At 46.9% G+C, this 144,179-nt stretch overlaps 2 protein-coding genes across 2 annotated transcripts; one reads left to right on the top strand and one right to left on the bottom strand.

Moving 5' to 3' along the window:
* Nucleotides 1–50,240: 50,240 nt before the first annotated feature.
* Nucleotides 50,241–53,054, top strand: LOC144819162 (vomeronasal type-2 receptor 26-like). The gene is made up of 2 exons (XM_078677134.1): nt 50,241–50,337; nt 52,132–53,054. The coding sequence occupies exons 1-2, from the start codon at nt 50,241–50,243 to the stop codon at nt 53,052–53,054; spliced, it is 1,020 nt and encodes a 339-aa protein (XP_078533260.1).
* Nucleotides 53,055–90,996: 37,942 nt separating this feature from the next.
* LOC144817661 (uncharacterized) lies at nt 90,997–143,133 on the bottom strand. The gene is made up of 4 exons (XM_078674389.1): nt 142,740–143,133; nt 136,259–136,393; nt 135,647–135,691; nt 90,997–96,101 (listed from the first exon to the last, which is right to left on the bottom strand). Exons 1-4 carry the CDS (start codon nt 142,756–142,758, stop codon nt 93,415–93,417), a joined length of 2,886 nt encoding a protein of 961 aa, XP_078530515.1. The 5' UTR covers nt 142,759–143,133; the 3' UTR covers nt 90,997–93,414.
* Between the last annotated feature and the right edge of the window lie 1,046 nt (nt 143,134–144,179).

Here is a 144,179-nt window from a genome sequence, read left to right as displayed (position 1 = left end):
CGGGTACAGCAGAGAGTATTGGAAATTCAAACCTCGCAGCTTCGCCTTTGCATTCATGAAGGATTGGCGCCGCTGCTGTACGAGCTTAGTATAGTCCGGAAAAATCATGATCTTTCGGTTCTCGTATAGGATAGCATCCCTGGTTCTTGCTTCCTTCAAAATGACATCCCGGTCGTGATAATTCAACAGTCTTGCTATCACTGCCCTGGGCCGTTCACCCTCCGGCGGCCTCTGTGTCAGGGCACGATGTGCACGTTCAATGACGAAGCAGTTGGACAGAGCCCCCGGGGGCAGCCAGCCCAGCAGCCACTGAGCAAGAAACTGTTCCATGTTCCCCTTCTCACATCGTTCCGGAAAACCAATGAAACGGAGGTTGTTACGACGTGGGCGTCCCTCCGCATCCTCCGCCCTGAGTGCTAGGCCCTTTTGCGCAGATTCCATCGCCGCCATCCTCTTCTTTAGGGAGCCCACGTCGTCCTCCACCACCGAAATTCTGGATTCTGCTGCCGTAATCCGCGCCACTGCATTCCGCAAGTCCTGGCGTAGCAAGGTGACATCTGCACCCACTGCGCCTATCTTGGCGTCTAGCATATCCCTGGATTGGGTGATGGCTGCCATAAGTGCTGCGTTGTCCGCCCCCCCCCCCCTGACCTCCTCCCGAGGGTCCGGGGCCCCCACCGGGTACTGTAAATTTATCAATGGTCGGCTGTTTGGTGAGGCCGCCACCTCCTCCTCTGGTCATGGTTGCAAACTACCTGTGGGTCACTGATAGTAGATGCAGTCACGGCAGTACAGGGTCCTTTATTCCGACTGCCCAGCCTAATGGGGACCCACAAAGCAGTTCTCCCCCCGCCACGGGTTCGGACACCCGTACCTCTGATCCGGTGCTGTTGCTCGGGCAGGCCAAGGCAGGCCCCGGGATCCACTCCCTAGTCGTCGGCGGCGGCCTGCACGTCCCTCACTCCACTGGTTGGACCGTGCCTCACCTCCTTGTGCTGCAGGCCCGGTGGCGCCGGTCACCCGCCCCCAGCCCTGGCCACCTCTCCTGCAATTGTCCGGGACCCAGGCGGGGAGTACTCACAGTTCGCCGCCCGTCACGGGGCAACGCCAGAACCGGGTCGGCTCACAGGCTGCCGTCCAGCCACACTCCGGTCTGCCACCTAGAAAGGATCAGCAGGGAAGACTCCCACCGATCGCAGCTTTGAGGTACCGTCAACGGCCCGCGGCGAGCCCCGGGCGAGGACCACGAAACTCAAGGCCCCGGCTGCACCGGGCCTACAGGGCCGCCGTGTCCAGCCGGACGGGCCCACGGCCTCTAGGATCTCCAAACCCCCAGCGGGGTTCTCGGAGGATAGCGCTGGCTGTCTCTTGTCCCTTCGGGCAGTCCCGGTGCCGGACAGTCGGCGGGTCGGCCGAGCCACTCGGACACCCCCCGGCTGGGAGGCGCCAAAATCGAGGCCCCTGCTTCCTCACCGCGTACTAGGCCGCGCTCTCCTCTCCGCTGCCCAGCCGCATCCAATGAATCAGGAGCTCCGCGGACGACACCGGAGGATCCCAGGCACCCTCAGCAACAATCGCCTCAGTCGGGCTGCGGTGCGTAGGCTCGGGGGCCAGGATAAGTTGCCGGATGATTCACGGGCCGGCGGGAGCTCTAGTAAGCTGCGACCGCCATCACCGCTCGCGAAGCCACGCCCCCCATTTGGTCATCCTTTGCTGCATAATTAATTCCAGTGGCCCCACAGCAGGCCGCACATGTTAAAAGAGATTGTAAATGAAGCAGGGAGACTGTGAAGTTTGTGAACTTAGTTTGGTGTGCGTGCAAATCCTTCATTGTCAATCCCTGACGAGTTGCAGCTACTACGGCTGAAACAAGGCCAATGGAGGTACCTTTGGGTGAGGCAGACTGGCCTCAAGGGCAGGGCCAGCCATAGCACTGGTGGTGTCCTGTGCATTAATGTTTGTTAGTGCCCCCCAATGACCACCTCTGCCATGGATTCCCTCACTACCACCCTTTAACTGTGCCCCCCCAAGTTTCCACAACCACTCTCTCGCAGATGCATTTAATTTGGTTTACAGCGCCACTCATACCATTGTAGGGTGTCAGAGCACTTTACATCACACACATTACACAGAGACAATCAATATGTGTGTAAATCACTGTATAGAAAATGTTACATAAGACTAAGGACTACAAGGTGTAGGAGTCACATGACAACCATATTAGTAGCCCGTATAGTTTTATAGTGATTGGTCTGGAGAAACACAATACCCGGAATTTAAAACATAATACCATGGTTGGGGGTTCTCCTTAATAATCAAGTCAAGTCAAGTCAAAAAGGCTTTATTTTGATAAAAATGTATCATAAAAGCAAGGCAGAAGTCACAGTGCAACAATTAAAACAATTAAAAGCAAACATGAACGTTCGATAAGAATGTGACCTATTTAAAAAGTTTATCAAAACAGTGCAATAGGTAATCAATATGTTGGAAAATTTAGACAATCAATATTAACCCTTTGTGGTCCATTTGATGTTTTGGTTTTTCCAATTTGCAAAGCAGTACATAAAAAAGTTCATTAAAACAGTAAATTAAAAATAGAATTAAACAGACAATTTTAGCCTTTTAGCTCGAATGGACCAAGCCCATGATAAAAATTTAGCTATAGCACAAGCGTAGGATGCACGGCTGTCGGACATTAGTATCCTGATTGCAGCCGCGTGGCTCCTAGTGCCCAGCTGCCGACATAAGTTTTTGAGCCAAATCCTCCTGGGTGTTGTATATTCTCTGCACTCAAACATAAGATGTGCCAATGACTCTGGTTTGTCTAGGCATGCAGGGCAAAGCTCTGTAATTTGTGCACGAGATTTCCAGCGTGAAGTAAAAGAATAGAGGGGAAGAGTTCCTATTCTGAATCTAAAATACAGAGCCCTATCGAAGGGTTTTTCAATGATATCAAGATACACTTCCCGTTTAGGTTGATCTTTAAACTTCAGGAAATCCTCCGTGAGTCTGCCCGTGGTGGTGCTAGTGTTCCTCTGGGAAAGGATCCAGTCCCAATAGAGTTTCTTAAGAGCTAGCTTCGGGGGTGAAGTTCTATTTGCCCATGCTTCGTTCAAGCCCAAATTTGCTAGCAGCACCTTCATGTCCCTTAACCATTTAATTTTGTGCCACCCTGGTAGTGACATGATTTCTGCTAGGCCTTGCGCATATCTGCTGAGTTCCTCCACACGCCACAGGCGTGCCCATAGCAGTAGTGGACGAAATTTAGCAAGGTCGTCAATTGGGCGGCAACCTAGATCCAACATTAGGGGAACTGTGGGAGTGCCTTGCGGGAGAGACATAATCGCTCTACAAAATTTCCTCTCTGATCCTGGCAAAGCGTCGGTAATGGATGACCCCCAAAGTTCAGCCCCATAAAGGGCAGAGCTAACCCCTTTGGCCGAATAGATCTCGAGAACAGTAGCTATTGGTCTTATTGTACAGGAGCGTTGTTCTTTCAGAAGAGCTCCTGTGATCCTTTTGTGCGATAGCAGCATTTTGTCCAGGTGGGGGTCCAATCCATTTTGTGAGAAAGGCGTATCCCAAGATAGTCGAAAACTTCTACCCTCTCCAAGAGTTCAGTATTGAGGGTAGGAGGGCGGGCTTGTTTTTTAGGAGGGTTCAGCACAAGGTATTTGGTTTTCTTTGTGTTGATTACCAGGCCGCGTTTGGTGCAAAAGGATTGGAAGGTCACCGGGGATGCCCTCCGGACCAGCCGCTTTTTGGGAATGATGGTGCTTATTGCATAGTCCACTTCCTTGGTTGTAAAATCAAAGTCATTAGGCTGAATGACCCTAATTGGGGTGGACAATAGTGGAGCCTCCAGCCCTCCATCAGGATCACAAGAAACAATAGGAATAATATGATCGTCTTGGCGGGTATATAGGTTTGAGAAGTGTTGGACCCACGCCTGACTTGAAATGCTGCAAGTTATCAGGTCACTATCTGGCCTATTACGGGCTCTTATAGTGTCCCAAAACCATTTAGAATCTTTCTTGGTGCTAGCTTCTTTGAGGGAAGACCAATAGGCCTCTTCCCACTCCTTTTTTGCTAGCCCCAATGTTCTCTTGTGTTCTTTCCTGGCTACCTGTATTAGGGGTTGGGACTTGCCCTTGACGGCCTCAATTAATCTAGTCTTGGCTTTCCTGCATGCTACAGTGTACCAATCATGTGTCCCTTTAGATTTGTTCTGGGACATATTCTTCCCCGTAGTGCTCTTAACCCAAAATACTTCTCCTATAGCCTTAACAGCTGCCTCAAAGATGGGTGTTGCCCTATTAGCTACCGTGGTTAAATCAATGGCATTGATTTCTGCTTGTGAGGCTATGAGGACCTCTTCTATGGTAGAAAGTTTGTCAGCATTGCTGGCAACTTTGTTCCACTTTAGGCGTCTCCCACAAGAGGAGACAGTGTCCCTATGTCTGCATTTAGATGGTGCTAACAATGTTCCATTGGACCAGGGGTTCGTGATGGTTAAGGAGAGCGAATTATGGTCGCTCTCCACAGTCGGTGTAATTACCATATCATCAACCGATCTCCAGAGCCCCAAGTCCAGCAGGATGTAGTCAATCCTTGAAGTATGACCAACCCTGTTGAACGTTGGGGCGCCCATCCGGTCAGAAGATGTACGGCCATTGGTGGCTCTTAACCCAAACTCCAGGGTCAGTGCATTTAACTGCACTTCACTACGGGTCCACCGTTTAATCGGGGGGATGGAGAGTATAGGAATCCCCCATCTGCTGTCTTCCTCACCCAGGTCGGGGATTCCATCCAGGGGAAGTGGCTCATATGTGCAGTTAAAATCGCCTGCTACTAGGGTGTGGTCAGCTTCTTTATAGTCCCTAAATTGCACCTCAAGATCAGATATTACAGACGAGGTGCACCAATTTTTAGTGCCTCTAGCATAGACGTTGTAGAGATCTAAAGTCAAACCTCTACGATGGTTAGACAGAGAAATACCCAAGATGTCTGGGTTATTTGTCTGCTTAGAGGTAATCCGGCAATTAAGGGAGACACTTACCCAAATAATGAGCCCCCCCGAGGGACGCCCCTTCCCTTGCCTGGGTTTTTCTGCTGAAACAAAATAGGTGACAAACCCAACTCGATAGAGTGGCTCATTGCTCCAGGTCTCCTGAAACACACAAATCTTGTGTGCTTCAACCAAATTGCTCCACTCAGGCAGACCTAATTTCCTGTGAATCCCCGCGAGATTCCAACTGAGAATTTTTATTTTGTCCTTAGTGGTTTCTCCTCCAATACCATTGGTATCTCTAGGGTTATGGGGAGCTGTACTGACTACATCTAAAACTAAAGGCGTTGGCTTGGTCAGGCTGGTAGCCACCACAATTGGGGGATTAGGGCATAAGGGGTGAGATGTGACCGAAGGGGCCTCCTCCTCACCCCTATTGATATCAAGGTGTGTGGAGGATACTTCAACAGAATTGAGTCAGTCAACTTCATCCAGTGCGCAGAATCTATTCCAGTGGGCAAACTGGGAAACGAAGGGGTCAAATGGGGGAGGTAGTCCATGCCATGGTTGCTGCCACTGGTGAGTGATATGATGTGGAGCATGCGTATACCCTCTATTAGCTGGGAAGCTAAATCTAGGGGGATTTTGTCTTGGGGGCATAGGTAGAAAGTAAGACAGGGGAAAAGGATTGATTTGGGTAGCAGGTCCACAAGAGGGTGCATTACATATATAATTCACCGCCCCTATGTCCCTGAATTTGATAGTAATGACATCTCCTGCTATGGTCTTAGTATTCCTACCCACCCACTCGCCTCTGCGCACCGTAAGGATTTCACCACTCATATGAATGGGTAGAGGTTTATGCAACTGAAGCCACTGGGCACATTTGTTTCTCAATTCAGAGAAGGTTTCTCTTCTACCCTCCTTCAGTGGGGGTACACCCGTCAAGACAACCACGAAGGGGGAGACTTCCGGTGGTAAGTTGATTGTTTTGAAGCGAGCCGGCCTTATCCCTGTATCCTGAGACTTAATCGAGGAAGAAGTTGATGTTGGGTTTGCATCCAAGCCGTTAGGTCCCTTTGCTGGCTGATTGCTCACTTTTTGTGGACCAGAGGATGTCCGCATCCCCGGGGTGGGACCAGTCACGCTAAGGGTTGGGGGAGATACAACAGATTTGCCCCCTGGTTGAATCGGATGCTGTATTATTGTTCCTCGATTATCTGATGAAATTTTGGCCTTAGTGGAAGAATCTCTCGAAGGCTTGCTACCAGATGTGTTTGCCAGGGGCACATCTTTTGTTTTCCCGGGCATCTGGGTAGGCGCATTCCCACTTGCCATGCTAGCCCATTTTGTATTAATTAGCGACGTCAGTCTATCTATTTTGGATATTAAGGGCTTGATTTGAGCCGCTATCGTCGCTTCGAGGTCCGATTTCAGATCTATTACCATGTTTTCGACCCAGCAAGGTATCCCTGATACAGAGTTAGGGGTAGGTGAAACCAGGTTGTGATTCCTGATTTTAGTTTTATTCTTTTCCTTAATCTTAGGCGCGTTTTTAACAGAGCCTGAGTTCCCTGATTCTAGTGATGCAGGAATAGCTCCTACCCTTGATACTTGGGGAAGTTTATCTGCAATTAACTCTGACTTTTCAGATGATTGACAGGCTTCTAGGTCTGGAGTGGCCTCAAGGTCAACATATGACGGGTCAGAGTCTGAATGGGTTACCGATAGATCGACTGCGTTAGGGACTGTATGTGTGCCCACAGCAGGCGAAGGTAAGGGGAGGGAACAGTTAATTAGGGGATGCTGCAAAGGTGAGCTTACAGTTGCTAAATGTCCCAGGGACGAGCGTTTGGCATTCATAAGGTCCAAAGATACCCGTTTCTCCAATAAAATAATGCTATGATCAATTGTCTCATTAACCCGGGAGATAAATTGGTCTATTGGCCCAATGACCTGTGCTACAGCCATTGCTTTTTTGGTATTACTTCTAGTTCTACCATGCATGGTAGACATTTTCGAAGGCCTATGCTCTAAGAGATGCCAGTAGTAACAGTTGGAACAATTGAAGGTTGGGAAATGTAAACCAAGGGGGGTGGCCCGGTCCGGTCTCTATCGGGCACTAACGGGCAACAACGGGCCCGCCCTTTGCCCGGGCTTCGCCCCGGGCTGCGAACCGCGCGCGTCCCGCGATGCGCGTAGGTCCCCTTGCTTAAGTCTCTGTGGAGGATAAGGGGGCGTGGCACTGGGAGGGGGCGCGGCTCACGCGGGAAGAGGAAACAGCTGATGGTAATGAACGCTGTACCTCGCAGTCCCGGGGCCGCGCCTCTCGCCTCCTCTGCGGCCTCGTAGATCGTTCTCTTCTCCCTCCGTGGACACAAAGAGCTGGAAAGAGGACAGCTACTCCTGTAGCAATAGGCAAAGACAGACGCTCGAAACCTCAAGGCGAGCGGCTCCCGCGAAGCGGGGGCCGCGAGTGGTTATGAGCACCTTGATGGGGGCGGGCACTGGGAGGGGGCGCGGCTCACGCGGGAAGAGGAAACAGCTGATGGTAATGAACGCTGTACCTCGCAGTCCCGGGGCCGCGCCTCTCGCCTCCTCTGCGGCCTCGTAGATCGTTCTCTTCTCCCTCCGTGGACACAAAGAGCTGGAAAGCAGACAGCTACTCCTGTAGCAATAGGCAAAGACAGACGCTCGAAACCTCAAGGCGAGCGTCAGAATTGATTTCTGTCCAAAAGAACACTTTTTGGGATATTAGGATCATCAAAGACTGGGGGAGGGGGGCCTTACGCTCTCATTTATACCTTGCAGTTTGTATGCAGCTCTTGGATGACAGTTAATAGCTCACTGTTCTAAGTTAGGATTTTAACTTATAAACTGCAAGTAACAAAAGGATCTCACTGACAAAAGCAGTAGCCCACTGACCTATTTACAATATGTGCACTTTGTGATCTGCATGGCACATGTTCTTTGCAGCCGGTACATTAACCCTCTGAGCTACCTTCCCATGAGTCAAAACTTCCACTGGACAAAATTCTGATCTCTCTCTAGGAAGACCATTTTTCACCAGAGTCATCATGACATTTTTATTGTTGCCGAAAATTGCTGGAGGCCAGGAAGGAGGCAGCAAGCGTTTTTAAAACCATAATATACTTGCAAACATGATGCCACCACCTAAAGTCCACACCCGGTGCGGTCACACTGGTTGCACCGCCCTAGAGCTGGCCCTTCTCAAGGGTTCTGTGACATCAGTGACAGTCACTATTGCTCTAGGGTGTGCTGCTTCAAAGTTCTACTCGCAAGACGGGAGGTGAGCTTCAGTATGGATAGTGGTGGACAAGCCTTGAAGGTTAACCTACACTTGTCATGCTAGGGTTCACCTGCTGGTGCGAAGACACCTGGGCTTCTAAGGTGTTGCGAAGCCTTCTAAGGTCTAGCATGTGATTGTGCTCTCGCAGGAGTGTGGTCTGGTGGTCTGGTTATTAAGGCTGAACCTGGTTCCCAGTTCCTAATTAACCAGCTCTGACCATAATGCCACATCCTCTCCCCCCACTGAACACCGTACTGCCCCACTGAGAAAAACTCCCACTGTCTTCAACTACAACCCAATTGTTGCCCGCTATAAACACCTGGATGCGGCTCCATTTAAATTACGCACTAGACAAGAGCAATATGCGGCCTACAAAAAAAAAAGTAACAACATCCTGGAAAAAGCAAACACTTATAGGGAATGCAACATTTAGCAAACCATGGGAAATGTAAGCAGGAACAACATGGTTACCTTAATGCTTTTGCACTCACTATTCAGAAATCAGTGAGTGCTTTTGCCTGAAAAGTTAAGGACACGACTACAGGGCCCTGAATGGGCCCATTTCAGTGCCCATTGCTTATATCCTTACACAGTAGCGGCTTGTGCATTTTAAAAGTGGTGAGGCAGAAAGCTTTGTGGTAAATATTAAGTGTGAGCGAGCTTGAATCGAAACGCCTCTCTCCCTGCACTCACACATCACTCACTCTGAACTCACAGACGCACCACCGACCCGGAGCTCACAGACACACCACTAACCCAGAGCTCACAGACAGACCACTCACCTGGAACTCGAACACACCATTCAAGCTGCCCTCCACTCAACAGCATAAATACTGATCTTTCCTTTGTAATATCTCACCGCGTGGCACTGATCAACTTTACAGCATGTACGCTGGTCCTCTGTTTGCAATATCTCTCGCGATGACACCGATTCTACTCAGCTGTACGAAGATTAATTCTCTGTAGCAGCTCACCCGGTGACAGAGTACAGCTCTGCAGCATGCGCTCCGGCCCGCGGTTCACAATATCTCCATGCGTGACGCTGATACAACTTCACAGCGTTCACTAAGTACACACTTTTTCCAATTTATAAGCTTGCCATGCAAGCCATTTTCATGATATCTTTTTGCTATTTGAAGCGATGAGCTTTCACTGCATTGATGTTGTTGCAGCCGGCAATACGGGTGGGGGGGTGTAAATGGTGTTGTTGCGCTGCGGAGGGGAGGGATGGGGGAAGCGGGATCATTTTAAATAAAATAATAAAACAAAGTCAATAAACTTAACTTACCTTACCTTCCCGCCTTCAAGTTAGTTCCGACTCCAGACGTCCCGACTCCCGCGCCGTCCTGTTCTTGAATTCGTCATCACGCAGGAAGCCAGGCAGCCTCCCTCCCCTCCACCACAGCACAGCGCTGTGATTGGTTCGGCCGGCTGCTCCAACACCACGTCATTTCTCTGTATGCTGCAGCATATAGAGAACAGGGAGAGTGGGAGGGGTTACTCGAGGGCAGGGGGGAGCGGCTTACCCGCTGGTATTAATACAGTTAATACTGTCTGTTTGGACAGCCTCTCAGGCTGCCCAAACAGACAGTATTAACAATAGTGGGGAAAGCCACTCCCCCTGCCCTCGAGTAACCCCTCCCACTCTCTCAAGCAGGAACTTCTGCTTTCTCGCCGTGCGAGAAGGCAGAAGCCGTGCGAGAAAGCAGAAACAAATGGTAGGTCTCTACTATTTGTTTCTGCCTTCTCGCACGGCGAGAAAGCAGTGGGACGGCGCCCAAATGCCCCCATGGAGGATCCGCCACTGTCCGTACAAAACATAAACAGTATAGTAAAAAGATCACATCCCTGGATGCGGAGCCGCAGCACACATTTTGTTTTCAATCGACTCATTGCAGTACCTCCAGGATTGGTGCACTGGTTCCAAGTCCAGGGAAAACAAAGACAAGAAAACAAAAATAGTGCTTCACTGGCAAATTCTAAAAGTGGCGCTAATGTGTTTCGGCGTGAATAAAATCAGTAGGGCAGTTTGCTACCACTCTGTCTTACTTTTATTAGTTATTTATCCATTTTTCATATTTTTGCCTTTTATTCCCAATGCTGGACTTTGTAATTAAAATGTCAGAAAAATACGACATTTCCAGCAAAAGCGTTTCTTTTTTGGATCCATTTCACAGGGAAGCAAATAAAAGAAAGGAGAGGAAAGAGAGTGAGAACCCCGTCTTGAAGTCACGATTTTCATGGGCATCCGCAGGGGGGGCAAGGAGGGTCGCTCCAGGGGGGGCAAGCGCCCCTCCTTGCCCCCCCTGCGGACGCCCATGCACATGTCACAAGCCTCGACGGGGGCTGTCGACAGCTTGGGCTGCTCAAGGTCACACTTAAGCGCTTGTGCGGTCTGCGGACCGAAAATGGCCCGGCATCGGGAGGATAAACAAACGCTGCGCCCCCGTTCCTGAAACAATGTGCGATCGGAGGGAAGAGCTGCCAAGCGGTTTGACAACAATCGGAGGTAAGAAGGCCTGGGCCCAGCAGGCTGCAAACCACCACCCTCCACCATGACTCTCCCCACAACACTGTACGGCTCGGGTCAGATGGCACAAAGTCTGCTGATGGCGGCGCTGAAAAGAAAAACAAAGATGCCGCCGGCGTCATTCTGTCCATCTGGGGCCAATCTGCGAAGTGTGCGACACTGGTGGTTAACACTGACAAACAGGGTGGTAAGTGGCTGAAAGAACTGTCTACTGACAGTGATGGTTAACACTGACAAACAGGGTGGTAAGTGACCGAAAGAACTGTCTACTGACAGTGATGGTTAACACTGACAAACAGGGTGGTAAGTGACCGAAAGAACTGTCTACTGACAGTGATGGTTAACACCGACAAACAGTGTGGTAAGTGGCCGAAAGAACTGTCTACTGACAGTGATGGTTAACCCCGACAAACAGGGTGGTAAGTGACCGAAAGAACTGTCTACTGACAGTGATGGTTAACACCGACAAACAGGGTGGTAAGTGGCCGAAAGAACTGTCTACTGACAGTGATGGTTAACCCCGACAAACAGGGTGGTAAGTGACCGAAAGAACTGTCTACTGACAGTGATGGTTAACCCCGACAAACAGGGTGGTAAGTGACCGAAAGAACTGTCTACTGACAGTGATGGTTAACACCGACAAACAGGGTGGTAAGTGGCCGAAAGAACTGTCTACTGACAGTGATGGTTAACCCCGACAAACAGGGTGGTAAGTGACCGAAAGAACTGTCTACTGACAGTGATGGTTAACCCCGACAAACAGGGTGGTAAGTGACCGAAAGAACTGTCTACTGACAGTGATGGTTAACACCGACAAACAGGGTGGTAAGTGGCCGAAAGAACTGTCTACTGACAGTGATGGTTAACTCCGACAAACAGGGTGGTAAGTGGCTGAAAGAACTGTCTACTTACAGTGATGGTTAACACTGACAAACAGGGTGGTAAGTGGCTGAAAGAACTGTCTACTTACAGTGATGGTTTTCAGCCGGAAGCGTGATTGGCACGTCGGTGGCTCGCGCTGCAGGTGGGCTGCTGTGTGCTCTTGCCACGAGTGAGCCCCCCAAGGCATCTGCCTTCGACTTCGGTCCGGGCTGCTGCTGTCCTCGTGGAGTCCTGGCCGTGGCTCTGCATCAACCCGCCCACTGCACTTATTCCCTCTGAAGAAGGAATGCTGCGGCGGCCTTGGTTATAATGGCCTACAGCACTCAGCAGAGTGTGGCCGGGCGAGCGAAAGCGCCACTGCCCCATCAATATTTGCGCCTTAAGTTCCTGAAGAGTAAACTCCCGCTTTCGGAGCCAGCAGGATCAGGATTTGTATTTATTTATTTTATTTTATTAAATGCATCTTTATAAAGCGCGGACTTTACCCGAAGGCGTCAGAGCGCTGAGCACTAGAACCAGTTACCTTACATGAGAGAAATGGAACAGGAATGGAACAAACAACAAGCATTGGCATAGCCAATAGGTCTCGCCTTTGAGACCTTATAAGTGTTTAGCCATGCAACAGTTGTTGTTGCACTAAGGATATTGTGCTGCATAACTAAATACGTATAAGGTCCGAAAAGCGAGACCTATTGGCTATGCCAATGCTTGTTTTCAGAGTGCTGGAGAGGTGCACCAGGAGCTAAAGCTGCATTGCCTTCCCTTTCCTCTTAAGTAGCCTCTCCAGGGCCTCCAGTAATGCAAATCTGGGCTGCTTTCAGCACCCATCATCCAAAATCCAATGGGAGCAAAGTGCTCACCCATAGCTTTCCCCCCAAAGTTGTCTTCCTAAAGGAGAATGCATGTTTTGCTTAGTTGCTGGCTAAGGGCTCCCACGCAATTCCAGGCAGTCATAGGCTGCGAGCAAATCACAGGCATACACACTATTCTTGTGTCGTATGTAGCTGAAATGTCATTCAGCCTTCCTGATTGGCTGTAAGCACCAGTTTTCCGTGATTTAATGCCTAGTTATCCCCTGGACAAAATAGACATTAAATCGTGTTTGTATGTATGAATTCCACACCTCACTGCTCCTCACTGTTAGTCCTCAAGGTAGTTAACTCTGCTTTTTTGACTTTTAGTCTCTTCAGCTTTGAATATACTCTAACCTGGATTAACCGGAGTGTGCAAATGAACAGAATTTCAAATACTAGATGAATAGTTCATGTGTATGTCTGTTAAACTCTGATGGCATATCCATTTTTATTGCTTTCTTTGAGTCTGGTTCCCTAGTTGAATGGTCGTATGGTTTCATTGGCTACAGGCAACAAACATTTTACCCTATGTTGCAATCTGCATGTTTTTTTCTTTTAAATAGCTGTCAATGCTTGTGAACACATGTATTTGCATTATATTAAGCGTATGTATGTTTGTTTGCTTTAAACATGTATTCCTGGGTATAGTCGCAGTCGGTTGATGAATGGTCTTGGAGAAAGTTGCTTACACTGTTTTACGGATTTCTTGTTTCCATTCCAGTAAGTGTAGTATTCAAATAGAATGTAGCTATACATTTTAAGTTGGTGTACTGCAGTTTTGCAGACAAAGCCAAATCATGAATCTACTTTTCATCTTTATTCTGCTTTTAACAGAAATATCTACTCTAATATAGTCAGAGGGTTTTCCTTCCTATCCATTCCACTAAACAACATTACATTTCTTGTCTCTTCCTGAAGCAGGAAGGGAGTTCTGATACCATTTGTTTAGTCTGTTATGCAAAAAAAAAAAAAACATTGTTTGAGGCATGTGTGCTGTACATACACATGCTTTACATACTCCTGCCATCTAGTGTTAGGTCAAAGACTCCAACTCCGAGCTGGAGATTGAACTGAAGTCCCATGATGTTTCAGCCGGTCAAGGTGCTGTGAGTACCAAAGCTCTTTTACCCACAAAACCCGCTTCTACTAAACATAAAGCTTCCGGGCCGCAACTGCCATCCAACCATGGTATATCGAAACAAACAGAAATGCCAGTACTGATGCCAATTCAAACAATTTTGCCGAACACAGAAGCTCCTGGTCAGTCTGTATCTGATTGGCTAGTAATCTTTATTTCATTATAAACCACAATACAAAATTTATTTGCAATCAATTTTTTCATCAAATACGACGCCAGTTTGCACAAAAGAAATGTGAAAAAAGTTAATGAAGAAAAACAACACAACTAATGTTCAAATGGAATAGATCAATATACAAAAAAGATCAAAAGGAATCAAAAAGCCAATTCATTCACCCAAGAATTTCATCTTTCATACCACATTTAATCATCCTACTCAACATTCATACACATACTAACGGCCCCATACAGAAAGCGAAAAAGGTTTTCAAAGTTTTTGTTCATAAAGAAACTAGAGGGGCCCAACATCAAACAATGCGAGAATATATATACAAAGGCTTGGATGTGCACACATTTTGAATAAAATGTATCAATTAAAGACACAATTTAAACACCGCACAGCCAGCCCTTTCTGTCGCAACAGAGCAATTGTTTGATAGACAAAAGAGGGTCTCCTCGTTTCGAACCCCTTTAAGTTTTGTGGGGTTCTCCTCAGGACCAGAAATAAGGCTGAAAAAGAAAAGGAAAATAACTTGTGTTTAGAGATTCAGACTTCCAATCTCAGGAGTTAGCCACCTCAAAGCAACATGCCACTGACAACCCTTACCTACTTTGTAGATCAACGAATGGTCAATAAAGTTACATGTTCAACCAAGGGAGAGTGGTGTATTCTAAAAATAAAAAACATGAACACCCAATGAAAAAAAGAGAGAGGGAAAAAAAGAGAGAAGTCGCACGGCTGTCTCCAAGAGTTTGTACAGTCGATCGCTGGATGAAACCAGCAGTCATGAGCTCTTACCGGATTGTAGCTTGAAAGCGTGATGTGGTCGTTGGATTTACTGTTTTGTAAGTTGATTACGTTTCCTGGGGGACAGAAATGTAAAAGGAAAAAACTTGTTGGAGCTGGTTGCTTAATGACTAATGTGTTTTTTGTACTAGCGGTATAAAGTGATTTCATACCTGGAGACACAAGTTATTTCAAATACGTCCGGAACTCAGGCGCGAGGAGCCGATTGATTTGATATGATTCTGAGAGAAACGCAAGCGAGTTTCAATGAGCCAGACTTGTCACTTAATTTAACGACGACTGCGAAACTCTTTATCAGAGACTATCATGCTATAGTAAGGAGAGATAATTATGCTATAGTAAGGAGAGATAGAGTTAATCAAGTCGGAGGTGGCATAGGGATAATATTTAAAAAATGCTATCAATGCAAATGGACAAAACTTGATTGGCCCGATTGTGAAGCCGGCCTTTTTAAACTCTCTTTAACGCCCCAAATTACCTTCTCGGGTACTCTGATTTATCGACCACCTGGAGCGGCTGGTGATTGGATGTCAGCCCTGCCTGACCTACTTGCCCCACTTTCGATGGAGGCCGCTATGTTCTCCATCCTCGGAGATTTGAATCTGCATCTGGAGGATAGTAGTTGTCCTATGATCTTCAACTTCCTTTCAGACTTAGAAGCACTTAATGTACACTTGAGGAATAATGGTCCTACGCACTCTGCGGGCCACCTATTAGATCCGATCCTCACCAATTTTAATCAAATTATTTGTAGACCTGCCATTCCGATATTATGGTCAGATCACTTTCTCACCCATTTCTCCATCTGGGCTCATAGTACAAAAAACTTGGTTAGATCAGAAGAAAGGTTTCGGAACTGGCAAAGAGTTAGTATAGATGATCTAAACACTCAGCTTACTCATTCAAGCCCTAACATTGCCTCAAGTAATCTTAGAATTGGTGACTATAAAATCGTCAATACCTGGCTTGCGACTGCTGCACAGACTGCAGCCCCTCTTACATTAAGCAAACGCACCTCCTGTCACCCCCCAGCCCCATGGTTCTCTCAAAAATTATGTGAGGAAAAAAGAAACTGCAAAAAATTAGAGAGGCTGTGGAGGAAAGATTATAACTCCACCAATAAAGAGATTTACAAGCAAGCGCTTAACGCTTACCATTCATCTTGTAAAACAGCTAAGGGGATTCATATTAAAACTACTATTTTAGCAGCACAGAGTAACTCTGGTACTATTTTCAAAGTTTTAAAAAATCTGGCTGGAGCAGCCTCCCAACCAGAACCACCGATCCTATCTATCTTACGATGTAATAATATAGCCAATTACTTCAATGAGAAAATTACCAATATTTATTCTCAGTTTAGTAGTAATAAGGAAAAGGACACAGTCCCCATAAATAATACCTCCCTCTCTGGCGAGAAAAGTCACATGGTAACCTCCAACCTGAATGTGCTAACAGAGTGGCAACCCATGGACATGCTGACTTTTGTAAATATCCTTAAAAGCATAAAATCTGGTTCTCCGCTGGACCCTCTTCCTGCGTCCATTTTAAAGCAGCTGGATCCCCCTATCCTGGACGTAATTAGATCTCTACTAAATGCTTCACTAGCGGAGGCTGTAATTCCTGATGACTGGAAGCACGCTATGGTCGTCCCTCTGCTAAAAAAGGCAGGGGGGACCCGGAAGTTCTCTCAAACTTTCACCCAATATCATTGCTACCTATTTGCTCGAAGGTCCTGGAAAAGCATGTCAACAACCAGCTATCCAAATTTGTCAATGACAACAATCGGCTGCACTTTTCACAGTCTGGCTTTAGGAAGGGACACTCTACGGAATCTACCCTACTGGGAGTCACTGAGATCATCCGCAAGGAATTAGATGGAGGGGGTACAGCGGCACTCATTCTTTTAGACTTGAGTGCCGCGTTTGACACCATCTCCCACCAGATCTTGATTCACTTGTTGGAGGACATCGGAATACAAGGTGATGCCCTGAGATGGCTGGAACAATTTTTGTTCCACCGTACTTTCCAAGTCTTCTCAAAAAATAATTCCTCTGACATTTATAAATCTTTTTATGGGGTACCTCAGGGCTCCATATTGAGCCCACTTTTATTTAATATATACGTTACCCCATTAGCTAAGATTGCGGAAGAAATGGGCCTTACTATTTATTCCTATGCGGATGATACGCAATTGGTGTTTTCCCTAGCATCGACGGATAAATCTGATTCCTCTCCCATTCGTTCTGGACTTTTGAAAATGGCTAACTGGCTTTATGATAATAAATTGAAGCTGAACGCTGAAAAAACGGAGCTTCTTATCTTTGGCAATCAGGAGAACTTATGGGGCCCCATTCACTGGCCAGTTGAAATGGGCCCGCCCCCAGTTGCGGTCCAATCGGCCCGTAATCTGGGTATAATTATTGACAACAAACTGTCGATGTGCGCCCATGTTACTAAAACGGCCGCAACTTGTTTTGCCATCCTTAAATGGTTAAGGAAAATTCTGTGGCAACTGCCTTGTGGGGCACAACGGACTGTAATGCAGGCCTTAATAGGGTCACGATTGGACTATGGAAACATCCTCCTCCTAGGAGCCAATAAAGGCACTGTTAATCGTCTGCAGATTGTGCAGAATGCCGCAGCGAGGGTGCTTCTTCATCTTCCAGGACGTACCAGTATATCTAACCATCTGAAGAAATTACATTGGCTGAAACTCACAAACAGAGTGAAATTTAAAGCACTCTGCTTTATGTTTAAGATTAGTACGAATGAGGCCCCCTCCTATTTGTGTAGATTGGCCTTGAAATATACACCTTCACGAGCTCTCCGATCCATGACGCAAGCCAAATTTGTTGTTCCTAGAGTTAAGCGAGTACGCATGGGTGGACGCTCTTTTTCCTACCTGGCCCCTGTTCTGTGGAATACCCTTCCCCTGAACTTGCGGCTGGAACCGAACTACCTTAAATTTCGTAGGGGAGTTAAATCTTGGCTTTTTGATCAATAGTTCTTCCTCCTTTAAGACGCATTCTTTTTAATTAAATCCAAGGCGCCGGGAAACCCTCCGGGTAGCTGTTGCGCCATATAAATGCACAAAATAAATAAATAAATAAATAATAATATCATCTACTTGTGACCGTCCTCTCAAGTGGCGGTTTCGTGTCTCTAGGGCGGCTAACTTGTTTAAAAGAACGCCTTGTCAGCATACCTTATAGCTTTGAATTTCTGCGTGAAATGCAAAGCTGCCGTAGTCGCGGTCATGTGCCTTTGTGCTTTTTCGAAAAAGGCTGTAACAAAAAATTAATACCAATTACAACACTTTCGTTGCGGCGAGTTGATAGCTGCATAGGTTTCAAAAACGGATTAGGCGTCATACCTTTCTATACCGTTATCGACGAGAGTCGTCTAGGGTGTGGCAAAGTCTAAAACTTCCTGCGTTTAAAGCTGTAACAGAAACGACAAGGCATTCAGTCCTGACCTAGCGTCAGCTTGTCAGAGCGCGAAGGGTTTTTTTGGGGGTGGACAGCTTACCCACATTGGATGTAAACAACGTGGCTCTTCGAGATAGGAGCGAAGTCTCCTGCCTGTGTTTCCGGGTGTGGCTTGCCTCTTCTCAGGCTCGAAGCCATATTAATGAAAACAAGCAGAAACATGAGAGACGGCCTGCGGCCGTCAAAGTGAAGTGGACACGGCGGGAGGGGGCGGAGTGGGGAGAGCGGCATGAGGGTGTGAAGCAGCAGGGGCCTGAGATGCGGCCGCCCTTGATGTGATAATGCGAGGCAAGCAGCTGGTGGCATTGTGCACGCGCTTTCACATGCACGGCAAGAAATCGCCTGGGAATCGCCTGATCTCGGTAAGCTCTGTTTAAGCCGCAATAGATCGAGCTCCCGCTCTCAATGCGCATGCGCATTGAGATAGGTCGCTCGACCTAAAAATAGCAGACAAAAGAAACAAAACAACGCAGGCAAAAGGAGCACAATCTCAAGCACAGCAAGCACGGGATGTACAAACAAAAATATAAATATATGTGACAAATTTACAATGACTAAAGAACTTCCTGGTGGGGTCTGAGAAGGGGGGAGTTAGTTCTGAAAGTGTCTTTGATATAAAAGAGATTTGAGGTCCGCTTTCAAGCTCTGGGTGGAGGTGATGGCGCGGAGCGAAGGAGGAAGCGAGTTCTAGATTCTCCCCGCATTACCTGAGAACGATTGAGCCATCGATCCTTCCCTTTTGAAGGAGGGGGGCTCAAGAGGGAACTTTTCCGCATTTCGAGACGGTCTTGAGCCTCCAGACAATTTCAGTTTATTCGCCAGATAGCGAGGGGAGGAAGAGCGCAAAGCTTTGTGGGTTAATATTCTACTAAAAGTCCAGCATAGATTTGCCTTCAAAGGTGGGGAGAAATCACAGGTGTTAGAAAGGCATCCTTTAGCCCCGTTCACCCCCATCTTTTGCTGACTGGTACTGGTGGTTACTGATTCTGACTGTGCCCTGGGCTCTGCTGCCCAGGGCCAGTGCTATGTTTACAAAAGGAACATTTAGTAGGGTACACTTACTATTGCAATGACAGGCCCTATAAGTCCCTTGTAGATATTAAGGCCAGGGGGTGCAGAGGGGCGTAACACAGGCCCCCGCAGCTCCTGCTGTGCAGGGGGAACCCAAACTCCAGGGGGCAACGTACCCTGTAGGGTAGCCCCATCAAGTTTTGTTACGCCACTGGGGGTACAATCTACCCATAAGCCTCTAATATATAATGGGGTCTAGAGGTTTAGAGGCCCAGCAGATTGCCTGCACTTGCATGTGTGCGCTGCTGTTCATTAAAAGGCAGTCCTGCCTTGCAGGCTGTCTTCAAAAGTAAATTCTCACAATTGGTAGTGATAGACCCTACACACCCCTAGTATATAATAGGGCTAAGGGGTTCAAACTACCTATACGTCCCTGGTATATAACACAACATGGGAGTTTAGAGGCTCAGCAGACCTGCAAGTGTGCACTGATGTTTCCCTGCTGTCATGTTAAAGCAAAAGACACACAATTGATGGACGGAATGCAGAACAAATCAAAACATTCACCCCCAGTCAAGAGATCTGGGTTAAATCCATCACTGTAAGTAGACAGTTTTTTTAGTCGCTTACCACCCTGTTTGTCGGTGTTAACCACGAGTGTCGCACACTTCGCAGATTGGCCCCAGATGGACAGAATGACGCCGAACGGCATCTTTGTTTTTCTTTGCAGCGCCGCCTTCAGCAGACTTTGTGTCATCTGACCCGAGTCTTACAGTGTTGTGGGGAGGGTCATGGTGGAGGGTGGAGGGTGGAGGGTGGAGGGTGTTGGTTTGAAGCCTGCTGGGCTCATGCCTTCCTAAGCCTCTAAAGATGTACCTCAGATTGTTGTCAAAAAATGCTTCGAGCTCTTGCCCTCCGATCACATATTGTTTCAGGAACGGGAGCACAGCGTTTGTTTATTCTCCCGATCCCGGGCCTTTATCGGTCAGCAGACCGCACAAGCGTTTCAGTGTGACCTTGAGCATCTGTCGACAGCCGCAGTCAAAGCTTGTGACATGTACTCTAGAACCATGTGATGGTTTTCAGCCGGAAGCGTGATTGGCACGTCGGTGACTCGCACTGGAAGTGGGCTGCTGGGTACTCTTGCCACGCGTGTGCTACCCCAAGGCATCTGCCTTAGACTTCGGTCCGGGCTGCTGCTTAGCTGGGAATCACAGCCTTCAGACCACGGAAGCAGCGCTGCACCCGGCGCAAGCAGAGACCACAGGCTGTGCCTGCAGCCAGCAGCCACACTCACGTTTGCAGCCATCAGTAAATGTACACCTGAGACTGCCATTATGCGTGACAATGCATTTCAGTGCGGTGATGCGGAGCACCACACTGAAATGCGCTAGAGTCACGCCTGATGAGTGACACTTGGCAGGACTGAGAAACTCCAGCACCAGGCCACTGCCCCGCCCACTAGGATATATTGCAGAATATCTCAGAAGACCATATATCAGCCCCTGCCTGGTCTGCCACTAATCCACATGGTATCCTGTCAGTACTGTATGTCGAACTGAGCAAAGGTACTTAGTTAAAAATACAGTATAAAAGAGATCTCGACAAGATGTATCTGCGATATAAAAAATAACATTTAGCAAAGATAGATTTCAGAGGGTACACATTGAGTTCCGATCGTATGCTGACGCTTTCGAAAGGACACTCATAGGAATGTTAACTCCTCGTCTTCCAAAGTAACAATATACCTATAGGCTACTTTGTAATCAATCTAGGGTATAGTCTTGAAAAATGGCATCAAAAACTGCTTTGTGCATTTTAATTAAAAGCTATGAGAAAATAAAAAAGTGCAACATTGTTTGTTTACATTGGGCATTACAGGGACATGGAAGTTGATCAAGATTGGAATTGAACCCCAATGGGAAACAGAGCAGAAATTTCATAGTGTCAACCCTTAGTCGAAAGAGCAGACCCCTATCCCATTGGCCAATCGATCTTAAAAAGATATCTACAGGATAAATGGGAGGTATTCTCGATCGTCATGTATCTGGCGACTGAAGATTTCCGTACCTCTGTTTCATATCTAGTTTTACTATAAACGGAATAAAGTGCCTTCTGTAGACTTTTCGTACTTATGCCATCTGAGTCGGTCGGATTTAAAAAATATCCGCTCAAGATTCACACTGATCAGGCTCTTCCTAACAGCAGCAAACCAGTGTATTTCCCTTCCCTTATCACAACTAAGGCAATCTTGTATTATTTCCCTTGTTAACGGCGCTGCAGGGTTTTTTCAAGCCACAAGCCAAAATATAGCGGGACGGGCCTTAATATAGTCTTCGATGTAGGGAAGTTTCAATTCACTGTGACAAGCACACAGTGGTGAAGAAATAGGGGCACCCAATAATTTGCGACAAAATCTATTTTCTTCCCCCTGGATGCTATCGCACTGTCTAAAACCCCAAACTTCTGCACCATAAGTAGCAGTGGGGATACATTGTAGTTTAAACATTTTGATGATGGCAGAGACTACCTCTGTCTTTCTAGGTTGGAGCAAGCTAAGTATATTATTGATCGCTTTAGAAAACTTTTTTCTACTGTGCGCCACATGCTCAGCCCACAAACCATTCCCTGCAAAAACCAACCCCAGGTAGGGAAAAGTGCGAGTGCTCTGTAAACTATCTGAATCTACAACAATGGTATTGTTAGAGTACTTTTTCGTACCACAAGGCATTAAAAACATTTTCTTAAAATTGGTGCATAAGTCCAAACTTGCCATAAAATCAACAAAACCCCGCACCAAAATGCATAAAGCATTTGGGGTGCGGGCAAATAGGACCGCATCTTCGGTGTACAATAGGGTGGGGAGCGTATTACCATTAATGATAGGGACATCAGAAGTAAGGGATACCAACGACTCATTCAGGTCGTTGATATAAAGAATAAAAAGTAGAGAGGCCAGGTCACAACCCTGCCTGACCCCTCTTCCAACTCTGATGTCCTTTGATACCTCTCCACCCTTACCGATCCGTACCCTGGCATACAGGTCCTTATGTACAGAGGCTAAAAAGTGCACTAAAACCTCGTCCAAGCCATATTTTAAAAGGATGGGCCAGAGCCGGGACCTGTTGACAAAGTCGAAGGCCGAGGTAAGGTCCATAAACGCCAGGTAAATAGGTTTTTTTTGTTAGCTAATGTATATTTATCAAGGATCAAGTTGAGGTTTAGGCACTGCTCAACAGTGTCAATTTTACTTCTAAACCCCAACTGACAATAATGTAGAATATGGCCCTCCTCGGCCCATATCCTGATCTTATTGAACAGGATCCTCCCTAGAACTTTCAATGTGTTGTCGATCAGAGAGATCGGCCTGTAAGAGCTTGGATTGGAACGATCGCCCTTTTTAAAACTTGGCACGATGATACTCGTTGACCATGTTTTTGGAATTGAAGAAACCGTTAAGTTATTAAAAACATTCAATGAAAGAGGCGCCAAGAATTCAGGCAAGTGTTTAACGAGATCAATGGGCAAGCCATCTGGGCCTGGGGCCTTATTGCCCAGACTCGGTTGAATTGCTTCCTCCACTTCAGAAAGGGTTATCTGAACCCCGCTGGCTACTGGGTTCTCGTTCAAGGCCATATTTTGAACGGGGGCTAAATAAATCTTTGAGAAATGGGCCTCCCATGTCTCACTAGTGATATTACAACTGATCAGAGACAGGGGGTGTCCTCAGGACCTCATGCCTTTAACAGCTGACCAAAAACCATTCCAGTCCTTTAGCATAACAGCACATACTAGATTATCCCAGTGTTCTTGAACTATTTCCTCCTTTTTTAGGGTAATGGCTGCCCTATAATGTTGTTTAGCTAGTTTAATGACAACCTGGTGTCTGGGGAGTTTCGCAAGTACCCTTGAAAGATCCCTGTTAGCTGCAGAACAATCGCAATTAAACCATCTATGACCTGGAGGTGTTTCCTTAATGGGCCTAGCGAGCATATGTTTGATGAAGGCACCAACGACTGCAGAGTTACATTCTTCGAAGGACAAACAGGTGCCAACAAGATCCAACTGTTCTCTTACCAGCTTGCCAAATAACATTGTGTTGTCGACACCACGCCAGACCAATCTCAGATTATCGGTGGAGGGGGTCAGATCACTTGCACCACACTCTTGACTATATGTTGGCCTCGGGGGCAAGTCTCAGGGTTACATTAATGGGATTATGATCTCCATAAGCAGTATCATTGACCTCAGCTTTTAGTAGACAGTCTTCTAATGAGGGGGATATAAAGACATAATCGATTATAGAAGCACTACCTCTGCCTCTGTATGTGGGCATAATATGATTATCCCTCTCAGGCACAGCGGCAATCTCCATTACATCCACAAGGTTGTGGGTACACAGATGGTCTATTAATTCAACCCCCCTGTTGCATAAGGGTGTCTTTCTAATTGAATGGATGGCAGTGTAACCCACACTGGATATCTGTGCATTAAAATCTCCCCCTAAACAGATCCCTACCAAACTAGAAAAACTATTTGAATTCTGTATAGTGCTAATAAATTTAAATAAATTGACAAAATTCATGTTTGGTGCATTCTGGAAATCATTATTGTAAAAATTAATAAAAACAAATAGAAACCCCTCATTTATAAATAATTGCCTGAAATGTGTCATTATTAGTATCCAGAACCATTATACACCCGCCTGCAGAGATGTTTATCCAAATTGAGAGGCCGCCTGACGGGCGACCAAGGTTTGGAATAGGAACAACGGAATTAAAGCACTCAAACCCCTCTAAAAATAAGTCCCTAGTGGCCCATGTCTCCTGAAACATCATAATGTCCTGTTTTTGAACGAATTCTAACCAGTCTGGTAAACTTAATTTGGAAGCCAGACCGGCGACATTCCAGCTTAATGTTTTTAAGTCAGAGTCAAGGGTGGACACAGTTGGGGTACGAGGGCCACAAACTAGGGATTCAATTGGTAAGGGGGTGGGCTTAGATAACACTGCTGAGGAGGGCAGTCAATCCTGGTTATCCAAATCAGACTAAGGCAAAAACCTATGATATGTAGAGATGGGAGGGGCTTCAATGTTAGGGACCCCCAAGAGTGACTTATAGAAACAACCCAGGGGCAAAGCCCAAATGTGTGTTGGAATATTGGGGTTGAGCTCCTGTGCCGTTACTATTGATTCTACCAAGGATGGGTTACGGAAGTTGAGGGCGATGCACTCCCCTCGATGTTTTTTGGAGACTCTCCCACCCAGCCAACTCTACGTGTCACAATGAAGTTATTGGTAAATGACGCCCTAAATCCCTTATGTTTAGACAACGAGTCAACACTTTTATTACGTAATTGGTCCCATGTCTCAACTTGGTTTTCTTTGAGGGGAGGTGCTCCTGCCAGGACCACTACATGGGGACAAAGCTGCCGGTGGTAGATACAGTGTCTCCCTACTACGCATAGGGGGCCCGATTCACAGAATGAACTTAAGACTAAATCCTAAACTTACTACCATTTGGTATTCACAGAATGCACTTACTACTTTCGGGATTCACAGAGTGAACTTACTACTTTCGGTATTCACAGAATAGATTTAAGACTACTAACTTTACGTCCGCACTCGGGCCGTAAATTCCGGCCCAGAGGCGGAGCTTGTGGCCCAGAGGCGGAGCTTCCGGCCCGGAGGCGGAGCTTGCGGCCTGGAGGCGGAGGAAAACCTACATCAGTCTGGGTGGCAATGGATTTACCAGGTTCCCTATTTGAGGTTCTACGGTCTTAGTAGGGGCGGAGGCATGTATCCATGAACTCAATGTAATGCGTGATGAACTTTAGCAAGTTGGTTGTTTCCTCTTAGTACTATAAGGTTTTGTGGGCTTTCTCTTATGTTTTGCCCCAGAGGCCGCCTCAGACCCTGTGGAGGTTGAAGTGAGGGCCAAATTTAATAGAAGAGCTGCTATGTTTACACCATCATTTGACTCAGCCGGAGAAACCTCAATGTGAAATGAAATGAAATGAAAACAGTTTTATTAAGCGCTAACAGCTGCCCTGAGGCGTCCAGGCGCTAAGACTACAAACAGTACCTTCAGAAAAAAGAGCAGGGGAAGATCCAACTAATTAAAAAGAAAAGCCTTGAGCTGTTTACGGAAGCTCAGCAGGTTAGAATCAGCTCTCAGATGAAGGGGTAGAGCGTTCCAAAGTTTAGTGGCTTTATAAGCAAAGGATCGACCTCCGGCCCTCGCTCTTTGAATCCTCGGAACTTGAGCTAAAAAAGCATTTGAGGAGCGGAGGGCTTTATTGGGTTGGTATGGTGATACCAGAGAGTGGTTGATCTCTGGACCGGATTTCCAGTAAGCTTGGTGGGCGATGCACATAGATTTAAACTTGACTCTCTCCCTAATGGGGAGCCAGTGCAACGCTCTTAAGCCAGATTTTATTGAGGTTCTACGGGGAGTTCCAAGCAGTGTGCGGGCTGCACAGTTTTGAATGTGCTGCAGTTTTTGTAGAGTGTACTCCGGCGCCCCCAGGTACAGAGCATTGCTGAAGTCAAGGCGCGATTGAATTAAGCCCTGTATAGCTATCTGCTGGCCTCAAAGGGAAGAAGCGGAAGAATTCTTTTAATCATCCTCAAGAGGCCAAAGCAGGTCGCTGAGACTTTAGTTGCCTGCATGTCGAAGGTCAATGATTTGTTCATCCACACCCCCAGGCTTTTGATGTTGTCTCTGGGGGTGGGGGCTGTGCCCATGCTCAAAGGCCATAACAGCTCCAAGGTAGCAGGGGCTGAGGGGCCTAGGAGCATAAGCTCTGTTTTATCGTCATTGAGCTTTAAACAGGGCTTCGTCATCCAGCTCTTGACCTGTTCCAGGCATGTTGTTAAATTGGACTGTGGTTGTGGGCTGCTCTTTTGCACGAGGGAGACCACTAGCTGGGTATCGTCCGCATAGGTAATGATGTTAATACCATGCGGACGCACAATCCCAGCCAGCGGTCTCATGTATGCATTAAAGAGCGTAGGGCTCAATGAAGAGCCCTGCGGCACCCCACATCCCAGTGGCTTGCTAGAAGAGACCGAAGTACCTTCAAAGACCTGGAAAGTTCGATCACTTAAGAAGGACCTGAGCCAAGCCAGGGCCTCTCCCGATATTCCCAGGTCAAGGAGACGGTTTAAGAGAATTTTATGATTTACCGTATCAAAGGCGGCGCTCAGGTCAAGGAGGATCACTGCCACTGACCCTCCCTGATCCAGGATCCGCCTTGTCTCTTCTGTCACAGCCAGCAAAGCAGTCTCCGTCCCATGTTTGGGGCGGAAACCTGTCTCTTAAACGTCAAGCAGATGGTTACGCTCGAAGAACTGAGTTACATTGATGTTAATATGTTTCTCTAAGATCTTGGTTACCCAGGGAAGAAGTGATATCGGACGATAGTTATTAAAGTTCGTCGGATCCAGAGCGGGTTTCTTCAGCAAAGCTCGAACCATGGCAATGTTCCAGGCCTGTGGCACTATCCCACTTACTATGGAAGAGTTCAACAACTCCCTAAGTGTGGGAAGAATGACTTTATTGGCTAGGATCAGCGTGCCAGGGGGGGCAGGGTCACATGGAGAACCCGATTTTATTTGGTTTATTAAGAGCTCAAGAGTGTCAAGGTGCATCAGAGGAAAGTGGACCAGGTAGTTTTTTTGAGGGGAAGCCTCTATCTCTGTGGGAAGGTCCGATCTTTGAGTGGACAATTCTATGTCTGGATCTGAAAAGGAGAGGTAGATTGTGTTTACTTTCAGAAACAAAGAATTAGCCAGGTCGTCACATCGAGAGGATGAATTATCATTACCTGTCGAGGGAGACGGCAGCTTAGTCAGTGTTTTCACTATCTGATAGATCTCTTTAGGCTTGGACTTAGCCGACCTAATCTTTTCAGTATAGTAAGCAGACTGTGTGATTTTTATTTTGATTTTATAGGTCCTAATGGCTTCCCTATAGATCGCTTTGTCCGTGGAATCGTAAGTCATACGCCACTTTCTTTCTAATCTTTTACAAAGACGTTTTTTCCCCCTGAGCTCTTCTGAATACCAGGGCGCTGTTTTTTGCTGCCTTTTTGTGCCAGAGGTACAGAAAGGAAGTGCGGAGTCCAAGGAGCTTGTGATCCAGTTGTTAATCAACCTGTTATTAATGCAAGGGTCACAGGAGAGTGAGGGACTAGTGGCAGTAAGAATACTGGTCCAATTATCTGTACTGAGCTTAGACCAGTTTCGAGTTTTTCGTGGGAGGGGGATGAAGGATGGGGATTTAGAAGTAGTCCAGGTTAAAGGGATCAAGAAATGACCAGTCCAGGGAAGGTGGCTGATACTGCCCACGTGCAGGTGTTCGCTGTTACTGAATACTGGGTCTAAAAGATGACCTTTAATGTGTGTTGAACCTAAGACAAGTTGCTCTAGTTGGATTGCAGCTAGGCTGGCTGAATGTCTGACATAATATCGACAGACAGAATATCTACATACAAAAATATCGACACAAAAATATCGAAATCAAAAATATCGGAGTCATATCTTCATAAAGGTAAGTACAAAAATATCGAAAAATTAATATCGTAGTACAAAAATATCGAAATTAAAAATATCGTTTTTTTAAATGTATAAATAATAATATAAAAATAATTTTAAAATACATATAATTTTACAAATATTAAATAAAAACATTAAAACATAATTAAAAAATTAAAACTAATACATATACATTTAAAATAAATTAAAAACGTAATAATTTAATGTAATTTTTTTTTAAATTTCATTTAATTGATTTAATTTAAATATAAATGTATTTTATTTTTACCCTGTACGCCTGTACCCCAAAAACCCAAAACTGACCCTGAACCCTAAAAATACCCCTTTACCCAAAAACCCAAAACTGACCCTGAACCCTAAAAATACCCTTTTACCCAAAAACCCAAAACTGACCCTGAACCCTAAAAATACCCCTTTACCCAAAAACCCAAAACTGACCCTGAACCCTAAAAATACCCCTTTACCCAAAAACTGAAAACTGACCCTGAACCCAAAAAATACCCCTTTACCCAAGAACTAAAAACTGACCCTGAACCCTAAAAATACCCCTTTACCCAAAAACCCAAAACTGACCCTGAACCCTAAAAATACCCCTTTACCCAAAAACTGAAAACTGACCCTGAACCCTAAAAATACCCCTTTACCCAAAAACTGAAAACTGACCCTGAACCCTAAAAATACCCCTTTACCCAAAAACTGAAAACTGACCCTGAACCCTAAAAATACCCCTTTACCCAAAAACTGAAAACTGACCCTGACCCAAAAAATACCCCTTTACCCAAAAACTGAAAACTGACCCTGAACCCTAAAAATACCCCTTTACCCAAAAACTGAAAACTGACCCTGAACCCAAAAAATACCCCTTTACCCAAGAACTGAAAACTGACCCTGAACCCTAAAAATACTCCTTTACCCAAAAACTGAAAACTGACCCTGAACCCTAAAAATACCCCTTTACCCAAAAACTGAAAACTGACCCTGAACACTAAAAATACCCTTTTACCCAAAAACTGAAAACTGACCCTGAACCCTAAAAATACCCCTTAAAAAAACTAAAACATATAAAATTTAAAATAATATGATATACTTACCTATACTTACGTTGTAATGGTATGCGTTGTAAAGGTACCTGCGTTGTAAAAACATGCGTTGTAAACACATGCGTTGTAATGGTTTTTGCGTTGTAAAAATTTCGTTGTAATGGCAGTGCGTTGTAAAAGTTGCGTTGTAAAGGTTGTTTCCCCGGTGGATAGCGTAGAGGTAAAAATTACTATTCACACTCCAGAGGGTGCAACAGTAGGGAAAGCGTTGGATAGCATGGGGGTAAACATTAATTCCCACACTACTCCCACTTTAACACACAACACACAACACATATAAAAAAGACAATTAATATAAATTTCAATTAATCAATTAATAACAATTAATATTACTAAATTGATGTAATTATAAATGAACTAAATAACACATATTAATTACTAATTAATTAACAATAAATACCAAAGAAAATTACAATCTCTTTAATTAATTACATTTAATTATATCACACCCTATCCCCCTATAAACACACAACCCACTACACAGAAATAAATCATATCATTTATTCACTTAATAATTATTAATTACCAATTAATTATTATTTAACAATAACAAAAAAATAAATATATTGGCACATTAACTCTAAATAATTTAATTACATAATTAATTTTATTTAATTACCAATTAATTATTAATTAACAATAACAATACATTAAATATATTAGCACATTAACTCTAAATAATTTAATTACATAATTAATATTATTTAATTATCAATTAATTATTAATTAACAATAACAATAAAGTAAATATATTAGCACATTAGCTGTAAATAATTTAATTTACTAATTAATATTATTGTTTCCCAATTAATTAAGTAACAATAACAAAAAATTATATATATAAAAAAATTACTCTAATTAATGTAATTAACTAATTAATATTAATTAATTACCAATTAATTATTAATTAAAAATATGTACAAAATTATATTAATTAATTAACTAATTAATATTAATTAATTACCAATTAAGTATTAATTAAAAATATTTACAAACATATATTAATTAATTAATTATTATTAAATTACTTCCCACCCTATTCCCCTATAAACCCACAACCCGCTCTGATACTAAGTCGCAAAATGTAAACAAATTTACAAATTTTCAAACATACATTACAAAACATGTTTAACAAACATATAAACAACACATTAAAATACATAACACTAAACAAAATTTCGATATTAGTAAAATTCGATATTAGTAACATACATACCTTAAAACAACGATATTCTGTCTGTCGATATTTTGGACATCGATATTCTATACTATCTAAATTAAAACATCGATATTATTGTATATCGATATTTTAATTTCGATATTTTGGGCGCCCCTGCAACCGGTCTGAATTGGGCTATGCATGGGGACACCAAGTGTGCCCCAGGCAGTGTCTGAAAAGCATTCTATGAATGCACCCACCCTGCCCCAATACACTAAAGCCTGTCTGGGAGGTGGTTACACCTCCTTGGACAGGAAACCTATTGTCCAGGCCTCCACAGCCGGAGTTTCATCCAGCAGCAGGAGGTCAGACTTGTATCTGTGTCTGCAGCCTCCATTTTGGGATGCCAGGACTTGCGGGGGTAGGATTCCAAAGTGTTTGACACCAAACATGACATGTTTCCATGCAGCCATTCCAAAGTTAGCATTTACCAAGAGGTAATATTGCACTTAAGAGTATATGGTCTGGCTGCATCACAGAACAGCATCAGAGAATAGATTCCGAAAGCTGCAGAGGGGTCCTGCTCATGCATGGGCACCCTCTCACACAAAACCAAGCACTCTGCCTTCAGGATTGATAAGGTCTGCCATAGGAGTGACTTATAGGTTTATATGTGTCAGTGATTAAAGGTAGATATAGGTAACCTATATCTTAGTAAGGGGTGCATGCACCACCTTACCCAGCCTGCAGTAGCAGACCTGTGGTGCCATTTTGGAAGGCTTCCCAGGGGTGGCCTAATACATGCTTCAGCCCCTGGTAGGCCTCTGTGGTACCTATGCCCTTGGTACCTAAGGTACCATATACTAGGGACTCACAAGGGTAACCCAGTAACCAATCTGGAGTGTACCTAAAGTACATGTAATCAATTTAGAGAGGAAGCAGCTAGGCTGGGGTCCTGGATAGCAGGGCCCCAGCCAGACTAAAGTCGAAAAACAGTGAAACACCAGCAAAAAGTGGGGGTAACCATAGTAAGCAGATCCTACTCTCCTACAATTAGTATTATCTTGCTACTCGCTTATAACTAGTGCAGGTATTTTGGCACGCACGGTTATGTTGACAAATGATAGAAGGGGCACGTTACATCCACCATGCCTCAGTGAATATCCGTCTATGTGAATGCCAAAAAGTTGACAGCTTTCCATTTGAAGTGAATGACTCTATTCACTACATCCCTACATGTTTGTCTCTACTTGTTTGTCCCTTTTTGTCTCATCACCAGGTTGGAAACAGGAACGCGATTCAGATGTTCCACTAGGTGCTCAGATGCACACACACCTAACTCTAGGTACCACAGGAATATAGCGGTGTCGCCATCTCTAATTCCTATTTTTAAAGTTCAGTTTCACACCACAGTCCTGAAGAAGCACACCGGGATCCATTATGGACCAACCGTAAGCGCGAAACATGTCAACCCTAATTTCACCTTCACTCACACTCACGGATAAGAGAGCATCAGGTTTATACGAATCCCTCGACTACATTTGTTTGAAAGAGGTTCTCCTTATTCTTTGGTTTTTTATCTTACCATGCGGACCCCTGAATAAAACTCTGTTCCTGGGTACCGTGGAGGTAATTTTAACTCACTCGCATATTTTTTAGGCCCACACACCCACATGTACAACGGTGGCGTCTCTCCTAAAAGTTCTCTCTCGCAGGCCCATGGAGGACAGAAGCAGCAGCCCCACGAGGAGGTGGGCAGTTAGCGCATGTGCAGTACCTGGCTGCCTGGCCAGCCCAGTCTTGTGCCAGTGGGAGTATCACCTCTGGCTTTAGATACCTTCTTTCGACCATGGGTTGGGAAGTACACATTATTATATGTATTGGTCACATCTTGTCAGTTGACTTTGGGCACAAGAACAGTGACCAGTCTTTGCTGGCAGGGCCTTGGCAGCTCCCTCTGCGACAGTTCTTCTGTCCTGCTTGCCCGCAGTCTGCCACCCTCTGCTGACCTTGTGCTTTCTCTGCTTGTTTTCGGTTGATTTGTCTGTCTTTCTTGCTTGTTTACTGCCTTTTCCTGCTCACTTCTGCCCTTTATTTCATCCCTTTCTGCTAATTCCTGACCTTTATTCTGCCTCTTTCTGCATGTTGCTTCCCTTTTCCGGACGTTTCCCTTCTCTCGCCGTTCCTCTCCCCCAGCACCCAGCACCCCCCATTCCGCCAGAACACCGAAAACTCCAGTCCTGGCTCTTCGATGGATGCGTTGTAAGCACAGCGCCCAGACACCCCTAGGGGGGACAGTGCTGAGCTACACAAATGCTGATTGATTGATTGATTATCAGTGGGTTTTCAAACGTTGTTTCTGAATGAATGTCCTATGTGAAACATACACCATAAGAGGAGGGTTTGGTGATTGGTTCTAGTTTTTAGACATAAATACCTTTCGTTGCACATGTCCCACGCTCCGTGTCAACCTTACTGGGTTTTACTGGCTCCCAATGTACTGCAAATGTGGTTCCAAGGGTACATGGAGGGCCAAGAGATGATGCATTTTCAGTTTCCAAATTGTTGATTTGCTTTGCTCTTGACTTTGGGGCAGATTTACAATAACTGGCGCTACCCTGCATATTAGCAGGGTAGCGCCAGTTATTGTGCGTCACGGCATACACCTCTTGCGCCACCATGGATGCGCCGCATTTACAATGCGGCACGCCATGGGGCAAGAATAGACAGATGCGTGACGCATCTGCTGCTGTGAAGGTGACGCATTGCGGTAGTGGCGTCGCAAGCGCGACGCAGCTCCAGCAAGGCTCGGGTGCCCCTATGCCTAACATGCTGCGTCTATCCTTATGCCTGCTTCAAGCAGGCGCAGGGTTTTGACGCAGCATGGCCTTAAAAGTGACTGAGTGAAATCTTGTAGATTTCACTCAGCCACTTTTAGGAGGCGTTCCTGCGCCGGAACGCCCCCACCCCGCGCCAGAACGCCTACATGTGGCGCAGGGCTTTCCAACGTGACTCATCTCCCAGATGCATCACGTTGTAAATACCCCACAGCATGGTGTTGGCTTTGCGCTGCCGCTGCGTCACAAAAGTGACACACCGGTGGCGCAAATGTGGCGTATGGGGCTTGTAAATCTGCCCCTTTGTGTTTGGAAAAGGACATACCAATGTGAAACCTTGATTGCCTCTGCTATCACCCACTGTTGAAGATAATACTGCAGAATATAGATAGGTTGCACCATATAAGGTATTTTATCAATTCTAAGGTGATGTAAGACTATCAGCTAGATTCATCAAGCTTAAATCCGCTTGCAAAGGGCCAGATTCTGAGAATCTAATTAAAAATTCGCTAAATTGCGATTCCTTGCATTTAAGCAATTAGCGAGTCGCAATTAAGGAATTATTAGAAATCGCTATTTTTATAGTGATTTCATGATGCATAGCATTTTGCTATTCCTTAATAGCGAATGGGTATTTTTCGCTATTAAGGATTAGAAAAATGTGTTCTTGATGAATCTGGGGGTATTTTCTTTAAGGACTCATTTGTTCGCCTCCGGAATTGAACTGAGATACATAAGCTCTTGCCAAATCCTTCTTTAAAGAATTGGTTCAACTCAGACAACAGATTCTACAACTGCTTCCCACCTGCAGAGGGTTGGGGGGTGCAGAAGCCCCGCCCTGCCTCTCACCCCCCAGGATTGGGAGCAGCAGAACATTGACCGCCCAAGGACTCTGCTGCAATGAGACGTCTCCTGATCGAATGAACACACTCAGCCTCCGTTACCATCGCTGATGATGGATGCTTCGCTGTCACAGTGCTGCAAGTAACTAACAGAGGTGCTGCACTGTCGTCACCGCCAGGCGCTACAAGTAACTAACAGAGGCGCTGCACTGTCCTCACCGCCAGGCGCTGCAAGTAACTAACAGAGGCGCTGCACTGTCCTCACCGCCAGGTGCTGCAAGTAACTAACAGAGGCGCTGCACTGTGGTCACCGCCAGGTGCTGCAAGTAACTAACAGAGGCGCTGCACTGTCCTCACCGCCAGGTGCTGCAAGTAACTAACAGAGGCGCTGCACTGTGGTCACCGCCAGGTGCTGCAAGTAAATAACAGAGGCGCTGCACTGTCCTCACCGCCAGGCGCTGCAAGTAACTAACAGAGGCGCTGCACTGTCCTCACCGCCAGGCGCTGCAAGTAACTAACAGAGGCGCTGCACTGTGGTCACCGCCAGGCGCTGCAAGTAACTAACAGAGGCGCTGCACTGTCCTCACCGCCAGGTGCTGCAAGTAACTAACAGAGGCGCTGCACTGTGGTCACCGCCAGGTGCTGCAAGTAAATAACAGAGGCGCTGCACTGTCCTCACCGCCAGGCGCTGCAAGTAACTAACAGAGGCGCTGCACTGTCCTCACCGCCAGGCGCTGCAAGTAACTAACAGAGGCGCTGCACTGTCCTCACCGCCAGGCGCTGCAAGTAACTAACAGAGGCGCTGCACTGTCCTCACCGCCAGGCGCTGCAAGTAACTAACAGAGGCGCTGCACTGTCGTCACCGCCAGGCGCTGCAAGTAACTAACAGAGGCGCTGCACTGTCGTCACCGCCAGGCGCTGCAAGTAACTAACAGAGGTGCTGCACTGTCGTCACCGCCAGGCGCTGCAAGTAACTAACAGAGGCGCTGCACTGTCGTCACCGCCAGGCGCTGCAAGTAACTAACAGAGGTGCTGCACTGTCGTCACCGCCAGGCGCTACAAGTAACTAACAGAGGTGCTGCACTGTCGTCACCGCCAGGCGCTGCAAGTAACTATCAGAGGCGCTGCACTGTGGCCACCGCCAGGCGCTGCAAGTAACTAACAGAGGCGCTGCACTGTCCTCACCGCCAGGCGCTGCAAGTAACTATCAGAGGCGCTGCACTGTCATCACCGCCAGGCGCTGCAAGTAACTAACAGAGGTGCTGCACTGTCGTCACCGCCAGGCGCTGCAAGTAACTATCAGAGGCGCTGCACTGTGGCCACCGCCAGGCGCTGCAAGTAACTAACAGAGGCGCTGCACTGTCCTTACCGCCAGGCGCTACAAGTAACTAACAGAGGCGCTGCACTGTCCTCACCGCAAGGCGCTGTAAGTAACTAACAGAGGCCCTGAACTGTGGTCACCGCCAGGCGCTGCAAGTAACTAACAGAGGTGCTGCACTGTCGTCACCGCCAGGCGCTGCAAGTAACTAACAGAGGTGCTGCACTGTCGTCACCGCCAGGCGCTGCAAGTAACTAACAGAGGTGCTGCACTGTCGTCACCGCCAGGCGCTGCAAGTAACTAACAGAGGTGCTGCACTGTCGTCACCGCCAGGTGCTGCAAGTAACTAACAGAGGTGCTGCACTGTCATCACTGCCAGGCGCTGCAAGTAACTAACAAAGGCGCTGCACTGTCCTCACCGCCAGGCGCTGAAAGTAACTAACAGAGGTGCTGCACTGTGGCCACCGCCAGGCGCTGCAAGTAACTAACAGAGGTGCTGCACTGTGGTCACCGCCAGGCGCTGCAAATAACTAACAGAGGCGCTGCACTGTGGCCACCGCCAGGCGCTGCAAGTAACTAACAGAGGCGCTGCACTGTCGTCACGGCCAGGCGCTGCAAGTAACTAACAGAGGTGCTGCACTGTCGTCACGGCCAGGCGCTGCAAGTAACTAACAGAGGTGCTGCACTGTCGTCACCGCCAGGCGCTGCAAGTAACTAACAGAGGCGCTGCACTGTCCTTACCGCCAGGAGCTGCAAGTAACTAACAGAGGCGCTGCACTGTCGTCACCACCAGGCGCTGTAAGTAACTAACAGAGGCGCTGCACTGTCCTCACCGCCAGGCGCTGCAGGTAACTAACAGAGGCGCTGCACTGTCGTCACCGCCAGGCGCTGTAAGTAACTAACAGAGGCGCTGCACTGTCCTCACCGCAAGGCGCTGCAAGTAACTAACAGAGGCGCTGCACTGTCGTCACCGCCAGGTGCTGCAAGTAACTAACAGAGGCGCTGCACTGTCGTCACCGCCAGGTGCTGCAAGTAATGAACAGAGGCGCTGCACTGTCATCACCGCCGGGTGCTGCAAGTAACTAACAGAGGTGCTGCACTGTGGTCACCGCCAGGCGCTGCAAGTAACTAACAGAGGCGCTGCACTGTCCTCACCGCCAGGCGCTGCAAGTAACTAACAGAGGCGCTGCACTGTCATCACCGCCAGGTGCTGCAAGTAACTAACAGAGGCGCTGCACTGTGGTCACCTCCAGGCGCTGCAAGTAACTAACAGAGGCGCTGCACTGTCCTCACCGCCAGGCGCTGCAAGTAACTAACAGAGGCGCTGCACTGTCCTCACCGCCAGGCGCTGCAAGTAACTAACAGAGGTGCTGCACTGTGGTCACCGCCAGGCGCTGCAAGTAACTAACAGAGGCGCTGCACTGTCCTCACGGCAAGGCACTGTAAGTAACTAACAGAGGCGCTGCACTGTGGTCACCGCCAGGCACTGCAAGTAACTAACAGAGGTGCTGCACTGTCCTCACCGCCAGGCGCTGCAAGTAACTAACAGAGGTGCTGCACTGTCGTCATCGCCCGGCGCTGCAAGTAACTAACAGAGGCGCTGCACTGTCGTCACCGCCAGGCGCTGCAAGTAAATAACAGAGGGGCTGCACTGTGGTCACCGCCAGGCGCTGCAAGTAACTAACAGAGGCGCTGCACTGTCCTCACCGCCAGGCGCTGTAAGTAACTAACAGAGGCACTGCACTGTGGTCACCGCCAGGCACTGCAAGTAACTAACAGAGGCGCTGCACTGTCGTCACCGCCAGGCGCTGCAAGTAACGAACAGAGGCGCTGCACTGTGGTCACCGCCAGGCGCTGCAAGTAACTAACAGAGGCGCTGCACTGTGGTCACCGCCAGGCGCTGCAAGTAACTAACAGAGGCGCTGCACTGTGGTCACCGCCAGGTGCTGCAAGTAACTAACAGAGGCGCTGCACTGTGGTCACCGCCAGGCGCTGCAAGTAACTAACAGAGGCGCTGCACTGTCGTCACCGCCAGGCGCTGCAAGTAAATAACAGAGGGGCTGCACTGTGGTCACCGCCAGGCGCTGCAAGTAACTAACAGAGGCGCTGCACTGTCCTCACCGCCAGGCGCTGTAAGTAACTAACAGAGGCACTGCACTGTGGTCACCGCCAGGCACTGCAAGTAACTAACAGAGGCGCTGCACTGTCGTCACCGCCAGGCGCTGCAAGTAACGAACAGAGGCGCTGCACTGTGGTCACCGCCAGGCGCTGCAAGTAACTATCAGAGGCGCTGCACTGTGGCCACCGCCAGGTGCTGCAAGTAACTAACAGAGGCGCTGCACTGTCGTCACCGCCAGGCGCTGCAAGTAACTAACAGAGGCGCTGCATTGTGGTCACCGCCAGGCGCTACAAGTAACTAACAGAGGCGCTGCACTGTGGTCACCGCCAGCCGCTGCAAGTAACTAACAGAGGTGCTGCACTGTGGTCACCGCCAGGCGCTGCAAATAACTAACAGAGGCGCTGCACTGTGGCCACCGCCAGGCGCTGCAAGTAACTAACAGAGGCGCTGCACTGTCGTCACGGCCAGGCGCTGCAAGTAACTAACAGAGGTGCTGCACTGTCGTCACGGCCAGGCGCTGCAAGTAACTAACAGAGGTGCTGCACTGTCGTCACCGCCAGGCGCTGCAAGTAACTAACAGAGGCGCTGCACTGTCCTTACCGCCAGGAGCTGCAAGTAACTAACAGAGGCGCTGCACTGTCGTCACCACCAGGCGCTGTAAGTAACTAACAGAGGCGCTGCACTGTCCTCACCGCCAGGCGCTGCAGGTAACTAACAGAGGCGCTGCACTGTCGTCACCGCCAGGCGCTGTAAGTAACTAACAGAGGCGCTGCACTGTCCTCACCGCAAGGCGCTGCAAGTAACTAACAGAGGCGCTGCACTGTCGTCACCGCCAGGTGCTGCAAGTAACTAACAGAGGCGCTGCACTGTCGTCACCGCCAGGTGCTGCAAGTAATGAACAGAGGCGCTGCACTGTCATCACCGCCGGGTGCTGCAAGTAACTAACAGAGGTGCTGCACTGTGGTCACCGCCAGGCGCTGCAAGTAACTAACAGAGGCGCTGCACTGTCCTCACCGCCAGGCGCTGCAAGTAACTAACAGAGGCGCTGCACTGTCATCACCGCCAGGTGCTGCAAGTAACTAACAGAGGCGCTGCACTGTGGTCACCTCCAGGCGCTGCAAGTAACTAACAGAGGCGCTGCACTGTCCTCACCGCCAGGCGCTGCAAGTAACTAACAGAGGCGCTGCACTGTCCTCACCGCCAGGCGCTGCAAGTAACTAACAGAGGTGCTGCACTGTGGTCACCGCCAGGCGCTGCAAGTAACTAACAGAGGCGCTGCACTGTCCTCACGGCAAGGCACTGTAAGTAACTAACAGAGGCGCTGCACTGTGGTCACCGCCAGGCACTGCAAGTAACTAACAGAGGTGCTGCACTGTCCTCACCGCCAGGCGCTGCAAGTAACTAACAGAGGTGCTGCACTGTCGTCACCGCCCGGCGCTGCAAGTAACTAACAGAGGCGCTGCACTGTCGTCACCGCCAGGCGCTGCAAGTAAATAACAGAGGGGCTGCACTGTGGTCACCGCCAGGCGCTGCAAGTAACTAACAGAGGCGCTGCACTGTCCTCACCGCCAGGCGCTGTAAGTAACTAACAGAGGCACTGCACTGTGGTCACCGCCAGGCACTGCAAGTAACTAACAGAGGCGCTGCACTGTCGTCACCGCCAGGCGCTGCAAGTAACGAACAGAGGCGCTGCACTGTGGTCACCGCCAGGCGCTGCAAGTAACTAACAGAGGCGCTGCACTGTGGTCACCGCCAGGCGCTGCAAGTAACTAACAGAGGCGCTGCACTGTGGTCACCGCCAGGTGCTGCAAGTAACTAACAGAGGCGCTGCACTGTGGTCACCGCCAGGCGCTGCAAGTAACTAACAGAGGCGCTGCACTGTCCTCACCGCCAGGTACTGCAAGTAACTAACAGAGGTGCTGCACTGTGGTCACCGCCAGGCGCTGCAAGTAACTAACAGAGGCGTTGCACTGTGGTCACCGCCAGGCGCTGCAAGTAACTAACAGAGGCGCTGCACTGTTGTCACCGCCAGGTGCTGCAAGTAACTAACAGAGGCGCTGCACTGTCGTCACCGCCAGGCGCTGCAAGTAATGAACAGAGGCGCTGCACTGTCATCACCGCCAGGTGCTGCAAGTAACTAACAGAGGCGCTGCACTGTGGTCACCGCCAGGCGCTTCAAGTAACTAACAGAGGTGCTGCACTGTCGTCACCGCCAGGCGCTACAAGTAACTAACAGAGGCGCTGCACTGTGGTCACCGCCAGGCGCTGCAAGTAACTAACAGAGGCGCTGCACTGTGGTCACCGCCAGGCGCTGCAAGTAACTAACAGAGGCGCTGCACTGTCCTCACCGCCAGGCACTGCAAGTAACTAACAGAGGCGCTGCACTGTCATCACCGCCAGGCGCTGCAAGTAACTAACAGAGGTGCTGCACTGTCGTCACCGCCAGGCGCTGCAAGTAACTAACAGAGGCGCTGCACTGTCCTCACCACAAGGCGCTGTAAGTAACTAACAGAGGCGCTGCACTGTGGTCACCGCCAGGCGCTGCAAGTAACTAACAGAGGCGTTGCACTGTCCTCACCGCCAGGCGCTGCAAGTAACTAACAGAGGTGCTGCACTGTGGTCACCGCCAGGCGCTGCAAGTAACTAACAGAGGCGCTGCACTGTCCTCACGGCAAGGCACTGTAAGTAACTAACAGAGGCGCTGCACTGTGGTCACCGCCAGGCACTGCAAGTAACTAACAGAGGTGCTGCACTGTCCTCACCGCCAGGCGCTGCAAGTAACTAACAGAGGTGCTGCACTGTCGTCACCGCCAGGCGCTGCAAGTAACTAACAGAGGCGCTGCACTGTCGTCACCGCCAGGCGCTGCAAGTAAATAACAGAGGCGCTGCACTGTGGTCACCGCCAGGCGCTGCAAGTAACTAACAGAGGCGCTGCACTGTCCTCACCGCCAGGCGCTGTAAGTAACTAACAGAGGCACTGCACTGTGGTCACCGCCAGGCACTGCAAGTAACTAACAGAGGCGCTGCACTGTCGTCACCGCCAGGCGCTGCAAGTAATGAATAGAGGCGCTGCACTGTGGTCACCGCCAGGCGCTGCAAGTAACTAACAGAGGCGCTGCACTGTGGTCACCGCCAGGCGCTGCAAGTAACTAACAGAGGCGCTGCACTGTGGTCACCGCCAGGTGCTGCAAGTAACTAACAGAGGCGCTGCACTGTGGTCACCGCCAGGCGCTGCAAGTAACTAACAGAGGCGCTGCACTGTCCTCACCGCCAGGTACTGCAAGTAACTAACAGAGGTGCTGCACTGTGGTCACCGCCAGGCGCTGCAAGTAACTAACAGAGGCGTTGCACTGTGGTCACCGCCAGGCGCTGCAAGTAACTAACAGAGGCGCTGCACTGTTGTCACCGCCAGGTGCTGCAAGTAACTAACAGAGGCGCTGCACTGTCGTCACCGCCAGGCGCTGCAAGTAATGAACAGAGGCGCTGCACTGTCATCACCGCCAGGTGCTGCAAGTAACTAACAGAGGCGCTGCACTGTGGTCACCGCCAGGCGCTGCAAGTAACTAACAGAGGCGCTGCACTGTGGTCACCGCCAGGCGCTGCAAGTAACTAACAGAGGCGCTGCACTGTGGTCACCGCCAGGCGCTTCAAGTAACTAACAGAGGTGCTGCACTGTCGTCACCGCCAGGCGCTACAAGTAACTAACAGAGGCGCTGCACTGTGGTCACCGCCAGGCGCTGCAAGTAACTAACAGAGGGGCTGCACTGTGGTCACCGCCAGGCGCTGCAAGTAACTAACAGAGGCGCTGCACTGTCCTCACCGCCAGGTGCTGCAAGTAACTAACAGAGGTGCTGCACTGTGGTCACCGCCAGGCGCTGCAAGTAACTAACAGAGGCGTTGCACTGTGGTCACCGCCAGGCGCTGCAACTAACTAACAGAGGCGCTGCACTGTCGTCACCGCCAGGTGCTGCAAGTAACTAATAGAGGCGCTGCACTGTCGTCACCGCCAGGCGCTGCAAGTAATGAACAGAGGCGCTGCACTGTCATCACCGCCAGGTGCTGCAAGTAACTAACAGAGGCGCTGCACTGTGGTCACCGCCAGGCGCTGCAAGTAACTAACAGAGGCACTGCACTGTGGTCACCTCCAGGCGCTGCAAGTAACTAACAGAGGTGCTGCACTGTGGTCACTGCCAGGCGCTGCAAGTAACTAACAGAGGCGCTGCACTGTCGTCACCGCCAGCCGCTGCAAGTAACTAACAGAGGTGCTGCACTGCGGTCACCGCCAGGCGCTGCAAGTAACTAACAGAGGCGCTGCACTGTGGCCACCGCCAGGCGCTGCAAGTAACTAACAGAGGCGCTGCACTGTCGTCACAGCCAGGCGCTGCAAGTAACTAACAGAGGCGCTGCACTGTCGTCACCGCCAGCCGCTGCAAGTAACTAACAGAGGTGCTGCACTGTGGTCACCGCCAGGCGCTGCAAGTAACTAACAGAGGCGCTGCACTGTGGCCACCGCCAGGCGCTGCAAGTAACTAACAGAGGCGCTGCACTGTCGTCACCACCAGGCGCTGCAAGTAACTGACAGAGGCACTGCACTGTCCTTACCGCCAGGCGCTGCAAGTAACTAACAGAGGCGCTGCACTGTCGTCACCACCAGGCGCTGTAAGTAACTAACGGAGGCGCTGCACTGTCCTCACCGCCAGGCGCTGCAGGTAACTAACAGAGGCGCTGCACTGTCGTCACCGCCAGGCGCTGTAAGTAACTAACAGAGGCGCTGCACTGTCCTCACCGCAAGGCGCTGCAAGTAACTAACAGAGGCGCTGCACTGTCATCATCGCCAGGTGCTGCAAGTAACTAACAGAGGCGCTGCACTGTCATCACCGCCAGGCGCTGCAAGTAACTAACAGAGGTGCTGCACTGTCGTCACCGCCAGGCGCTGCAAGTAACTAACAGAGGCGCTGCACTGTCGTCACCGCCAGGCGCTGCAAGTAAATAACAGAGGCGCTGCACTGTGGTCACCGCCAGGCGCTGCAAGTAACTAACAGAGGCGCTGCACTGTCCTCACCGCCAGGTGCTGCAAGTAACTAACAGAGGCGCTGCACTGTCGTCACCGCCAGGCACTGCAAGTAACTAACAGAGGTGCTGCACTGTCGTCACCGCCAGGCGCTGCAAGTAACCAACAGAGGCGCTGCACTGTCGTCACCGCCAGGCGCTGCCCGCCTGCGCAGCCACAACAGACAATTATATATATATACAATATAGGAGTCTACACCGTCACAACCGTCTCTGGAAACAGAAGTGAGGGGTTTGTGGACAAGCACAAGCACTTCTCAGGTGTCTCACAGATAAGTATCAGACCAAGCGTTGGCGGCGCCATGTTGCAGGGATTCTGCACATACACAGAACTATGTGCTGGAAAACAGGACCTCGGTGTGTAGGGGCTAAGCCTTCCTACAGCCTCAGTACCCAAAATGCTAGAACCGACTAGGTATAGTGTCTCATTCGTTCTCCTACATAATCACGAAGTTACACACGATTAGACAACCCAGAACACAACACAACACAACACTCACTCGTACTTGTCCACAATAAGATTAGACAGTCACTGTTATAGTTGAAAATGTTTATTTTTACCTATCGTGCTCTATAATGCAGTATACGAGCCACTACCAGTAGCAAAACGCATAAACCTAACTCAGTTAGCATTGTAGCAAGTCCATAGACTGTAAAAGGGGAAATTATTGTATACAGACAGTGGATAAAGGACTAAAAGGCCTAACCACCCTCCCCTTGGAATGAAGAAGTTTTATCATATAAAGGAAGATCTCTGGGCTTTGTCAGCAGACCCCATACCTTAGTGCCTAGATGGTAGTTTTACATCATAGGAACTGCAGAGTTCTTCTCCTTGGAAAGGTCCCTCTCCAAGTGTATGTTAAACCAACATGTAATCCCATATTATCAAAGCACGGGTTTCCAGCAGCTGTGTAGCATGTTTTGTGTAAGTGGTAGGGACTGACCAGAACAAAATAACAAGGGGCATTGTTTATCTACCTTGCACATCGTGTTCAGACAGAGAACGCAGAAAGCAGGCAGTTCTCATGTGAAAGACACAAACAGAGTCCTGTAAAATAATGTCATGTAAATGTAAATGTATGTGTCTTGTAAAGCGCACTGCTGCCCTGAGGCGTCCTGGCGCTGTAGACCGCTGGGGAACCCGTCCTGGCTATCCCTGTGAGATGGTCCCTACTGGTGGAGCCAGGCATCCCCGGCGAATGTGGGGGGCCGTTGTAGAGATGAGGCAAGCTAATGCCCTGAGTTGCCGAGTGTGATCCCTGGTTAGAGTAGGCACCGGGGCGAGAATTATCGAGTCCGCTGACCCTGGTCCACGACCCTGCCGCGTCGGGAATTGAACCCTGGTCCCGGGCCGTTCTCTGCTTCCGGGTCTGCTGCCTCTAACCAGTGAGCCACACCACTCCAGTAGTAGCGGGCGCAAACGCAACATCATAACAACAGAGCTCATGCTAACTTAGCAATGTCGACAATTCCCCAACCCTCTCTCCAAGTGTTAATTTATGTCCCAAGCCAAAAGGAAGTGATTTGAACTAGTATTTGCTTCCATTCCCGAAAAACTGAAGATAATGTGTGTGTTATGAATGAACTGATAGATAAGCATCGTTGAGATATGTCTTCACCAACCAGTCCCATTTAGAGTTAATCCCTTAAACATTGTATCCTCTCAATTTTGAAGTGACTGCATCGGACAAAGTTGTTCAAATGTTTTAGATTCACAAATGGGCAAAAGCCTCCAGACTAAGAAGATGAAACCTTTGGAATAGAGAGAAACTTCCTGAATTGTGCCCTTTGAGAGTAACTCTTGAACATCTTGGGCAATCATTTATTTTTCCAGTACTGAGAAACATATGGACAGGGAGGAATTAACTACACTAGGGTAGCATTAAACTCTATTGTTTAACCTAGTATTGCATGTACCACCCATTGGTCTGATGTGGTAAACCCCCAATTGTGACAAAAGAAGGCAATTCAACTATCCAAAAGAATTAAATTGATATGACCTACCTGGATTGGCACAAGCTCTTCCTCTCCCTTGTTGAAACTTTCCTCTGTATTAGTTGCCACTGTAAGTAAAGAATGAGGCATATCCTGCTCTGTCACTCAATCCAGGAGTACGGCCTCAACTGGGGGAATAGAATGACGGTAGGAATGAGCTCTTTTGAGGCTAGCCAGAGGAGCTCTTGCTCTCTCTCTCTCTCTCTCTCAAACGACTTTTTTAAAAACACGAGGCAAGAAAATGTTTTTAGGTTTGTTGTGCTTATCAAATGCATGAATGTTAGCACACAGGCAGAAATAATCTTTACGAAATGATCCCCAAACCAGTGACCATCTGCTTCTGTACCCAACTCCTTCGTATCCATTCCAGATAATTTGAGATCAATCCCCTTGAGGCCCAACTAGGGGCCTGATTTAGATATCGTTGGATGGGTCACTGCGTCACAACAGTTACGGATATCCTGCCTGCGAAATATAAATCCCATACGATATATATATCGGCGGTCGGGATATCCGTCATCGCTGTGACGGTTTTACCCGTCCGCCGAGATCTAAATCAGGCCCTAACTTTCTTTCTCCAACAATGACATTGACTTTTTTCCTCACCAAGAAATACACTCAACTAAGCCGTACTGTCAGGCTACTTGCGTGTTCCTTTTTAACTGTCCTGAAGAAGACGCTTTTTGATGCACAACTGATATGCGTTCACAGCTTAACTGGTCCAACATAGTCCTTGGAAATGAATCAGAAATGTTCTGAATGTAGAAGTTTTATGAACTATGTCCTTTGACCACGCTTTCATATAAAACAAATGTGAATGTTCTTTATGTCTTTTCCCATGTGTTTTGCACACCAATTTTTGCACAGCCAAAGCGACTTTTGCCCCATCAGCAGAAACCATTGTAAACTTGATTGGTGCATTGGTTTCATAGATTGTCACCTATAGCTTTTAACTCCTGTGTGTTTTTGCAATATCTTCTTTCTATAAATATTAAGTTAATCTGCCAAACCATTTAATGTGATAAGATATTTAGAGCCCAGGTTCTGGAGAACACAGGGTAACCCATCAATAGATAGCAGGGTGCACAGTGATAGCATTTTTAGGTCTCGCCTAGCGTTGCAGCGCGCATGCGTTGCACGCTCTGCGAGACATATTGTGTATGAGGAGATATCAGAAGGGGCATTGAAGCCCCGCCCATCATTTTCATTGGGTCGCATCAGCGTTTATGCTAAATGCTGGCTTCCCATTGAAAATGATGCTTTTTCGTTACCGCCATTTATCCTTTTCGTCTAGCCCATCCGGACTGGGTCGTCTGCTTCATGGCTGTCGTGAACAAATTTCTTATCTTTAGACAGCCATCTGTTTCTAATTAGCGTGGTCTTAGCGCGGTCGCTCGCGGCCGCACTTGTTTGTTACAGCGGAGGGTGTTACTGCAATACATAGCCTGGTTGTCCTAAACTCTTCTGCTCATGGTGCCGCCTTCTTTCTGAAATTAAACTCTTGGTACGTGTACAGTTTGCCCGGCATCTCCCAGAGATTACTTTTAATTAAAAATATTCAGATTCTGCCATTACTACAGGAAAGAGTGTGTATACCAATTCCAGCATTACACACGCCTTAGCCTTGTTTTTTTGTTACAAAAACACAGAGGCCTATTTTTCTGGAGCTCAGCGCAGTAGTTGACACTCATTTGTATTTCTGAAAGTAATTACAGCGTGAAAGGTTTCTTTATTGGCTGGGTTTTGGGGGGCCCGGGTCCCATTGTTCCCCCGGGCTCCCCGCAGAGTGGAGATCCATGCAGCATCTTCTGGGACACATATTCATGGTGGAATCCTCGCAGGTGACCTGACCTGACATCGTCAGAGACGGTCGCTCCACCCGCCGCGTGTCTCCTCCTTGAGTTGACCCTGTCTCCCTGCTCCCTCCGCTCGCCGCCGCTCCTGAAGGTGAGACCCCTGTGCCTCTACCTGCTTTTGCGCTGTTCTGCTATTTCCCCTCTGCCCTTCTCTGCTATTACTGCTGTTGTACTATCACCCCCTGTGCCTCTCTGCTTTGTCCTCTGCCTGTTGTGGTATTTTCTGTTGTGCCTTTCTCAGCTTTCCTTCTGTGCCTGTTGTTTTCCTCCCGTGTAGTGACTCTGCACTGCCGCCGTTTTTTCCTGCCTTTCTGCCGTCGCATCCTGCTCCTCGCTCCCTGCCGCTGCTCCCCTGCGGCCCCGCCCCCTTCCCTCGTTAGACCTCTTCCCTTCCCATTCGCCACCCCGCTCCCGCCTCCCAGCTGCTCCTCCCTTCTACTGGAAACTTAAGGAGCCTCCACACGACGGGGAGCGGTGACCTGACCTGACATCGTCAGAGACGGTCGCTCCACCCGCCGCGTGTCTCCTCCTTGAGTTGACCCGGTCTCCCTGCTCCCTCCGCTCGCCGCCGCTCCTGAAGGCGTGACCCCTGTGCCTCTACCTGCTTTTCGCTGTTCTGCTATTTCCCCTCTGCCCTTCTCTGCTATTACTGCTGTTGTACTATCAGCCCCTGTGCCTCTCTGCTTTGTCCTCTGCCTGTTGTGGTATTTTCTGTTGTGCCTTTCTCAGCTTTCTTCTGTGCCTGTTGTTTTCCTCCCGTGTAGTGACCCTGCACTGCAGCCGTTTTTTCCCGCCTTTCTGCCGTCGCACCCCGCTCCCCGCTCCCTGCCGCTGCTCCCCTGCGGCCCGCCCCCTTACCTCGTTAGACCTCTTCCCTTCCCATTCGCCACCCCGCTCCCGCCTCCCAGCTGCTCCTCCCTCGCTCCGCCCCCCACTACGCCATTTATGGCGAAGTCCACGCGTACGCGCAGCGGATGCGCCACTGGTGCGCCAAAGGCTCGCCACAGGCAAGCCCGTCTGCGCCCGTCCACGCCTGGACCGCGCCCAGTGCCAGGACCCCTGGCCCCCGACGCTGCCAAACCACACGACGGACCTACGACGCCACCACCCTCATCGCACTCAAACCCGACCGGACCCGAGCCAGCTACCAAGCCGCCCTGAGACGCACCCACGGACCCTTCACCTGCCAAGCCTGCAAGTACACCTGCCTCCGGACCAGCACCGCACCCGCCAAACCGAGCACCAGCAACAATCACCTCAAGTGCATCGTGCTCAACACTCGATCCGTCCACAGACACGCCATCGAACTCTGGAACCTGATCGACACAACTTCACCAGACGTCGCCTTCCTCACAGAAACATGGATGAACGCCTCCTCTGGCCCGACATCGCCATTGCCATCCCGGACGGATACAAGATCGCCCGGAGGGACCGCGTCAACCAGACTGGAGGAGGCATCGCCATCGTACACAAGAACACCATCCACATCACGACCGACTCCAACGACACCTTCTCCGCCGCCGAGCACCTCCACTTCGAGATACACACCGACCCAAAGACGACCCTCAGAGGCACCCTCATCTACAGACTCCCGGGACCACGCACACAATTCAGCGAAGACATCGCGGACTTCATCAGCCCGCACGCACTCCCCTCCACCGACTACATCCTCCTAGGGGACCTCAACTTCCACCTGGAGAACAACTAAGACCGCAACACCGCCGCCCTGCTGGACAACCTCGACAACCTCGGACTCAAGCAACTGGTCAACACCCCCACCCACTACGCCGGCCACACGCTTGACCCCGTCTTCTCTTCCAGCAGGCACATCACCTTCAGCCACTCCACCGGACTTCACTGGACCGACCACAGCTGCGTCCACTTCAGCTTCAGAAGAACCACGACCCACCACCACCCGCAACAGGCCCCTCGCAGGAGCTGGAGCAAGATCACCGCAGAGCAGCTCACCGCCTCACTCAGCCAGAACCCTCCCGCCAGCACAACAGACCCCAACGAGGCAGCCCGCAACTTCACGCAGTGGCTGACCGCCTGCGCCGACGACCTCGCGCCACTGAAGAACCCCCCCAGCAGACCCAGAATCAAGAAAGCTTCCTGGTTCACCGACAAACTCAAGGACTCAAAGAAGCACTGCCGCACCCTCGAGAAAGCCTGGCTCCTCGACCAGACCACAGACAACATGACCGCCCTCAAACACGCCACCCGCAAACACCACCAGCTTATCCGCACCACCAAGAAGACAGCACTGATGGAACGACTGGACAACAATGCCCACGACAGCAAGGAACTCTTCAGCATCGTCAAGGAGTTCTCCAACCCCAGCACCGGCAACAACGACATCACTCCCTCACAAGATCTCTGCGACTCACTCGCCTCGTTCTTCCACCGCAAGATCCCCGACATCCATAACAGTTTCGGCGCACCACCCACTCACGGTTCCCAGGGCTTTTGTCCCCCTCGGTCAGGTACAAGCGGCTCTTGTCGGGGGCTGTCTGCTCCCATCCGAGCCTGGACCCTCCGCAGCGCTTGGCTCTCCCTGCTTCAGGTGACAGTCCAGCCAGGGGCCCCAGCCACCCAACACCAGTGTTTCTCCAGCCTGAATCACATGCGCGTTTACGTGCCAGGTCTACTGTTCTAAAGTCAAAATAGTACTACATCATTTAGTATAAAGCGCTTCATAGCGCACTGCTGTCATTCAGAGAGCTGTAAATAGCAGGTGCTATAATTACACGGTGCAACAGCACAGATACAAAAGAAATAAATAGCGTGGGGAACTGTGTAAGAGAAAGCAAGCTGTAAATCAGTGTTGCAGGTAAAAAAATGTCTTCTAATGTGTCACCAACTATTGCTGCAGACTTCATCCCCCGAAGGCCGTGCCAATCTCCCGGCATTTACTGCTAGATTTATCAAAGACCCGTTTGGCGAGTCTTTTTATAGCGATTCATACGGAATCGCTATTAAGGACTTGCAAAACGGGATTCATGTAGGAATTGCAAAAAATATTGCGATTCTTACATGTTCCTTATTTGCGATTAGCAATTTGCTAATCGCAAATAAGGAATAACATGCGAATGCATGGGGAGTTATTCCTTATTTGCGATTAGCAATTTGCAAATAGGGATGCGATTTCAAGGGTGCAGGGGTGTCCAAAGGACACCTTGTAGCACCCCTGAAATGTGAATTTAAACTGATGTTGTAACATGCAACTTAGAAAAATGCATTTAAATGCATTTTTCTAAGTTTTCGCTATTCACCACGAGGTTTGACTTCGTGGTAAATAGCGGTCCTAAATTGCGAATTCGCAATTTTTAAATGTTTCATGAATAGCATTTAAGGAATCTCTAATAGAGATTCCTTAAATGCTAATCCTCGCAAATTTGCGAATTCTTTATTAGCGATTTTTGCATTTGGGATGATGAATCCCAAATGCAAAAATTGCACTCGCAAAGGGCCAGATTCTCAGAATCTGGCCCTTTTGCGAGCGCATTTCGCATGATGAATCTGGCTGTTAGTTACGGAGCCTCCATGGTAGCAGAGAAGAACCCCCAGTTCTGTTGGCTATATTTTTAAAGAAACTTGACTTAAAGGTCAAAAATCCTAAATGATAAAAAACATACCCGTGTAGTGGCAGTGGAAAGGGGGCGTTTTTCACCTTTTCTACCTAGTTACTTATTCAACTAGCCACACGGCTACCCGGCCGACCATCTTCAGCCTTTATTTAATCAACACCGCCACCCCAACTCCTTACTTCACATTCTATTCCAGATGCCTGTCTCGCTTTCTCTTTATATACAAGGTTACTGAAATTATGCTGCAATGGAAGACCAAGTTAAGTGGCAGGCTAAATTAAATTATGTGGGAAGAAAATAAAAAATATAAGGTGCAGTGCAGGACAATCTGTGGAACTTGTATTCCACTATTTTATCATACAATATTGTCAAGCATTTGCAATGCAGTAGGTCTCACATTCACACGATTTTAAGATATTAATATAGAAAATAACAATGCCTTGTATTTATGTTTTAAAACCCAAAGCATAAATAGAAAGCATTGTCATTTACAACGCCAATAGCTCAATAGCGTGTGATTGCGAGACCTATTGCATTGCAAATGCTTGTTGTTTTAATCTTACAATATCGTCTTCTTTCTCCTAGACCCCCAGCTCTCTGTGCTGTGACAGATGCCCCCTGGAACCAGAAAAGCCATCCAGAACGACCAACCAATCTGCTGCTATGACTGTGTGTCCTGCTCAGATGGCGAAATGTCCAATCAAACAGGTATGCAACCTATATTGTTAGTACAAGAAAAAGTAGCTGGCACCTGGTACCTGTGTGGTGCCCGAGCAAGGACTTTGGTAAAAATTAACGGGCTGGAGGGTCTCAGTCCTGGCATCCACACCTGGCAGTCAATTGTGAGAGGGTTCTATGTCTTAACCCCTTCGCTGCGGGGGTAATTCCCATGCTGTGCGGGGGCGAGGGGGCGCACAGCACCCCCATGCTCATGACGACGGTGTTCCTGTGCTCATGACGAGCTCAGCTCATCACAGGTGCACCGGCTCCCGTGGAACGCTCAGCACAGCAGGGGAATTTTTCCCGCACCTGAGCGTTCCACGGGCCATGACGAGCTGAGCTCGTCATGAGCACCGGAGCGCCGAGGCTCATGACGAGCACAGCTCGTCATGAGCATGGGAGGGGTTAAATATACCTTTCTGATAATTTTGAAAATATCAGGCTTCGAGATGATTAATGTAAAATACAATAATTAGCATATGAATTATGTTGCACATTCACTAAATTCTATTACACATTATATGTCGCATTAATATATATATATGAATAATTGGTGGGTTTTCAAACTATAATAAAGCAAACATTATATGTTGAATATGTGCTATCAATCCCACAAAAGCAAAAAGAACAATTGATGGATGGAATGCTGAACAATGTCATACATTCACCCCAGTACAGAGATCTGGGCCTAAATCCATCATTTTTTTGCTCACCATGCCATTCCAGTTTGGACCCAGCCATATGCAAATCAACATTGACCCTGTGCCCCATGGGAACAGTCCAGCCAGAACTGCCATGCCATGTCTTCCCTGGACCGGAAACAAGCATCCTGGGACTAGGTTCGGGGTATAACCCTCACCAGCCAGGATAGCTTGAATTTAGTGGCATGGACAGCATGGGACCCACGTCTGGGCATACCCGCCCCACTCGGGGTACCCAAACAGCCCAAGTGCAGAAAGCCGCGGTTTCTGTCCTAATTCAGTGATGGTGGGTGCGCACACTGCTTCCATGGAGACCACTCCCACTGTGTCGCTGGTGCTATGCTGCAGGATCCTTCTCGGGCACAGCCATGAGGTGCTGGTGCAGTAAGAGCAGCCTGTAATATCCTTACCCATGTTGTGACCTTGTGACCTGGTGACTTAAGTTTTCAAATTCCTATTATTTTTCCCTGGCACAGTGGGAGTTATATCTGAACAATTTGCAATGCACAGATCTGTATTTGAATGATTTCTTAATTATTTATATTTTAGGAACCATTTCTGGCTGGCCATCTTGACATAGTTCATGGTTTACTGGAATGTGTAATTCTGCATCCCTTTACACCATCACCTTGTGCAGAGCTTTGGTTTTGTTGTGCGAGCTCACTACCAGAAGGGAAGAACACAGACTTCGGAGCCCAGTTTTTTCTTAACACTGGTAGTAACTGTTCTGCTGGGTTTGGAAGAAAGCTCAGGTAGTGCAACAGTGTGGAGTACCTAACTCTCCCATCACTACTGGCCCATGAAAGCCAGACCATGAGAATTCTCTTAGAGTGGTGAATGAAGGCGTAAGGCATAAATGTGTTGATATCCACCAATCATTAGTCAACCTTAAATTCAACTTAGGGGTTCAAGTGCAAAATCTTATTGCAAATATTGAGCGACAACATGATATTCCCTGAACCTGCCCAGACCATGCCACAGTGCCTGGGTTACTCTGCCAATGGTCTCACTGCAACACATAGCCCTAAAGTTTATATCTAAAACATAAGACTAATATTATAATGTATTCAATTGTTTCCAGATATGGACAGTTGTATAGCATGCCCAGAAGACCAGTGGTCCAACGAGAAGAAAGACGCTTGCGTCCCCAGAACCATTGAGTTCCTATCTTACGACGATCCCTTCGGTGCGAGTTTGGCTTTCATCAGCGTCTCCTTGTCAGTAATCACTGTTGCCGTGCTGGCAATCTTCCTGAAACACAGGGACAGTGCAATTGTGAAAGCTAATAACCGGGATCTCACCTACATCCTCCTCCTGTCTCTCATGCTTTCCTTCCTCTGCTCCTTGTTATTTATTGGACGTCCTCAGAAGGTGACCTGCCTCCTCCAGCAGGTTGCCTTTGGGATGATTTTTTCTGTCGCTGTTTCCTCTGTTCTGGCCAAAACTATCACCGTTGCCATTGCTTTCAATGCTACAAAGCCCGGCAGTAAGTTACGAATGTGGGTCGACTCCCGGATATCCTTTTGCCTTATCCTTCTTTGCACACTATGGGAAGTCATCATCTGTACCGTGTGGCTGACCCATTGGCCTCCATTCCCAGACTTTGACACAAAGACTGAATCTGGGAAGAAGATCCTGCTCTGCAACGAAGGGTCTGTCACTGCGTTCTATTGTGTGGTTGGATACGTTGGTCTTCTGGCTTTGTTGAGCTTTATGGTGGCTTACAAGGTGCGGAACTTACCAGACAGTTTTAACGAGGCTCAGCACATCTCCTTCAGCATGCTGGTGTTCTGCAGCGCCTGGGTCGCCTTCATCCCAGCCTACCTGAGCACGAAGGGCAGGTACATGGTGGCTGTGGAGATATTCGCCGTTCTGGCCTCCAGCGCTGGACTGTTGGGCTGCATATTCATTCCGAAGTGTTACATTATCTTACTGAGGCCAGAATTAAACACCAAAGAACAACTAATGAAAATAAAAAATCTGCACCAAAGTAGAAAGCTATGAGCAGCTCTGGGGTCTTCTATGCCGCATTGCATCACATAAATTAGAGATCAGAAAATGGGACGTAGAAAAATATCACATTTGTTATTTAGAATGTACATTCAAACACTGCCCAGGATGCTCCATCTGCTTCAGGAATTCAGAGCATATAGTTAGAAAATGCAATTAATCTAGAAAATGAAATTGATGTATAACTATTCAGCAATGGTAATTTGTTATAAGAATGTATATCTGTATTGACAGAAGTCACTGTTTCTAACCTCAACATTCTAATTTTATTGATTCAGATCTAGGCAGAGATCAACAATATTCACAATTGTAAATCATTACAATTAAAGGTGAAGAAAATAGGCCTGAGAGTCTCAGTGCAACCCTCACAATAAATACATTGGTAAAAATGATTTTAAAAACTTGTGCGAATTATAACAAACCAATTCATCGGGAGGTGACTTTGCTAGGGCAAGCAGTCTGTCAGTTTTGAGTATGTTATATTTAAGATACAAAGGTTTTAAAAAGAGCTTTCTAGCCTCCTTCACCGGTGTAGTGGTACAAACTAATGAATGTGCTTAATTTCCTGTGTCCCTCCATTCCAAAGTTCACACATTCCAGTCGTCTTTCCTTTATCAGACCAGTGCTTTTTGAAATTTTATAAATTGCCCAAATACCATACGCGATGTTCACAGAAAACTTTAAGTATTCTTGATTCTGTTGAAAAGATATACTGTCAGAGTAAGGCTGATATGTTCCTAACAGCGAACAGGAGTATAGCTGGTTCTGGCAGCCGTATTTTTTAGAAACACACGGGGCATATTTACAAGGGCCATATCTCCGCTCTTTTGGCTTTTAAAGCCAAAAAAGCGGAGGTAAAAATATTGCCCTATTTACAAGAGGGTGATAACATGCATTCACGCATGTTAGCACCTTTTTACCTGACACCTCCCTTTGCATCTCTAATGAGATGCAAAGTGGGCGTCACTGGGCAGGACAACTTTGTACATATCGCTGATGTGCACATCGCGATATTTCAGGGAGGCCCAGGCATTTTTGCAGACGTTAGTTTTTGGAGAAAACCGCTGTTTTCGCCAAAAACTAACGTCTGCTAAAATGCAGACTTAGCTATACTTATCATAGGGGGTGGATTATGCTGATACGATCACATGGTCGTGACAGCAAGGTTATCGCCGTTTTCCATTGAACATCGCTGGAAAACCAGCGATGTTCCATGGAAAACATCGCTATCGCTGGGAAATTATCGCCCTTGCGTTATGCGTTGTTAATACAGCGCTAGCATGGAGATAATTTTCTGCGATAACTATTTTCTCACTAGGCGCGGCCAGCGATACTTATCGCTGCCGCTTGTTAATATGCCCCTTTGAACTGTGCTGGTGTCCGCAGCTGCAAGGGGGCAATAGTGCACTGGAATTGCACTAGTGCAACCTTGAGATTATCTTTAAAGGTAAACACTCTTACTTTGAAAAGGTTCCTACCTCAGCTTAGTTTAACAATATTATCTTCAGGAGAAGCTTTGCTTCAAATAAAATTAAAACAGGCCATTTGCTTATGGGAATACGTTCTAGGGCATGAGATAAAATAAGAGGTACAATTGCCCTATAAATATCCAAGCGGGTTATAAAATGTTGCCCATCGGAGGAACAGTACAACTTTTTTGAAGAACCTATACGAGCTACTGCCTTAAAGCCTCTCTGGAAAAGAAGAGATGTGTTTTGTAGAGACTGAGAAGAGCCCCTTCCGTGGTATGTGTATGTTTGCACTCTATCCAGTGGCCTTCCAGCCAACCTCTAACTAACAGGGTCGCCCCTTTCCTCTAAAAGGCAACGCCCTGGTCTTAGCAACATTAATTTCCAGAAAGTCATCCTCCGCGTACTCACAAAGAAGATCGAGATCCTGCTGAGGACCAATAGGCGTGAGATCAGAGATGACTACGTCGTCAGCATACAATAGAACATGCAAACTATGAAATGCCATTTGAGGAGGAACATTATTAACATTGTTAAAACAGTCTGATAAATCACTAAGATAAATTGAAAACAAAAGAGGAGCTAAAATACAGCCCTGTTTCAATCCATTTTGTGTTAAAATCCTAGGATTCAGCTGCTTGTCCCCCCCCCCCGTAAAAACTCTACACCAGGTGGACGTTTGAAGTGCAATCATACGTCTTAATAAATCACTTGGGATCCCCAGATTATCCCGTTTTCTCCAAGGGTAAGCCTATCGACCCTATCAAATGCTGTCGCGAAATCAACGAACGAAGCCTCATCCAGCGAATTCTATTTGTGACCTGGAAAGCAGGAAGTGCGTGGACGGAAGACCGAGCAGAGTGAACACAGGTCGCAAGATCTGCATGACCACAGAGGGGCATGACCGCGGGTCTACATGATCTGCATGAACACGGATCTGCATGAGCATGGATCTGCATGAACTGCATGAACACTGATCTGCATAACCATAGGTGCATGACCGCGGTCTACATGATCTGCATGATCGCGGGTCTACATGATCTGCATGCACATGGATCTGTATGATCTACATGAACACATATCTGCATGACCTGCATGACCAGGGATCTGCATAAATACAGATCTGGCATGAGCACAGATCGGCATGACTGTAGATTTGCACGAACACTGATCTGCATGATCTGCTTGACTGCGGATCTGCATGAAGACAGATCTGCATGATCTGATGAACACTGATTGTTTTCACTCATTTTGTCATTTGCCCTCAATGAGTTCGTGAGTGAGCAAGACAGCATTTATAGCACCCAGATGCAGTGAAAGACCTCAAGGAATCCTAGCAGAACACATTTAAGAAGACACGGTCCTGGGGAAGGACGAACAAAGAAAAATCAAGAAAGCAGCCAATAAGATTATAGAAGAAGGCCGTCCAGTGAGAAGCCAGTGCCCCAAAGCCGACCAACTGGTAAGAATGTGTTGTATTAGAGAGAGTAGCTCTTGGGGGCGTGGCTAGGCACGCAATGGCGGCGGTCGCAGGCGGGTAGAGCTCCGACCCGAGCTCCGCTTCCCTAGGCCGTAAATCCGCTACAATTATCCAAAGCAGGCTAAAAATGCAGGCTGAGCGCTGAGACTACACCCTCCACCCACCTGCCAACTCTGGATCGGAAGGGACAACGACAACCGCTCCGGCGCCTCCTGAGGGCACCCAGCCGCACCACGAGCCGCCTGACCGGTGGACGGGACCACGCGAGGCCGAGGCCTGCACACGCACATTAGGCCTGAGGATAAGACCTACGGTGCAGGACACCGAGGACCCAGCCCCACTGTTTCGTGCCTAAGCAAAGGCGATCCTGCACCCGTTGCTGCGGCCGTGGCCGCTGACCTGCCGCTGGGTCCTATGCGGCCCCAGCTGCGCACAGAGCCTGTGCAGGACCCAGGGAGCGCTGCCGGGCGGACCGCCGGACGGGAGCCGAGCCTGGAGGAGGTGGGGCCCGCCCTGTACGCCTGTCCCTGACTGTTGGACGGCACAAACCCTCCTGATCAAGTGAGCGATGTGCAACAACTCTTGCCTGGGGCCTCTCTGAGCCGTGAAGCCCTGGCTACTAGGGGAGAGAGACTGCAGAGGACTGAAGATCCTGCGAGGGACTGAGGCCCACAGACAGGGCCTAAACTGAAAACCAAGCTGCCTGGGACTGGCGAGTGAGGTGAATCGTTGAGCCGAAGAGGAGCTAGACACTACTGATGGTCACCGGAGCCCCGACACGTTGCACCCCCCACCGACTGGCACTTGGGGAGAGGGCGAGGTGAGAGGGAGTGCCTGTTGGGAGTCGGCGGAGGCCTGGTGCTAGGCAGTGTGCGACTTCCTGGGAGACGCAGCCTCGCGCTGCGGACTGGCACGGGACCCCGCACGCCGGGGGCGGAGGACGGAGCTCTCCCCACTGTGCCTGCGAGACTGGGAGACTGGGACCTGAAGTGGAGACGCGTCGCCGCGACGGGGGACGCCTACATCCCCTGCCCGTCCAGCCACTGCGCAGACGATTAGCACCGAGGATCGACGGCCTTGGGGAACTGGTGCTGACGGCGGACCCTATGACACGGACAGCGCTGCGAAGAGACTGGCGGCAGCCACACTTCATGCACTTGTAACGGGAACGTGGATTATCCGAGCCACACCAACAGACCACGCACTAAACGGACACGCTGTGAGGTAACCGCTAACTGGCGCACACGCCCAGACGCACATAACAGTGACCAGGCATTTGAGGACATAACAGCCGCTATCGTCTAGGACAGGCGAAGCTCAATAAAAGAAGCGCAAACGGAAAATTGCCGGACTGATAGCCCTCCAGGGCCGCAATAACCCAGACTTCGCGACCATGAAGGCGGGTGCCACGACGACTCCCACCACTGACAACTCTTGCGAACTCTGCGGGGTCTGGAGGGGTGAAGACACGCACTGGCACCGGAGGTGCACAACTAAAGGGAAAAACAGACAAACCACCGAAGCAGATGGAAGCCGACCTAGTGACAACGAAACTGGACACAGTACTCGCCGCCATGGAACGGCTGGAGGAATCGCTCCAACAGACTCGCACCTCCCTAGAAACCAAAATAGACAGTGTGGCAATAGACCTTACCCACCTGAGAGCTCACCATAAAAACTTGCAGACCGCACCACCACACTGGAGGGAACAATGGCCGACCTCGAGCCTAGGGTCGCCCAGACGGATAAACACGTCAGAGACCTCCTGAACAGAGTGGAATTTTTAGAGGATCGCGCCGAGGATGCGGAAGGACGGGCACGGAGAAACAACATCAGACTTGTCGGAGTACCGGAAAGATGGGAGGGGAGAGACCCCACGCAACACGTGTAGGACTGGCTACGCACGCTGCTTCCGGAGGGCACGCTGTCACCGTACTTCGTGGTGGAGCGCGCACACCGAGTACCAACGAGACCTCTCCCCACAGGCTCCAACCCCAGACCATTACTTCTCCGGATCCTCTATTACCGAGACCGTGACACGATCTTGCGTGAATCCAGGAAATTGGGAGACATCCAGATTGACAATGCCAGAATAATGCTATTTCCTGATTACACAGTGCAGGTACAGCGCCAAAGACACTCCTTCCTTGATGTAAAGAAGAGACTGCGACAAATAGGACTCAAGTACTCTCTCCTCTTCCCCGTCAAGCTAACAGTGGTAACACAAGATAAAACGCATTTTTTTACCAGTCCACAGGAAACTGAGGCCTGGCTGGATGCTGGCGTGGACTCGACGCCCAGACGAACGCACGGATCCACTACAACGACGCGCGCACGAGGTCTGCGGCGACGCCGCAGATGCAGATCGTCAACAACCCGCCCGTCACAGGGGGCGGTGGGACATTCCCCACCTGCGGAACAGGTACTACAGGAACAACAAGATGCTCTACGCAGAGTTACGGAGATCAGCAGTTCGCCATCGTCGAGCCATGCTCCAGATATCAGCCCACAGACCTTTAAGAGCGATGACGAGGAGATCTACGGTATCCCAGACTCCCAACAATCTGCGGACCAACCAGACGTCACACTGCAAACGGCGGACATGATCGCCTGAGGGGTCCCACTGACTCACAGAGAGGAGAACCTGGCCGGACATTCTCGGCCTGTACAAGCAGCCGGGTACTCGCGGGTCTGTGACCCTGAGACGACCAGAGCGAAACCTCCAAAACATCAGACGCAGGTGACGGAGAAACGCAGTGAGTATCACCCCAGGGGTTTTTGCTCGCTGCCACGATACCGGACTGGCGCCCGCCCTGCTGCCTCAACTCATTGTACCTAGACTATTGGTATCTGCGCCGTGCTCACGGTGCGTGACAAAACATGACTTCCTACACTATGCCCTGCTTTGAACGGTCACGCATGAGGCGAATTGAGACGGGGAGGCCTAGCGCAACGCCTGCTGAAGAACGCCTATTTGTTGAGGCCTGGGAAGGGTGAAAGCCTTTACTATCACGCACACTGTTGCTATACCGCAACTGTGCCTAGCATACAGCACCCCATAGAACTGTAAGGTTATCTGTCTCACTTGAGAGTTTGGACGGCGGCATGTTTAGCAACCGACCTTTTGGTATTACTTACCGGTATGGACGTTTCTGACCTGTTATGGTTTTGAATTTATGTTCCTATGGTTTTCATGAGGATATCTGTCAATTGGTAACGAGACTGTCTTACACACTGCCACGAGGGGACATGCGGGGGGTCTGGAAATGGAGACATGCTGGGGGAGAGGTGGGCTGGCAGAACTGGGTACACCTAAACTGATACGATAAATGCAATAAAGCTGTGTACTTGGAATATTAGAGGCATGCACACACCGTCACGTAGATACCAAATCTACTCCTACCTCAAACGCCATCACGTCCACATAGCTCTCCTACAGGATACGCATCTGAATAAAGGGGAGGTGCAGGCGCTGCGCCGCAGGTGGCGTGGACAGCTCTATGCCACTGAATACTCCTCATACGCACGCAGAGCCGTGTTGTGGGTAAGACCGGGGACTCCCTTAGCAGTTACGTCCTCACACATAGACCCGGAGGGTAGATTTGTGATCATTATGGGTAGACTGGATGGGCAGCCAGTGGTTCTGGCATCCTTGTACTCCCCCAACACTGACCAGGGAGGATTTCTCATGCAGCTGTCAGAGAAACTGGCGCCCTGGCACGGCATACCTTGGCTACTGGGGGGCGGCTACAATTGCATATTGGATGCCACGCTGGACCGCTCCTCCCCGCCTCAAGCCGGCGCGCCAGCGCTTGGAGCCATGAGGGCGCTTGCCAACTGGGCAACGCAATTGGACCTTCATGACGCATGGCGCACCCACAATCCCAACACTAGGGCGTACTCTTATTATTCGGGGGCACATACCCTGCATGTACGCCTAGACAGATACATGGTCACCGCTGAACTACTGCCCCTCATCAAGAACACCCACTACATGGGCCGTACCCACTCTGACCACAACCCGCACGTATTAGATATACCATGGGAGCGACCGCACCTGCCCATTCCAACATGGAGATTACAGCCCGCAATGCTCATAGATGCTCCTTTCCGGGACTCCCTTCTCACACAGACCGCACAATACTTTGAGGAAAACACAGGCACAGCGTCCAGCCGCCAAATCGAATGGGACGCCTTCAAGGTAAAACATTGCCTGGGCACACAAGGACACATGCGGACGCGACTAGAGAAAGACCTAACAAGAGTAGAAACTGACCTGCTCCAACAGGAACAGGAGGCAGGGGACGGAAATAGGGACCATTACTTATGGCTCGCGCAGAACATACAGGATTGCTGGAGCGACTCCGCCACATTAACTATGCTGCACACTCGGCACGCACACATCAACACAGTGACAAACCAGGGAGGTTGCTGGCCTGGCTCATTAAACAAGAAGACCGCGCAGCGCCTGTGACTGCAATATGTCCTGAGGAGGGTGGGGTGGTATACACACAGAGCAGAATTCACGAGGCATTCACGAACCATTACCGCACATTCTACCGCTCTCAGCTGCGAGTACCCGAGACGGATATCTCGGAGTATCTCTCGGGCATACAGATACCACGTTTGACCATCGCGCAACAAGGCGACCTCGGAGCGCCGCTCACACCTGACGAACTGTGCACCGCTATCTTTAATCTATCTAATGGCAAATGCCCTGGCCCGGACGGACTGCCTGCCGAATTTTATAAAGCCTACTCCGACGTCCTGATCTCCGCACTGCTCAAAATGTACACGGCTGCGGTGGAGGACTCCTCTCTCCCCCTCACGCTGAATGAGGCCAATCTTATCTCCATCCTGAAACCTGGCAGAGACGGCGCATGCCTGGGCTCTTATGTAATGTAATGTAAATGTAAAGTGATACTTGTATAGAGCACTACTCACCCGCAAGGGTCTCAAGGCGCTTGTACGAATACCGCTGTGGAACCCATCCTGGCTTTCCCTGTGAGGTGTCCACTCCTGGGCACCCCCAAGGTGGAGGCCAGGCATCCTTAGCATTGTTGGGGCCGTTGTGGAGATTAAGCAAGCTATTGCCCAGAGTTGCAGAGTGGGACTCCATGATTGGAATAGGCACTGAGGCGAGAATTATCAGGTCCGTGGAATTTTGAGCCCAAGACCCGCCGAGGCGGGGAATTGAACCCTGGTCCCGGGCCAGACCTCTGCATCAGGGTCTGCCGCTCTAACCATTGAGCAACACTTCTCCTATCGCCCTCTAGCCCTACTCAATACAGACTACAAAATAGTTGCTACAGCCCTAGCCCAACGGCTAGCTCCCTTGGTTCCCACCCTTGTCCACCATGACCAAAACGGCTTCATACCCACATGCAGCACCTCTTCCAATATACGCAGACTGTTCAGAGTGCAGACATATGCCACCCAACACTGGCCGAGATCGGGGTGCCTAGTGCTGGACCTCGAAAAAGCATTTGACTCCGTAGAGTGGCCCTACCTCAGAGCAATACTGGAAAAATATGAATTTGGAGAGGACTATATCGAGATGGTCGGGTTACTATAACGGCGGCCCACTGTGCGTGTATGCACGGGATGGCTACTATCTGACACTGTTCGAGTGTGCAGGGGGACCAGACAGGGCTGCCCCCTTTCTCCGCTGCTCTTTTCTATGGCCATAGAACCACTAGCAGCGCTACTGAGAATGCGGGGCGCAGAGTGGGGTATCCCACTAGCGGACGGTACACATGTGGTCTCACTGTACGCGGACGACCTGCTCCTATATATCAGAGATGTGACATGTGTTCCCCAGTCTTTATCGACAATATTTAGCATCTTCGAAGCCATGTCGGGACTGAAGGTCAACTGGGCCAAATCAGGGGCATATCCATTTAGCCCGGGAACGCAGGAGTGTGAGATCAGCCTTAGTGATGGACGGCTCGCCTGGTACCCCACCACATTTAGGTACTTAGGGATACGAATCTATAGGACTCCACCAGATATACTGGAGGGGAACCTGACTCGAACCATCTCCTCGCTGCGCGCACAGATGGCTTTCTGGAAGACTCTTCCTCTGAATGTGCCCAGCAGAGTAGCGCTGACGGAGATGATAGTCTTACCGAAACTATTGTACTACTTCGCCAATATTCCGACATATATACCGACCCGAGTGTTTCGCGAATTGGAGACCCTACTCCGGAGTCTAATCGGGAACACTGGGAGACCCCGTGTAGCACTAACGAAGCTATACGCACCCACGGAAGCTGGGGCCTTGTGGTCCCCAACCTGGAACTATATTATCTGGCGGCACAACTGCAGTGGGTGTCGGGCTGGCTCAGCGGCAGAAATTTGGGAGATACTGCCACGAATGTCGACGCTTGGACCCATGTGCAAATATGCACGCTGTTCCACCCCTTGACCAGAGTCCCCTGCCCGTCACAACTACACGTGGCAGTAGCGCAAAGATGCTTCCTGCGCAGCTTAAGATTGACCCGAGAGGTGCGCCCGTACGCCCAGGCGCTCCCCTTGCTGGGCACCCCGCAGGGGGTGGCGCAGTGACGGAAGCCACGCTGGAAAGATGGGTGCAAGCGGGTGTGGAGACAATAGGGGATCTGTACGCAGATGGCGCCTTGCTCTCCTTTGCAGAGCTGGCCAGGGACACTGATCTACCAGCCGGACAATTCCTCCTCCACGCGTCCATAATATTCACACTCTAAGACACATGGGGCGACATATCTGAGGAACCACCAATGCATCATTTCATACAATACCTCCACGTCATGGGCAACGGCTCCCATGTAGTTCACTGGCTAGCACAAGCCCTATTGACACACACACAATACTCTACCCAACAACTCCGTGATAAATGGGCGACAGACAGAGGATGGGAATGGACGGACAAAGAATGGAAGATGGTGCTGGCCAGCCCCGTCAACATCCCACGCAACGCCCGCTTTAAAACTATACAGTTCTATATCTTGCATCGAGCATACCTGTCGCCAGACAAGATAAACAGATATTTCTCGATTACCACTACTGGGTGTCCGAGATGCTTTTTGGCCGGAGCAGACCTTCTACATATGCTCTGGACGTGTCCTTCTATTCAAACATACTGGACTACGGTCACAACTCTACTAACACTCAACATAGGCAAAGAGATACCACACACATGGGAGGCTTGCCTGCTGGGGCTTTATAAAAAAAAAACTGAATAAGGTACCGGCTAGATTCTGGGATCTGGGAACTGTCACAGCCAAGCGCTTGCTCACCAAGCGCTGGAAACAGACTGAACCCCCTCATGCTAAGCACTGGTATGCATCATTTACCAACTGGGCAAGGGCGGAAAGCACCACCCTCCACCGAGAGGAGACGGCAGGCATGAGGAAGTTCCCCATAGCACAACTCTGGGATGACACCTTGCTATCCTTCCAGCGAGCGAGTCTAGACCAGGGCATAACATAACCACAACCTTCTCAGAGCCGACCTTGCACACAAAGCATAACAGTGAAGCACACACCCGCGATGGCACACACACGACCTGAGCGCGTTGCGGGAAGGCGTGTCTCCCTTCACAGAGGGACACTCTCATGGTGTTGCATCACAATCACTATATAACACCCCCATGCCCATGACCCAGGCACCCTGATTAAAACCGACCGCCGATGGTCCTTTCCCCCCTCTCCTTAGAAACACCCACACTCCGCAAGACCCCCACCGCACAACAATCTGGTAAAGGACTCAAAGACAGATCTCCACAGCCACACATTGACACTCATTATGACGCATTCACTTCTCCATATCCTCCTCTTAGTTTCGTATTCAAAAAGTTTTTTTCTTTTTTTCCTTTTCCCTTCTTGTTCATGCCCCCCATTAATACGTGTAGTTTAAGCGGACATTTTCCTCTCTTCATTTTCTACACTTGGTCCCAAGCGGCCTCTCCAATAGCATCCTTTGTTGTGACACTTTGACATCCCCAACATGGATAGATTCGCTATAATCTGGTATATATTGAATTAATTGTCGCAGACTATCCGACAATTGATACCCCTGCATCACTAATGCACTTGACAGCGAGTCACACACAGACGGATGGGGAAGATTAGAGATGGGGGCGTCGCTGCGCGGCCATGCCACCTCGCGCCACCTCTCATCCTCACATTCCAGACCGTGAGGCTATCCCATGAACAGGCCTGGTCATGGGCCACTAAGGGACCCAATAACAGATCATAATCTGGGTCAGTGCATGGCGCATTGGAAAGGGATAAATCCAAAGCCCAATAAAAAGTAGGCAAAGCAAAAATTTGGTCCATAACTCATTGTATGTTGCATAGATACATCTTTTTGATCTAGGAGATTTAGGACTGTGGCGCGGTGGAGAAGCAGACCAGGACAAAGTTATAAGGGTTCACGAGTTTTGGGTTTTAATTATGTTTAACACAATGAATTGTGGAAACTGAAGTGGTCTTGTCCCTTCTGTAGTCTTCCAGCTGGGGTTCTCTTGGGCTTGGGAGGTTCTTGCCCCGCTCCATAGTTTGCCGGTGACTCAGTACATGGATGGGAAAAGAAAACAAAAACGGATTGTAAGGAAAGGGGTCTAGGTTTCTGGGGGTGTGTCGCGGGAAGCCACGGGGGTGTAGACAGTGAGGGAGGGGCAACTGCACCGTAACCTTCACCAGTGTGTTTGTGTTTTTCTGCATATACTTCTACATGCCTGATCTTCCCGTTGCATGTTAGCTGTAGGTGATATGTTCATCTTTAGGGTACAGAGAGCGCACCATTGATAGCTACGGCCCTGGCAGGCAACTGGCCTTCGACTTTGTATCTCGGCGTAATTGAGTGCCACCGAAGGTGGTGTGTGGTGTATACGCCGAGATACAAAGTGAGATGTGAAAGTAAATTGGACATGATTTAATGTAACTTTGTAATGTGCATATGCTGCTGAATAACCTGAATGCTTTATTTCTCATTTACAACAAGCATGATTGTAACTGTTTCGAACTGTTGAAAAAACTAATAAAATATATACAAACAAAAAATTAGAGAGAGTAGCTCTTCCATGGCTACAGCTGTAGGTGAGCTCCCCCAGCACCATTCACAGGGTCAGCAGGTCAAGCACACATGTTGTAGCCACAGTTGAAATGAAACAGTGACATGTATGTTGTAGTCCTATGAGGTCAGGCTTACACGTCACCGGAAGGACTCGAAGAGTTGAAGGCCGGTTGCCTGCCAGGGCCGTAGCTATCAATGGTGCAGCGGACTCAGGACCCCAGGGTGTAAAGCGCTCTCTGTACCCTAACGACGGGTGTCTTTCAGTAGCCAGTGGGTGTCAGGAAAGCCCATATTCCCTGGTTGCTTGAGGGCCAAGGAACTCCTGCGCCAGCACCGCCGCCTGATGAACGAAGGGACGGTGAACAAGCATCAGAGCTCTCCCCGACTCTTTAGGAAACTAATTGGAAAGATGAACATATCACCTGCGAACACAACACTGCGCACCTCTCTGGAGCAGGATGAAGCTGCCTGAAGAGATGAGGCTCACCCGGCAAGTCTGAAAGATCTGCAGCGCAGGCGTCACTGGTTCCGCTGATCATGAATGTCCCTAGTACCAAAGCTGAAGAGATTATGGATTAGCTACACCCCATAGTAAAGTCACCTACAGCTAACATGCAACGGGAAGATCAGGCATGTAGAAGTATATGCAGAAAAGACAATGGCAAAGCCGAGTAGTCTGGTGATGACTTCCGGTCTCTTGGCTTTTCCAAAGCTTGTTTTGTTTTGGTATGGGATGGTTTTTATAATAGATTGTTGTAAGAGCCACCAGGCCCTCTCTAAACACAACACAGTGGCTGAAACAAATCTTTTTTGGTAGCAAAAGCACAGGTAGCCATAGTGGCCCCTGACACTGAAGGGGACGTCCTTGTGTGTGGCTGTGCTCCTTGTGGAGGGGCAGACTGCTGTCACTCACAGGGGAGTTAGCCAATAGCTGAAGTGGGCTGACCCACTGACCTGAGCTGTGTGCTGCCATGGGCGGAATGTGAATGACACAATACCATGCCAGCGGATGAGGAGGGCGAGTGAAATCCACTGTTAATATCCCATACAAATACTTTCACTAAAAACAAATGGTCTTGGCTAATGTCAGGTGTGCAAAAGAGCAATGAGGTATGTTTCCTCACTCACAGAAATGCAAAGTGGATACAAATGCAATAGATGAAAAAATCTAGAGGAATAACAGCGTTGAGTCCAGTAACCGGCCAGCAAGAATAGTTCCTGAATGCAGAGAGTGTGGCAAACTTCTTCTATTCATACAGCGGGCCCAACAGAGGCGCCCCTGAGCTCGCGCCTGTGCCTCCCTCAGGGAGGTGAGCTCACGCCTGTGTCTCCCTCAGGTAGGTGAGCTCACGCCTGTGTCTCCCTCAGGTAGGTGAGCTCACGCCTGTGTCTCCCTCAGGTAGGTGAGCTCATGCCTGTGTCTCCCTCAGGTAGGTGAGCTCATACCTGTGTCTCCCTCAGGGAGGTGAGCTCAAGCCTGTGCCTCCCTCAGGTAGGTGAGCTCACGCCTGTGCCTCCCTCAGGTAGGTGAGCTCACGCCTGTGCCTCCCTCAGGTAGGTGAGCTCACGCCTGTGTCTCCCTCAGATAGGTGAGCTCACGCCTGTGTCTCCCTCAGGTAGGTGAGCTCACGCCTGTGCCTCCCTCAGGTAGGTGAGCTCACGCCTGTGCCTCCCTCAGGGAGGTGAGCTCGCGCCTGTGCCTCCCTCAGGTAGGTGAGCTCACGCCTGTGTCTCCCTCAGGTAGGTGAGCTCATGCCTGTGCCTCCCTCAGGTAGGTGAGCTCACGCCTGTGTCTCCCTCAGGTAGGTGAGCTCACGCCTGTGCCTCCCTCAGGTAGGTGAGCTCATGCCTGTGTCTCCCTCAGGTAGGTGAGCTCACACCTGTGACTCCCTCAGGGAGGTGAGCTCGCGCCTGTGCCTCCCTCGGGTAGGTGAGCTCACGCCTGTGTCTCCCTCAGGTAGGTGAGCTCACGCCTGTGCCTCCCTCAGGTAGGTGAGCTCACGCCTGTGTCTCCCTCAGGTAGGTGAGCTCACGCGGATGTATGAGGTTACAACGCATACCTTTACAACGCATTTTTTACACCGCAACATCCATTACAACGCACACCTTTACAACGCTTACCATTACAACGAATTCTTAAAAAATACCTTTACAACGCATTCCACTACAACGCATACTACATTTACAGCGCATACCATTACAACGCATTTCATTACATTGCAAATAAGGTAAGTGTTGGATAGTGTAGGGGTTAAAATTACTATTCTAACTCCAGGGGGTGCAACAGTAGGGAAAATGTTGGATAGTGTAGGGGTTAAAATTACTATTCTAACTCCAGGGGGTGCAACAGTAGGGTATGTATTGGATGGTAAGTTTTGCGTTGTAATGGTATGCGTTGTAATGACTGCGTTGTAGTGGTGTGCGTTGTAGTGTAATGTGTTGTAATGACTGCGTTGTAAATGTATGCGTTGTAATGGATGTTGCGTTGTAAAAGTTTCGTTGTAATGGTAGTGCGTTGTAAAAGTTGCGTTGTAAACGTTGTATAGCGCTCACGCCTGTGTCTCCCTCAGGTAGGTGAGCTCACGCCTGTGCCTCCCTCAGGTAGGTGAGCTCACGCCTGTGTCTCCCTCAGGTAGGTGAGCTCACGCCTGTGCCTCCCTCAGGTAGGTGAGCTCACGCCTGTGTCTCCCTCAGGTAGGTGAGCTCACGCCTGTGTCTCCCTCAGGTAGGTGAGCTCATGCCTGTGCCTCCCTCAGGTAGGTGAGGTCACGCCTGTGCCTCCCTCAGGTAGGTGAGCTCACGCCTGTGCCTCCCTCAGGTAGGTGAGCTCACGCCTGTGCCTCCCTCAGGTAGGTGAGCTCACGCCTGTGTCTCCCTCAGGTAGGTGAGCTCACGCCTGTCTCCCTCAGGTAGGTGAGCTCACGCCTGTGTCTCCCTCAGGTAGGTGAGCTCACGCCTGTGTCTCCCTCAGGGAGGTGAGCTCACGCCTGTGCCTCCCTCAGGTAGGTGAGCTCACGCCTGTGTCTCCCTCAGGGAGGTGAGCTCACGCCTGTGCCTCCCTCAGATAGGTGAGCTCACGCCTGTGCCTCCCTCAGATAGGTGAGCTCACGCCTGTGTCTCCCTCAGGTAGGTGAGCTCACGCCTGTGTCTCCCTCAGGTAGGTGAGCTCACGCCTGTGCCTCCCTCAGGTAGGTGAGCTCACGCCTGTGCCTACCTCTCAGAGGTGAGCGCGGACTGGCCGTCTCTCAGGTAGGTGAGCTCACGCCTGTGCCTCCCTCAGGTAGGTGAGCTCACGCCTGTGTCTCCCTCAGGTAGGTGAGCTCACGCCTGTGCCTCCCTCAGGTAGGTGAGCTCACGCCTGTGCCTCCCTCAGGTAGGTGATCTCACACCTGTGCCTCCCTCAGGTAGGTGAGCTCACACCTGTGTCTCCTTCAGGTAGGTGAGCTCACGCCTGTGTCTCCCTCAGGTAGGTGAGCTCACGCCTGTGTCTCCCTCAGGGAGGTGAGCTCAAGCCTGTGTCTCCCTCAGGGAGGTGAGCTCACGCCTGTGCCTCCCTCAGGTAGGTGAGCTCACGCCTGTGCCTCCCTCAGGTAGGTGAGCTCAAGCCTGTGTCTCCCTCAGGTAGGTGAGCTCACGCCTGTGTCTCCCTCAGGTAGGTGAGCTCACGCCTGTGCCTCCCTCAGGTAGGTGAGCTCACGCCTGTGTCTCCCTCAGGGAGGTGAGCTCACGCCTGTGTCCCCCTCAGGTAGGTGAGCTCACGCCTGTGCCTCCCTCAGGTAGGTGAGCTCACGCCTGTGCCTCCCTCAGGTAGGTGAGCTCATGCCTGTGCCTCCCTCAGGTAAGTGAGCTCGCGCCTGTGCCTCCCTCAGGTAGGTGAGCTCACGCCTGTGCCTCCCTCAGGTAGGTGAGCTCACGCCTGTGCCTCCCTCAGGTAGGTGAGCTCACGCCTGTGCCTCCCTCAGTTAGGTGAGCTCACGCCTGTGTCTCCCTCAGGTAGGTGAGCTCACACCTGTGCCTCCCTCAGGTAGGTGAGCTCAAGCCTGTGTCTCCCTCAGGTAGGTGAGCTCACGGCTGTGCCTCCCTCAGGTAGGTGAGCTCACGCATGTGTCTCCCTCGGGTAGGTGAGCTCACGTCTGTGTCTCCCTCAGGTAGGTGAGCTCACGCCTGTGTCTCCCTCAGGTAGGTGAGCGCGGACTGGGTCTCGGTGCAGGGAGGCCCCTATGAACAATTATCAGCTGAAGCTTTTCAACCACCAGGCCAGCACCTCAGTCCCACCATATCAGCCACATAACTTCCACCTCTCTGGGATTCCAAGGCATGGATTGCGTCTTCTCACCGTCATCCAAACCTGCGGCGGAAAGACTTTTTATGAAAAAGAAAGGTTATTCATTATGATTGTGTTGACTGTGCATTATCATATTTGAATTTGCAATCATCCTGTCACATAGAGCTCCCAAGGTACAATTAACATCACCCTTAGCCTTGCAACACAGGACACTCGTCTGAAGGACCTTTCAAAGACAAGGGAGGAAAGGACACGCTCTCCCTTCTTCAGGAGCTCAAGGAGGGAGGAAAGGACACGCTCACCCTTCTTCAGGAGCTCAAGGAGGGAGGAAAGGACACGCTCACCCTTCTTCAGGAGCTCAAGGAGGGAGAAAAGGACACGCTCACCCTTCTTCAGGAGCTCAAGGAGGGAGGAAAGGACACGCTCACCCTTCTTCAGGAGCTCAAGGAGGGAGGAAAGGACACGCTCACCCTTCTTCAAGAGCTGTTGTGTATTTCTATAGGTTCTGAATCAGTCCCCCTATTCCTGACCCTATTCTGGTTAAACTAACTATCAAGTTAACTAACAGTCAGCCCATGAGGCAAGAAATCCCCCATGATGCAGATACCGTTATCTGACGCAGTCACACTACGGCACAGGAACATGTTATCTGATTAGGTCATAACGCTTGAGATCTAATTAGACAAGCGACATTCCTCCAGCCCCTGATAAGGCATACGACGTTCTCATAACAAATCAAACCTATGACAACCTGGAAAATCCGTGCGGCCATTGTTTTGATTTCACAGAGAACTTTTGCAAAAGAATGTGCTAACGAGCAAGTCGTATGACATCTTTATTGACGTACCTATGTCCATCCTTACGTCAATCTCGGCACCTTTAAGGTATAAATATTGCCGACCTTGCCCTATGCAAACACACGCGTGGTGACAAGACGGAGCAGCCATACTTGCCGAAGCCGAGAGCAGAAGCAGACCCCACTGGCAGCAGCCCCGCCTTCCTGACGCGCTGAGAGACGCGCTGCTATCTCAAGCCGAGAGACCCAGCACCGGCGCTTCTGGGCAGCCCTCGCAGGCAGCCTGGAATATCGAGAGCAGAGAAAGAGATACCATTCCTCATTCATCCTAACTTCCAGGTACAGAACTGAATAACCCCTCACAGAGAATTCTTTAGTTATTCACTTGGCAAAAACAAACTTAACTTAAACTGTAACTTTCTATTCCCGCCCACGCATTAGACTTAGGTCAGGTACACGGGGTAGGCGTATTTAGAAACACCAGTTGAGTACGTTTAGTCAAATGTATATGTGTATGTAAATATATTTTAATCATTTTAAACATCATATGGCTCAGAAACCATATCAATGTTTTTACAGTATTATTTTATACTATTGCTTCTAATGTATGCACTTTACTTAACTATAAGTATTGCAATAATATCGATCCATTTCTCTTGTACGAGAAAAGAGACTGATCAATAAATAACACCTTTTATTGAACACGCCCGTCTCTTCCTTTTCTCTACATTCTGATGAGACTAAGAATGCACGTACTGACTGAGTAAAATAATTGCCTTGTGCTCACACGACTCTTGAGATTGACTCTTGATTAGGGGAGAGCAAAGTTGTCATGTTCTATGGTTGTCAGAAACTAAATCCCTTCTTGTCTAATCAGGGGAGTTAATCCTTCCTTGAACATTCGAGAAAGTTTCTAGCGAACTCTGAGCTTAGCTGGCAAACCCAAAAATTAAGTCTAGTATCGACAGTAGTAGACCTAGTTAACGTCTGGCCTAGGCCTTTACTGCTGTAGGTACTATTCCAATGCGCAGAGCCTATTGGGAAAATAGGAGCTACACTACATGGCGCCCAACGCGTTTGGAAAGGGCGATAAAACTAACGTAAGACATTTAGAGTAACTCAGTCGTGCTTTCTCACTCAGACCCCTTTTCCCAAATACTCCAAAGACGTCTGGAGTGGGTGAAAGGTTATAATATCCTCCAAAACCTCGCAGGTATGGTTTTTGGTCTAGTCAACGTTGAAGGATAAAACAGTTCCAGAATATTGTGCATCTAATCTCTGTTTCCATAAGAAACCTGATCTGCAAATAAAAATAATACCATCCTGTCAGTAAAATGGGAGACAGTGATGGAGAAAGAGAGGCAATTAGATTAGCTACTGAAATAGCAGATGCTGATGCTACCATGCAAGCAGCAGACGCGGATATAATACTCATTCCGGTCATTAAAAGGAGATCTATAACCTTAAAACTTATAGAAAATGGACTGACACCTAGAGGTGGCACAGTCATATTCGTAATTGAGGCACACGAATATCGGCAGACAGAGGTATACTATACATGGATACATTTTCCAGCAGCAAATGCTGTAACAAAGTACTTCCACTATTACAAAGTAGAGGAACCTCCTGAAACGTACACTCCTTTCGAGGAGGTGGAAGTACCACTCAAATTCCAAGAGCATTTGCTCTTATTTGATGGCGCCCTAATACATAACAATCACATTACAAGGCTCGGTCCTTTAGGAAGACCAGGAGCAACGTGGCCGGTCTTAGCCGGATACACACCACATCCAGACATCGAAAGAATGCCTGCAGCAGAGCTGTTAATACAGCTAAAACAACTACTAAAAATTCACAGACAATTAGTTCAGTATGTAATGCGGACTTCAACAATTCAGCCAGCGATTAAACTTCCACAGCTGACCCCTCACCAGGGGAACACAAATAAAATTACACCACAGAACATCCAATCCTGCCTAATAAATAATACCTCTCTTTTTGACTAGACATATATCATAACAGATAGCTCAATAAATAAGAGTCAAGATTCGAGGTAGTAGGAGTTTTGCAGGTTTAATACAGCATAAGGACAGGAACAGGACAACCTGCATAGGAATAGGATGGCAGGGCCCAGCAGCTGCTGGGGCTGGGTCTGGGATGAGCGCGCTGACTTTTAATAACAATACATGAGCATATATACATAACGCAAACACATAGCATTACATTGCAGTAGGCGTAGCAGTGGGTGGAGCAGAAGGCGTGACGCGTAGCAGTCGCGAAAGATAAGGGCGAAAAGAGGTGTAACAGGGCGTATACATAGACATGTGATGCAAACGTAACAGAATATGTCATGAATGGGGCGGAAACCATGGAGGGGGCTACCTAAGGAGCCGGGACCTCTAACCTGATGGTGCGCGCAAACTAGCAATGACGTATTACTAGGAGAAGCTGGGGGCTATGAACTCTGTGCTAGGAGCAGAGACTGAAGTCTGGAGAGTCAGGGCGACATGTACCTAAACAGTATCTAGTATCTGATGTTTAGAGAACATGTTGATATAAACTAGAAGTCAGGAGAGGAAAGGCTAACTTGATTCTAAGACTGGACCATGCATTATTCTACATGTAGTGCGTGATGAAGAATATTAAATGACCATTAAATGCAGTATTTCTCTAACGTGGAGACGTGAAGGCTAGACAATGACGGAAACTATTGATTCAGTTCAGTAACTTAGGAATGCAGAGAAGGAGGACTGAACTGATAACTGGAACTATAACATACTTTTGGCAGACTCAGAGGCTGAGCCAGGCTGGACCGGGCACTGCAAGGCAGGAAGTAAGTGAAGGGTCGAGGATACAGGTGGGGGCTGTATCGCTCCTCAGCGAAGTGTCAGGAGACAGGAGCTGAATCTGGTGTCCGGGCCCTTTTGAGGCCTAGAAACGGGGACTTTATAATAGAATAACGTGCACACTGAGAAACGTGGCAACGTAGCTTTACATAGGCCTGATATTCGTAGTATTCACGAGGACTGGAAACTGGCATACTAAAGGTGGACACAACTGTAATTGCGTCATTAATCGAACATGGGGAATGCATAGGCATATTTAATCATGCACACATAACATATGATGGATGACACGTAGGGACACAGAACATAGCAAAATTTACTTTTCCACATTCCCTCCTTGTCACTACGTTTCCATCAGGAAACATCAATATTCATGATACCATCTATCATTTCATACAGTATCATTTGCTCGTCTCGAATTATCCTGGAACGGGATTTAGAACGGGGCTTGGGACTAGGAATACAAGAGGTAGCACAAATGCCGCAAATCGCAGGGCCACATTGTATACAGAGACAGCAGCTGAATATGATCGCTACTGCAATACCTAGAAAGGACAAGACTTTCCATCCCCAGGCGGAAATTATATTCCAGAACCAACCGGACCATGTCCAGGTGCCTGGATCTTGGTGTATCAGATGGGCAATTTTATGGAGTCTGGTTATAGCTGAATAAACAGACGGCGCGTTATTTGGAATGAAAATGCAGCAACTAGATCCGATGACTCTACAGGCCCCGCCCCTATCGGCCAGTATGACGTCAAGGACGAGACGATTCTGTAAAACGACAAATCTCATAGCAGATTGCTCTTCGGTTAAGTTACCTAGAGCAGAGGCAGTCTCATTTACTACAGCTTCGAGGGTTCTGGTTAACCTACGGATCAGTTTACTATTCTGGATAGGTCCTATAAAGAAAAAGAAACCTCTGTTGAAATCTGTATACTGTTCTAGAGCAGTTTCAGTATAATCGACAATTGGGGACTCCCTTCTATGTCTAATGTGTACTAGATGTGTATTTCCATGATAATCAGATGGGGCTAGGAAAACAGGTGGCAGTAGGAAGGCAATGTAACAGGTTCCCTCCCAATCGAGGGGCAGACGAACATATGCAGTTTGACCACAAATAAAATAAGAATGACGTGAAGCTTTGAAGATAGATTTCCCACTGTCACTATACTTGACAATAGTAGTACAATCACTATGTCCTACATGTACGGAACCATAATTACGGACACATAATTCGCCTTTGACTGGTAGTACTGAAATAGCAGGTAAGTCTGGAGTAGTATCAGACTGAACATTCAAGACCATGAAATTCGAAGAATAATTACCTAAATTATACACTTCATTTTCTAGATCTAACCCTGTTCTGTGGGGAAGACCTTGCTTGTCTGGAAAACATGCATTGTTAAGAAAAGACATATCTGTTGAGGATGACGTTAACGTGGACCATGCTCCACACGAACCATTATGTGAGAATGGATAAGGAAAAAGTGGCAGAACTCCCTTCGGTGTCTGGAAAGGGGGGAGTCGACCACACACCCAACAATTAGTGGCATTGCTGGTCTGGTGTGAGTAATGTAACATGCGGATGAATGAGTTATTTCGCATGGCGAGGCGGTAAGAGAGTTCATGAGGAGGCAGATCACTAAACGTGTGCTCTACTTGTAGCATTAGCAGACTTATTTACATGAAGAACTGGAAGATACAGATAGAATGCATAACTGGTGCAGGAAATCATAAGGCTGAGAAATAATATGAAACATAGAAAAACAATACATCGGATTGAGTTTTGACTAACTCTCTCACTATGGGGGTCTATTTTATACATGTCAGAAACAGTCTAACCGTTTCACCTAGGGGAGGACTTAGACAATCAAACTGACTGACTTATTTTACTAGACCGGAGTTTTAGCTTGTACTCCTGTTGCGGAGTTTTCTCTAACAGGGGAGGGGTTGTAGCAATGTCTTTTGCGGGACAGTCCTTGAGAACAATGCTTTGGCAATCCTTCAAATCCTGGGAAATGTTCTTTAAGACGGGTTTCAGTCCATTAAAAAGTTTGACATGAGAAAGGTGCACCCAGCCTTTGCGTCCTTCCAACTTCACGGCTGTACGGGTGGTGAGGAGGACCTGTCGGGGCTCTTTCCAACGAGGCTCCAGCGGACTTGATCTGTCAAAGTTGCGGACCATCACCATGGATCCTGGAACGATTTCGTGCGGTGCCACCTCGGTATTGTCTGGAAATGCGGCGGCAACCTGTGAACGACATGAGTTGAGGGCAGACATCAAGGAAGCTAGGTAATCTGTCAGCATATTACTTGAAACATCGGTAATACTTCGGGGTCTAGGAGTACCCCACATGTTAGGGGGGCGGCCGAAAACGACCTCATACGGGGACAGACCTGATCTGGAATGTGCGACCATGCGCATATAAAACAAAGCGACTGGCAGAGCTACTAGCCAGTCCACACCTTTCTCTTTACATATTTTGGCGATACGGATTTTCAGAGTCTGGTTATGTCTCTCTACGAGACCGGCTGCTTCAGGATGGCGTACACAATGAAACTTCCACTGGTACCCTAATAACAGGGAAACATGTTTCATCAGTTCAGATGAGAATGGCTGGCCGTTGTCAGAATATACGACTCTAGGGAGTCCATAACGAGGGAAGAACTCACGAACAAACTGCTTGGCAGTGGTCGCGGCTGTGTAATCTGGGACTGGATATGCTTCTGTCCACCTGGACAAAGCGCATACAACTACAAGGACATACTTGAAACCTCGACATCGCTCCATCTGAATATAATCCATCTGGAGGACTTCAAAAGGGTGGTCAGGGGGCTGGAATCCACCTTGTTCCACCGGGACACTTTTACCTGGATTAAACTGGCAACATATCATACAGGTACGGACTTTCTGCTTGGCTGCAGCTCGTAAATGCTTGTTGAACCAAATGTTCTGGATACTGTCTAACATAGCTTTTTCTCCTAAATGTGCTGGACTATGTGCGGTATTAATAATGACTTGAACCATAGAGTCGGGGAGAAACCATGTGGCTCTACCCTTTGTTAACCATCCTTGATCTGTCTGGACCCCTCCTTGTTCGGACCATTTCTTGATTTCTTCGGGAGTAGCATGTAACTGTATGTCTATGACATCTTGTGTAGGGTCCTTAACTGTCATACATGTAGCCGGATCTGGAGTATGTGTCTGATTAACTGGAATGTCTAGAGTCTGTGCTGTAAGCTTGGCTGTGCGATCTGCTAGATCGTTACCTTGAGAAATGGTGTCAGTAACTTTCGTATGTGCTTTGCACTTCATAATAGCGATAGATGTCGGTAAGTGTATGGCATCTAACAGAGCTTGAATAAGGAGACCATGCTGAATCTTGGTTCCATGAGAAGTCATGAAACCTCTCTCCTGCCAGAGCACTCCGAAGTCGTGTACGACTCCGAATGCGTAGCGTGAATCTGTGTAAACATTAACTCTCTGGTTCTTGGCATGTATACAGGCTTGTGTCAGAGCAACTAGCTCTGCTGCTTGAGCGGACAGGGTATCAATACGGTGTGTTTCAATCACTTCGGTGTCAGTAGTCACTGCATACGCGGCGACTAGTTCTCCTGTACTAGTTCTCATACATGAACCATCCACATAAAGTGTCAGGTCGGGGTCTGGTAACGGAGTATCTGTCAGATCTTGTCTTGGCTTTGTCGTAATGTTAACTACTTCCACGCAATCATGTGTGGCTGGATTTGAAGTAACTGATGGTAACAATGTAGCAGGATTTAAAATGTTGCAGCGTCTGATTTCTATGTGAGGCTGGAACAGTGTCAATTCATAACCTGTTAAACGTGCAATTGTCAAGTGCTGAGTTTGTGTTCGGTTTAAAAGAACTTCCACGGAATGTGGAACTTGTACTGTCAAGGTATGTCCTAAGACTATGGAATCACTTTGTCTGATAGCTAGGGCTGTGGCTGCAACTGACTTGAGGCACGCAGGCAGAGCCTGGGCTACAGGATCTAATGTGCTCGAAAAATAAGCACAAGGCTTGTATTGTCCTGCTTGATCTTGTGTGAGAACAGATAATGCTGTACCTTCGCGTTCAGTAACGAAAAGTGTAAAAGGCTTACTGTAGTTCGGTGTTGCTAGAACTGGAGCTTGGCATAGGGCTTTCTTTAACTCATTGAAACTAAGTGTATGTTCAGATGTCCAAGGGAGAACAGTCGATACGGCTGCCTCCTGTGTCGTTAACTGTATCAGTGGTTTGGCTAGAAATGCATACTGGGGAATCCATTGTCTGCAATAAGAAGTAAGGCCGATAAAAGCACGTACCTCCTTCTGGGTCTTGGGCTGAGGAAGACTCGCTATCAACTGGATACGGTCTGGTGTCAACTGCCTACCCCTCTTGGACAGCAAGTGTCCTAAGTATACCACTTGCTGGACACAGAATTGAAGCTTAGAAGGGGACACCTTGTGCCCCATCTCGGCTAGGAAATACAAAACTGTCAGGGATGCTCGCTCGCAAGCACGTTCAGAACGGGCTGTGATCAGTAGATCATCGACATACTGGAGCAGGGCAGTGTCAGTTGGCATGTGAATGTTGTCTAGTTGTCTCTTAAGTGCTTGACTGTAAATACTAGGACTTTCTGTGAAACCTTGAGGAGCTCGTGTAAACATATAGCTCCTTCCATTTAAACAAAATCCGAAAAGGAACTGGCTGTCTGGATGAATAGGGACACTGAAAAATGCGTTCTTGAGGTCTATGACAGTGAAGAACGTGGCTTCGGAATCAATGGCTGTCAATAGGGAAGAGATGTCTGGGACAACTGGGTACTGCGGAATAATACATTTATTAAGCTCTCGTAGGTCAATCACTAATCGATATACTGGGGGTGCATTTGGATCAGTACGTTTCATGACTGGAATGATCGGAGAATTACATACATTGGAGTCGGTTTCTACAACCACTCCTTGAGCCATGAGCTCGTCAATAATTTTGGATAAGGCTGCTACAGCCTCAGGTGGCAATCTGTACTGTCTGATTCGTGGTAACACTACACCTGGCTTGAGAGTCACACGATAGGGTGTGATTTGCATGTAACCTACATCAGTTGGACCTTGCGCCCATAAGTGCTGCGGAACATTAGACAGTCTTGAATCAAAATCTCGTAATACATAGTGACCCTTGAAGTCACGTAGGAACAATCGTATTCCCTCTGGGGAACAGCATATAACTGCACCTAACTCTTTCAGTGTTTTAATGCCTAATAGGTTTTCTGGACATGACTTAGTAAGTAACAGATCAGTAGTGCGGGACAATGGACCTACTTCTAGAGTAACTGGCTTTGAAATCTCATTTACGATAGGTTTTCCTGAAAATCCAAGGGAAACATTTCTTGAGCCTGAGAGCGGAGCCCCTGGAACTTCGGCGTGACTAATTGTGGTCCTACTTGCCCCTGTATCAATCAAAAACTTTCTGTCTTTCCCTAATACTTGACTATGAACATAGGGACCTTCTTGATCTACAGGTATCTCGATGAGAGGCAAGCCTACCTCCCTCTCTAGGCTGTTTCATGAATACTGCTGGTACTCTGGATACTCAGACTGTGCATACTGGTACATCTGCGATGTAACGTGCTGTGTTGCAGCGATAGGCTGCGGTGCGGTAACTGTCTGTGGTGCATTCTGTGGCTGAGGAATCTGTGAAACTTGTTCTTGTCTAGGCGGACGTGGTCTTTCTTTAGTCTTACCAGTAGCTATGTTGTGTTTCAGAACTGCACACTCATTTATGAAATGACCTGGCTGTTTACAATAATTGCAGTTCCCTTTAACGGGAGCTGCAGGATGACTGGCTTGATTCGGACCCCTCTTCTGACTGTCTTGAGGAACAGATTGTGCAACTAGTACTTTCATTTTCGTATCTTTCATACGTTTTCTTTCGTGTTCTTGCTCTTCCCTGATTCTGTTCTGGTGGTATTGAAGCATTTGCAACATCTGGGACGGGGTATTAGCTTGCCAGGTACTTTCGACTTTCAGAACTCGATTTTTAATTGGTGGGCTTGAATTCTCGACTAATTTAGTAACAAAAAGGTGAGGGTATGACTCACTACTTGTCTTGAGGCCACTGTTGATACTAAAACACTTTTCAAATCTAGAATAAAAATCACTAATATCCTCGTCTTGCTTCTGTTTACAGGCTGAGATTGCATCCCAGTCTTCTTTTCTCGTTGTCAATAATCTAGGTAAAACTTGTATTAATAATTCTGGTAATTCTTTACATTTATCTCCAAGACCGGTACCTGGTACTCGTGCCTTATCTTCAGCTTCTAGAACTGCCCAATCGATCTTTTTCTCTCCCACCTCCCATTCTTTTTCCTTGAGCTTTTCATACACCCCTGCGGGCAGCAGAACCTTTAACATTTTAATTATATCTGGATATGTGTATTCTCCCATACGGAGCATGTCTTTTAATTCTCTATGGAACCCTGCTGGATCTTTGTCATGACAGGGAATTAATTTCTTCATCTCGAGGAGTTCCATCTTTGTAATCGGAGTGTATACAAACACTCGCTGCATTTCGCCACCCGTTCCTTTAACTGGGTGGACTTCTCGTAACGGATTCTGTCTCTCCATGTAAAATGGTTTACTTTCTGGGGGTGAGGCATGAACAAAATGCGGGTTCAGAAACGTTCTATATTTGTGACGCTGTTCTAGAATGACACTAATTAAATCGGTACCTAAACCTTTCCATCTATACTGGAGTAACTCGTTCAGGACATCATGTAACGGACCTGGATCAGAGTGTTGACCCTCATACAAAGTAATGAGGTGCTGAATCATATACATACCCGCCAGTCGTTGTTCGGCTGGGGGCATTTTCAGAAACATTTGTGCCACTATTTCGTCTGGAAAAGTGGTAGAATCAGTAATCCATCGGACTGCTGATCGGGCTAGTTCTTGTTCATGCATGGTACTTAACTCACTGTAACCGATTCGTGATTTCAGAATGTGATCGGTAGCTTGAAACACTTGTTCTAGTGAACCTTGTTCTGGTGCTGGAGAATGAAAAATAGACTTGTGTTCTAGGCGTAAATGGCGATCTGGAAATCTAGATTTTCCTACATACGCTATTCTGGCGGGATTCTCGTCCTCTACCTCTTCAGTATCAGAGTTACTTTCTTTCTCGCTTACTTGTGCTGCTTTACGCTGTTCGTGTAATTTTATTATTTCTCTACGGATTTTCTTGTACATACTCTCCATAGCACCGACGGTCTTGTGCTTACCCTCGGCTATATTATCACTCCACCTTGTCAGGATTTTCATTTCGGCCGGATCTTTAGACGGGTAATCTTGTTCTCTTATTAGACAATTGATCAGAAACTTTAATATCATGAGCTGGATCTCGGCTTTCCTTTGAGACATGGCCTCGCTAATACTTTCTGGATCATCCCCTGTACGGATGAAACGATATATTCTGTCTAGATCTTCTTTCATATTCGGTAAGGTGACTAGATACTCGGCCACCTTTCTTACGCGGAATGAATATAAAACCATATTATCCTCGCCTGGGACTGGATCATAGCCGCATTCGGCAAGGGATTTTCTTATTTCTGCTACAGTCTGATGTCTGGGCGTACGCTGTGACGCTTGTGCATGTAATTCGGCTAACGTTAAACGCTTGTGTGGCGGCGGGGTTTGAGGAGTACCTCCCCCTGCGGCCCCTAAACTGGAGTCTAGGTCTACTGAGGCTCTTCGTCCTGGCAGAGTGGGAAATGAAAATGCAGGCTGGACTTGTATGACGGACTGGACCGGGGGTACCGTAACAGGTACTCCGGTGTCTGGAGGAGCGGGAAGTGCCTGATTTACAGGGACTGGTGGAGCGCGAACAGGATTTGCATATTCTGGGACTGTGTCGTCCAAATAGGACGAAATAAAAATATCAGCTGCGGTCTGTTTGTGACGTAGCTTGGTCGGAACTAATGGTGGCGGGAAATTACTGGATGCCTCTGGGGTCGCTTTTGGCAAGCCCTCGGCAAGGAGAGGATACATACCCCTAATAAGGGCATGCCTCTGTCTGTCTGACTGTTCGGCTTTGACTTGTTCACCTATCTCGATTAGTTCTTTTTCTTGTGCTCGTTCTAAGGATTCTCTACTTAATTCTGACTTTCTGATTTCCTTTTCAGTTCTTTTATGAGCTTCTTTACGCCATAACTCGATGGCATCTTTCTGTGACTGTCTGGCTTTCTTTTTCCATAATGCCTCTTCTACTCGCATGATGCACTCGGCATCCCATGTACCCGATACGGGCCATCTATACTTTTCTTCTAACTGTTTGGTATACTCTACCCATAAATCTAGATACAATATGGCGCTTATGCCATGCTTCTGATACATAAAATGACCTGGACTGTCCCTAGGCGGAACAGGAACTGCTTCTTCTAACAAACCCTTTCTAGTTTTTAGCTGACGTAATCTCGAAAAGAGAGACATTATAAACTTGAATCGGAACACAATACAATACACGAGGAACAATAACAATTTGGAGAACAATTCAGGCATACCACGACATTGGAAATACATTGAACAACATCATAACATAACAGTTCGGACAGAATATTACCTGGAATACTGAGAACAGAAACACAAGAATTTCTCGAGAACGGAACAGACTAGAGTTACTGGATGCACTGCTGAAACAGTACGGAACATACCGGTCCCATAAAGGGACGCATCAAGACCCGTATCCACCTAGGTGAACACTTCGTTTGTGAGTCTGTGTACCACCAACCCACGGACCAGAGTCAATTTAGATTGACCCTGTCTAGATACTACCCCAGTAATGGTACTCACCGGGCAGCAAGAACGGAAGGCCTCGGACTGGACTGGACTGCTACGACGACGACGGACTTCGGACTTCAGTTACGGGTGGACCTCCGGATACCTCGGACCTTGAACTCTCGGCTTGGGCTCTGGTCGGGACTCGCCGCGTTCCTCCACCGTCTCGTTTGGATGCTGGACCGCCTCCTCCGTCTCCTCCGTGGGCCTGAGGGATACTTGAAGCAGAAATATCTGCCGGTGCGCAGAAGAGTTCCGTCACGACTGCAGAGGGTCAGGGGGTCGGCGTGGCTTCACCGACGCGTGGGGAAAGGGCAAGTCCCTATTCGGGCGCCATTATGTGGTAAATAAATAAATAATACCTCTCTTTTTGACTAGACATATATCATAACAGATAGCTCAATAAATAAGAGTCAAGATTCGAGGTAGTAGGAGTTTTGCAGGTTTAATACAGCATAAGGACAGGAACAGGACAACCTGCATAGGAATAGGATGGCAGGGCCCAGCAGCTGCTGGGGCTGGGTCTGGGATGAGCGCGCTGACTTTTAATAACAATACATGAGCATATATACATAACGCAAACACATAGCATTACATTGCAGTAGGCGTAGCAGTGGGTGGAGCAGAAGGCGTGACGCGTAGCAGTCGCGAAAGATAAGGGCGAAAAGAGGTGTAACAGGGCGTATACATAGACATGTGATGCAAACGTAACAGAATATGTCATGAATGGGGCGGAAACCATGGAGGGGGCTACCTAAGGAGCCGGGACCTCTAACCTGATGGTGCGCGCAAACTAGCAATGACGTATTACTAGGAGAAGCTGGGGGCTATGAACTCTGTGCTAGGAGCAGAGACTGAAGTCTGGAGAGTCAGGGCGACATGTACCTAAACAGTATCTAGTATCTGATGTTTAGAGAACATGTTGATATAAACTAGAAGTCAGGAGAGGAAAGGCTAACTTGATTCTAAGACTGGACCATGCATTATTCTACATGTAGTGCGTGATGAAGAATATTAAATGACCATTAAATGCAGTATTTCTCTAACGTGGAGACGTGAAGGCTAGACAATGACGGAAACTATTGATGCAGTTCAGTAACTTAGGAATGCAGAGAAGGAGGACTGAACTGATAACTGGAACTATAACATACTTTTGGCAGACTCAGAGGCTGAGCCAGGCTGGACCGGGCACTGCAAGGCAGGAAGTAAGTGAAGGGTCGAGGATACAGGTGGGGGCTGTATCGCTCCTCAGCGAAGTGTCAGGAGACAGGAGCTGAATCTGGTGTCCGGGCCCTTTTGAGGCCTAGAAACGGGGACTTTATAATAGAATAACGTGCACACTGAGAAACGTGGCAACGTAGCTTTACATAGGCCTGATATTCGTAGTATTCACGAGGACTGGAAACTGGCATACTAAAGGTGGACACAACTGTAATTGCGTCATTAATCGAACATGGGGAATGCATAGGCATATTTAATCATGCACACATAACATATGATGGATGACACGTAGGGACACAGAACATAGCAAAATTTACTTTTCCACATAAAGTTCCAGCTAAACGGGAACAGATACCATTCTGGTTGGCACAGAAAATTACCCAAATAGAGGCGGTGTTTCCTGACACCACCCCGCTGGAGAAACACAGGATTCTGACTATATGTCTCCCAATGGGAATCGCACCACACATTGAGGACTGTGACACTTGGGGTACAGTCTTTGCTTCCATCTATACAAAAACGCACGGTGTTCCATCCATTTCGGTAATACCAGATGTGCTTAAACAAATTCAAGATGAATACGGTCCAGAACCTGCTTTAACTCTTGGTATGAAATTACTAAAAGACTTCAAACAGGTTTCGGCTATATTACTAGCCAACATAAAGGGTGAAGCAGCAAACGTGGCGATCCGCCAGAGGTTAAAAGAGACAGATATAGCAGACCAACCAGCTGAAATTGCCAGAATCATAGAAAAATCCTATGAAGAACTAGGCAGAGATAGTCTAGGTGGAATACCGGTAAAACCGCAACTGACTACAAGTCCAGAAAAAATGTTTTTTAATAATAATAATAATTCACCAAAAAAGAACTGGGATGGGAACAAACAATCCAATCCTAAAGAAAAGAAATTCCAGTCCAGAGGAAGGTCTCCTAGGCGAAGAGAGAAATCTCCAAACCCGAGACAAAGGTCACCCCAGAGTGACCCCTCTGGGAATAGATATAACCTTAGAAATAGGGATAATATTAAAAAACCTGATAGATATCAAGACATTGATACACGTCCCTCTCAATCTTTTCAGAATTCCTCGCAGAAATCGGAAAGAAGAGGACGATCAGAAGAGCACGCCAAGTCCAAAGACAAGGAACCTGCTCAACTGAAAAAGAAATCACAATTTCCAAAAAAGAAGGTAGCCAGTATCAAGGTAGTTAACAATGCCGAGAATACTGAGGACACAACTGAAAAACGGAGAGTGGGCTCAGACAATGCTAGACAGCGCAGCAGAGGTGAGCATAGCTCGCAAAGTCCTTATGAATCATCTGGAGACAGTGGACACGAATGAATACCTTCAAGTGGAAACTGCAGATACCAGAGTTAGCAAGCCCCACAAAATATACGAGATAACATTACGTATAGAGGGAGATAAGACTAGGAAAATAAGGGGACTATTTTGGGATAACCTATCCAAGGGCTATGACATCCTTCTAGCTGAAAAAGACTGGCCACCAGAGTTTGTCAGGGAGTGCCCTCATGGCGAAGAAGTAATTATGCCTGCCTTCTCGAATCAAATACGCCCCTTCTAATCTCGGATAAACCATTAGCCTGTGTTTATCTAGACCACTGCGGTCCCTTACAAAGGGATGGTAACTATAAATATATCTTGGTCGCAGTGGACTCATGCACGAGATTCATATGGATGTGGCCCCAGCGAACGGCTGACGCCAGAACTGTTATAAAAGATTTGCGAGTCTTTATCGGCACATACGCAATTGGCATTCTGCATTCGGACAATGGTCCTGCTTTTAGCTCTCGGGCTTATAAGGAGGCCATGGTCAGCATGGGCGTGCAATTGCGGTACTCTTGTCCATTTCACCCTGAGGGGAACGGAATTGTTGAAAGAAAAAACCGTGACATAAAGCAATCTATAACGGCAAAGGTATTAGGTTCGGGAGCTGGGTGGGTCAAACATCTAATAAGTGTCCAACGTAGTCTAAATAACTTGCCAAGAAATTCTCTGAAGGGATTCAGTCCGTACGAATTATTATCCATCGGAACTAGGATGTTGATCTCTGACCTTGATAGTCAGACTTCAGTGGTAATAGAAAAAACCTTTGATATCAAAGACCGTTTGGCTATTTTGCAGGACTTAAACAAAACAAGAAAAGACCTGAGCAACATACAGTTGAAACAACAGCCAACAACCACTGAAGAATCACCACCTGTCCCAGCAAGACCTGTCTGGATTCCAAAAGTCGGGGATCTAGTCAGGGAGAAGATCGCGGTAAAGAAGGAATTTGGGCCTTCTTACAGAAAAGCAGTTCCTGTCTTGTCTGTCAACGGGACAAGATCAGTTGTACTACCGCCACTTGCTGGAAAAAAGGAGAACCGAGTTGTATCCATCGACCTGGTAAAACCACAACATGTGGCCGATAACAAACAGTAGGCCAAGTGGACTCCCAATAAGTAGCAGAACACCAAGGTTTGCTACCAGTACAGAGGTCCTAACAAAGAGGCTCATCACATTCGAAACGCCTAAAGAAGAACAACAAGGACTATGCAACAATGCAATAGAACTCAGACCTCTGAAAACCCAAATAAAGACATTTAGCAGAGACACACCAATCTACAATGAAGTTCCAAGTGAAATTGCAAGAAACAAAAATCCTGAACCAATTGGAACAATTGACAGAACTGCATCTGGTTACTTCATCAACTTCGATGATTCCTCTGAAGGTTTCAGCGAACAAAAGACACAGCCATCATCAAAATCCTTTAAAGACAAAGCTAAGGAACTTTTGAAACAACTGAAAGAAACATATCTGGTTACTCCATGGATTGAATTTTGGGTGGGTTTTGGTGCATTTATCCTCATACTTTGGCTCAGCATGGTATTTACCATGGGACGCTTCATTGAGGGAAAATATGCTAAAATGGACACAGCAAGTCAGAACATCAACTTGGTCCTCAAACCACACACATCTTCACACGTCGAGAAACGAGAACTTTCTTCAGAACTTTCTTCAGCCAACTTCACAGCAATTCCAATACCTGGTGGGGTAGCCTGGGACAACACTGACTATGAAATTTATGGTCCGGTCGAGATCCTGAAATATCCACACCAAATCAAGATCTCCTTGAGTGACTTTGCAAAACCAAACTCATTTGCTGATGATTGGGACTTTGAAAGTATAAACAATATGATGTCTGACTTAGTAATGTCTGCTAAATTTACAAAACATGATTATTTGCAAGGTTCTACAAATTATGATAGTATGTATTGCTATAACCATTATGGTAACCATTTCTTGCATAAATCTGCACAACCTAGAAATGTTTTAAATTATAATCAATGGGAACATTGTGCTACACCTCCAAAAGGGAGCTCTAGAACCGTTTATGACAAATATTCATATTTTTCAGGTTTTAACATAACTAATGCTGAAACATTTTATTACAAATTGTCAAACAAGACAGGGATGAAAACCATGATAACCAACACAAAATTGATATATTCAGATTCATTCTTTGAAAAAATGAATACATTTGGATTTGATTATTGGGACAAAAATGTTGATTTGAAAAGTGTTTGGGGTACAAAAGAATGGCAAGTACAGGGTATAGAAGCTTTGTTTAGAGCCTGCATGATCCCAGAACAAATGATATTTTTAAATGACACTGTTCAACAAACCACCTGTCTTGGCTTAGCCAAAATCAAAGATTTAAATAACCCGTCTATTCCAAAGCCAACAATGTTTAGCAATAGTTCTGAAACAGATGAAGAAATAGACATAAACCATATACTTAACCAAAACAGAACACATCCTGATTGGAAACAATGGTTGATCTGGCCCACAGATACAAATCACTGTCAAGATAGATTCCTGAATAAAACACAGGGTTTCAAAATGACCAGGCCAGACCCTAGATATCCCCAAAGACATCACCCAGGGATAATAACAACCTACAGTGTGGGCAAATTATGCCTTCAATGGCTACAAACTTCCACACTGCCTGAAATTAAGCAACACCTAACTTTACTTACTGATGGTGCTGACTTGCGTGATTTCATACTGGGACCACGCAAACAGCGTCAAAAGCGTTTCATAGCAGCCTCTGTATATGCAGCATACAATGAGGCCTGGAAGGTTACTCAAATTGAAACAGCAGAGAGAATACGTGAAATTGATCGTATTAATTTGGAAAAATCACTTTCTGTAGTGGACAATGGGTTAATGACTCTGTCCTCCAGAATATTTTCATTGGACAGCATTGTGTCTTCAGCAATCGATATATTATCGCAAGACTTACTGTTATTACAACATGGTCAGTCACAATTGCGCTCTATTGTACAGCTTGGCTGGACGTTACAAAATCTGCGTTCAGGCTATGTGCCTTGGCGTTTAATCAACACAACGTCACTATTCCAAATCTTTAACCTTACTGATAGACAAATCGGTATGGCGCAAAAGGGTGCTGATTATACAATCTTGAGCATTGAAAAACTAGAAAGATTACCGATGACAATGTCAGAACGACCTGTCAGTGAATGGATAATCCACGGAATCATAAATATTCCAATCTCAACCTTCAGGTTTCAATACTGCCAAAAATATATACAGGCTGGCATGTACGAGAAATTGGGAAAGGGGTACCTGAAAACAACTTGGAACCTGCCCTATTCACATGCATGTGTCAGTAATAAAGGACAGAAAGTGTTTCTTAGTGGCAACAATTGTGCTATGTCACTAAGCGGCACGCTTCTGTGTAACGGAATTAGTTTGCATGGAGCCTGTGAAGGGAATTCATACAACCTTTCATGTCACCAGCAAGGCGCACCTGCAACTGAAATAGAACCATTCTTTCAAAGACTCTATAATGGGAGTTACATTCTTATTGTAGACCGCAGATGTTGTAGTCTTATGCCCGGGACTCCTTATCTCGTCACCACGACGGCGAAGGTCAAGTGCTGTGGACGTTCTTTGTTCCCCAGCTCCTTACCAGACAGGGAGGCAAGGGCATGGCCCAGTTTGAAAATTACTTCTATTCGAATAGACACTTTAAGCAGAATGAAAACAGTGCTTCTACAGACGCCTACAAGGCTCACGTCATCAAAAGAAACATATGATCTACAAGTCGCAAGGACGACTGCAGAGATACATACATTATTATCGACTAATTCCCCCGTACATTTCGCGGAAATCCTGAGCGAAATCTTAAATATTTCTGATACCACTGGGGTCTCAAAGGTATTTAAGACAGTATTTTCGATGGCATTAACACCATTCAAAGCCATACTGGGTATTTTTCCAGATTTCGTCCATTCGATTTTTGGCGGACTTCCCCTGATCCTGGGACTAATTGCAGGAATCCTATTCCTAGTCCTTATTTTTCGTTATGGCAACCCATGTCACAGATCAAACTCTCGCGACAATGGAAGATACGATCCTAGCCATTGGATACCGGGACCGGATATCAAAAATCCTGGGACTCTCCCGGCTTAGAGACCTAAACATGACTTGGTTTCTATCATTTCGACCAATGTGGCAAAGGTGTGTTTTACCTGTACTAAGGTGTCTGCTATGCGGAGAAGAATGCGTGTTAGACATCTGTCTGACGCTACAATCAGATGCGCCAGTGGATGCAGATACACTGTTGGTTCCTACCAAGGTTCACGCACTGTGCTGCCCTCAAAGGCTGCCAATTCTGATGACGGCATTCCTGGAATCTTCACCACTACGATTGAAGAGTAGTGAAGTTCAAGATGAAAACAGCATCGAACAGGTACGACCTTCTGTCAGCAATGCAAATCAGAATGTCAATGGAGACAATCATGCGCATGAATGCATGGTTATCCCTATTTCCGACTTAGTGGAACTTTCCCATGAAGCTGTTGACAGTTTTTTCGAAAGCCTGAATGATATGATGTTCTCTCCGGAACAGAAATAGAGACTTTTGAGTAAACTCGCACACGGCGTTCCCTGAATTCGGCCTTCAACTTTAAAAATAAAGTCACATGAACAATTACCATCCAGTTCACGGACAGCAATTTTTTCAGCATGCCCCTTAAAATATTTTTCTATATATTTTTTCCCCGGGACACTGATCTTCTGCTTAAAGTAAGAAACTATTCCTAGAGAAATAAGATTTCTATTTTTAGATACTTTATATAGACTTTAGCTGCCCGCTGGTAGGTTCACAAATATTTTATTATGTGATGAAATGGTCTCGGACTTCCTTTCTGTATAGCCATATTAAGAGCCATTTCATGTGTATTTCTCATATACCAAAAAGCAATAATGCATAACAATGCGTGTTTACTTTTGCATTTAATTCATAGCTTAAGTGCATACAATATATATGACTGCAATTTTTCAGTATATTTGAAAATTTCGAAATGCATTTATGTATTTTGGGGTGGTAAGGTATACACTATACTCTATAGTATGTTGTACTATGTTATACTATGCATAGATTAGTAGATATGACCATAGTTAGCGTGGAGTGGGTGTCGTGTATTTCTATAGGTTCTGAATCAGTCCCCCTATTCCTGACCCTATTCTGGTTAAACTAACTATCAAGTTAACTAACAGTCAGCCCATGAGGCAAGAAATCCCCCATGATGCAGATACCGTTATCTGACGCAGTCACACTACGGCACAGGAACGTGTTATCTGATTAGGTCATAACGCTTGAGATCTAATTAGACAAGCGACATTCCTCCAGCCCCTGATAAGGCATACAACGTTCTCATAACAAATCAAACCTATGACAACCTGGAAAATCCGTGCGGCCATTGTTTTGATTTCACAGAGAACTTTTGCAAAAGAATGTGCTAACGAGCAAGTCGTATGACATCTTTATTGACGTACCTATGTCCATCCTTACGTCAATCTCGGCACCTTTAAGGTATAAATATTGCCGACCTTGCCCTATGCAAACACACGCGTGGTGACAAGACGGAGCAGCCATACTTGCCGAAGCCGAGAGCAGAAGCAGACCCCGCTGGCAGCAGCCCCGCCTTCCTGACGCGCTGAGAGACGCGCTGCTATCTCAAGCCGAGAGACCCAGCACCGGCGCTTCTGGGCAGCCCTCGCAGGCAGCCTGGAATATCGAGAGCAGAGAAAGAGATACCATTCCTCATTCATCCTAACTTCCAGGTACAGAACTGAATAACCCCTCACAGAGAATTCTTTAGTTATTCACTTGGCAAAAACAAACTTAACTTAAACTGTAACTTTCTATTCCCGCCCACGCATTAGACTTAGGTCAGGTACACGGGGTAGGCGTATTTAGAAACACCAGTTGAGTACGTTTAGTCAAATGTATATGTGTATGTAAATATATTTTAATCATTTTAAACATCATATGGCTCAGAAACCATATCAATGTTTTTACAGTATTATTTTATACTATTGCTTCTAATGTATGCACTTTACTTAACTATAAGTATTGCAATAATATCGATCCATTTCTCTTGTACGAGAAAAGAGACTGATCAATAAATAACACCTTTTATTGAACACGCCCGTCTCTTCCTTTTCTCTACATTCTGATGAGACTAAGAATGCACGTACTGACTGAGTAAAATAATTGCCTTGTGCTCACACGACTCTTGAGATTGACTCTTGATTAGGGGAGAGCAAAGTTGTCATGTTCTATGGTTGTCAGAAACTAAATCCCTTCTTGTCTAATCAGGGGAGTTAATCCTTCCTTGAACATTCGAGAAAGTTTCTAGCGAACTCTGAGCTTAGCTGGCAAACCCAAAAATTAAGTCTAGTATCGACAGTAGTAGACCTAGTTAACGTCTGGCCTAGGCCTTTACTGCTGTAGGTACTATTCCAATGCGCAGAGCCTATTGGGAAAATAGGAGCTACACTACAGAGCTCAAGGTACTGACTTGTACAATCTCATTTTTATAATGATCATTTTTCAAGTGGTTTAAACTACTGAATAGTAAAATAAAAGTGAACTAATATACCTTAAGAAAATGAAGTGAAGTCTGCCGTTCTACCGCACTCCACAAGTCAGGCTTGAACCTTTAACTTTGGAGGAAGAGGCTTTTTTATTTACATTTGAAAACGCTTATTAAATTGAATAAAAAATACATCATCTACATCCATATCTCAGTAAAATCAAATAATTCCAGAATAATAATACACAAATCTTTTAAATGAAAGAGGAGGTAATAATGAATCAGGTTAGTGTTAATACAAGCTTCAAAATGAGATCATAAGATGGAAGCGATCAAAGAAGAAAGAGTGAAGGAGGGAAAGTGAGTAGAATCAAGGGTACATTCCACAGATCAAAATAATCAATCAGATTCGTAACATAAAGACACCGGCCCAGACTTATGGAGCATTTACGCTGCCCTTGCGCCATGCAAGGCGGCGAATGGACGAAGTAAAGCCTTCTGAAATATTTACAAAGCTGCACATGGAGGGATTTGCACCGACTCACGTGGCTTTGTAATGAAATGTAACGCTACGCGGGTGCTTGCACTGTGTCCCATGACATTTACACTTGGGAGCAGTTCTTCACATTTTTCCAGTGAAAACTGGGCGTTTATTACAAAGTGAATAGCAGTGGATTCTGAGCCCAAGCTCAGTTGGCAACTGAGGAAACAGCAAATATGTATATTTTTTAAAACTTGACACCTAGGGAATTCCACAGTGAGGTGGCTTGCATGGCTCTCACTGGGTGATTTTATGGAGAAGTCCTTGCAAACCTCAAACTTTTGCAAAAAACACACTTTCCTCACATTTCTGTGATAGAAAATACTGGAATCTGCAGTGAGACACGAATTTCCTATGTTTTTTTCCTCCGGGTGCTGAGTTCCTGCACGTCTCCCAAAAAGAACATTAACCCACTTATGCGGGGAGTTCTATCCCTCCACTATTCCTTTTCAATCCAAATAACAGACTAACATTTTCACCACTGAAATGTATTTCATATTTCCCTATACTAATTCCCCATTAATCCTCTTTGGGTTCCGGTAGCGTACTACCTGCCAAAAAGCATGTCAACACCTCATCAGGGGTAGAAAGCACTATATAAATGCAAACCCTTCCCTCTTCCATACCTCCCCTATCCTTTTCAATCCAAAAAACAGGGCAACATGTCCAGCGCTCAAACTAATTTCTTATTTCCCCAGACTAATTCACCACTAATAATTTTTTGGTTCCGAATTAGCGTGCTACTCACCTAAAAGCGCTGCAACACCTCATCAGGGGCAGCAAGCGCTATATAAATGCAAAGCTTTTCCCTCTTCTATCCCCTCATTATACCTGTCATTCCAAATAACAGACTAACATATGGCTTTATGGAAGGAGGACCCCGCTACTTACTACTGCTCCAATGGCTCATGAATTTGAGTTTTGTTACTGTGAAAAAAGGCTAATTACAAGCCCAATCCCCCTTAAAAGGAAACCCAAAACCAAACAAATATCCTCCAAAAGAAGCCCAATTGACTGCCGAAATAACAAAAAGGCAAACAAATAAAATCAAACGGCAGGAGGCACGTGGAAGGAGGCCCTACTGCTCAGTACCTTCCTGATCTACCTGGCTGCAGTTATGGCAACGTGAATTTGTTTCCTCGCTGTGAAAAAGGCTTAAAAAGTAGCCCAATCCCCCTTAAAAAGATGCCCAAAACCAAACTAATATTTTTCTAAAAGAAGCCCAACTGACTGTCAACATCCAAAATTGCAAAAAAAGGTTAAAAAAAAATAGAAGCAACGTTGAGAGGCACGATGCATGAGGCAGCACTAATACAACAGTGGCATTTAGAGAAGGTGGAAGAGAGGAATGCTAAATTAAAATGTAAGCAGCTTTGGTGCCGAAGCTAAACACAGGCAAATAGTAACAGAACAAGAAACCAAGAGAGAAATAGTCCCCCAAAGAACAGATAAAGAACCATGGCATAATGAGACACTACGTAGTCCCTGCTCCATGGGAGGAACAGAAGAGAAAAAGAAGGGACAAAGAGGCAGGACTAACCACTAGCATGCAAGGATTTATAAAGGACACTCACTGAGACAAATAGCAAGCAATGGGTGGAGTTTAACTCCACAAACCATCTACAACAAGTCGCTAAGCAACAGAGCAAGCACTGTCTAGGCTCAACCTAAGAATGTAATACTCCACTTTAAGATGGGAAATCAAACATACACAGAATAGTCACAGTATGGTGCATGGAGGACATGCTGATTTTATGCATCAAAAAGTCTTTACTTCAATAAAAATGAAATTTGAGCTTTCTGAACTCCTTTAATGTTATCGGTCTGTGTATTCTTTCTGTAGCAATAACTACGTACCATATACTACTCAAAGATAGGGAAGTATTGTTCATTTTGGCGAAAGCAATATTTGACATCACTGATCGTTTATATGCATTTTCATGTGTTCGGTCAGGTATCTACCCTCTGCATATTTCTTCCCACATTTGTTGCACACAAAGGGTTTCTCGCCAGTGTGTATTCGAATGTGTTTTGTCAAGGAGCTAGAGTCAGCAAATCTTTTCCCACATTCAATGCAAGCGTAGGGTTTCTCTCCAGTGTGTATTCGATGGTGTACATACATGTTTGCCAGGAAAGCAAAGCACTTACCACATTCAATACATTTATGAGGTTTCTCCCCGGTGTGCACCTTTTGATGTGATTTCAATGAACATAGTACACTGAACCCGCGTCCACATTCAGCACAAATATATGGTTTTTCCCCTGTGTGAATTCGCTTGTGCTTAGTCAAATCTCCAGAGTCAGCAAAACTCTTCCCACATCTGTTGCACAGATAGGGTTTCACGCCTGTATGGATGCGCAGGTGTTTGTTTAAGTTTGAGGAAAATCGGAAACTCTTCCCACACTCTGTACATTTGAAGGGCTTCTCTCCTGTGTGCAATCTTTGGTGTGATTTTAATTGTTCTGATGAAATAAAGCTCTTTCCACAGTCACTGCATGAAAAAGGTTTGTTTCCTGAGTGTATCATTTGATGTTTCATCAAATTTCCTAGCTGGCTGAAGCCCCTACTACACTCACTACATATAAATGGCTTTTCTCCTGTGTGTGTTCTCTCGTGCTGTCGGAGGGTTCTCTGGCATCTGAAACTCTTACAGCATTCTGTGCACTTAAACGGCTTCTCTCCTGTATGCAATCTCTCGTGTGATTTAAATTTTTCTGGTGAAATGAAGTTCTTCCCACAGTCGCTGCATGCATATGGCTTTTCTCCAGTGTGAGTTCTCACATGAATTCTAAGGGATGTCTCGGAACTTAAACTCTTCCCGCATTCAGTGCATTTGAAGGATTTCTCTCCTGTGTGCAATCTCTCATGAGATTTCAATTTTGCTGATGAAAGGAAGCTCTTCCCACAGGCACTGCATGGAAATGATTTGTCTCCTGAGTGTTTCAATCGATGTTTTGTCAATTGATCTAACCGGCTGAAACTACTACTACATTCAATACATGTAAACAGCCTTTCTCCCGTGTGTGTTCTCTCATGCCTTCTCAGGGATGACTGAGAGCATAAACACTTCCCACATTCGATACATGTATGAAGTTTAACTGTTTGGGTACGCCGTTTTAGATGAGCTGAGTCTCTGAATAGCTTTCCACGCTCATTACATGTGTATGTTTTATCTGTCTCACCTGTCACTACTGTGTGCATTTTCTGGTGATTTTCTAGGATGTCTTTTCGAGAGAATGCCTTTTTACATTCAGTGCAAGGGTATGGTTTCACTCCTGTATGTATGTTCTGGTGATATTTCAGATAGTCTAGCCGGTTAAAACGCCTTCCACACTCACTGCACTCGAAAGGTTTCTCTCCTGTGTGAATCTTCAAATGGGTAGCCAGACTTGCGGAGTAGCTGAAACATTTTCCACATTCAGTGCATCTATATGGTTTCTCTCCTGTGTGAAGGCGTTGATGAACCGTCAGATGAGATGAAACCACAAAACGCTTTCCACATTTATCACATTTAAAGGGTTTCTCTCCAGTGTGCACACGATGGTGAGTTTTCAAACCTATGGCATCGCTGAATCCTTTGTCACATTCTCTGCATATATATGGTTTTTCACCAGTGTGTACTCGCTTGTGCCTTATTAGGTGTGATGACTGCCTGAAACTATTCCCACATGTGTCACATGAAAAAGGTTTCACCCCTGTGTGTATTCTCTGGTGTAGACGAAGAAGCGATATAGAATAGAAACTCTTTTCACATTCACTACATAAGTATGGTTTCTCTCTTTTCTCTCCGGCATGTTGGAGCCTGTGGCTTTTCAGACCATCGGCTCTATTGAAACGCCTTCCACACTCACACTTGTAAGGTTTCTCTTCTTTGTGAATTTTTCTATGGCAGATAAGATATCCAGAGTGACGGAAACATTTTCCACATTCAGTGCATACAAAAGGTTTCTCTCCTGTGTGCAGCCGCTGGTGAATCTTCAGGTATGAAAAAAAAGGAAAACGCTTTCCACATTCGAAGCATTTATGGGGTTTGTCTCCAGTGTGTACTTTCTGGTGCACATAAAGATTGGACGAAGAAGAAAAACTCTTTTCACATTCACTGCACTTATAGGCTCTAGGCTTGGCGTGCTTGCGCTGTAGTTTAGGGTTTTGACTCTCAGTAGAACTCTCTTTATATTTTGATGAAAATAACTGACGGTCAGAATGTGCCCTTCTACGTCGAATTAAGATTGAGTTACTTTGAAATGTGGTTCCACATTCGTCAGAAGGATACAGTTTCCCATTGGAATGAATCTTCTTATGTTCAATGAGAATATACTTTTCACTAAAGATTTTCCCACATTCAGAGCACATGTATGTTCCATTAGATGTGTTCTTTCTTTGGCCAATCAGCTTTAATTTATCACCATCACATCCTGTATATTGATCAGCTCTGTTTTTTCCAGGGGCTGTATTCACGCTCCTTGTTTTGTTTGGTATTTTATTGCTAACTCTCTGCATAGCCACCACTTTATCTTCTGTGATGAAGGCTGCCTTTAGCCTGGGTTTGTCAAAGCGCTCTTCATGTTCTTGGTTCTGATGCAAACTCCTGCTTTCCATTTCTGTTCAAATGAAGAAGAATGTGAGATTTGTTTATAATGTGACAGTTTAAGATCACTGGAACAATAAATAACAACACAATTAGAGAACAAGCCACATCGCCCAATGGAGAATAAATATATACCTCAGCTGTTAAGAGCGCCCTGAGTTCACAGAATACTTAGTGTAAAGTATTGACAATCCCGATTCCAGGGTCTGTATCCTGCGTTCTGCTTTGGCCACTCCTTGGGAATGTTTCAATTTCCTAAACCGTTCACTTTTCAAGTGCAGCTTAACTGCGTGAAAGAACTGCGGCTACACCAGTCTCTCTGGCAGCTCTACTACTTAAGCACAACTCTGGTGGGCTCTCACCATCACCAGGATCAACCTCGATTGAATATAGCGCTCGGCACCAATGGAGATCACCGCTGACCTCAAACTGTGGATGTGTTTAGGGAGGGGACTTCATGGGAGGAGTTAAGGGTTTTGTAAATGCTAGCTCACATGGCCAACTATAGGTAGAGTTGAGTAGAAGGGGGAATCCAACATTTGCCACATGGATCAAACCGTCCATTACTAGTTTAAGATGCCGAACAAAACCTTGGAGAGATGAACGCCCTCCATGAAAGTTTGGCTTCACTGTATACAGGAAGTAGAGGGAGGAAATTACATTCTCTATTTCCTTTTTACTAGGAATGCGAACAACCCCATGAAAATGCAAGAGGGACACTAATCATCCTAGTATAAAATCATCTTAGTATAAAACGATTTGTCAAGCAACGTCAGTGCAAAAAGAGATTGGTGAAAAATTGTGAACTATAGATATATATTTTCATAGATTGAGTTTGAATTGTGAATAGATATATAGTTTCATGGATAGATAGAGTTAGAATCAGTATGTTATTTACATATGCGGTTGTTATATAAGTACACAAGAAATATATAAAACTATGTAATGTTACAGGCATTTATATATTGTGAGATCATGTGTTATCCATTGACCCTATGTTGCTTTAATTACATTTGTGAGCATGGTTTCATCTTGTATCTGTCTACCTTTGTCTTTCAGCTGTGAACACTGGCAGGTCCCAGGTTACTTGCGCGCACAGAACTGCCTAAGCTTTTCACCTCACTGAGAGAGATAAGCTGTTAGAACCGACAGTGTGAGAGGTGTACAGTGCCCAAGGTTGAGAAAGCAAAGAATTCTGCCTCAGCTCTCATCGGAGCCTGGCCAGCTCCGTTGAGTGACCTCGAAGCAGAGAGTGTAGCCAGCACCAACAGTGCAGACGAAGGGGGGGTCTAGAAGTCTCTCTCTGTGTTTGTAAAGCATATAATGATGGAGACCTCTAGGCGCTTTGACAGGAACTCTACTAGAAGTGGGCGCACTGCCTAGAGCCCTTTTTCTGGCTGAGAGCTCTTGCTGAGACTGTCAACGGGTTCCCCAGTCCTGCTGGCAAGATGATGCAAGACAGACAGCCGGTGAAGTATTCCATGTTTTAATTACTCTTTTTTGTGTACATGCAGTTATCCTTCTATGCATTTATTCTTGTTTATACATGTTCACTATATGCATTTATTTTACTTGCGCATTATTGCTTTTTTAGGTCTCGACCTCTGGCAATGCCTCTGGCATTGCAGATGCCGAGAATTATAGAGTTGGATCCAGGAAAGCTAAACCAGGCGGATTGCGCCGAGTGCATGTGAACGTGCACGAGCTTTCCATTTGGTCTCCGAGCAGCCCGCCTCGCATCATTGCATCAGACCCGCCACAGCAATGCCGAGTGCTTCACTTCAAAGGAATGCTCTCCCCCGCCCCCCTCTGCGCAATGCCCCTCCGAAGACTTTTTTTTAAACGCGATGAAATACAACCTTGAAAGTCAGTAATGTAGAACTGCTTTGCCTCTCTCTGCGCATCTTTTTTATTTTCTTCTCCCGTGCTTCTTGTGTTTTTTAAACGCGATAAAATACAACCTTGAAAGTCTGTAATGTAGAACTGCTTTCCTCAGTTGTAGTTAAGAGCTATTTACAAAATTCAAACCCAGTTAATGTTTATCATGGGGCATTCGCCGCCGAGGGGGAAGTCACAGGAGAGTGTGAGAGGAATCCCGCTGCTTCTGACAGCTGCGTACATTTGCATATTAAAAGGTGCAGCTCGGCTCGAGCCCCGGACACAATGCACACGCCCCCTCACAAGCCATGCAAGGAATCACCAGCTCTGACCAACACTTCCACCCCCTCACTAAGCACTTTCAGGGTGATTGCTTTCTATTACATGTCTGGCGAAGGCAGAATGGTCTCGATCATACGTTTGTTTCCCTAACGTGGTTCAATGGCGAAGCTTGCTTGTACCTTTACAATGTCCTAAATACATTTATTAACAAGTTAGACGGCTCACTTGGAAAACTCGGGGCCCACCTCACAGACTCGTATACTCATGAGGTACACTAAACCAGTACGACTAGGCGGAGTGCTAACACTTGTTATGGGCAGAAAGGCCAAAACTGAGACCGGTCCTATATAACAATGCAACCCTTTGTAATGCAACTAGTTTCCCTTGTTCACTTAGTTGCAGCACAACATAAGATTGCATGTGTTTGCTGGCCATCGCCCCCATCCGCTCTACATTGCTGCTTACCACATCCCATCCTGTTGCTTGTTTTACTTCTGTTACCCCACCAGAAAAACTAAATGCAAACCGAAGCTGATCCCGCGACCGGGGATGTCACCAGCACGCCACCTTCCCTCCATGCATGTCTCCCTCCCTAACCTCATGCCGATCCCCTTTCTTCCTCACCCCCCCTCCTCCGCACCGAAGTCTTAAATCTCCCATGTGTCCTACTCACTGCTAATCTCCAGTCACAGGGCCTAACTCTGCCATCCTCATGCCTCCCTCGATGGTCTCTCTTCTCACAAACCTCACAGCGTTGCATTCTGGGACTTGTAGTGTCACTGTAAGCATTAAGTGTGTGTGCAAAGTGGCGTTTTCTACAAAGCCAGCAGTGGCTCAAAGGGTCGCGCGTGACATGGAAGGTATGTTCCCCACGTGCCCATGCACCTCCCTGTCGCCACCCCAGTCTCCACTGCCCCCTCTTCCATCCGCCCCCACGGTCACCTGCTCGCCTTTTCTACACCAGGCCCCATCACCCCTGCAGAGCACCCTCGTCTCCCCTCCCTCGCCCCCGCCTGTTGCGCCATGCCTGCAAACGCGGTGCAGCTCCACGCATGGACCTGTAGGGGGCGCGCTCTAGGCCTGGCTGCTGCGAAGCACACACCGTTTCCTACAGGGTCTGTGCAGGCCGAGCCCAGCTCGCCTGCTGCACAATGAAGCCTGCAAACGAACATGTGACCATCTACCGGCCTGCGATGTCGTTGGGCTCTGCTTTGCTGCGCTCGCATGCCCGTGGATCTGCACCATACTTCAAACATCATTCAAGCCTGAACTCACCAAACCGCTGCACTGAGACCCGAGTACTCGCTGCATGTGGTCCATACCCTCTATGAAGATGGACCCATAAGCTCCTTGTTGGTACTCCGACTTCACTATTACATAGAAAGTGACGTTTTTGACAGCTGAAATAGTTTTTGACAACTGAAGTCCAGCTCGTTTTTATTGATCAACATTTCAGGCGCACTCCTCTAAGGGAAGGATTTGATCGGATTCTACTGCTCCGAGTGCAAACTTGATTTTGCTGCTGCACTGTCTTTATTGAAGATCGTTTGTAGTGCAGAATTAGCAGGCAATATGCATATAAAGTTTAAGGCTCTCCTTTTCTTTTACTTGGTTATTTTAATAATTCGACTGACACGTGGAGGTTGTTGCTGTGGCAAGATCAGACTGTAATTGTCTAGATTGACGTTTTTGTGTGTTTTGTTTTCCTCAATTTAGAGGGCGCTGTGAAACCATAGGATTTCCATATGGGTTGTGCCATTAAACTTTTTAGTGCATCTCACGGTGAGCGTATAAAGTAGTTTGAGGGATCACAGCCACATTGCTCTTGTTTCTAGAAAGCAAGGGATTGTCTTTTTCTTGTATTTTTTGGCGTGTGATTTATTTTACAACCCGGCCAGGAACGTTTGCGGCTGTACATTTCTTAAATTACGTGTAGAAACATGAGACAGATGCGGAATTGACATATACATAGTTATTTTTCCACATTTCATAGGCCGAGGATGTTAACTAATATTTGAGATGTGTAATACTTTTTATCTAAAACATGAGCACTTGAAATTCGCATGCGGTTATATTATGCGCTGTTTTTTGTTATGGGCACATATTTTTGTTTTGTTGATTGTACGTGGCAAAAACGTAGCTTTTCACCCTTTGAAAGTTGCGTGCAATTGCCCATGCGTTTTTCTCGCACCTATATGAGTCGTTCAAACACGAACGCTGAGCACACCAACAAGAAAACAATGTAGTGTAACAATAGCATGTTTGTTGTGCGGATTATTTTCCTTTCGAGAATGATGTCATATGCAAAGCCACGAGGTAACACAACTGCATGACTTGTAATTGAACCTAACGTCACTAATGCAATACTTTTAATCGTAAAGGTATGAAGCGGATTTCAAACTCATTCGTTCTTTATCATGATTGCGAATCAGACACAGCGTGTCTCGTGGTGCAGGCGGAGTTCAGCTGTAATTAAAACATAGGGATGATTAATGTAATACAATTTTGCAATGGTTCGCATCACTTCATGGTTTGGTTTATTTTGATATCGATTGTTGGCAAAGATTGAATACACATAATGTGTTCAATGTTTATCCTTTCGTAGTTACATGCCAGAATCTAGTTCAGGACGTCCCTTCTGACATCATAGGCTGGTTAAACTAAAACATCTGTGATTATTTATTACATGCATGGCCTTCATGAACGCTCCCCCCCTCCCCGCCCCTCTCCCTCTATCTTTTCTCTGTAGTCTTGTACTTTAAGGGTGTTGGTGATTACATCAGAGGCACCACCATCATTTGTCTTCAAAGGCTTGAAAGCTTGAAGGCAATCTGCTTCCCCGCCCCCTGGTGTTTATGGCTTTTCTCGCTCGCTAATGCGTTTTTTCCCCTCCCACCCTTCCTTTGATGTCCGCCGTGCGTGGCCTCTGCCTGTCGCCTCTCCTTCCTTCACAGCCCCTCTCTGTCATGGAATCTCAAATTTGGGGACTACATCTTCAAAACTAGCCTGTTCATGTTGACACTTGCAATTAGAATCCTTTCTTTCTTTCCTTTCATCCTTTCTTTCCTTCTTTTCTTTCCTTTCCTTCCTTCCTTTCCTTCCTTCCTTTCCATCCTTTCTTGCCTTCCTTTTCTTTCTTCCATTCCTTCCTTCCTTTCCTCCCTCCCTTTCATTCCTTTCTTTCTTTCCTTCCTACCTTCTTCCTTCTTTCTTTCTTTCTTTCTTTCTTTCTTTCTTTCTTTCTTTCTTTCTTTCTTTCTTTCTTTCTTTCTTTCTTCCCTTCCCTTCCCTTCCACATTATCACTCAGCACCACCACAGCACCACTCAGAACAACCACAGCATCACTCAGCGCCACCCCAGCATCACTCAGCGCCACTCCAGCATCACTCAGCGCCACCCCAGCACCACTCAGCGCCACCCCAGCACCACTCAGCGCCACCCTAGCACCACTCAGCACCACCAGAGCACCACTCAGGACCACCACAGTACCACTCAGCGCCACCACAGCATCACTCAGCGCCACCCCAGCATCACTCAGCGCCACCCCAGAATCACTCAGCACCACTCAGCACCACCACAGCATCACTCAGCGCCACCCCAGCACCACTCAGTGCCACCCCAGCACCACTCAGCGCCACCCTAGCACCACTCAGCACCACCAGAGCACCACTCAGGACCACCACAGCACCACTCAGCGCCACTACAGCATCACTCAGCGCCACCCCAGCATCACTCAGTGCCACCCCAGCATCCCTCAGCACCCCACTGCACCACTCAGCAACACCACAGCATCACTCAGCGCCACCCCAGCATCACTCAGCACCACCCCAGCATCACTCAGCACCACCACAGCACCACTCAGCGCCTCCCCAGCATCACTCAGCACCACCCCAGCACCACTCAGCGCTACCCCAGCATCACTCAGCGCTACCCCAGCATCACTCAGCACCACCACAGCATCACTCAGCGCCACCCCAGCATCACTCAGCGCCACCCCGGCATCACTCAGCACCACCCCAGCATCACTCAGCACCACAACAGCACCACCACAGCATCACTCAGCACCACCCCAGCATCACTCAGAACCACCACAGCACCACTCAGCACCACCACAGCACCATTCAGCACCTACACAGCATCACTCAGCACCTACACAGCATCACTCAGCGCCACCCCAGCATCACTCAGCGCCACTCCAGCATCACTCAGCACCACCACATCATCACTCAGCGCTACCCCAGCATCACTCAGCATCACTCAGCGCCACTCCAGCATCACTCAGCACCACCACATCATTACTCAGCGCTACCCCAGCATCACTCAGCACTGTTATGTTATGTTATGCTTTTTTGTAACGCGCTCAATTACTGCCGGAGTATCCTGGCGCGAGAAAGAAGAAACAGATTAACAGCCAACATTACACAGAAAAGAGAACTAAAAGGCCAGTCTAAACAGATGGGTTTTCAACGCTTTTTTAAAAGAACCAAAATTCAAGGTAGCGCGCAGGGATAACGGAAGCTCATTCCAGGCCGAAGCGGCCTTCACCGCCACTGATTGCCCTCCCAGCCGGACACGCCGAAAGCGAGGAACCTGCAGCAGATGTTGAGCGGCAGAGCGCAGGGATCGATTGGGAGAGTAACGACTAAATCGTTTCATCAAGTAGGCGGGTCCTTGCCTGTTAATAGCTTTATGAGCCAGTGTCAAAATTTTCAAAGTAATCCTTTGAGGAACTGGCAACCAGTGCAGACTCTGCAGGTGATTCCTTACGCTAACCCGGCTGGAAATATTACCCAGCAGTCTGGCGGTCGCGTTTTGAATCACCTGGAGACGCCTCACCATATAAGCCGGGGAGCCACTCAGCAGAGCATTAGCATAGTCCAGACGCGAGAGAATTAGAGCTCTCGCTACTGACTCTCTTGCCGAGGCAGGGAGATAAGGGAAGAACATCCGGAGTGCCTTAAGAGTCCCGAAGCAGCCTCCAGTCAGCTTCTTGATATGCCCCTCGAACCGGAGGTCTTCCCCGAACCAGACCCCCAAGTTCTTAGCGAGGACATTAACTGAGCAGGGCATCGGGAAACCAGCCGGCCAAAGTGAGTCTCTGAAGTTAGGGGGGAATTGACCGTAAAGTAGAATTTCCGTCTTATCCTCATTGCACTTCAGTTGTGCAGAAGCTAACCAATTAAAAACTGAGGACAGACAGGTCTGAATCCGCTCTGTGTCTAAGACAGCACTGGGCCAGGTAAACAATAGCTGCGTATCGTCAGCATAGGCAATAATCTCAAATGTAATTCAGGCAAGACTGAAATCCTCCCTTTTGGCCAAAACAAAACCTCTTTTCCCCCAAATCTTGGTGGCCTCAAGATGCAGAAGTCCCCCCGAATACCATCACGACGGCCCGTAACCTTGGGATACAGTTTGATGAGGCCTTATCTTTCAGACAACAAGCAGGCACTGTGGCGGGGTCCTGTTTTAACATAATCAAGAGCCTCAGAAGGTTCTTTGACCTTCTCCCTCTGACAGCCAGAAAGACGGTAGCGGTGGCCCTTATTACTTCTCGTCTGGACTACTGCAACAGTCTTTATGCAGGTTCCGGCAAAGCTGTATTGCATAGACTGCAGATGGTCCAGAACGCCACCGCCCGTCTTGTGCTGAGATGGCCTAGGAAGTCATCTGCATCAGCAGCACTCAAGATCTTGCACTGACTGCCTATCCACAAGAGGGTACTAATTAAAATCCTATTAATCACCTTTAGGGCCTACCACCAGTTGGGCCCCACTTACCTGTCCAATAGGTTCGGAAGATACGCACCTTCTCGCTCACTTAGATCCTCCAACCTAAACCTACTTGGGACTCCTAAATTTAGACTCGCCACAAAAGGAGGAAAATCCCTTGGAGTACTAGGATCCAGAGCCTGGAACAAACTCCCACTCCAACTGCGTCAGATCCCGTCAGAGAACCTCTTTCGAAAAGCTCTTAAAACTTGGATTTTTAAAATCACTGACACTTTCTGTTTCGCTTTAATTTAAAACCCCTCCTTCAGATATACTAGACACTTTCCTACTGAGCTCTCATTTGGCTCACTGGCTTTTATCCCTCTGCGACACGAATGACTAGCGCCAAGATGCTCCGTGGAGTGAAAGTCGCGCTTTATAAAAATAAAATTACATTACATTACATTACATAATTTTGGCCCCCAATTGTTCGGCTAGCTCTATCAGGGGGTCAAATAAACATTAAAAAGCAGAGGGCTCAGAGTGGAGCCCTGGGGGACCTCTGTCGTGAGAGGCTTAGCCAAGGATGAAAAAGGAGGAAGCCAGACCTGCTGGGATCTAGACGAGAGAAAGGAACTCAGCCAGTCTAGAGCGAGGCCGGAGACCCCAATATCAGCAAGCCGAGCGAGGAGGCGTTGGTGAGGCACCGTGTCGAACGCGGCAGAGAGGTCCAATAAAATTAGAGCCGCTCTGCCGCCACAGTCCAGACACTCCCTAACCGCTTCAGAGATCTCCACTAGCGCAGACTCCGTGCTGTGAGCAGCACGGAACCCAGATTGAGCCGGGTGAAGCGCCCCAGATGATTCCACAAACTCGTTTAGCTGCCGAAAAGCCAGTTTTTCGCCAATTTTTGCCATAGCCAGAAGCAGAGAAATTGGCCGGTAATTGGCCAGCACAGCAGGGTCTGCTCCAGCCTGTTTAAGCAAGGGCAGGAGCTTAGCCTGTTTCCACTCAGCAGGCACTATGGCTGATTTAAATGAAAGGCCGATGATATGCATCACTTCCTGCACCACCACATCGGCTACACCAGCCAGCACCCTCGCCGGACAAGGGTCAGAGGGAGATCCAGATTTCAAGGATTTAATCAGGGCCAGCGTGTCAGTAGCTGTGGGAGGAACAAGCTCCACCATCCTGGAAGATGAACACCCTAGAGGAGGGGAGAGGTAGGGAATGCCACCCGAGAGGTTGCTGGAGCTAAAACTGGACTGAATAGCAGCTATTTTTTGCTCAAAAAACACGGACAGGCTCTCACACCATGCCCCTGAAGCAGGAACCATCCGCTGCTCAGCACAGGGGGAAAGAAAGCTATTAACAATCGCAAAGATCTCGCGACTGCTATTGTTAGCCCTTTCAATCCGGTTGGCAAAATATTCGCCCTTAGCTGTTTTAATGCTGGCATAGTAGTTTCTCTGCTCCCCACGTAAAGCAGCCTTGGCTAGAGGGCAGTAGGTTTGGCGCCAGGCCCGTTCTAGCTTTTTACAGGCCAGCTTGAGAGTGCGCAGCTCGGGGGAGAACCAAGGTTTAGATGGGGTAGAGCGCATTCTACCACTGCTCCCCCCTTTAGATGAAGCAGCCACCCCCGCTACCACCCATTCTCTAAAGTTCAGCACCGCTTTGGCAAGATCAGTGCCTAACACGGGCCTACACTCCTTCAGGGTGGCAGCCAGAGTCTCTATGTTGATTTTCCTGGCACCAACGGTTTTAGCCCCCCCAGTGGTAGTTCTCTGAGCTGACCACGCAAATCTGATCAGCTGATGATCCGACCACGTCAAAACTTGAGGGGCTTCCGCCTGGAGGGGAAAGTTTGAACAAATCACATCCAAAGTGTGACCCCCCGAGTGCGTAGGTAAAGAGACCCACTGGGTGAGATGTGCCAGGTCAAAAAAATCACACAGAGCTTTACATTCTGGGAGATCCGCTACCTCAGCATAAATATTAAAATCACCCAGCAATAACAAATGAGGGAATCTCAGAGCTCGAGGTACCATAGACTCAAGCAGAGCTGCCAGAAACGGTCCTGCCGGTCCTGGAGGCCGATAAATTAACGTACCCCCCAAAGTGAGATGAGGAGAGAGGACCAGGGAAAAGTTCATCACTTCCCCAACTCCTAATTCCTCCAAGGGCTCAACCTGAAGGGCCCAGGAATCTTTCAGGATGATTGCCAGACCCCCCCCTCTTCCCAGAACTCTATCTCTCCTATATATTTTATAACCTCGGGGGATGGCCAACTCGACATCCGGAGCACTGGCGTTAGTAAGCCAGGTTTCGGTCACAAACAGAATGTCGAGAAAGCCGTCAGCGAGGAGTTCAAATATATCCGCAGTGTGCTTGCTCAGTGAACGAGCATTAACCAAAGCTGCCGAGATTGAGTGGGAAGCCTTCGCAGGAAGAGAATGGTCGATCAATGTTTTAACACAACGGAAGCCACAGGTCGAGCAGGGGTTGAGCATAATAGAGTTCACCACCCCCCCTCCAGCACCCGGGCAGCTCGCGGAGCGCAGAGACCACAACTGCTCGCGAGTATAGGCGATAAAAGTTTTATAGACGGTTTGAGACTGTGGGGCAGCGTGTCCTGCGTCCGCCACGGCCGAGGCGCGGACGGGCGCAGACGGGCTGACCTTTGGCTTACCTTCGGCACGCCTAAGGCGCGCCCGCCACGCGTGACCGCTGCGGGTCAGAAAGGGCATGGTGTTCTTATAGGAGCACGTCCCTCCCCCAGCTAGACCGCTGCCAAAGGTTCAGCCGGGGAGAGGACTACTCGCAAGATGGCCGCCCGCCCTCCACACAAACGGCACAACAGCCGCGGCAGGACCGGGGCAGGGAAGGCTCACCTCACCCCACAGAATATATCAGGTAGGTCGGAACATCCCCCAAAAGGTTAATCTCGAGTTTTTAGAAGACCGCTGCAGAAAGGTACACGGACTCGAGAGGCGAGTCTAAAATATGCAGAGAGGTACAAACATATGTAGAAATATAACAATTCAATCAGCAAGTTTTTAAAATATTAAAAGATTGCAAGGTTAGGGCCACAAAGAAAAGCAGGTCAGCATGGGAGCTGCCACCAACCCACTCTCACCGCCAAGAACTTTATCAGCAGCTGTTCTTATAGGAGCACGTCCCTCCCCCAGCTAGAACGCTGCCACAGGTTCAGCCGGGGAGAGGACTACTCGCAAGATGGCCGCCCGCCCTCCACACAAACGGCACAACAGCCGCGGTGGACCGGGGCAGGGAAGGCTCATCTCACCCCACAGAATATATCAGGGAGGTCGGAACACCCCCAAAAGGTTAATCTCGAGTTTTTAGAAGACCGCAGCAGAAAGGTACACGGACTCGAGAGGCGAGTCTAAAATATGCAGAGAGGTGCAAACATATGTAGAAATATAACAATTCAATCGGCAAGTTTTTAAAATATTAAAAGATTGCAAGGTTATGGCCACAAAGAAAAGCGGGTCAGCATGGGAGCTGCCACCAACCCACTCTCACTACCCCAGCATCACTCAGCGCTAACCCAGCATCACTCAGCGTCACCCCAGCATCACTCAGCGCCACCCCAGCATCACTCAGCGCCACCACAGCACCACTCAGCGCCACCCCAGCATCACTCAGCACCCCACAGCACCACTCAGCACCACCACAGCACCACTCAGCACCACCACAGCATCACTCAGCACCACCACAGCATCACTCAGCACCACCGCAGCATCACTCAGCACCACCACAGCACCACTCAGCGCCACCCAAGCATCACTCAGCACCACCACAGCACCACTCAGCATCATCACATCATCACTCAGCGCTACCCCAGCATCACTCAGCGCTACCCCAGTATCACTCAGCACCACCCCAGCATCACTCAGCGCCACCACAGCATCACTCAGCACCACCACAGCATCACTCAGCACCACTCAGCACCAACACAGCACCACTCAGCACCACCGCATTATCACTCAGCACCACCACATTATCACTCAGCACCACCACATTATCACTCAGAACCACCACAGCACCACTCAGCACCACCACAGCACCACTCAGCACCACCACAGCACCACTCAACACCCCCACAGCACCACTCAGCACCACCACAGCATCACTCAGCACCACCACAGCACCAGTCAGCACCACCACAGCATCACTCAGCGCAACCCCAGGTTATTGGTGTCACATTTGCAACAGTTATAACTATTGGCATTGTAAATGACAAAGCTATTAATTTAGCTATTTTCAAAACCAACACATAAATAAAAAAAATTGTCATTTACAAGACCAATAGCTCAAACTTTCCTAATGCGAGACCTATTGCATTGCAAATGCTTGTGATATATGGGAACTTACTGCAATAAATATTCCCCTTCACTTAGCAAATGAGTGTTAATCTTTTGTTTATTTTGCATTTTGGTACTTTACATTGTGTTCAGTCCTATTTTGAAGAGTGTTCACCTTGTGTCCTTGTATTTTGAAGTATTGCTCAGGTGTTCTAATGAAAAAGCAAGACAATTTGGCATCACTAGCAGGATAAGAAGGAAAAGGAGCACAATGTTTGGTAGAAAAACAAAAATGGATAAAGCAGGTTCGCAGACACCAAATGAAATACCAGGATGGGAATTAGTTCCATTTAGTCAACGTGCTCATGAGTGGTTGCATTGTGCTGGTTGAGCAGCAGTGAGTGTAGATAGATTCCGACAGGGGTCGGGTGAAACATTTATTGCATGGACAATGGGCTTGTTTGATTTAAGGGCACATACAGTGCATTTAGAACATGGAGATGGGGCAAAATGTTATATACTAAGAAATGATCCTGTTGTGCAAGACGAGTTCAGGAAGTTTCAGGGAAATGCGCTGACCACTTTACTGCAGTTAGCGGCAGATGGATGTCACGCAAATTCCCAATAGAGTCAAATTGGACGCCAACTGATAAGCCCTGGTTTACACTAAGGGATGCAATGCAGAGAATGAAGGAGGATGTAATAAAGATTGTAATTTTCATAGGTGTTCCTTATGATTTGATGAATGTATTGCTATCAGAGCGAAACAAGATAAAGATGTTGGCTCCTTTGTACAAGGTTACTCGTAAGAAACATGAGTTTGAGTCGAGAGAGCTGCAACAGAATGCATTCGAATCAGCAAAGGAGGCTATACAGCGTCTCTTAGAGTTTTGGCCAGAATCAGAGGGGGAGGGGAAGCTGAATGTGACAGTCCAAGGGCAGTATGCTAATTGGAGGTTGTGGCAAGAAAAGTTGAAGCAGGGAAAGAAGAGGGTGCCTTTAAGATTTTGGGCAAAGAAGTTACCAGATGCTGGAGAGCGGTACACTCCATTTGAAAAGCAGGTTATTGGGCCCTGGTGGACACTGAGCAGTTGACCCTGGGGCACAATGTGATTTTGAGAGCTGAGATTCCTATAAGGCGATGGGTGATGAGTTACCACAAGACTCATAGAATAGGGCATGTGCAGGAAGCCGGCATTATCAAGTCGAAGTGGTGCATAGGAGACAGGGCCCGAGTAGGTCCCGAAGGTACTGCAGTATTACATAAGCAGGTGGCGCAGGCCCCAGTGGAAGTTGCAGAGGTGGTACAGGATGTGCCTGAGATACAGTAGTCCCCTGTGAAGTGGGGTCAACCGCCTGCAGCATTGTCTTCAGTAGACAAGAGACATGTATGGTTTACTGATGGCTCAGCCAGGTATGTGGGGGCTAAGAGGCATTGGACAGCAGTATCATACAATACTACCACAGCGGGAAAGAGTAGCCAGTGCAGAATTGTATGCTGTGCATCGGGCTTTGAAACAAGAATGACCTGGAAAGTGTTCTATTTACACACAGTTGTGGTCTACTTCCAAAGGTTAGCCACCTGGCGTCCCACATGGCATGCCCATAGCTGGATGATACATTCAAAAGAGGTGCGGGGTAAGGAGTAGGGGCAAGAGATCTGGGAAATGTTACCACAAAGCTTAGTTACTGTATATCACGTAGATGACCACTTGCAGCAGGCTCCTTAGAATGGTGGAGTAATTCCTTTGCTGATTTTGGAGGCCACAGTGGCGACACAGGATTCTGATTTGGTGGGAATGGCTAGGAAGAGAAAGCCAGTAACATTTGGGCAGAGAATAGAAGGATGCATATTCCCCTAGATTTGATCAAATCTTTAATTATGCAATGTCCCATTTGTCAGCATACACAACACAGACCACTCCCACAGGTGGTGAGAGGTAGGGGAAAGTTGCCAGGACAGATATGGCAGATCAACTACATTGCGCCAATGCCAATTAGTCAGGGTTGCCAGGATGCATGTACAGGGGTGGATACTAACTCTGGCTACTTGATAGCCTTTCCGTGTAAAAGGGCCACTCAGCAGAATACTTTGGAAACATTCAATTTACTTGTTTCGTGTTATGGTATTCTATTGCACATCAAAAGTGACAATGTGTTTAATTTCAAAGGCAAACTGGTGCAGGATTATTGTGCACTACATCAGAAAAAAATTACCTATGCCTCTAGTGACTTCACAACACTTATTCATGTGAAGTAAGATGAACGCAAACGAATACGTTTACCTTAGCAGTGATTTCTAGCTTTTATTTCATTATTTTTTTTTATTAATATCCTTCCGTGAAGGACAGCGTATCCTTTTCGGACATGATTTAGTAGTGGACGAGTCCACTACATACGACTTAATCGTTATTAGGTATAGAAATGGACACAAGATTATCTCAATCCACACCCACTCGGGTAAAGACCCGCTCTTAATATTGTCAAAAAAGGAGGGGTTTGGCCCAAAGGATTAGAAGGTAGGTAGGGCCAGTTATACTACATAAGAAAGAAATTACCTATGCCTCTAGTGACTTCACAACACTTATTCATATGAAGTAAGATGAGCGCAAACTAATACGTTTACCTTAGCAGTGATTTCTTCCTTTTATTTCTTTATTTTTTTAAATTAATATCTTTGATCACAAAAAGAACACATAGTCGACTAAACGAAATACCACATTAGTACTTACACAGTGAAAATGAACAACGTGAAAATGTGTTTAGACATACAATTACAAAAAGACCTGCAATTGCTGTCTATTGCTTACAAATCGTTTTGGCCACACAATATTGAAAACCAGGTAACCTTTTTCCCTCCTTCCCCCTATACATAGCTATCAGACAAAAGAATTACGCCCCATGCGCTAAATCATTTATAATGTACTTTATTGCAGATTGGCAACCACTGCTTGTCACATATTGCTGATGGTCACATCAAACCGGCATAATGCAGTTATGCGACCACTAACTTGTTCAGATAGAGAAAGAATTAGGGTTTTGGGAAGCGCCTTTTTTAATAAAAACTCAAACCCTTCTCCCCCTTTTTTGTCACAAACAGTCGGTTCGTGAGAAAGATAAACCCAGCACTGATGAGAGTGCGGCAATTGATTTAACCGGCACTCGAAACGCGTCGGCAGACAAAGGAACTCAACTCCTTGGTTAAATATGGCAAATACACCCCCTTATGTCCCTGATATTTCAGAGGAATTGATTTATCCTAAATAGAAGGGTGTTAGTTGTCTAATTTATCATTTTGTATGACAACTTTGTATTTCGTATTGTGTATATATTGATTGTTCTTTGTGACTTTTCATTCGTTTGTATTGATGTTTGATTATTATGAGTTTATTTGTAATTGTATGTCTAAACACATTTTCACGTTGTTCATTTTCACTGTGTAAGTACTAATGTGGTATTTCGTTTAGTCGACTATGTGTTCTTTTTGTGATCAAAGATATTAATTTAAAGAAATAAAGAAATAAAAGCTAGAAATCACTGCTAAGGTAAACGTATTAGTTTGCGTTCATCTTACTTCATATGAATAAGTGTTGTGAAGTCACTAGAGGCATAGGTATTTTTTTTCTTATGTAGTATAACTGGCCCTACCTACCCTCTAATCCTTTGGGCCAAACCCCTCCTTTTTTGACAATATTAAGAGCGGGTCTTTATACGAGTGGGTGTGGATTGAGATAATCTTGTGTCCATTTCTATACCTAATAACGATTAAGTCGTATGTAGTGGACTCGTATACTACTAAATCATGTCCGAAAAGGATACATTGTCCTTCACGGAAAGCCATATCCAAAATCATATAGCTTCTTCCCCGTTCTCTGCCCTTTGATTAAGTACCTCAGCAAATCCTTTACATTTTTGCCCCTGCAGCCATGAACTATATTTAAAGAGAGTGAAGGACTGTCAATTGTCACAACACTTCCTCTGCGGGTCCCCGCCTTTGGGCCCCCCTCCCTGAGTAAGTAAATAACTTGCGCTCAGTTGTCACGTTTCAAATTCATATAAACAGACACCGCAAAATTGCATGTATTATTTCTCCTGCAGAAGTAAAGACCTGCAATTGCTGTCTATTGCTTACAAATCGTTTTGGCCACACAATATTGAAAACCAGGTAACCTTTTTCCCTCCTTCCCCCTATACATAGCTATCAGACAAAAGAATTACGCCCCATGCGCTAAATCATTTATAATGTACTTTATTGCAGATTGGCAACCACTGCTTGTCACATATTGCTGATGGTCACATCAAACCGGCATAATGCAGTTATGCGACCACTAACTTGTTCAGATAGAGAAAGAATTAGGGTTTTGGGAAGCGCCTTTTTTAATAAAAACTCAAACCCTTCTCCCCCTTTTTTGTCACAAACAGTCGGTTCGTGAGAAAGATAAACCCAGCACTGATGAGAGTGCGGCAATTGATTTAACCGGCACTCGAAACGCGTCGGCAGACAAAGGAACTCAACTCCTTGGTTAAATATGGCAAATACACCCCCTTATGTCCCTGATATTTCAGAGGAATTGATTTATCCTAAATAGAAGGGTGTTAGTTGTCTAATTTATCATTTTGTATGACAACTTTGTATTTCGCATTGTGTATATATTGATTGTTCTTTGTGACTTTTCATTCGTTTGTATTGATGTTTGATTATTATGAGTTTATTTGTAATTGTATGTCTAAACACATTTTCACGTTGTTCATTTTCACTGTGTAAGTACTAATGTGGTATTTCGTTTAGTCGACTATGTGTTCTTTTTGTGATCAAAGATATTAATTTAAATAAATAAAGAAATAAAAGCTAGAAATCACTGCTAAGGTAAACGTATTAGTTTGCGTTCATCTTACTTCATATGAATAAGTGTTGTGAAGTCACTAGAGGCATAGGTATTTTTTTTCTTATGTAGTATAACTGGCCCTACCTACCCTCTAATCCTTTGGGCCAAACCCCTCCTTTTTTGACAATATTAAGAGCGGGTCTTTATACGAGTGGGTGTGGATTGAGATAATCTTGTGTCCATTTCTATACCTAATAACGATTAAGTCGTATGTAGTGGACTCGTATACTACTAAATCATGTCCGAAAAGGATACATTGTCCTTCACGGAAAGCCATATCCAAAATCATATAGCTTCTTCCCCGTTCTCTGCCCTTTGATTAAGTACCTCAGCAAATCCTTTACATTTTTGCCCCTGCAGCCATGAACTATATTTAAAGAGAGTGAAGGACTGTCAATTGTCACAACACTTCCTCTGCGGGTCCCCGCCTTTGGGCCCCCCTCCCTGAGTAAGTAAATAACTTGCGCTCAGTTGTCACGTTTCAAATTCATATAAACAGACACCGCAAAATTGCATGTATTATTTCTCCTGCAGAAGTAAAGACCTGCAATTGCTGTCTATTGCTTACAAATCGTTTTGGCCACACAATATTGAAAACCAGGTAACCTTTTTCCCTCCTTCCCCCTATACATAGCTATCAGACAAAAGAATTACGCCCCATGCGCTAATTCACATATTGCTGAAGGGCACATGAAACCGGATGTATGATATTACAACGCATGCTTTTACAACGCGGTTTTTACAACGCATACCATTACAACGCATAGTGCTTTTAGGCGCTGGATAGTGATTTGTTTAATTTACTATTCCAACTCCAGTCCCTGTGGATAGTAGGGAAGGTGTTGGATAGTACATTAAACACATTCCCTATCCTAGAGCGCCCCCCAGCGCAATGCGTTGTAATGGTTTGCGTTGTAAAAGTTGCGTTGTAAAGGCACTGCGTGGTAAAAGTTGCGTTGTAAAGGTTGTTTACCCATGAAACCGGCATAATGCAGGTATGTGACCACTAACTTGTTCAGATAGAGAAAGAATTAGGGTTTTGGGAAGCGCCTTTTTTAATAAAAACTCAAATACTTCTCCCCCTTTTTGTCACAAACAGTCTGTTCGTGAGAAAGACTAACCCAGCCCTGATGAGAGTGCGGCAATTGATTTAACCGGCACTCGAAACGCGTCGGCAGACAAAGGAACTCAACTATTTGGTTAAATATTGCAAATACACCCCCTTATGTCCCTGATATTTCAGAGGAATTGATTTATCCTAAATATAAGGGTGTTAGTTGTCTAATTTATCATTTTGTATGACAACTTTGTATTTCGTATTGTGTATATATTGATTGTTCTTTGTGACATTTCATTCGTTTGTACTGATGTTTGAATAATTATGAGGTTATTTGTAATTGTATGTCTAAACACATTTTCACGTTGTTCATTTTCACTGTGTAAGTACTAATGTGGTATTTCGTTTAGTCGACTATGTGTTCTTTTTGTGATCAAAGACATTAATTAAAAAAATAATGAAATAAAAGGCAGAAATCACTGCTAAGGTAAACGTATTAGTTTGCGTTCATCTTACTTCATATGAATAAGTGTTGTGAAGTCACTAGAGGCATAGGTAATGTATTTCTTATGTAGTATAACTGGCCCTACCTACCTTCTAATCCTTCGGGCCAAACCGCTCCTTTTTTGACAATATTAAGAGCGGGTCTTTATCCAAGTGGGTGTGAATTGACATAATCTTGTGTCCATTTCTATACCTAATAACGATTAAGTCGTATGTAGTGGACTCGTCCACTACTAAATCATGTCCGAAAAGGATACGCTGTCCTTCACGGAAAGCCATATCCAAAATCTAATAGCTTCTTCCCCGTTCTCTGCTCTTTCATTAAGTACCTCAGCAAAAAAGCAAAATGAGGCTGACAAACTGACTCGTCTACAAAAAAAACACATAAGAACCGAACTCCACGGTTACTTCCTTCTACAATATCTGCGGGCGGGCACCATCCCCTGGGGGCTCTAAGTAAAAAACATTCTGGTGCTTTTCACCGAAGACCCTGAATACAAAAAATATTTTAGTTGTATAAACACTAAGTGCAGTCGAGATCTCATGGTGCATACCATTGAGACTGCGCAGAGACTGTGAAGCCAAGAAGAGAAAGAGATTGAGGAACTGGTTAAGTCTATCTCAGATAAACAAACAGTGGATGAAGCTAAGATCTTACTTGAAAAGATAGAGAAGGAAATTCAAACCTTCAAAGATAACACAAATAATGTGAAGACTGCCCAATTTGAGAGGGACTCAAAAGCATTCAAACTAGAACAGGTTTACCCCTTTCTAAAAGAAGACTTCTATACTTTGGCAGATTCAAGAAGAGCTCTAACCACATTCCAAGGTAGATCCAAGAAACGATTTATAGGCTTCTCAGACACCTCATCCTCTGACTCTTCACCTGATTCCAGGCCTGGTAATCCAACTAAACAAGGGCCTCCGAACAAGCCTATTTTAGCCAGAGGCGGAGGATCAAGGGTCCGATTCAAACAACCCTGGGAGATGCGAACACACAGTACGTACTACAAAAATTAGACAACTCAACTATTGTAAACCTGTCAAACAAACAACTCACAAAAGACGAAGAAATGATTCTGTCTCTAGGGTTAAAGTTTGTCCCCAAGAGACAGACTGACTTCACAAAGTTTAAACTAGAGGCTTTGGATTTTTGCCGCAAGATTCGGTTAAAATCCTACTTTGCCTGGACTGAACCGACATTGAGTCAAGAGACGACTGGCCTAAGAGTGAAATCTAACTTCACTCCCACTCAGAACATACCAAAACAAATCTATACCTTTGAGCAAGTAGTGTTATCCTCTATCTCTAAATTGGAAAAAACTAAGGGCTTTGTACAGAACAATGTTAGCAAAGGCCAATTAACAGCTATTCGTGACCTAAAAGCAGACCCCTCGATTGTGATCAAGTGGACGGATAAGGGCGGGGCAGTGGTGATCTGGCCCCGCACCATGTATCTAAATGAGGGCAAACTTCATGTTGAGAATCACGAGTGGTACAGACGGGTGAGAGAAGACCCCACTTGTGAAATACAGAGCAAAATTGCACAAATAACTAAAAATGGTTTAGATGAAGGATTCCTGGGTCCAAAAGAATTCCAATTTTTTAATAAAAAACAACCAAGAACCCCGGTACTGTATTTTCTACCGAAAATACATAAAAATAGCCATATGCCTCGAGGTAGACCGATAGTTTCGGGCTGTGACTCTGTTCTGGAGCCAGTCTCGAAATATATCTATTTATTTCTCAAACCATTCTTGCCCAGTGTCAAATCTTACCTCAGAGACACAACAGACTTTATCACAAAAGTGGAGGGAACAACATTTGATGATGGCATACAGATGATGGTGAATTAGCGCAAAAACTATGTTAATGCGTCCCTGTTGAATAAGCATTCCGTGGTGGTTCGTCTATAGCAGACTGACTCCAAATGTAATTAAACAAAGTTCAAATCGATTCTTAACGTGCTCTTTATTGTTGAAGATAGATTCAATTGATCAATATTAACTCATTCTTTCTCAAACATAATTCTTCTAAGAAAATACAACTGCTCCAATGCATTTCGGGCATAGCCCTTTTTCCGGGAGCTCTGTTGGTGAAAATAACACACTTAAAAAACGCTAATAAACATAATGAATCATCAAATCATAATCATTAAATTTTTGCGATAATTGTATACTCTGGTGAAAAGCTAATGGGATCCTAGTGATGTGTAAATAACAATCATAAAAAACTAGTAAGAAAAACATACCGGGTGTTTCTCTGATGGGGTATCAGGGTTGATGGGAAAGGCTGTTTGAAAAAAAAGCGGGCTGTTAGGATGATGGACGGACCAAACGGCGCATTAGTCAAAACTGCAAAAAATAGAACAGGGGAACTGTCGTAACTTACTTCATGACGAAAAACGTGTTGTCTAGATGGGTTCGTGTACCCGGAGGGACGAAGTTCAGGGGCTTCTCCTGCGGTTGAGAACACTGACGCGAGGGTGATGTTTAAACTGAGTCGGAACCCGGAAGTGGTGTGCATCCCAGGACGTTGATACAAAAAACGGACTAGACGTCAGGGGGAAGTTGATGGCCATGTTGGAATGGACGGATGTTGGAAAGAGAAACAACTACAGTCCTTGGGGGGCAGGTGAAATGAAAATAAAATAAAATAAAAATAAAGTTAAGCTGGCTAACAAATGGCTTACTGTGCATAACTTAAAACAAAGTACTATCAGTACATGAAATGCTACCGCATTAATAGGCAATGTGTCAAAAAAATCTTTACAGATAACAACTTAATTCAATACGATCATTTAAGCCAAAGGGCTTCAGAGATTGGAGATGGTAAATCCAAAATGTCTCTCTTTGTAACAAGTTTTGATTATTGTCTTTACCTTCATATTTTTCCACCATTTCGAGGACCATGAATTTAAGTTGGGCTATGTTATGCCTTAGTTCGTTAAAGTGCATGGCTACACTTGAATGTTCATTCTTTGTCCTAATGTTTGATTTGTGCTCGTTGAGCCGCATCTTTATTTTCCTCTCTGTCTTCCCGATATAAATCTTGCCACATGGGCATTTCAAAAGGTAAATCAGGTTGGTTGAATCACAAGTGGCATTGACCTTCACTTTGATGTTGTGGCCTTTCATGGGATGGTTTATTTGACTCCCTCTAATGATGTTGTTGCAGTTGTTGCAGTTATGACACGGACGAGTCCCGTTGTATTTGGTTTATGTTTTGGACTCTTTGGATAGCAGTTCTTGTTTTAGCCTCTGTTATTGTTTCTTGAGGGTACCCTCTGCTTGAAAATCTCGCTCCCATTTCCTCTATGCGTTTATTGTACATCTCAGGCTCTGAAACAATAACAGAGACTAAAACAAGAGTCGACAAGATCACACGCAAAGAAGCCCTATCTAGGGTCAACAAAAAAGAGGAGAACCGAATGGTAGTGGTTTCTCAACACTCCACTAAAGCACCCGCTTCAAAAAACATAATAAGAAAGCACTGGCGCATCCTGGCCATGGAACCTGATTGTAAGGGTTTGTTCGATAATCAACCAATCTTGCGTACACCCGAGCACCCAACCTCAAAGAACTGCTATCCAAAGAGTCCAAAACACAAACCAAATACAACAGGACTCGTCCGTGTCATAACTGCAACAACTGCAACAACATCATTAGAGGGAGTCAAATAAACCATCCCATGAAAGGCCACAACATCAAAGTGAAGGTCAATGCCACTTGTGATTCAACCAACCTGATTTACCTTTTGAAATGCCCATGTGGCAAGATTTATATCCGGAAGACGGAGAGGAAAATAAAGACGTGGCTCAACTAGCACAAATCAAACATTAGGACAAAGAATGAACATTCAAGTGTAGCCATGCACTTTAACGAACTAAGGCATAACATAGCCCAACTTAAATTCATGGTCCTCGAAATGGTGGAAAAATATGAAGGAAAAGACAATAATCAAAACTTGTTACAAAGAGAGACATTTTGGATTTACCATCTCAAATCTCTGAAGCCCTTTGGCTTAAATGATCGTATTGAATTAAGTTGTTATCTGTAAAGATTTTTTTGACACATTGCCTATTAATGCGGTAGCATTTCATGTACTGATAGTACTTTGTTTTAAGTTATGCACAGTAAGCCATTTGTTAGCCAGCTTAACTTTATTTTTATTTTATTTTATTTTCATTTCACCTGCCCCCCAAGGACTGTAGTTGTTTCTCTTTCCAACATCCGTCCATTCCAACATGGCCACCAACTTCCCCCTGACGTCTAGTCTGTTTTTTGTATCAACGTCCCGGGATGCACACCACTTCCGGGTTCCGACTCAGTTTAAACATCACCCTCGCGTCAGTGTTCTCCACCGCAGGAGAAGCCCCTGAACTTCGTCCCTCCGGGTGCACGAACCCATCTAGACGACACGTTTTCGTCATGAAGTAAGTTACGACAGTTCCCCTGTTCCATTTTTTGCAGTTTTTGACTAACGCGCCGTTTGGTCCGTCCATCATCCTAAAAGCCCGCTTTTTTTCCAAACAGCCTTTCCCATCAACCCTGATACCCCATCAGAGAAACACCCGGTATGTTTTTCTTACTAGTTTTTTATGATTGTTATTTACACATGAGTAGGATCCCATTAGCTTTTCAGCAGAGTATACAATTATCGCAAAAATTTAATGATTATGATTTGATGATTCATTATGTTTATTAGCGTTTTTTAAGTGTGTTATTTTCACCAACAGAGCTCCCGGAAAAAGGCTATGCCCGAAATGCATTGGAGCAGTTGTATTTTCATAGAAGAATTATGTTTAAGAAAGAATGAGTTAATATTGATCAATTGAATCTATCTTCAACAATAAAGAGCACGTTAAGAATCGATTTGAACTTTGTTTAATTACATTTGGAGTCAGTCTGCTATAGACGAACCACCACGGAGTGCTTATTCAACAGGGACGCATTAACATAGTTTTTGCGCTAATTCACTCATATCTCTCAGCGTACTAGGACGGTTACGCCACCTGTTTCAGCACCCAAATCCACAAATCAAACCATTCACCTTTATCAAGTTTGTAACAACATTTGCTGTGCACCTAGCCACTCTTGTCTGATACAGATGATGGTGACATTAGATGTCACATCCCTGTATACCCAAATCCCCCAAGATGAGGCACTCCAAGTGATGGAACTTTACTTGGATTTGAGGGAGAGACCGCACAGGGTACCAACATCATTTATCATGACATTGGCTGAAATATCCCTTCGAAACAATTATTTTAAGTTTGAGGTGACTTTTTTATACATATTAAGGGCACGGCAATGGGTTGTCCTTATGCACCGGAGATGACGGTTTTGTATATGGCCCAGTACGAAGAGAGATTTATACACAACAACAATCCATTTAAAAACAACATGCACCAATGTCTGAGGTATATTGACGACGTCTGGCTCCTGTGGCAGGGGAGCCAGATGGAGTTGAATCATTTTCATGACTGGTTGAATTCAAGGCACAACGATATCAAATTTTCCATCGAGTCTAGCAAAACAAGGATGACTTTCCTTGATGTTGCAGTATGTCCCTATAACCAAAAATGTACAACTAGTCTTTATAAAAAAGAAACAGACAGGAACACTACAATTCACTACACAAGTTGCATCCACAGTGTCTAAAGGAGAACCTCCCTTATGGGCAGCTATTGCGGATTAGGAGAAATTGTACAGATCTGGCAGAGTTTGAGGACCACGCAATGTCATTCTGTAAGGAAATGGAAAAGAGCGCTTACCCCAAGAAACTCCTTAAACATTCCAAAAAAAGAGCAAGGTTTACCCCTAGGGAAAATTTGTTACAGAAAAAGGAAAAGACAGAAATGGATAAACTCGTATGTGTCACAACATATGGGGCCCATACCAACAAATTTAGACAAATTATCTTAAGGAATTGGCATCTGCTTGAAAATTTGGAACATCTCTTAGCTAAACCCATTTTCGCCATGCGCAAGAGTCCCAGCATTGGCCAGCAGATAATAAGAGCAGACAGCTACATCCCTAAACCAAAGAGCGACTTGATCACCAAGTGGAATTTAAAACCCATTTGTGGACACCACAAGTGTGGGAACGGCGTGGCCTGCCCCGCTACTATAGAAGGAAGTTCATTTGAACATAATGGAGTGAAATGGAGACATGAAAGTTTCACAAATTGTAAGACTAAGAACGTCATTTATGCAGTGGTATGCCCTTGCAATAAAATATATATCGGAAAGACAAGCCAACAGATTAATGTGAAAATCACACAGCATAAATCTCGAATTAGGAGAAAAGTCCTGACAGCGCCTATGGTAGAACACTTTTTAGCTGTTCAGCATTGCGAAAATGAACTGCGATGGACAGTTCTTGCATGGATTGACCCAAAATCTACATGTATTGAGACCGCTACACTGCGGAAAGAGGCATATTTAATTATGAAATTCGATAGCATCAACCAGGGCCTCAACTGCATGAGCGAGCTAAATAGAGTTTAGAAGTCTCATGAGCTGTAATCAAATATATGGCGCTGCTGTCAGCTTCAGGTCTTGTGTCTCTCTAACAAAGTATGAATGGGATCAATATTGATATGTTGGAAAACACAACCGACTTGTGAAATTGAAATGGTTACTTTGGGCAAACAAATTGAAATACATGACTTCAATGAACTACATCTCCCAGAAGTCATCGTGAATGCAATTTAATCATCCCCTCCCGTGATTGGTCAGAAACGCATCACGTGACACTGATGCACTATCACATGACGTGTGAATCTGCTCGGCGAGCTGCTAGCAACTCTGTCCATCACCACCCCCTTTTTGAAATTATTTTGGCCACCACAAGTGTGGAAGGGTATGCTCAGACATGAGTCCCTTGCTCACTGCACCATCAGGATTCAAGCAAGCCGGGCCGAAGACGGCTGTAATGCCAGAAACCGGTCCCCGGAAGCTTGTTTACTTTCCAGTGAAGAATTGGCTTGGTAGTTTGGTCTGCCCTGTTCCCATGATGCACTGGGCCAGGGACAGACTAATTTGCATATAGCCAGGTTCTGAACTGGGATGGTGCAGTGAGCTAAAAAACGGTGATGGATCAAGCCCTGATCTGTTGACTGGGTAGGAGTGTTCTGATTAACTCAGATACTCTGTCCATCACCACCCCCTTTTTGAAATTATTTTAGCAACAATGGAGGCAGATCCCCACGTGAAAACTTGAGCCTGAAGCTGTATTAGGTGAGCAACACACATTGTGCACTTGCATCCAAGTGCTTCCAGCCAAAAACGATTTTTACAAATCCTTTAGATTTTTGCCCCTGCAGCCATGAACTATATTTAAAGAGAGTGAAGGACTGTCAATTGTCACAACACTTCCTCTGCGGGTCCCCGCCTTTGGGCCCCCCTCCCCGAGTAAGTAAATAACTTGCGCTCAGTTGTCACGTTTCAAATTCATATAAACAGACACCGCGAAATTGCATGTATTATTTCTCTTGCAGAAGTAAAGACCTGCAATTGCTGTCTATTGCTTACAAATCGTTTTGGCTACACAATATTGAAAACCAGGTAACCTTTTTCCCTCCTTCCCCTATACATAGCTATCAGACAAAAGAATTACGCCCCATGCGCTAAATCATTTATAATGTACTTTATTGCAGATTGGCAACCACTGCTTGTCACATATTGCTGATGGTCACATCAAACCGGAATAATGCAGGTATGCTGCCACTAACTTGTCCAGATAGAGAAAGAATTAGGGTTTTGGGAAGCGCCTTTTTTAATAAAAACTCAAACCCTTCTCCCCCTTTTTTGTCACAGTCTCTTCGTGAGAAAGATAAACCCAGCCCTGATGAGAGTGCGGCAATTGATTTAACCGGCACTCAAAACGCATCGGCAGACAAAGGAACTCAACTCCTTGGTTAAATATTGCAAATACACCCCCTTATGTCCCTGATATTTCAGAGGAATTGATTTATCCTAAATAAAAGGGTGTTAGTTGTTTAATTTATCATTTTGTATGACAACTTTGTATTTCGTATTGTGTATATATTGATTGTTCTTTGTGACATTTCATTCGTTTGTATTGATGTTTGATTATTATGAGTTTATTTGTAATTGTATGTCTAAACACATTTTCACGTTGTTCATTTTCACTGTGTAAGTACTAATGTGGTATTTCGTTTAGTCGACTATGTGTTCTTTTTGTGATCAAAGATATTAATTAAAAAAATCATGAAATAAAAGGCAGAAATCACTGCTAAGGTAAACTTATTAGTTTGCGTTCATCTTACTTCATATGAATAAGTGTTGTGAAGTCACTAGAGGCATAGGTAATTTATTTCTTATGTAGTATAACTGGCCCTACCTACCTTCTAATCCTTTGGGCCAAACCTCTCCTTTTTTGACAGGATTATTGTGCACAGCACAACATGGAGTGGATGCTGAAAACATTGTTCAATGGGTCATTAAAAGTTTGGAGAGATAACGTGCATGATGCATTGTTAATTTTAAACAACAAGCCTTGGACAAATGCAGAAACTCCGTTAATGAGAGTGTTGACACCAGCTTTGCAGATTCAGCCTCATGTGCCCCTCAACGCTATCTTGTAATCGGAGACAACTCTTGGAGCCTCGGCTCCATATCGGGTCTCTCCAGAGGCTGCAGGTCTTAATTTACATGCTTTGCAGATTCCCAGACTGAATCCAGAGATATCGCTTTGATTGAAACTGGGGTTGGAATTCAGATTCCCCTGGAGCATGTTGGAGCGATCGCCTCTCGCTCCAGGCTTGCCTTGAAAGCCATACAAGTTTTGGGAGGGGTAACAGACTCTCATTACCAAGGAGAGGTAAAAGTGGTGCTGTTGAACAGCGGAGACACGGATTTAGTAGTGGAACCCGGAGATCGAGTTGCTCAGATTATCATCATGCCAGTTTATGGAGCCCCAGCCCTTTTTACTGTGTGAGGACAAGGAGAGTTCGGCTCCACTGAGCCAAAGTATGGATTGAATCCCCCAACAACCCCAAGCCTGTTGAAACCATAGCTACAGGAAAAGACAACATCCTAGTTGTCATGAGTCCTGGAGAGGAGAAATGGGAGCATGTGCCTGCTGATAAATGCTATTTGCGAGAATTAATAAGACGTGTTTGTTCTCTGTTCTTCTAGATCACAGCGTGGCGTGTTTACGGCCTGATTGCTCTGTTTGGACTGTGTTTGGGCATGTCCGGAAGGGACCGGGAGGGTCCAAGGATGCCCACAGCCAAGCAATTCAATCGCCAGTATCAAATTCATGTTAAATTACTCAAGGGATGGCTCTTTTCACATGCATTATGTCATGTTTTAATCTGGTTTTTATTTGCATGTTTCTGAGTGTGTTATACTCAGTATTTTTAATGCATTTTTAAATGTGATGCAATATTTTTCAAATGTGACCTGAACTTTGCTTTTCTGCAACTCTTTGCACCTGCACTTTAGACGACGGGGCTCCTCTCCCGTGAAGGCCATCTTGTTGTGCCTCAGTTTCCGCTCCAGTTAGCGGTCCAGCTTTTACGCTGCGCTCCCCTTGGACCACTACTTAATGGCCCTGGAACGGACACGAAGGGGACGCACCGATGGCGTGTCAAAGGCAAGCCCGTCTGCGCCTGTCCAAGCCCGACCGGGACTAGGGGCCTCGACCCCATGTCAATTCAACACAGTGAAAATAAGATACGCCACTAAACAACTGTTAGAATTTCGTCTGCCCCCTTTTTCCAATCGTCAAAAGATTGTTCTAGACAAAGCTCCTATGAACGGCCAGCATTGAAGGTTCTCCTTCACATGTGCATTTAACAATGACCACAATGAGTGGGCTCGTCCCCTAAGTAATGAACCCGAGTTCTCCAAACACACTGATTTATCAGGGAAGACCTCACACAGAGCCACACCTCTACTACAACAAGACTTTACAGTTTACAGTATTAATTGTCGATCGTTTCCGAAACATATAGATGACATTTTTGATCTTTTATTCAATATACAACATGACGCTGTCTTTCTAACACAAAAGTGGTTACATGATAGCTGAGGGCGCGATGTGGCAGCAGCACTCCCAATGAGTTACTCCATCTTCAAGAAGGATAGAAAATTAAGAATGGGGGGGTGCTATTGATATTATCCCCAAAAGCTCTATTGAATGCAACTGTGAGGGTTTATCTGCCAGTGAATGTGAAGCCTTATTATTCAAACTCACGCTCACACCTACGTTTACTATGTCTGGTATACTAGTGGATCGTCCTCCAGGCCCGGTTGGATCTTGGGCACCGTCCTTCCCTGACCTAATAACCTTGTATGTTTTGAATGCCGCAGATGTTACCATCTTGGGTGACCTGAATCTTCACTTAGAGGAGTCCGCATGTACCAAAAGTGCGGCTTTCATCGCTGACCTCGAAGCATTGAATATTCATCTCTGTAATTCAGGTCCTACCCTTGCAGCAGGCCACCTGCTTGACCCAATCTTTTCCAATTTGTTGGATCTCACCTGCCCCCCCGCCTTTTCCCCTCTGTTGAAAGTAGCAGGCTACCCCCCAATAGGCACCACTGGACTAAAACCCAAAGTCCGACATTGGGCGAAACTTGATCTTGAAGCCTTAAACATTCTCTTATATGACTCCAGACTTCTGATTTGGGTGCTATCCAAAGCTGGATATCTCTTGTACTAGATACCCGCCTTCCCCTCTCCAACAAACGTTTCGGTAACCATCAGTTGCCAGCCCCTTGGTTTACTGAGAAGCTTAAGACTGAGAAATCCAGATGCAAAACTCTTGAAAGGGAGTGGAGGAAACAAGATGGCCTATAAGAAGGCCTTAAGTGACTATCATAGTCCATGCAAAGCAGCTCGCACTGAGTTCATCTCTCAAAAAATTACTCAAGCTCACAACTGCCCTAAAACTCCTTTTAAGGTAGTTAAAGAATTATCTAGTTCTAATACTCAGACCACCCCTCTTGTCTAACAAGAAAGCAATGTGAGAACCTCGCTCTCTTCTTTGTGGATAAAGTGAAAAAAATATATTCTGCACTGGCCAGTGAAAACTTATTAATTACCTCACACACTATCGACACCACACCTACTGTCACCTGCACTGGGGTGACTCAGATACACGATAATGTCAAACCCACCGTTAAACAGGAAGCGTGGTCCCTTTTGGATCTCAGCACCTTCAACCGACTCCTGGCAAGCATTAAATCGGGCTTCCTAATTCTGTGATGAAACAGCTCGATGCCCCCACGCTCTTGCTGATCATGGACCTCCGCAATGCCTCTTCCCAGGAAGTTTTTTTTCCTCCAGAATGGAAACATGCCACCGTTCTCCCTCTTTTAAAGAAATCCACCGTAGAACCAACTGTGCCATCGAACTACCGGCCTATTTTGTTGCTCCCGGCCTTTTACAAGATCTTCGAAAAACATGTTAATTCCCAGCTGACATCTTTCATCGATTCTTAGAACTTCCTTCATCCCTCTCAGTCGGGTTTTAGAGTAGGATTCTCTATGGAATCTACTAAAACTTGGAGTCACCGAAATGCTGAGACATCAACTGGACCAAGGTCATACGGTGGCTCTCATTTTACTCGACCTCAGCGCCGCTTTCGATACAGTGTCGCACACTGTTCTGTTGAGAGCCCTGCATGCCTTGGGCCTTGGAGGTTCAGCCCTTCAGTGGCTCTGCTCTTTCTTAACTGAGCGCACTTTTCAGGTTTTTTCTACCTCAGCAAGCTCTAAACTTCACCCTTCTCCTTATGGAGTTTCCCAAGGCTCAGTGCTGAGTCCATTGCTGTTTTATGTTTACGTTCATCCCTTGTCAGATATTGCCGAAGAGGCGAGTTGTCCATATTCTCCTATGCTGAGGATACACAGATAATCTTTTCCTCGCTTCATCTAAGGGATCTGAATCATCTGCTCTGCAGGCTGGTTTGAGAAAACTTGCGTCTTGGATTCAAAACTACTAACTCAAATTGAATGAAGAATTCACTAAAGTCATGATTCTGGGAAAAGAACAAGATCTCTGGGGATCACAACACTGGCCTTCTGAAATGGGTGCCCTAACTCAACCGGTACATCAAAATACATCATTGACGACCACCTGTCAATGAAACAGCAAGTCACCAAGGTGGCCTCAACTTGCTTTACCATTCTAAAATGGTTAAAGAAAATGTTGTGGATGTTACCCCTCACTGTTCAAAGAACGGTAGTCCATGCCCTGATTACATCCAGGCTAGACAATGGCGATGGTCTATATTGAGGCTCAAACAATGATATGGTACATAAATGTTTTAATTTACAGAACATATTTCATTTAAAACCTTTGAAACAATGCATTAATAAATTCAGAATATTAGGGGATGTTAGCAACATTTCTAAGGCAATGTTTCACAGTTAACATGTGATTTGTGTAATGAAGCCCCCTAACTGGCCATTTTATTTATTTAAATTTCTTTGTTCCTTTTTCTTTCTCTCGTATTTGTTATTTGATATTTGGGGCTGCACTGTATTCTTTGGTATGTGGTGGCAACTTCTAACAATAAAAAGAAACTGGCTGGCACTTGCTAGACAAAATAAAGATTATTTGTGTTAAAAGAAGAAGTCGTCATAGAATGGGCTGTGACCATTGAGAATTAAACAGCATCAAACTTACTGATTTATGCCTAGCTGACCTCTCACCCCCTGTGGGACTGGTCGATGTTGTGTATGCTGACATAATCGCAGTTTTGATTAAATCTAGGGGAATATACATCCCTCTAATCTCTGCCTACCTGTTAGTGGCTTTCTCTCCCAGGTGTCCACATTTTAGCTGTGCCCACTTAGCCATTCCCACCAAATCAGAATCCAGTGTCGCCACCTCGTCCTCCAAAATGTTGGCTTTTTCATCTGCCAAGGAATTACTCCACCATTCTAAGGAGCCTGCTGCAAGTGGTCATCTACGTGATATACAGTAACTAAGCTTTGTGGTAACATTTCCCAGATCTCTTGCCACTACTCCTTACCCCGCACCTCTTCTGAATGTATCATCCAGCTATGGGCATGCCATGTGGGACGCCAGGTGGCTAACCTTTGGAAGTAGACCACAACTGTGTGTAAATAGAACACGTTCCAGGTAATTCTTGTTTCAAAGCCCGATGCACAGCATACAATTCTGCAACTGGCTACTCTTTCCCGCTGTGGTAGTATTGTACGATATTGCTGTCCAGTGCCTCTTAGCCCCAACATACCTGGCTGAGCCATCAGTAAACCATACATGTCTCTTGTCTTCTGAAGACGATGCTGCCGACGGTTGACCCCACTTCACAGGGGACTCCTGTATCTCAGGCACATCCTGTAACACCTCTGCATCTTCCACTGGGGCCTGCGCCACCTGCTTATGTAATACTGCAGTACCTTCGGGACCTACTCGGACCCTGTCTTCTATGTACCACTTCGACTTGATAATGCCGGCTTCCTGCACATGCCCTATTCGATGAGTCTTGGGGTAAATTATCACCCATTGCCTTATAGGATTCTCAGCTCTCAAAATCACATTTTGCCCCAGGGTCAACTGCTCAGTGTCCACCAGGGCCCAATAACATGCAATTAACTGCTTTTCAAATGAAGTGTACCGCTCTCCAGCATCTAGTAACTTCTAAGCCCAAAATCCTAGAAGCACACTCTTCTTTCCTTGTTTCTGCCACAAACTCCAATTGTCATACTGCCCCTGGGCTGCAGCATTCAGCTTCCCCTCCCCCTCTCGTTCTGGCCAAAAATCTAAGGCACACTGTATAGCCTCCTTTGTAGATTCAAATGCATTCTGTTGCTGCTCTCTCGACTCAAACTTATGTTTCTTTCGCATAACCTTGTATAATGGGACCAAAGTCTGTCTTAAGTGAGGGATATGTTGTCTCCAAAAACCAAATATTCCAATGAACCTTTGAGCTTCCGTCCTATTTCAAGGTACAGCAAATTCTTTAATCTTTTAGCTCACTTGCGGCAACACCTCTGTGTCCCTGATGCCATTGAACTTTTTTGGGGTTTCAACATATTAAAGAGGCATCCACTCTGGTATTCACTAGGGTTCGCACATTTTAGATGTTCCCATTCTTCCAATGAATCTCAGCCCTAACATGGGGTCTGTTATCCTTGCGAGCCCACCCCTGTATCGGAGCTTGGCCACTTCCCTAAGCTAAATTTGCCCTGCGCACTTTCGCACATGTGAAACCCGGATAAACTTTTTGATAATATTAAGGAAACTCATCTCTGCCCTGACTGTTGCTCCTGTCCTCATCTGCCTTGTTGTTGGACTTGGCCATTTTGCAGGGTCTTCCCAGAACTTTTTGCCTTCCTGCTGTATTGTTTCTGACCTGTTTTTGTTGGTTTTATGACTTTGGGCACTTTACCACTGCTGATCAGTGATAAAGTGCATATGCTCTCTGTGTAAATTGTTGTTATGGATTACTGAGTCCATGATTGGCATATTTGGTTTACTTGTCAGACCCTAGTATAGTGCACTGTGTGTGCCCAGGGCCTGTAAATCAAATGCTGCTAGTTGGCTGCAGCACAGATTGTGCCACCCACAGAAGCAGCCTAGTAAAATGTAACTCTGGCCTGCCATTGCAGAGTCTGTGTGCAGTCTGGGTCTGCCATGTCGACTTGGCAAGTGCACACACTTGCCAGTCCCTAAACCTTCATTTTTCTACATATTAGTCACCCTTAATGTAGGCCCAAGGTACCCTTGTGGGAGGGTGGAGTGTATGTGAAAGGTAGGACATGCCCTGATATGTGTGGAATGTCCTGAATGTGAAATACTGCCAATATCATGTTTCACTATTGCAAGGCTACCTGTTCCCACAGGACAGAATGGGGAGTTTGTTTATAACATCTTATTAACATAACTGGCCCTGGGAACAAGGTGAAAAAATAAAGTTTAGTATGCCTGAACTGAGAATGTTAAAATGCATCGCATCTGATAGGTTTGTGTATTGGCTGTCTGGCTGTTGGTGTGACAGGGGCTGGGGAGTTGCAGTGGCTCCAGAGAGTCTGATGAGTCAGCGCTAGGCTGAATAGGCCTGGTCTGCATTTGGAGTGGTGTGAGGAGTAGCACCTGAACTGGGCTGTGCCAGCCTTCCACAATGATGGTTCCGCCCCCCTGTGGTGCGTATGGAGCCATGGCTCACACTGACAATAGAGGACGTTGTGCACTTGCAAAGTGCCCCCCAAAACTGGTTTTGGCTGGGTACAGACACTCTCTGCCTTCAGAGAACAAATGATTTTTGTGTATAAATAGAGGGGCCCAGAGCCCAGACTTTTAGATCACTTCTGAACTAAGGAACCTGCCAGGAAGAAGGACGGGGAAAGCTGTAGGATGAGGACTGCCCCTGTGCGTGTGTACTTTTGGGGTTGGCCTTCAGTGGTTGCTTCTGTCTTGGGTAGGGAAAGGACTGGACTGTGCTTTTATCATCCTGCTGTTAGAGTTTTCTCCAAGGGCTTGGAGTGGAGCTTGCGTCCTATTGGAAGTCTCAGGGATAGAAAATACTTCAAAGATCACTTCTGGGAAATCAAGAGGAACCGTTGCCAAGGAGAAGAGCCGGATAAGCTGAGGAGGAATACTGCCCCTGTGGTGTTTGCTGTCTGGGGTTGGCCTGCAGTGGCTGCTTGCTGCCAAGGAAAGGTGAAAAAGGACCTTGCTGTTTGCTTTGTCACCTGCTTGAAGAAAAGATCTCTGAGGGCTTGAAAATGAGCTTGCCTCCTATTCTGAAGTCTCAGGGTCACAAAGACTTCACCACCAGCTCCCCTGAATTTCCTTGCTGAGAATTCCAACCTGCAAAGAGGTGCCTGTTGCTGTTTAGGACCTCTAGAGACTTCACCGCACCTGTTTATGACGCATTGCTGAAGGAACCGTCGCAGCGCCTGCCGTGGCTCGAGAAATCGCCGCACGAAGCATTGGGTGCAACGATCTCCAAAGTCCGAGATCACCGCACTGATCCCAAAGCAAGCCTGCTATGCAGCGGCACGAAACCACGCATCGTACCGGATCGACGCATCACATCAAGGCGCCAAGTATGTCACATTGCCGGGGATGCAGTAAGAAACCGACGCATCACCTCTCCACGCAGTAAGAAACAGGTGCATCACCTCCTCTCCGGTAAGGAACCGACGCATCACCTCCCATGCACTGCAGTCAGGAACCGAGGCATCACCTCCCCCGAAGCAAGGAACTGACGCATCACCTTCCCTGCGTGTAAGGAATTGACGCATCACCTTCCCTGTGGCAATTTTGTTTGTTTTGCGTGACGCATCCAAGGTACTTTGTAAGAAAAGTGTTGCATTTACAACTTGCATTGGACTGAACAATTCCTACCATTTGAACGCCTTATTTTTAATACTATATTGTGTATTTTTGTTGTTTGGTCGTGTTGGTTTAGATAAAGATGACTTATTTTTCTAAACTGGTGTGGTGTCCGTTTGTAGTGTTTTCACTGTATTACTGTATGTGTTCACAAATGCTTTCCACACTGCCTCTGAGGTAAACCTGTCTGCCTGTGCCAAGCTACCAAGGGGGTGAGTAGGTGTTATTTTAGGAGGGTATCTCCCCCACTCTGACTAGAAGCAAGGGTCCCTATTTGGACAAAGGTGCAAACCATTGCCAACCAGAGACCCCCATTTCTAACATTGGTGGTCAGCGGTGAAGATTTGGACTTGCATTTGTGACTTACGTACAGTGATTGTGTACACTACTGGTATAGTGCAGACCATTACACAACCACCTTATATATTTTTTCTGTTTTCTATTGTCCTCCTGGAACTATTTCTGATACTAGGACTCTGGTTAGTTGTTGCAAAATGGAACTTGACTTCTGGCACATGCTCATCTACACAATGAAGGGGCTACGTGTGTTTGGCAAGGAAATGGGGTTGCCTGTGAAGAGAAAGTCCAGGGAGGATTTAGAGGCCTCCCTATTTCATTATGAGTTACCCCGCTGGGAGCCTAGACTACCAGTGGAGTCTGAGGAGGAGGACTTCCCTGCAAGTAAAGGAGAGACAGAAAAAGATGGATGGCTTCTGGCTTGTGAGCAGAGGCTGAGAGAGGTTGATGAGGAGCTCGAGAGGGCTGAGGCCAAGAGGGCCTTAAACCAAGAAGAAGAAATGTGTGTAGCTCAGGAAGTGAGCTTGGCTGGGCTGGAGGTGGAGTCCAGCTCAGATGGTGACAGCACAATTGAGTTATCAAATGCTAAGGGAGCAGTACACACAGCCGGAGATGTGGCACCTGACTTGAAGGAGGGGGTTAACATACACCAGGGGATTCAAGGATATGAGGTAGCTCCAGTGGTGTGCAGTGTCCCCGAGGTGGATTGGGGAACTGGTGCAGGGGTTCAGTCTAAATGAGAGGTGCAGGGAGAGGGGTTCCCCAAGGTAGAAGTCCTGGTGTGTGAGTGTGGAGACCGCTCAGAAGAGAGTGGGTTGAAAGACAGAGACAGTCAGACACTGTCTTGCCAATCTCGGGAGAGTGGTGTGGGGTACTTGTGTGAGGCACTGGATGGTGAAGCAAAGGGTAGCTTGGTTAGCACATGAATGGGGCTGTGTGATTCAATTGGTGGAGAGCATATTTTAAGTCTATTTTCCAGGGCTATGCCAACAACTGGTGGAGTTTGAGTTCTCTGACCCCTGGGAGTTCTCACTGGAGGCAGACCTTTTGGTAGATTCCAGAGGGTCTGAAGAGGCATCTGGGGTGATCCTGAAGGAGATGGCTCAGGTTTGCTCCAACCTAGTGTGGTGGGGGAAGGTTGTGGTAACCCAGATAGGTCCCAGAGTAGTGGGAGGGGTGTAGGGTTACATGTCCTGTCTCAGAGGAGAAGGAGTGGGAGTGGGCTGTGTCCAGAGGTGCCGGAAACCCAGTCTCAAGGCCTGGCTGGTTCCATGAGGGAATGCTAGGAGGGGGGGCTTGTTCTGTACCGGGAGGACGTCCCCTGAGGGGATTCCAAGATGTCAGTTGAGCAGGGGGAAACTGCTGTAACCAGCATCCCACCCGCTCTGGTGTCTGGCAGCCCCTCTCCAGTAGGGAGAGGGCATGAGTCCAGAGACAGGGGTGAGAGGGGGACGCAGTCCCCAGTGGAAGGACCAGTGGGTTAGGGGTTGCTAGCTCTGGAGTCAGAGCACCGCAGGGCTGACCCTGGTGAGGTCACTTCCGGGCTGGAGGTCTTCATACTCTGTCGGGTGGACAGGATGCTGGAGACCTGCGCCAGGCAGACTCTTACACAGCTCATGAGGAGTGTGTTTCCCTTGGGGTGGTTGTTGTACCCACCCCTAGAAGTCCTGGGTAGCCAGGCACAGGTCCAGCCTAAGGGTTGGAGGGCCAGGTTCAAGGTGTCCCCCCTGATCTGGAGGAAGGGGAGACTGCTAACAGTAACCCTACTGGCTTAACTTCTGGGGGCACCGCTCTAGGTGGGAGGGTGTAGTGTCTCAGTAGGGGGGCGGAGAGAGGGCAGCCTCACCCCTGACCCCTGCTCAGTCTAAGGGTACAGACCCTAGGCTGGGGTCCCAGTTGCAGGATAGAATCAATCAATCAATCTAGTGGGCGAATTGTGCAGGACACCTGTCACCGGTGTCCTGACAATTCTGGAAGGGGGTACCGCTCCAGGTGGGAGGGTACAGAGCCCCTGGGAGGAGGACCGGGTGTAGGAGAGCCCACCCCAGTCCCCTGTCCAGCCTCAGGGTACAGACCCCGGGCTGGAGGGTCAGAGTCAGGATGCCATCCCTGACCTGATAGGAGGGAGAGTGGACAAAGGGTGCCAAGCACCTGGGGCTACTGCCCCCCATTCTCTGAAGCCACAGAGGTTGGAGAACCAAGACAGGCCTGGGGCCCGGCTCTCATCACTGACAGTGGCCACTGTGGCTTGCGGTCCTGGTGGACAGAGTTGCCCCTGGGAGAGGGAAATGAGTCACACCCCGGGGATGGACTGGGCCACACCACTGTGTTGGCCATGTGGGTACTGTCTGTCTGTTGGGACACACCTGTGAGCAAGCTAATGTTAGGTGCTGTACAAATGGTGTCCACAGGTGAGGAGAAGGATTCCTCATGGGTTAGCTTAGTGGGCCCTTGTTAGAATTGGGGGTCTCTGGTTGGCACAGGTAGATACTTGTGACAAGCAGGGACCCTCTCCTCTAGTCAGGATAAGGGGGATTACCCTCTAAAATAATCCCTGCTCACCCTCTAGGATAGTCAGGCGAGCAAATGCTAACTTTCTAAAAGTAGCATTTGCAAACACAGAATATTAAAATAAACTTTACTAAAAGATGTATTTTATTATTCTGAGTTCAGGCATACTAAACTCGAATTTATACCATGTTCCCTGAGTCTGTTAGGATCATAGGATGTAACAATTCTAACAGCCCATTCTGGCCTATTAGAACAGGTAGCCTTGCAATAGTGAAAAACGAAATTGGCTGTCATTCACTATTAGGACATGCCACACACCCCAGGGCTTTTCCTACCTTATAATTACAATGCACCCTGCCCATGGGCCTACCATAGGGGTGACTGATATGAAGTTAAGGGAAGGTTTAGGGACTGGCAAATAGGTGCACTTGCCCAGTCAGCATGACAGTACGAGACTGCACGCAGGTTCTGCAATGGCAGACCTTAGACACATCTTACGAGGCCGCTTCTGTGGGTGGCGCAACCAGCGCTGCAGGCCCACTAGCAGCATTTGTATTTACAAGCCCTGGCACTCCTGGTGCACGTTACTGGGTACCAACAGTAGACCAAATAAGCCAATCATGGAAATCAATTTCATATATACTTTTCATCGGGAGCACTTGCACTGTGGCACTGATTGGCAGTGGCACAGTGCCCTGAACAGCTAACACCAGCAAAAACATCTGAGGCACATCAGCAAAAAGTGGAAGGGAGATTCACACCAAGGTGCCAGGTCTAACAGTTTCGTTTTCTCCGGCAGTAGAAAAGCATTTCTCTACGCGTCAGGTGTTTGAAAGAAGCTTTCAAGGAAAAAGGCTTGAGTTGCTATCTTGAATTACCAGAAGAAATTCCTGACGCATTCCGGAGTGCTTCGTCTCTGACAGGAAGGCCCCAGTCACTCAAGTACCTGTTTAGGGAAAACTATTTAGAAAACAAATCATTGCTAAAGAGTATCTAGTTATGTTATGTTATGTTAAAAGATGTTATACCGCGCACGGTCACCAAAAGGTTTCATGGCGCTCATAGACAAAGCAGGAAGGGGCATAGAGATTATTCGTGGGCTAGCTGGAAGAGGTGGGTTTTGAGAAGTTTACGGAAATAGGTGTAATCAGGACAGAGTCGGATAGTAGAGGGAAAGGAGTTCCAGGTGGAAGGGGCAAGAAAAGAGAATCAAGAGCCACCGTGTTTTTTCCGTTTGAACCTGGGGATGGTTAGGAGGTTGTGAGCAGAGGACCGGAGGTTCCTCAAGGGAATGTGGCGCTTAAGGCTGAGGGAAGTGAAAGCTGGGGCAAGACCGAGGAGTGACTTAAAAACAGTACATCCTAGTTTGAAAATACATCGGAAGGCTACCGGGATCCAATGTAGTCTCCTCAGTAGGGGTGAGACGTGTTGGTGCTTAGGCTGTTGGAAGACCAGACTGGCCGCCTGATTTTGCGCCAACTGGAGCCGATAGAGATGGTAGGCAGGGATTCCTACATACAGGGAGTTGGCATAGTCGATACGGGAGATGACAAGGGCCATGATGACTAGTTTGAGAGCCTCTATAGTGAGGAACCTTCGGATTTTGCAAATTCTGCGCAGATGGTAAAAACATGCAGAAGTGACTAGCTATTGAAAATCTCACACATAAGTATTCCGTTTCTGGTGGGCTAAAATAATCAAACTACAAATCGTTATTTCAGTTAAGACAAGTCTAGCGTTAGTGGAGATAAACTTACCTGAGGAAACTGTTCCCGAAGGGCATTCTGTGTCCATATATCCACCTGTAAAATCAAAGAAAAGAAAGGTTATTAGATTTACCTACAGCACTTAAATAGACAGAGTGTTATAGTCTGTCTAAGAGAAACTAAAACTGTCATTGCTTTTTCGTAGGATATCGCTACGCTCCATTTCACACCATAGTGGAGTTTATGTATTAAACGCATCAATAACCATCAGAAGAGAGGCAATAGCTCAGTCTCTAAGGGTACGTGGTATGAGGGTGTGAAATACATAAATACTAAGCTGTTAAAAAATTGTTTAGATCTTAGTAATTTGTTGTTTGTATTACAGGGTCTAGGAAACTGAAAGAAACAGCGCAAGAAGCAAGATAGAAGTAACAGTACAGAAGACAATAGAAAATAGAAGACAAAGTTGTTTCTTCTCTGTCCCCAACCCCTTCCCCCCCTGGATGTTTCTTCATACTTCCAGAAATATTCTTTGGGAGAGTGGAGGTAAACTCAGGGAGGCATGGGGAATAGTCATCATTCTGCTCCTGTGAAGTATCTGGGAAACATCAATTAAGACTCTGACAACAATTCACTAATCACACAGAGGAGAGCTCTGCCTACCAGGTGGCACGATCATCAGCTTTGCCACCACGCCTGTGGGCGGTTGATGGGACACTTTGCTCGGGTGTCTCAGCTGGATGTACTGTGTGGGAGTCTCCGGGACATCGTCCACATGTTCAGGAAGGCACGTCTCGCCTGTGTGAGAGAAGAGAAAGTCAAATGTATGCCCAGATGTAGGTACTTGTTCTGCATATTGAGAAAAAGTCATTCAGGGAAACTACCAGCACAGACCGATGCAAGTCCTCATGGAGGCATCGAAACAATGTCTCAGAAGAAAAAGAGCATGAATTTTGAGCAACCATACCGTAAAGCTTTATGAGTGGACGGCACTCACTGCTCCACAAACACTAGACCAGGAATTACCATACACGCAGAATCCGGCACCAGAGGATATGTTTAGAGTTTGGCAAACTGTGAAAGAAGTGTCTTAAAAACCCCCACACACTGCCTGGCTTCTCTAGCTATGAGGGCTGATGATGGGGGCTGTGAAACAAGGCACCTTCTCACAGCTGAAAACAGTGGGCTTTCCGGATTTAACGGCTGATGGTCATACACGTAAGAACAGGAGGAGGTGGAGCATGGGTTGCAAGTAAACATGAAATAAAACTGAAAAAACAATATTAATGAAAGGGGTGCCTAGGTACATGTTATGCAAAGGCTGATTCAGTCTAGTTTCCCACCTAGGCGGTCTGAAAGAGATGGCTAGTGGTAAACAAGCCTTTGTCCATCTAATAGTTATGATCTATTTATAGTGAAAGCGGTTCTTCACTCATTTTCAAATGTATGCATGTGGTTTTGTGGATGAGGGAATATGGAAACGAGGCAATGGTGCAAAAACTAAACCTGAAATTAGCAGACTGTAGTCCCAAACTCCCGTCATTCTTACACTCATCGTTTCATCACTGTCTCAAAGCTACTGGTTGCTGCAGCTATTTTGGGGAATGATTGAAACATTATAATGAACCTAATCAAAAAGGAGAGATAACATCATGAGAACTGTATTTGAACAGGCTATGAAACTATGTTATTTGTTGTGATTGATATGTTTAAGGATAGTTTGAATGTTATTCTCTGCTGTAGGGGTATAATTACCTAATCACGTGAAAAAAACAAGAATTTTGAGTTAAATAATTTATATAATATAATTAAAACTGAGAAGTAATACAATTATGTACATATTTTCTATTAATTTTATATGTCTACTACAGCCTTGAAAAAGAGGTGTTGCCTCAAAACACATGTTGGCTGTGTGGCAGCATACAAAATCTTGATCCCAGATTGATTTTAAACTTAAAAATAAAAAATAGAAGCAATAAAAACACGGAAATAGATTTATATCGTTACTGGGAACATTTTCTGCCATCATTTATGCATCCCTCCTATAAAGAGAACATTTTATTCGGACTGCACCGGTGAGGGCTTTGGTTCTGGAGAAGAAGTTTTCTCCTGACCCTCTTTCATTGCGTCATTTGTAGCAAAGCAGCCAATCTTTCAACATTTGGATTTAATTGGATTACTAAATTGGAATTACCAATAATTTATCACTAAGGCAAAACATGAGTTAGACAAGGGATCGGCCAATGAACTACTTTCCAAAGTGTCTGAGAAGAAAATGAGTAAAGATGGCTGAAAACCAAGAGGACTCAAGGATTGATTCTTTAAATAGGAGAGACGACCTAAACGAGAATCATCGAAATGGTGGGACTCCGAAACACCGACAAAGCAGCTAGAGGTTGATTGTAGATAGTTAGGGGTCTTAGGATCAACATTCTTCCGCTGTTGAAGATTTCGATAATGATAGTGCTGATAGATGGGAGAAAAAACTAAGAGAAACTTCCAGAGGTTTTATGTGTATGGTTATAGATCAGACAGATGTACAAAGATTGAGAATTACTACGGAGACAGAAGAGGTGAATGTTGCTATATTAGTAAAAGTGATGTTGAAATTTCAGGATGTGAGCAGCAATAGACAGAAATGCAAGTTTTGCATGATGTAAAGGACTACTAGTCTGGTAGAGTGTATACCTATGCATGTAGATACGACAATACCATTTGTAAGAAGAATGTAGATAGTGAAGGAACTAGTAAACACAATATTGAGATCGAGAGTGCCAGTACATTATCTGGCAAAGAACGAAATTTAAGTGGATCCGACTCGGAAATGCGGGTTACTAGTAATCAGATGGGCTCCAACAGTGATAATGCATTGAAGGTATTCTCCGCTTTTTTAGAGGAATTGAAGCAGATGGGATTGTTGGAACAGAGGATGCTAATAAAAGGGAAGACAGGTGAGGGCTCACAAGGTCAACAAGAACAACTGCAAGAGATAATATAGGGGCTAAGGGGTGGAACAACAGAAGAGCCCTACGAAAAAGAGGGAGTAAGAACAAGAGTTCAAAGGAAAGGGATTTCAAGAAGAAAGCAAAGTGACAAACGCATCAGACTGATCCTTAGAAAATAATGAATTCGATCTTCTGAAAAGAGGACTAGGCTTTGCTCCTTTGAAACACCTTAATCAACAACAGAATAAAGTTGATTTATTTAGATTGGTTTGTAGATTGACACTTAACGATTGTTGACAGGTTGCCAGAACAAAGGTCAAATGTGGAGATTAAAGAGGATAGAAGCGATAAATCTATAAAAGAGTTGGTTGGTACAACCATTCTGATGAGCTTGGAGGATGGTACACATCTGGCTATCGAAGATCTAGCCACTCAGTTGGAAATAGTTGAACGCATCTAAAGGAAAGCGATCTCAAATGCAGGCCTAGAATTACTCCAGAAATACAGATAATGTAATCGATATTGTTTATGAATTGATACTGCGAGATTTTGAGGCATTCACTTATGTAAAACAACATCCTACTGTGAACAAAGATGAGTTTGCAGCATTGAACAGGTTGAAGGAGCAAACCTCACTAATTATCAGACAGGCTGATAAGGGGGGTAATGTTGTTGTAATGAATTACTCAGATTAGGACATTGAAGCTAATAGGCTGCTAAATAATGTCGAGTACTACATGCCAACCAATGCTTCTGTCATAAAAGAGTCAAACTAACTAAAGTTACACAATAAGCTGTTGAAATAGCATCATGTTGGATTACTAAATGATGATTGTAGGAGCGTAGGATCTGCATCTTATGGTTACCCCCACTTGTTGCTGATGTTTCGCTGTTTTTCGACTTTAGTCTGGCTGGGGCCCTGCTATCCAGGACCCCAGCCTAGCTGCTTCCCCTCTAAAATGATTGCATGTACTTTAGGTACATCACAGATTGGATTCTGGAGTATCCTTATAAGTCCCTAGTATATGGTATCCTATATACCCAGGGCATAGTTTCCACAGAGGCCGCTCAGGCGTTGCAGCATGTATTATGCCACCCCTGGAAGACCATGCAAAATGACACAACAGGTCTGCTACAGCAGCCTCTGTAAGGTGGTGTATGCACCCATTACCCAGATATAGGTTTCCTATATCTACCTTATCACTACACCTATGAACCTATCAGTCACCCCTATGGCAAGCCTTACCAATCCTGAAGGAAGGGTGCTGGGTTTTGTGTCAGAGTCGGCCCATGCATGAGCAGAGCCCCTCTGCAGCCTTCGGAATCTATCTTCCGGGGTTGTTAGTGTTGCAGCCTAGACCATATACTTTTAAGTGCATTATAACCTTGCGGTAAATACTAACTTTAAAATGGCTGCACAGAACCATGTTGTGTTTGGTGTCAAACACCTTGGAATCATACCTCCACACCAGTAACTGGTGTGGGAGGTATGATTTCTCCATGGTAGAACCCCTAGTGTGGTGCACCAGGCTACCCAGTACCAGCTTTCCTTAACCCTGGCATCACAAAATGTATGCTGCCAGCCACAGTCACGAGTCTGGCCTCCTGCTGCTGGACGAAACTCCGGCAGGGGAGGCCTGAACAATAGGTTTCCTGTCACAGAGTGGTGGCACCACCTCCCTAACAGGCTTTAGTGTATTGGGGCTGGGTGGGTGCACTCCAAGAGTGCTTTGAAGTTTGCACTGGGGGCACATTTGGTGTCCCTGTGCATAGCCCAGTTCAAACTGGTTGTAGGGGCTACCAGCCCCTGCTCTGGTGCAAACTGGACAAAGGAAATGTGTGTAGCCACCCGTCTTTCCAAACCCTCTCATAGGTGGGTCTCCAGATTTTGTCACACCCCTTCCTTGGGTATAAAGTAGGAACCCCTGACTACAGGATTTTAGATTTACCTGGACAAAGCTCTGATACTGAATCCTGGAACTTCCGCTATCTACATGACGCTAGATGACTGAAGCATCTCCCTTGGACTAAAGGAGTTACTCCCCTGCGTGGCAGGCACCAAAGACGCATCTGACCGGTTTGCATCTCCGAAGCTCCCGCCGGACTCCGAAGAATTTGCAACACAGGAGGTGGGTTCCCAGACTTCTAGGAGGTTGGCCCGAGCTTCCAGCAAAGCTGAGACCTACAGATCTCGTGGGGACCATGGAACCGGAACCCCTGGACACCGTGCACATTTGCAAGTGCATATGCTTCTTGCCGATCCTTGAGACTGTGCTTTGGGTTACTTATAGCCCAGACCCAGAGCAGCATTTCCACCGAAGATTGCTGGGCTACACTCCACAAGTGTTCAGTGAGCCGGCCATTTGTGTTTTCTCTCGAGGTACCGTCGCGATCCCTGGTCCGTCGACCTGTGGGACCCTGAGAAGGCAACTTTAACTTTCCTTGGACTTCCCTGGTTGCTCCAGACGTGCCCTGACTCTCCATCGCTTGGTGAGTTCCCTGAACCTTGCTGGTCCTCTCCGAAGCATCTTTTCTTCTTCTGCGTGGGTTGCTGTTGTGCCAAGGCTTATTGAGTTCAATACGAGCACCGACGCCACAGCACTTGACATCCTTAGTGGGACAGCTCTAATCCAGTTCCTGGTCATCGCCGATGCCTCCTGGTCCTCGTGGCGGCACAGTCAAGATCCACCTCTTCACACCTGAAGCACCCGACATCGGTGGGCATTCTTCTTTCGTGCCCTAGGTCACTGGCAAGTCACCCAGACTCTGTCCCCTCTACTTTCCGGTTCTTCACATCTTCGATCCAGGCTTGGATCACCCCAGACACTTTTCTTCTTCACAGCAGTAGCACTTGGCAGCAGGTCGCCATTGAAAACGACGACGATTCCCGACACCATTTGAAAACCTATGCACCCGGCTTCCGCGGGTGAGGTAACACGAGTACTTCGGTGCCCCCGTGGGTGTTGGCCCTATAACCCTTAAGTCTAAAGGGGTTTGCTCATAGCCCTCTCCTTAGTGTCCTTAATCTTAAAAATTCCAACCGCGTCTTTCCGCATAAAACCTAACGGAGCTCGCGGCTGTGTTCTCACACTGCACATGTCCCCCGTGGGTACCCTGTGTCACTACCTTGGGTGGTTCCTCAGGGTCCCGGCGATTCTACAGGCTTTAGGCCTTGTGTCTAGTGAAGTTGTGGTTCTTATACCACTTTCTTAATATATGGCTTGGTCTCCCCTTGGGGCCCATTGTATATTGTGCACTAGGATAGCTTTCAATAAAGGTTGTCTTAACCTATTATCAATAATGTTTGTTTGGACTGGTGCAAGTTGCCCTCTAGAATAGTGGACAGCATATGCCAGGCCAACTTCTCATAGTGGCTGCTGTGATGGAATAACCTGCACAGTCCGCGCCTCCTGGGCTGCTGTGATGGAATAAATTATACAGTCTGAGCATCCTGAGCTGCTGTGGTGGAATAACCTGCACAGTCCGCGCCTCCTGGGCTGCTGTGATGGAATAAACTGCACAGTCCGCGCCTCCTGGGCTGCCGTGATGGAATAACCTGCACAGTCCGAGCCTCCTCGGCTGCTGGGATGGAATAAACTGCACGGTCTGAGGTCCTCAGGCTACTAGGAGAGAATAAACTGCACCGTCTGAGCCCGGCCAGCTCCTGAGAAGGAAAAGTTACAGTCTGAACCTCTAACTGAGCATGTAACAGAATAGACTGCACAGTCTGTGCTCAATCAGCCCCCACCAGTCCTGTAAAAAATAAAATGCACAGTATGAACCCATCCAGCTCCTGTAATAGAATAAACAGCAGCCTGAGCTTATATCAGTTCCAGTGACAAAGCGACCTCCACACCCGATTCCCATCAGATCCTGTGATAGAATAAACTGCACCGACTCTGCCCCATCAGTTCCAAATATAGAAGTATCCACCCACTGAGCCCCGTCGACTCCTTTAATAGTATAAACTGAAGCCTGAAGCTCTATCAGCTTCCGTAACAAAACAACCGCCTCACTCTGAGCCCCATCGGCCCCCAGGAGAATAAACTTCTTGTGATTCAATAAAGAACAGACTCAAAGCATCATCAGATCCAGTGACAGATCAAACTCCGGTTGTGGGCCCGCCTCAGCTCCCAGAGAATAAACTGCACGGTCTAACTGACTGGCTGCGGCACACTTTAACCAAAAGAAAATGTTACCTGCTTCATCGCATTCCATGGTTCTGGAATTAGGAGTAGAACCTCTGTAATGAAGCCTTTCTGAACACCAGTCTGTGAGCTGGAGGTCACTGAGAAGCAGCACACTGTGGATGTGTGAGCAGGAAGCGGTCACTGAGGGGCAGCTGGAGACTGTGGATCTGTGAGCAGGAAGCGGTCACTGAGGGGCAGCTGGAGACTGTGGATCTGTGAGCAGGAAGCGGTCACTGAGGGTATCTGCACACTGTGGGCCTGTGAGTAGGAAATAGTCACTTAGGCGTGCCTGCACACTGCGGATGTGTGAGCAGGAAGATATAATGTTAAACATCTTTTGATTGATGATTTGTGAGCAGGAAGCAGTCACTGAGGGGTATCTGAAGTCACTGAGGGGTATCTGAAGTCACTGAGGGGTATCTGCAGTCTCTGTGGGTATCTGCAGTCACTGAGGAGTATCTGCAGTCACTGTGGGTATCTGCAGTCACTGAGGGGTATCTGCAGTCACTGAGGTGTGTCTGCAGTCACTGAGGGGTGTCTGCAGTCACTGAGGTGTGTCTGCAGTCACTGAGGGGTGTCTGCAGTCACTGAGGGGTATCTGCGAACCCAGGACCTGTGAGCAGGAAGCAGCCACTGAGAGTGTCTGCAGTCACTGAGGGGTATCTGCAGTCACTGTGGGTATCTGCAGTCACTGAGGGGTATCTGCTGTCACTGAGGGGTATCTGCAGTCACTGAGGGGTATCTGCTGTAACTGAGGGGTGTCTGCTGTCACTGAGGGGTATCTGAAGTCACTGAGGGGTATCTGAAGTCACTGAGGGGTATCTGCAGTCACTGATGGGTGTCTGCTGTTACTGAGGGGTATCTGCAGTCACTGATGGGTGTCTGCTGTTACTGAGGGGTGTCTGCAGTCACTGAGGGCTATCTGCTGTCACGGAGGGGTATCTGCTGTCACTGAGGGGTGTCTGCTGTTACTGAGGGGTGTCTGCAATCACTGAGGGGTATCTGCTGTCACTGAAGGGTGTCTGCTGTTACTGAGGGGTGTCTGCTGTCACTGAGGGGTATCTGCTGTCACTGAGGGGTGTCTGCTGTTACTGAGGGGGCAGTAACTGAGGGGTGTCTTCTGTCACTGAGGGGTGTCTGCTGTCACTGATGGGTATTTGCTATCACTGAGGGGTATCTGCTGTCACTGAGTGGTGTCTGCTGTTACTATGGGGTATCTGCGGTCACTGAGGCGTATCTGCAGTCACTGAGGGTGTCTGCAGTCACTGAGGGGTATCTGCAGTCACTGTGGGTATCTGCAGTCACTGAGGGGTGTCTGCAGTCACTGAGGGATATCTGCAGTCACTGAGGGGTATCTGCAGTCACTGAGGGGTATATGCAATCACTGAGGGCATCTGCTGTCACGGAGGGGTGTCTGCAGTCACTGAGGGGTTTCTGCAGTCACTGAGG

This window comes from Lissotriton helveticus, chromosome 2_1 (genome assembly GCF_964261635.1).
Source record: "Lissotriton helveticus chromosome 2_1, aLisHel1.1, whole genome shotgun sequence".
NCBI classification, from domain to species: Eukaryota; Metazoa; Chordata; class Amphibia; order Caudata; family Salamandridae; genus Lissotriton; species Lissotriton helveticus.
This window is presented reverse-complemented; position numbering and strand designations above follow the sequence as displayed.

Excerpts from the sequence above, each read along its gene's own strand:
- LOC144819162 (XM_078677134.1), top strand. The coding sequence starts at position 50,241 with ATGCCCCCTGGAACCAGAAAAGCCATCCAGAACGACCAACCAATCTGC. Across the intron at positions 50,338-52,131 it reads CGAAATGTCCAATCAAACAG|ATATGGACAGTTGTATAGCA; the intron begins GTATGCAACCTA and ends AATTGTTTCCAG.
- LOC144817661 (XM_078674389.1), bottom strand. Across the intron at positions 135,692-136,258 it reads GCTGATGATCGTGCCACCTG|GTGGATATATGGACACAGAA; the intron begins GTAGGCAGAGCT and ends TTGATTTTACAG. Across the intron at positions 96,102-135,646 it reads TTCGGGAACAGTTTCCTCAG|AAATGGAAAGCAGGAGTTTG; the intron begins GTAAGTTTATCT and ends TCATTTGAACAG.